At 38.3% G+C, this 144179-nt stretch overlaps 2 protein-coding genes and 1 long non-coding RNA gene across 7 annotated transcripts; 2 read left to right on the forward strand and 1 right to left on the reverse strand.

The window, feature by feature from the left end:
* Positions 1 to 402: 402 nt before the first annotated feature.
* On the forward strand, positions 403 to 44378 carry C1GALT1C1 (C1GALT1 specific chaperone 1). Of its 4 annotated transcripts, none has more exons than XM_051968993.1 (3): positions 403 to 826; positions 3536 to 3631; positions 4754 to 8191. In XM_051968993.1, the coding sequence occupies exon 3, from the start codon at positions 4759 to 4761 to the stop codon at positions 5710 to 5712; it is 954 nt and encodes a 317-aa protein (XP_051824953.1). In that variant the 5' UTR covers positions 403 to 826; positions 3536 to 3631; positions 4754 to 4758; the 3' UTR covers positions 5713 to 8191. The 4 variants fall into 4 exon arrangements, 3 of the variants coding, with proteins under 3 accessions (XP_051824953.1, XP_051824955.1, XP_051824954.1); XM_051968995.1 differs by having other exon boundaries at positions 3536 to 3595; XR_007949116.1 differs by lacking the exons at positions 3536 to 3631; positions 4754 to 8191 and adding an exon at positions 44283 to 44378.
* On the reverse strand, positions 40657 to 50462 carry LOC127543033 (uncharacterized). Its single transcript, XR_007949117.1, has 3 exons — positions 49915 to 50462; positions 42556 to 42620; positions 40657 to 40786 (listed from the first exon to the last, which is right to left on the reverse strand). It is a non-coding gene; the product is annotated as an uncharacterized LOC127543033 (long non-coding RNA).
* On the forward strand, positions 46247 to 102481 carry CUL4B (cullin 4B). 2 transcript variants are annotated; one of them, XM_051968991.1, is made up of 22 exons: positions 46247 to 46614; positions 47886 to 48099; positions 59761 to 60309; positions 63468 to 63583; positions 73397 to 73500; positions 73984 to 74053; positions 75183 to 75256; positions 75955 to 76117; positions 76572 to 76661; positions 76945 to 77027; positions 77607 to 77674; positions 78935 to 79053; positions 80155 to 80347; positions 87550 to 87654; positions 88428 to 88538; positions 89017 to 89102; positions 89917 to 90024; positions 90507 to 90620; positions 91447 to 91552; positions 96190 to 96362; positions 97119 to 97271; positions 99253 to 102481. In XM_051968991.1, the coding sequence occupies exons 2-22, from the start codon at positions 48090 to 48092 to the stop codon at positions 99346 to 99348; spliced, it is 2691 nt and encodes an 896-aa protein (XP_051824951.1). In that variant the 5' UTR covers positions 46247 to 46614; positions 47886 to 48089; the 3' UTR covers positions 99349 to 102481. The 2 variants fall into 2 exon arrangements, with proteins under 2 accessions (XP_051824951.1, XP_051824952.1); XM_051968992.1 differs by lacking the exons at positions 46247 to 46614; positions 47886 to 48099 and adding an exon at positions 58964 to 59066.
* Positions 102482 to 144179: the final 41698 nt, after the last annotated feature.

A 144179-nucleotide genomic window follows, 5' to 3' on the forward strand; every position in this document is an offset into this window, starting at 1 on the left:
CTGGTGTACTATAGTGCATGGGCTCAAGTAAAATTGGGCACGACGGAAAGAATGAACAAGTGCAGAGCTTGGGCAAGTCATTTCACTTTCTTGAGGGAGTTTTCTTGTCTTTCAAATTAAAGAGCCAGACCAGTTGGCCTCTCAGACGCCTCCCAGGTCTAGACTTAAAACGTTGGTTTTAAAAGCGGCCTTGGACCGGAGGTCCCAGAAGCACAACTCCAGGAAGGGGAGTTTTCTTCGAAGCCCACCGGAGCACCCCACGGGGCCAGGAATCAGCCCGCCACCGACTACGTGCACCGGCCCTCCAGCCTGACCAATGAGCTGCCGACTTGAGGCCGTAACTGCAGGCCGCGAACCGGTCTGGCGTCACACACGCGCCGCACGCGCGTCACAGGGGGTCGGGCCGTTTGCAGCCTCCACGTTCTCTTCTCCAGGTGGACCGCGCGTCCAGTCCCCGGAGCACGTTGGGTGACGCTGCGTCGCCAGGCCGGCAGCCCAGCGCTCACTGGCCCCGTCCTCCCCTCCACCTCCCGCCTCCCGCCTCCTGCCTCCCGCCTCCCGCCGCGCACAGCTTCCTCCTCCTCCTTCTTCTTCTCCTCTTCCTCCTCCTCCTCCTCACCCCGCCCCGCCCTGCCCTGTCCTTTCCGCCCCCCCCCCTCCGGGCACCGCCTCCGAGAAGCCGGCCCCACCTGGGAGCGCTGCCGGGGGTGGGGGGTGCGGGGCCTGACGGATTGACAGACTGCCCCATCCTGACCAGAGGAGCTGCGGTGGGACTCCTGAGAGCACCCTGCCTTCCTCCCACCACCGGGCTCCAGCCTCCTCGCCGGTGAGTGCTGGGGCCCCACCCCTGCCCCGTGGGGGGCGCTGTTTGCGGAGGGGTGGGAGTGCTGAAGGGAAGCGTCGCCCCCCTCTCCCCAGTTTTCTTTGAGCCTTTCCCCTCCCCCCCCTATCTTTTTCGAGCTTCTCCCCTCCCTGCACCTCCTGAAGAGACACATGCATACACATACTACACACAGCGCGCGTGCGCGCGCCTTTCTCCCTCCCACCCTCCCCCTCCGCTTGTACCTCCCCCTCCTCTTGTACCTTCTCTCCTCCAAACCCCCCTGTCAGTTATGCCGAGGCTTTCTATTTCCCGTTCCTCGTGTCTGTACCGAATTAATTCCTGGGCCTAGGACTCAACCCATTTGCTCTTGCCTTCCTGGGAAAAGGCTTAGTCATTTAGGAAAGTTTGGAGAATTTGTTTTCCCATTTTCTTCCGAAGAACACACTGTTTGTAATGCAATGGTTCACTCCTCCCTTTCCTTGCATCACCATCATAACACCTTCCCTTCTCTCTCTCTGTTGTGTGTCTCTCTCTCTCTCTCTTTCTCTCTCTCTCTCCCCCCCCCCTCCCCCTTCCCCCCCACTTCCCCATCCCCAGTAGGCGATCTTGGTGTTTGAAGTAAAATTCTGATACCTGTATTGGCCATTGTCAAGCCAGATGTCCACTCGGAATAGTCATTTATTATGGACTAGAAATCAGAATTATAAAAATGTTTGTAGCAACCAACCCTTCATACACACAGGAAGGTAGTTGTGTCACCTGGCAGTTCACCTCTCCTTTTTCTCCTACATAACTTATGTTTATGCAGCAAGTGGTTCTGGGAGACTGCCCAACCCGGAACTCCCTCCTGCCCCATCCCTATCTGCCCAACAGAATTTCTCCACACCCTTTATGACTCCTCGGGTGAAAAAGGGAAATTCTTTTTTTTAAAGAAAGACCAGGGTTTGTATTTTCTATTATAAAGTATGGGTTGGTGGTGAGGTAGAGGGTCATTTAGGGCAGATAAATCCCTTTCATCTGAAGGAGAAAAGGACAGATTTTTAATGACTTATTTCTGAAATTCATAGAAGGAAGTACTGTGAAGGTTACCATATCGAGCTAGTTAGGAAACTGGCCTTGGGTGTCTAGGAGCCTGCCCAGCCACTAAATCTTTGTGAACTCCACGGGAGTCACTTACCCTAACTTTCCTCCTCTCCAAAGTGGGAAGTTTGGGCCGGCTATATTTGTAAAGCCATGGCTCTCAAAGTATGGTCTAGAGAATCCTGGGGATCTCTGAAACCCTTTTAGAGGGTCTACAAATTCAAAAATAGTTTTTATTTCCAATATGGTCAATGTCTATAAATATAATCCAGATAAAAATGCTTTGGAGAGATCCTTAATAATTTTTAATAGGATAAAGATATTGAAAACAAAAGTTTGAGAACCACTGTTGTAAAGAATCCATCTCCCTTTGACATCTAAGGATTGCAGTAAGCATACAAAGGGAATAAGCAGAATATTTGAAGTGAGCTTTAGTTTTGGTAGAATCAAGAAGTTTGAGGAAAACACCTTTGTGTAGCATAAATATTATTAAAAATCGTTCTTCTGTAATTATTTGACGGAACCTTGATTTTATTTCTAATCAGAATGTTGATGTAGACTTTTCTGTAATATCGTGGCATCATGGAGTAGTGGATAGAAAACTCTGAAGACAGGAAGACTTGGGTTTAAGTGTGCATAGGCCCAGTGTGGCAGAGTGACCCTGGTCAAGTCACTTACAATGCTGTAGGCAACTCTCTAAACCGATATAAGTTGCATTGCAATCATCTGGGATTTCCCTAACTAAAGATTGTCGATTTAGTGCTAGAAGGTATTTTAGACACCATCCATTCTACCTTCATCATTTTACAGAGGAAGAAAGGAGACCCAGAGAAATGAAGTGGCTTCATCCATGGGATTCTAGGTTTAGGAAGGAAAAACTCTCAGTGGCTATCAAGGCCAACCCCTTGTTTCTACAGATGAAGAACCAAGGTTCAAGAACATTAAAATTACTGGGCCAATAGTGTCGACTGAAATTTGAGCAGTCCTGACTCTAAATCTGGTATGCTTTCAATAATATCATCCTGCTCCCTAGAAATTCTTTGGGTCCTGCCATCCCTTCGAGTAGCTTCTTGAGATTATTTTTCTGAAAGCACTCACCTTTCATCTTAAATGGAAGGAGGAAAATGGTCCTTTGAATGTCCTGCCTTTGTCTCTTAAAACCAGTGTAACTTTAGGCAGATCATTTCCCCCCCCCCCCCCCCCCCCCCAGGGCCTCAGTCTCCTCCTCTGGAAAATGAGAGGATTGGACAACAGTAGCTTCTGGGAGCCCTTCCACCTCTGGATCTAGGATCTTATGTGTCACCTCAGGCAAGTCACTTCCCTTCTGTGGACAACCTCACTTTCTTCCTCTGTAAAATGAGGGTTGGATTAGATGATGTCTAAGATTCCTTCCGATTCTAGGGCTAGAAGCCTATATATAAATGGCCATCAGGGTCAGCTATTTATTAGATTCTTCCTTACATTGATATTTCCTCCTTTTGAAAAAGAGCAAAAAGGTGGGTAATAGTCAAATAACATGGGCTATTGGGCTCAACATATATGACATAGAAAGAAAACCAAAGTATCAGTCCAAGTGTTACCTACCAACTTGCTGATTCATGATGAATTTACCTCTTGTCTTTCATTTTTTAGGAGTAAAGACAGTGCCAGTACATTTGGATAAAATTCGGCATAATAAGAAATCACTTTAAGGTTGGCAAAGCACTTTACATTTCAATCAATCAGCAGGTATTTATTAAGCATCCGCAAATGTGCCAGGCACACTGGGCACTGGGAATACAGGGAATAGAAAATGAAATAGTCCCTTCTGTCAAAGAGCTTACATGCTATCTATTAGATGATCTTTTTAATTTTTTTTAAATTAATAAAAGCATTTATTTTCCTTTCTTTTCTACTTCTCCCCTCCCCACCAGTCCTGGAAAAAGGTAATACAAACCTTATATAACAAGTATGCATAGTCGAGTGAAACATATTCCCACGTTGGTTGTGTCCAAAATATTAAATCAGGGGTCCTCAAACTTTTTAAATAGGGGGCCAGTTCACTGTCCCTCAGACTGTTGGAGGGCCGGACTATAGTAAAAACAAAAACTTTGTTTTGTGGGCCTTTAAATAAAGAAACTTCATAGCCCTGGGTGAGGGGGATAATTGTCCTCAGCTGCCGCATCTGGCCCTTGATCATAGTTTGAGGACTTTGTATTAGATCCATTTGAGCCTCACGAAAACACTGTGTGGTAGATGCTATTATTGTCTCTATTTTACGTGTAAGGAAATTGAGGCTCAGAGATATTAAGTGACTTGCCCAGAGTCATAGAGATTACAAGCATCTGGAACCAGGATTTGAACCCAGGTCTCCCTGTCTCTGTCTACTACTCTTTCTTTCAAAGCTACCTCATAATAAAGTCAAGGAATTAGATTCCCTTAGATAGAGTTTAAGAATCTATCATTTAACAAGCACTTATTATGTGCCTGGTATTTGCATTCCAATTCTGTCCTAGAGAGAAGGGATCTATCAAGGCTCTGACTTTACCCAGTACTTGCATACAGTTGGAATATAGACTGGTTATAATAACCACATGTGCAGTGGCCATATTTTCCAAAGCAGAGATCCAGATACATGGTCAGACAAAAGATATTTTTTCTTTCAAGGCCTTGTTAAAAGTATGTCTTCTTTCTTTGCAATCTAGGAGTTACGTTGCCACTGTACGTATATCTTCTATAAAAAGAACCTAGTAATTGTCATTTTAGGCCTTCTAGGGCTATATGAGCAATACTATATGAGCAAATAAAAAATTAAATGACTAGACTATGCCTTTCCATAAGGTATCTGAAGGGTCTTTTTCTTCTTTATAGGAAAAATGCTTTTTGAAAGCAGTTCATTTTTGAAGGGTATGATGCTTGGAAGCATTTTCTGTGCTTTGGTTACTATGCTAGGACACATTAGGATTGGTCATGAAAATATAACTCATCATGAGCACCATCACCTTCAAGCACTTAGCAAAGAAGACTTTTTGAAAATTTCTGAAGCTGAACGCGTGGAACTGGTTAAGAGTATTCGTGTGTACTGTATGATACTTGTCAAACCCAAAGATGTGGGTCGTTGGGCGGCCGTGAAAGACACTTGGACCAAACACTGTGACAAAGTAGAGTTCTTCTGTACTGAAAGTATTAAGGTGTTTGAGTCAATTAATCTTGAAACAAATGACATGTGGACAATGATGAGAAAAGCATATAAATATGCCTATGATAAGTATAAAGACGAATACAACTGGTTCTTCCTTGCCCGACCTACTACATTTGCTGTAATTGAAAATTTGAAGTTTTTCTTGTTGAAAAGAGACGCGACACAACCATTTTATATAGGCCATACTGTAAAATCTGGAGAGCTTGAGTATGTGGATGTTGAAGGAGGAATTGTCTTAAGTATAGAATCACTAAAAAGACTGAACGGCCTTCTCAGTGACCCCGAAAAGTGTCCTGAACAAGGAGGTATGATTTGGAAGGTATCTGAAGATAAGCAGCTAGCAGTCTGCTTGAAATATTCGGGAGTGTTTGCAGAAAATGCTGAAGATTCCGAAGGAAAAGATGTATTTAACACCAAATCAGTTGGGTTTCTTATTAAAGAGGCAATGTCTAATAACCCCCAGCAAGTAGTAGAAGGATGCTGTTCAGACATGGCTGTCACTTTTAATGACCTGGCTCCAAACCAGATGCATGTGATGATGTATGGCGTATACCGGCTTAGGGCATACGGACACACTTTTAATGACGCATTAGTTTTCTTACCTCCAAATGGGTCAGACAATGACTGAGCTCTAGAAGAAGTCAGCTTGTAGATGGTATAGAACATGCAATGATTTGCCATTGCATTTGGTAACTTAACTGCACGTCCACACATTAGCAGGTTGTTGGGGTTTTTTTGCTTGTTTTTTTGATTTGTGGGAATTGGTGTGTTTTGGCACATAATAAGGTTTTACAAAAGGGGTATTTTTTTCCTAAAACTTTTTTATAAAAGTTTCTGGCTTTCAACTATGTTGGAAAGAAAAATCTTAAGAGTAAGGCTTATGTGAGCAAATGATCAGATTTGTAAGGGGTATTTGCAAATATTTATATGACACTTCCAAACAATCAATATTTGGGAAATCCAGTGTGAAATATATTTTTGCTAAATTTTTTTTTTTATTGTAGAAAGGTTTCTTTACAACATTTCTTGCTAATATCTTTCTATCTTTCTAAGATATGCAAATCAAACATAAATTAAGTCACTGGACATAAATTTGCTATTCAAGTAGGCCTTTGAACTGGATATTTATTTTCTTGATGGCACACATACTGAGCTTTGACAAGTGCCAATGGATTTGCCTTTTGAAATTAAGCAACTAAGGCAACGTACCTAAGCAAACTTAATAGATGAAATTTTTGTATCACAGCAAGTGGCTGCAAGAATCATTTAACCCTTATGGTTCTAATCTGGTGACATCTGTGGGTGCTGAAGCTAGACTCCTAGAAATTTCAGTGTGGTTGCCACACTCGTTCATGTAGGTACTGAAACCGAGCAGTGTGTACACCCACATCCTGCTCCTCTTCCTCTAGTTCATGTGGTATGATTGTGAGTGGTGTCCCTGTTAATCAAGCATGCAACTTGGCTGAAAGTCCATCAGTTGAGGTTCATGCCTGCCGAGCCAGCGTTCTCATTGGTGACTGCAGAACAGGTCTCAAGCCATCTCACTTCACTCAGTCGCTCATAATCTGTCCTGTGCGGTGACTATGACTGCATGTCTCATTCCATATTTGGTTAGCCTGGGAGGCTTTGCCTTCCTTCACATGTGGACATCATCATTCTTCATTGGATCAGTACAGCAGGGCCTTACAACTGTAAAGCTTCATCTAGTGCAGAAAATAGCACTGAAGCATACCACATCTGGGGTTGGCTTCCCCTATAATCTGGCCTGTGTACCTGGTTCTTTTATGATGTAATCATGAATGACGTATTACATCAGGTCAATAAAGCCCTGTGTGGTTTAAGACCAGGACATCTTAGAGCTGAACATTTGCCTTAATCATCCTTAGAGTTTTAATGGTCGTCAACTTTAGCCAATCAGAGGTAGAGCTGTTTCCCAAAGAGGGCCCCAGGCTCCTGCGTTTCTTCCATTATATATTGCAATAAAATGAAAATGAAACCTTCCAAGAATTGTGGGAAGCCCTGGGTTTTAATCTAGCATCCTCCAGCAGCCAGGTTCTCCAGGTTGGGGGCTTTAAGATGCTGATTTTTTTTAATGATAATTGAGATACTCTTAAAACAAAATACTTCTAGTACCCACCGGCTTTGATTTTACCATGGGTCATGTGCGTTCCCTGGGTACCTAGTGATGTCTAGTATCCCTCACAACCAATAGCTCATGATGTGCAGGTGTTACCCTTGTCCAACAACACCAGCAGTTTGAGGAATTTCTACTGTATTTGTAATCGAGTATGCTAGTGGACTGTTAGGTCTGGTGACGCACAAGAGTCAAATCTTAATAAGTATTTCAGAGACTGTAATCCATTGTTGAATTTACTGACAGCCTTGCACTGTCGGCATTGTATTTGAGCCAATTAGTCCTCAGAATATTGAATGACCCTTCCTGCCACATAAGTATAACTTCCAGTTTGCCTTAAAGATTTATGTGTCTCTTTGTATCCACTGTAGTTTTGTAGATAAAAGCCTGGACCAATAACTCAGAAAATAAAGCTGTCAAGGCCAAGGTCACTGATTTTTCTCTCCATACAGAAAAGTGCTCTGGTCCATAGCCACAAACTACTGCTCGGACCCAGGCCAGCTAATTCATTTTGTGTTATTGGTCACTGAGGGTCTCAGTGAGTGTATGGATGGCCCAGTGCAAACCTAGCCTCACTTTATGTGGTAGATATGCTCCTAAAGGATTGCATGTAAATCAACTAACATGTACTGTACCAGAAACCCCCATTTTTAAAATTCCTTTGTAAAAAAAATGAACCTTTGGTAATGTGACTTAATCAGTCACTCTCCAATCCATCCATAAAGTCAGATTTTTTCATTGAAGCCACTGAAAAGGACATATCTTACTGATGGTGACCCAGTAACGTCGTCACTATCATGCGTTGACTCATTTTTTATTGTACGGGTTGTATGTATTAGCTGTATGCTTGAAGAGTTCTTGTTGAGCATGTTTCTATATTGAATCTCATCTTCCATTGACTTCATTATAATTTCAGAAATGTGCCCTGGCAAAGCTTGAGTAAAATAAAAATTTTAATTAAGAACCCTAATAACTGTTTGTATGACCTTCATTTTGTCCGTCTGCATTTTGGTTCCATTCAACAAGTATTTCTTAAGTGATTGTGAGCTCAGACCTTTGCTAAGTTCTGTGAAGGAAACAAAAGGAATATTTCCATACTGGCAAGAAGTGCAGCAAATGGATAGTCAAGCCACATGATTTTTGTACATTTATTAAAATTAAAGTGTACCCCACAATTCCCAGGCCATCAGTAATTCTTACTTGCTCTGGGGGACTTGTATATAATCGTATTGGCTATATCATCACTCTGGCATTTTGGCAAAAGCCCTAGCAGAAAAAGCCACAAGGACATATTTTGTCCAGCACTCAAAGCAGTCCTCTGACTGATACTAGCCCTAGCCTAAGGCTTTGTTCTAGGAATGGAGAAATTCTGACCTCCTTCAAATGCCCCTGACTCTGCACTTGAGAGGATAGTTAGTCCAGGGTCGATGGAGACCTTTATTCCTACTCCTCCTTCTTTCTTCCAGAAATAGAACAGAGAAGCCCAAATCAGTGAGAGGAAAGGAGACTTGGATTTCCCCAACTGGCCTTGTGGGAGCTTTCTTGATTTCAGCATTTGGCAATCTGAAACATTTCATCTCTACTGGGGATTGGGGGGTTGGGGGAGGTGTTACTCCCTGTCTAAGTTTCTAAGCAGTTCCAGATGTGAGATGTTTGAAGTACCTTCAAAAAATTGTATCCAGTTTTTCTGGCTGGAGAGTCAAGGTACTGCACCACTGCTTCTCTGGCTTCCTTTGGCAACTGGGGCTTGATTTCATTGTTCATTGATACCTTCCTTCTCTCTTATATTCAGAATCAGTTACTAGATTATGCTTGATCCTTATGCTTGATCACTAGATCTGGTGCAAAACTAGGTTTTAGCCTGTTCTCAGGATCTAAGTACTTCAGCTCCTGACCCTCTGGTCAGTTTCATTATTCCCCTGCCCCTTTTCTCCATTTGCCTTGTATGAGTATTGCCAACCCCAGAATACCTGACAGCCCTGTCTTTGTGCTAGGATGCATAAAACTTTGCAAAAGCTCATCCTTCCACTATCTTTATACCAACAGCATTTTCCCTCTTACCAATCAGTTATAATTCATCATAAAAGCCATCCTCTTCTCTCCTTTGTACTGGCTCTGTTTCAAAGGTAGTTTTTATTGCCACAAATAACAGTGATGACACTTGAGAAAGGTTGAACCTCAACAAACTCTCTATTAGGTGATATCACTTACTATAAGATTTCCAAAGATCTTAACGATGCTACCTAATTATTTGGCCAAAGAAAGGAGAAAAGTCCTGTGTCCCTCTAGAGCAAGTCAAATACTACAAACAGTATCTCTCATCTGGGTTATTGAAATAACCTCCTAAATGGGCTTCCTACCTATCTTCCCTCTTGGATCTCTTTTCCACTCAGCTGTCAAATTGATCTTTGTGAAGCATAGATGTGATCATAACACTCCTCCGCTAATGAGGTTGCAAATGGCTCCCCTAATGCCATGCAGTACAAACCAACATGTTTGGCATTTAAAGCTCTTCACAATAATCTATCTTTATATACATTTCACATTTTTCTCTCTCTGATGCTCTGTTCCCTTCTCAGTCTTCCTTCCTGATGATTATAATTGGTAGTAATATACCTCCCAATACTATTTTGGGCTTACTTAGTATTATCTAGATAAATCTTGTTTCTTCAAATCCCCCTTGCTTCATTTTCTCTTAAGATCAGAGGCTCACCCAAACTTTCAGATGGTTTTCTCCAGATCAAAAACCTGAAACAGGAGAGTAAGATAGCATAAGCAAAGGGTTAACATTTGATGAATTATTTAAAAAGAAAATCTGCAGCAGTTATAGAAACTTTGCTACCTCTAATAAGCCCAAGGTACAAACACATTTTTTAAAAGCACCTTCTGCCAAACACCTACTAATCCGGTGCTATCAAATTTCTCCATGATGAAATGTCAAATAACAATATTGATAGGATAATAAGTTCCAAGTGAATATTTGACAAACAAAAGATTACTTTAAAAATATACTAGAGAAAATAGATGGGAGTTATCTTTCATAAGCATGGCAAAGGGTCTTCTCAACCAAACGAGATAAAGATCAAATAAATTATTTTGAGCACATAAAATTGAAAAGCTTTTGCAGCTAAAATAAGAGAAAAGTCAATTGAGGGGGAAAAAATCTCTCCGTCAAATAGTCCTGATAAGGACCTGATAGCCAAGATTCATAGGAAATGAATCCAAGTATATGACCCAGAGCCAACTGACAATCAAAGAATGTGAATAAATGGTTTTCAAAAGAAAGAGTGCTCTAAATCTCTAGTAAAAAAAATGCAAATTAAAACAACTCTGAGTCTTGATGTCACACAAATTGGTAAAGAGGCCAGTAGTCCACATAGGAGGGACTACCAGAAGATAGGAACATTATTCCTATTCTGGAAACTTAGAATTACACCAAGAAACTAATATATTCATACCCTTTGACCCAGAGATTTTCAAGTACCTAAATAATCTGGGTTTTTGTTTGTTTATTTTTTAATAGAGTAAGTGCTCTTTGATTTGGGACACAAACATAATAAAAACCATACTATAGAAAGTGATGTTGATGAAGAGAAGTATGAAAAGAATATGAACTGATACAAAATGAAATAAAAAATAAACAGGGTATACAATGACAACAATATAAATGGAAAGAACAATAAAACTAAACTAAACATTGTATAATTACAATAAACTTTGTTGGTTCTGGAAAAAAGTTGAGAAAATTTACTTCTAGGTCAAAATTAGATATACTAATTTAAAACATACATTTTCAGACATGGCCAGTGTGTAGATGTGTTGTTATTTTTAAATCATACGTTGTATTAAGCAAGAAGGCTTTCATGGGTGTCAGTTATAGACTCAAAGTTGGAAGAAAAAGAAAAATCTCAATATAGAACTTAAAATTACAAATCAGGAAACAGAAAAGTTCAGAAAGGCTATATTATCATGACCATGCTAAATTTAATATACACTTGAAAAAAAAACCTGTTCATGAGTTTACAGTTTCATATACAATTTTTTTTTAGTTCCTTGCATATGATCAGGCTTGTTAAGTTCACAATAAAAAGTTGCTTTTGTTTCAAGTAAACTTTCTAAAACAGGGACTCCACCATTTTTATGTCATGGACCCCTTTGGCAGTTTGGGGAAGGGCCCCCTCTCAGATTGTTTTTTTAAATGTATATAATATTTGAGGAATTTCCTTTGTAAAAAAAAAATCAACTATGTTGAAAGTTATTCAAATATATATTTTTTAAAAGCTCCTGGACCCTGGTTTAAGAACCCCTATTGTAGAGGCAGTTCTTCCCTCAAAAAAGATAGAAAATGTCTTTCCCTATTTTCTTGGCAAAAGTGAGGAAACTCTTGGTGTGGGACTTTGCATATACAATCAAGTGTGGTCAGTGTGTTGGTTGGTCTTACTGATCTTGTTTTTATCTTTTAATCTTTGTTACAAGGGAAGTCTTCCTGGTCAGGAGAGGGAGGAGAGATACATTCAAAAATGAAGGGCATGAGAAAAGAATCCATCAATAAAAGGAACAAAAAGGAATATTGATGGAAATAGCAGTTGAAGCTAAATGTTTAAACTCCCAGGTGAGCCCTTTCATGCTTCATAGTTTTAAAAGCTGAATAAGTCTTTGCTGTACAATGGTTTGGTAAAGATAAAATGTCCCCAGTTAATCTAGGCAAGAACAGAAGGGCTTATTTTTCAAACATTGAGTTTCATTTAATAAAATGAATATAGATTGATTGTTAAACCCTGAGCTTAGAGAGAACACATTCCTCTTTTCACAGCGAACCAGATGTCGCCAGTGGGGCTTAAATGGCTCAAGTTGATGTGGTTTACATCAGGCCAGACTTGAGTCAAGATGTGTCTCAGGTAATCATATTACCCTTTGCATTACTGGGAGAAACTGCTGTTTAATTGGGACACCTGCAGACTCAAATGTGTTGTTGACCAGCATCTGGTTTTTGGTTACTTCTGAAACATTTGGGTTTCAGTGTTCAGCAGCTAATGAGATGGCAAGAGAGCAGAATTGCTTTAATAACTCTTTCAGACCTTTTACAAACATTTAAGTTTTGAATTTAACCTGAAGCTTAAGACCAACAGTTTTCAAGTTTTGAATCTATCTTTTCTCATTCCTTAATAAAGACAGGTTTAAAATGAAGCAGTTCAAATACAAAACAATACCCTATTTATGGACTGTGGAGAGCTATTTGGGCAAAAGATAGCAGATGACCTGTGATTTCATCAGTGTAGAGAAGGGCTTCTTAAACTTTTTCCACCTGTGTCCTTTTTTTTGCCTACGAACATTTTACAGCTTTATAATATACATATTTTGGATTTATATATCATATATAATGTGTATGTATATATATATACACACACAAATCAAACATTTACTGATAATAAATCATAATTTTGTGACTCCCACATTCAATTACAAGACCCCATATGTATTCATGACTTAACAATTTAAGAAGCTGGGGTGTAAAGGATTCACAAGTGAGTAGACCGCCTCTACCAATGTAATTTATAATCTTAGAGTTGCCTGAGGGGTCAAATGATTTGCTTAGGATCACACCGCCAGTATATGTCAGAGACATTACTCAACTCATGTCTTTATGACCAACACACTGTCCACTTTGCTCACTGCCTATTCATAGGATAAATCAAAAAGAGAGCCTGCCAGACGTCTCTAGCATTATCACTTTGGGTAGGTTAGGGACTGCCATTGAAATATGAATTGAAACTTTCTATAATATTTGAATAAGCTTATAAATTGAGTTTAAAACTAAAAAGACTTCCAAATTTGGAAAAACATAATTCTGCCCCTAATTTTCTTAATGTTGGGGGAATTGAGTCTACAGAAAGATGTCTGCAGCCTACACAGCAAAAAGTTATTCATCCCCCCCACTCCCTCTCCACCGATCCAGATGTTTGACTGTACATGGAACTTTGCAGTGAGCAAGGATTCATTTGAGCACTCTATTGAGCAAGTCCTGAAAACTCCACATCCAGCCTCCGTTGCTGTAACAGTGTCTACAAAATCTTTCAGGACAATAAGCCCACCCAGTACACAGAACCAGTCAGGTTGTTAAAATAGCAGTACTGTATGCAGAAAGTGCATCTGTTTCAAGCAGAAGTGATAAGGAAGCAAAGTATTTTTAACAGGAGAAAAATCTAAAAAGAGTTTTAGAAACAGGACATATTTGGAATGATAGAACCTATGATTCAGTATCCTGTAAAATTGTCAGGGTATTCTAACCAAGGACATTTCTGATTGTCTCAAACAGAATAACCGTCTGTGCCATGCTTTAATGAACACCCTAATGCTCTTTTTAGAGTAAAACAGTATGTTGTGGTTTTGCAAAGTATTTGAAATCTCATTTGACTGGCACATATGAGGTAAGTGCTACTACAGTTAGACTCACCTTACAGATAGGAAACAAGCAGAAAGAGATCACCACTTATTTGCCCAAGGTCACACAGTTAGGCTTAGATTTGCGAACTGGCCTTTTTGCTTCCTCACATGACACTCCATCTCCCACCCAGGGGCCTTTACATGACCTTCCCCTGGGGCCAAGAACACATAAAACCTTTCCTGGCAAAGTTACTTCATGTATACTTTGTATTAATTACTTATGGATTACTTTCTTCAGATAGAATGAAAATTCCTCGAGAATAGAGACTGATTCCCCTTTTTTTTGGTCTTTCTAGTACCTGGCACACAATGGACAATAAATGTCTGTTATACCTACCTTCTGACAGATGACAGACTTCTAGTACAGAGTAAGACATCTATTTTCAGATATGGACAATATGACCATATGTTTTGTTTAATTATGAATGTTTGCTACAAGGTTTTCTCTTTTTCTGATTTGCAGGTAGAGAAGGGGAATAGTGAAAGTGTTAACATAGGGAAAAAAGTCATGAAGCATTTTTTTTAATGCATAGAAAAGACAGGTCAGAAGGAATCCCATAAGCAGGACAGTTTTGAAAGTTACATGAATCTGGATTTTATTATATACTTAAAAAGGAAAAGCAAGCTATACATAAGAGATTTACAGTTTCATCTACAATTCTTTTTCTTTAATCGTGTACATGGAAATACACCTTTTATTTTAATGTTTGTTAAATTCAGAATTTTTAAAGCCCAAAATAAAACAAATGTGTTTGATTGATTGGGATTCAAACCCAAGTTTCTCCTAATTTCAAGACCAGAACTCTTTCTACCAACATCATACTGGCTTTCATGAAAATGACAGGGACAGCACTGTGCAGGCAGAAAAATCAAAGGGGTAAAAGGTCGTTAGTTCTGGAATGGCCCTTTTTACTGCCTAATGTCCAAGTGAACATTAGTTCCTAAACCACACTCTCTACTAAGGTGGGGAGAAAATTCAATTTATGATAACTGACACAGGGGGGTATAAAGATAAAAAAATGAAACCATTCCTACCTCAACCATCATGGGAAGGGGAGAGAAGGTGCAAAGGTGGGGGGACAGGCACGTCCACATATAATACAAAGCTGTGCCAAGTAATTCCAAAAAAACAGAAAGCACAAACAACTTGGAGGGGGAAAGGAAGGGGAAGGGAACCAGAAAAGAAGTCCTGTCTAAGGTGGTTACTGAATTCTGCTTTGAAAGGAGCTAAGAGGCAAGGACTGTGTGTTTTCATATGTGAGGGACAGCCTATGTAAAATCATGGACATGAGAGATGAAACATAGGGTTCAAGAATCAGCTAGTAGGCCAATTTTCCCAAAAGGGAAAGCACATGAAGGCAAATAACACCAAATAACACCAAAAAGGCAAGTGTGAGTCAGATTGTGGAGAGCTTTCAATGGCAAAATGATCATTTTATATTTTCTCCTAACAACAAAAGTGAGCCACTGAAAATTTTTGAGTAAGGAATTAACATGGCAAAACCTCTTTTAGTAATGTCATTTGGCAGCTGTATGAAGTAAGGATTGAGGAAGGGGGAAATGGAAGGAAAATCAAATAGGCCTCAAGTTGATATAGATATCATGTATTGTTTTAGCTATATTATATATAATAGGCAAGTTGATGAAGGCCTGAACTCGGATAGTAGTGTTTGAACAGAGAGGTATGGAGGCAATTGGTTGGATAAAAGCGGTAAAGGAGAGGAGTCATGAAAGCCTCTGAGGTTGTGAACACAAGTGACCAGAAAGGTGTTAGTGCCCTCAAAACTTTGGAAATGTGTTGGGAAATTAGGAATTTAGGAAATGGCTAAGTTAGGAGGAGAGTTGGCTTTAGAAGGACATAATAATGAATTTCATTGTGAGTTTGAGAGACTTTGCAGACATCGGCTGAGAATGCTTACGAGGCAATGTTCGACTGAGCTTCAAGAAAGAAATGAGGACTAGAGATATAGATATTGTTTGATGTGGAAGTCTGATTGCAAAACTGAAATATATAAGCAGTAATAACTTGTGTTTAGATGAAAAGAACAAATAAAAAAGAAGAATGCTTACAGGATTTGAGCATCTGTCTAATTTGTTAAACATCTCCTTCCATCTTCTACTCGATTGACTAGAGAATGACCTCTTTGGGTTATAGACATTAAGGTTTGTTTCTATTCTATCTCTCTGGATAAGGAGTTTGTTAAACACAAGACAAAAGTTTTTCATTCATTAACAGGGAAAAACAGAATGATAAAACAGTCCGCGTTGAGGCATGTGCCAGTAGCCACCATTTAAATAATGGGTATTTTCAATACCAGTCTTTTTGTTGACTTTCTCACTGTGGAAGGAAAAAAGCAAATAAGCATAAATGTATTTCTGTGCTGGTTTATATACTTACCCAGTGATCAATGCAAAGTTTAAAGAGCAGTAGCATACTAATTGGCAGTTCTGGGGTCCTCTAACCTGTAATCATGTTATTAGATTAGATAAAGATAAAGATATATGGGCTCATGACTTGAGAGCAACTAGATCATGGCTCCCTCCACCCATTGAAAATATCAAAAAGGGCTACATTTAAGCTTACAGAAAACTAATAAGAATAATACATCATCAAATGGATGACAAAGTTGTGAAAACAGTGATTATACTTACTGGATATTGGTCCTTACCTTCACTTTTCTCGCCAATTCACAAAGTAAAAAAGATATTATTGCCCATCTGTTATTTGTAGATAAATACTACAAATAAGGCCACTATCCAAAATTAACAGGAAAATCTGATCTCTTCCCAATTTAAACAATATTAATCATACCAATTAGGGAAACATAGCTATTTTTAAGCCTACCAGAACATCAGTGACACATTGGTAAATGTCAATAGCTTTTAATGGGCTACAACTATTCAGAAATAAAGAGTCTGTGCTTATCTATTTGGGGTACAACTCTGTATAAGCTACTGAGTTTCCTGTAACTTTGGGAGGCTTTTGGATCTTTGATGTTTGAGGGAGACTTACATATTTTTGGTAGATATCTTCATGATTTCAACAGAGTTCATGCTGTTTTCCTTCTGCCATTACTGCCTGAAATATGGCTAAAAGAAATCCACTTCCAAAGTTGAGAACCCAGCAAAAGATCCATAGAAAAATAACAGCCCCTAATTGTATACTCTTTCAAAGTCCGACTCTTTTTGTGCAGCAAAATAACTGTTTGGCCATGTATACATATATTATATTTAGCTTACACTTTAACATATTTAGCATGTATTGGTCAACCTGCCATCTGGGGGAAAGGGCAAGAGGAAGGGGGGGAAAATTGGAACAAAAGGTTTGGCAATTGTCAATGCTGAAAAATTACCCATGTATCTATCTTGTAAATAAAAAGCTATAATTAAAAAAAAAAAAAGAAACATAGCCCCTCAAATTGAGCGTCAGATATTTATATGACTAGTTAAGTCACCTTCAAAACACTCTCTCCGTTCTCCAATCAATTGTTAGCATAAATAATATTCACTACCCATTATAGGTACCACATTCAGAAAGCAGTGAGCCAAGAAATTTCTTGGGCAAAAAAAATAAAATTAAAATTGCAATACTGAAAGTGTAAATATTCAAGTTCTATAATCACCAAAAAAAGGGTGAGTTTTATATTCCACTACCCTTATATAGCATCTTCTTTCCCCTTTTTTTAAGAGGCTAGTATCCCCCAAGAGTTGTAGAATGCACATATTTTGATGTATTGATCAATTATTATGCTGATTCTTTTTGTTTTTGAAAAGATACTATTTGAGGCAGCTAGATGGCGCAGTGGATAGAGCACCAGTCCTGAAGTCAGCAAAACCTGAATTCAAATATGACCTCAGACACGTAACAATTCCTAGCTATGTGACCCTGGGCAAGTCACTTAACCACAATTGCCTCAGCAAAAAAAAAGATACTTTTTGTTATACACGATGGGTCTCTCAGAGTAGAAGGAGAGATACCTAGAGAAACTATGGTAATGTGAAAAAAATAAAAGACATCAGTAAAAACTTGTTTGTTTGTTTGTTAAAGTCTAGTATATCTGTCCCAGCCTTTGTAGAATTCCCAGTATGCCCTTAGAATCCTTGAAGACAAGCTCAGGGAGGGACCTTGGAGAACATAATCTAATACTCTCATTTTAAAGATAAGAAAACTGATACCCAACCCAAGATCACACTATGAGTAAGCTGAAGACTCAAAGCAGATCTTACAAGTCAATTCCAGTCTTCTTCCCTCTTTCCCTGGCTTCCTCCTGCACCATTTGAAGGTTAAAGTTAGCAAAATGCTAAATACTATGAAGTTTTTTTTTTTAATAAGACTACAAAATATTATGAAGATTTCTTCCTTTAAATTTAGTCAGTTATGTAAACCTGCCAACACATACTGAAAAGAAATGACAAACTATGGATATGACCAAGGTAATAAGGAATTATTATTCCTCTTCTCAGAATGTTTTTCAGCAGACCTTAATATGGTCAGTCTCAGAAGAATAATCTCCCAATTTATAATTTATAGACAAATAGTAACCAAATGATTGAGGATCCCCTCAGCTTCCCCTAGTACAGAAATTCCCTCCCGCCTAGAGAGCCAAAAGTGTTTTAAGGGGATGAGGAAGAATTTCCTTCCTAACCTGCAATCAAGGGGTCACTTGAAATGTATTAGCTAAAATTATGAATTCTTTTTTTCTTATAGAAATGTTATAAACAGTGACCAGGTTCCCACCAAAGTCTTTAATATAGCTTAAATAGTACTATTATATCATATCTCAGCCACTTAAAAACTGCAAGGATGTGTGATTTTCTTGATGGAGGTACTAACCCCTCCAAGCAGATCAAACCCCTCAAACCTTCATAGATAGTTTAATGAAAGTTTAATGAGATGTGACCAAGCAGGCAGATAGCAAAGGCCAGAGGAAAAAGCTTGAAACAGCCACTTCAGAGTATGATATAAAATCAGAGTGGAATGAAAAGATGGCAATAATGAAATAAGGGCCTAGTTGAGATTAGATAACAAATGGATAGTGAAGCAGTCAGCATGATTGTGAGACTTTCTACCAGAGCACAGGAACAGGAGCTGAAAGAGCAGATGGTGGGATAACTTGGCAGGGGTCTGGAAAGGAGCAAGCAGCAAGAGGACAAAGCAAAAGAGCCAAGGATTATGGATGGTATGTGGGTGAAGTGGCTGATTAGGGGGTCAAGACTGTAAAGAGAGGAGAATGAGAGTTTTTCAAGGATAGTGAAAGTCCACAGACAGCCTCTGCACCACTGCTCTAGCCTGACTCATCTGCACACCACAATGAAGCATCAAAGAGGCCTTTAGTGAAGGACTTCAGCTATACTATGGGTCAATAAACCCTCATGTGTTAGTCTGGGAAGGCAATTAGCATTTATAACAGTTTCCATGGAAGAAAATATCCTAAGTTCCAAACAGACAACTAAACAGTAAACTTTTGAAATACATAAGTTTATAACTTGAGCAGTATATTCAGTTTCACTTCCTCTAACTCAAGGTTATTGCTCTGGTGAGAGAAATGTTCTATTTGGTTTCATAAATCCAATTCAACTTTTTAAAACAACATGCCTACTATGTGCAAAGCACTGTGTTGACAGTAACAAGAGGATCAGGTAATTCCAGTGCAGCCAGATAATTCAATCATAGAAATCAGCCCACTATCCCCAAAGGTATGAGCAGCCAGGTGGTGATGCAGCTAGACTCCAGATCTGGAGTCAGGAAGACTCATCTTCATGAGTTCAAATTAGGCCTTAGACACTTACTAGCTGTGTGATCCTAGGCAAGTCACTTCGTTCTGCCTCAGTTCCTCATCTGTAAAATGAGCCGGAGAAGGATGATACCCCAGTATCATTGCCAAGAAAACTCCAAGCGGAGTCACAGAGAGCCAGACACGACTGAAACTGATCCCCAAAGGTATAGTGGACAGAGAGGGCCGGGCTTAAAGCCAAGGCGACTTGAGTTCAATTCCCATCCCTGACATTTGCTAGCTGTGACTCTGGAAACTCACTTGTAGCTCTCTGTACTTTGAAGGAGTTATTGAGGAAATGACCCAATCACTAACCCAAAGTAGTAACTTAACAAATAAGTATAATTCAAAAGAAGTCTAAACAATCCTCCCACACCCCAGTCAACCTAATAAGAACAGGCCCCTCATTTAGCTATAAGGTTCAAGATTTCTAGAGGTGAGCCTCAGGGAGAGAACCTCTACATTGGGAGAGAGGGTTTCTTCACTTGGAGTTCCTTATGCCAGTGAAATTACAGGTCTAGTTCTGCTACATTCCCCTCCCCATTAAAAAAAGAAAGAAAAGAAATGGAGTGTCAATCAAACAATTTAATCCTAAGAAATCAAACATAGTCCTCACTTCTTCACAGTGTGGGAGATCATCACAGAGAGTCTCAGATGTCCAGCTGCTGCGCCGATAAACAGGACTTAAAAGGACACTGAGGACAATTTGAGGCCGTGTACAAAAACAGTGTCTGATGCAGAGATATCAAGCTGGGGAAGGGGATGTTTGCTCCACTAAGCACATATCTTATGATTCCTTTATCACCTTAGTGTTGTGAAAGAAAAAGAATCATTTGATTAATAAGTAAAAAGACACTGAGAGATAGTGTCTACCACTGGGTCCAAGCCAAGCCCTCGGGCATTTAGACATTCTAGAAGTTTCCCCCCAGTCCTTCCTACTAGGATGCTGAATGGTGTCAAGAAACAGTCAAGGAACAACATTTACCTAAATGTTTATGAAGTGCCTATTGTGTTCAAGTACTGGACGTAATCAAAAAGTATCCCAGATAAGCCCCAACCTGTGCCCTCCTGGAGCTCACGGGTCTAACTGGCAGCAACTAATAATTAGAAGGAATATAAATCAATGAACTCAAACCATCACCCAGGTTTTAGTCTCAGTTCATAACCCAACACCTGCTTCTCAGCCCCTTGCACCTGGCTTGTGCATTAGCCAGTGAGTAAGTAGATTATTTTTTCATTAGGCATCAAGCTTTTTAAACACTTTAAATGTGAGCTCTTTAGAGCTGCCAAATGTTTTACTTTCAAAACTTACTGGCCTCTTTAATTTTCCTCCATCCTCATTTAATTAAAAAAGCACAAAAGCCTTGTTATCACTACTACTTTGCCAAATGGAAATAGTCTGCTTGCCTCCCCTCCCCTTAAGTCTTGAACTGCTATAGCCCTCGGGCCCCTGCCCTCGGCATTACCACATAAATGAAGAGCTAACCCTGAAAAACACCAACTCGTTAGGCCAAGCTAACATACATCTTCCTTCTTGTCAGGAGTAAACTTGTTTAAAATGTATTCTTGCCCAGTCAATCTAAGCCAGTGTTATCTTGAAGACAGAACGCTCCTGGCTGGGTGAGCTTATTGTCTCTTCTACTTAGATAACCTCAACTTAAAGGAGGAAATTGAGAAGCACAGAAATCAAGTGACCCGCCTCAAGTCCCATAGATAATAAGCATTTGAACCCAGGTCCCGTGATTTCAAAGCTAACAATACCTGACTGATAGCACTTTGGTAGTTGATGGGCCTCTCCTGTGGAGTCACTTCAGTTTTATGAGTAGTAATTGCTTTTAGGCAACATAAATGTATTCTTCCTGGGTTCTGCACTTGGTGATGTACACAATGGGAAAAGAACTATAACCAAGGGAACATTTTTCAGATTTCCTTTTTAAAAGTTTTCAATAATATTTTACTTTTCCAAATACACGTAAAGATAGTTTTCAGCATTCATTTTTGTAAGACTTTGTGTTCCAAAATGTTTCCCTCTCTTCCCTCCACTCACTCTCCTAGATGGCAAGTAATCCAATATATGTCAAACATGTGTAATTCTTCTATACATACTTTCCCAATTATCATTAATTTGCATTTCTCTAATCAATAGTGATTTAGAGCATTTTTTTCATAGAACTAGAAATGGCTTTAGTTTCTTCATCCATTTTTCAGATATAGAACCTTGAATTAGTAAATAATAACTTAATCTTGAGGGGATATTTTGAAATCTCATCTTCTACAACTTGTTTTTCATAAAACTTATATTTGTGAAGTTATCTGAATGTTGGATAAAAAGTTCCTTCTCTTTGCCTGAAAAACAGTAATTATCCATTTACAGAGAATTTGTCAATATGTTCATGGCTGTAGGATAAATGGCAAAGGATCAAAGTAGATATTGTTTAAAAATAAAATCAAAACATAAGTAAATTCTTTTTTTTTATTTAAATTTTATTTTATTTAATAATAACTTTGTATTGACAGAATCCATGCCAGGGTAATTTTTTACAACATTATCTCTTGCACTCGCTTATGTTTCGTTTTTTCCCCCTCCCTCCCTCCACCCCCCCCCAAGATGGCAAGCAGTCCTATATATGTTAAATATGTTGCAGTATATCCTAGATACAATACATATTTGCAGAACCGAACAGTTCTCCTGTTGCACAGGGAAAATTGGATTCAGAAGGTAAAAATAACTCGGGAAGAAAATCAAAAATGCAAATAGTTCACATTCGTTTCCCAGTGTTCCTTCTTTGGGTGTAGCTGTTTCTGTCCATCATTTATCCATTGAAACTGAGTTAGGTCTCTTTGTCATAGAAATCCACTTCCATCAGAATACATCCTCATACAATATCGTTGTCGAAGTGTATAATGATCTCCTGGTTCTGCTCATCTCACTTAGCATCAGTCCATGTAGGTCTCTCCAAGCCTCTCTGTATTCCTCCTGCTGGTCATTCCTTACAGAACAATAATATTCCATAACATTCATATACCACAATTTACCCAACCATTCTCCAATTGATGGGCATCCATTCATTTTCCAGTTTCTAGCCACTACAAACAGGGCTGCTACAAACATTTTGGCACATACAGGTCCCTTTCCCTTTTTTAGTATCTCTTTGGGGTATAAGCCCTATAGAAACACTGCTGGATCAAAGGGTATGCACAGTTTGATAACTTTTTGGGCATAATTCCAGATTGCTCTCCAGAATGGTTGGATTCGTTCACAACTCCACCAACAATGCATCAGTGTCCCCGTTTTCCCGCATCCCCTCCAACATTCATCATTATTTTTTCCTGTCATCTTAGCCAATCTGACAGGTGTGTAGTGATATCTCAGAGTTGTCTTAATTTGCATTTCTCTGATCAATAGTGATTTGGAACACTCTTTCATGTGAGTGGTAATAGTTTCAATTTCTTCATCTGAAAATTGTCTGTTCATATCCTTTGACCATTTATCAATTGGAGAATGGCTTGATTTTTTACAAATTTGAGTCAGTTATCTATATATTTTGGAAATGAGGCCTTTATCAGAACCTTTAATTGTAAAGATGTTTTCCCAGTTTAAAACATAAGTAAATTCAATAAATTATAAAGATAGGTCAAACCACCTTCCACATAGCTTATATGGTCAAAAAAACAAAACAACAACAACAACAACAACAAAACACATGGATATCTCTGAGTAATTTAAAGATGAAAGATGGTCCCAGACCTCTTTGATAAAGAGAGCCTTAATTGATCAAAGATGGACAGAAGCAGCTACACCCAGAGAAAGAACACTGGAAATGAATATAAACTGCTTGCATTTATGTGTTTCCTCCCGGGTTATTTATACCTTCTGAATTCAATTCTCCCTGTGCAACAAGAAAACTGTTTGGTTCTGCACACATATATTGTATCTAGGATATACTGCAACCCATTCAACATGTAAAGGACTCTTGCCGTCTGGGGGAAGGGGTGGAGGGAGGGAGGGGAAAAATCGGAACAGAAATGAATGCAAGGGATAATGCTGTAAAAAAATTACCCTGGCATGCGTTCTATCAATAAAAAATTATTAAAAAAAAAAAAAAGAAAAAGAAAGATGGTCCCAGAATGCTAATAATTAAACATCCCTACCTCCTCAAGGTTGGGGTAAGAGATTCCAAAGGCAGAATGTCAATGTCACTGTCAGATGAGGTCAGTGCCCCCGGGGGGTTTTTGCTTAATTGTTTTTCTTTATTACAAGAGAATTCCAGGCATTCCCCAATTGATAAACGGTCAGAGGATATAAATAGGCAGTTTTCAGAAGAAATCAAAGTCATCAATAGTCATATGAAAAAATGCTCTGAATCACTAATAATTAGAGAAATGCAAATTAAAGCAACTCTGAGATATTACTTCACATCTATCAGATTGGCTAAGGAAAGAAAAGGAAAAGAACAAATGCTGGACACAGGTATGGAAAAGCAGGAACACTAATGCACTTGTTGGTTGAGCTGTGAACTACCCAACCATTCTGAAGAGCCATTTAGAGCTATGTCCAAAGGGCAATCATACTGTGCATACCTTTTGATCCAGCAAAAGCACTACTAGGTCTATATCCCAAAGAGATCAAAGAAAAGGGAAAAAGGATGGATATGTACAAAAATATTTATAGCAGCTCTTTTTGTGGTGGCAAAGAATTCGAGATGGAAGGAATGCCCATCATCTGGGGAATGGCTCAATAAAGCTGTTTGTGATGGAATACTACTGTGGGATAAAAAATAAAAAGGGGGCGGTTTCAGAAAAACCTAGAAAGACCTATATGAATTGATGCAGAGTGAAGTGAGCAGAGCCAGATCATTGTACACACAAGCAACAGTGTAATAATGATCAACCATGTAAGACTTGGCTACTTTGAGCAATACAATGATTCAAGGCAATTCCAAAAGACACCTGATGAGGAAAAAGTTATCACTCTCCAGAGAAACAACTGATGAACTCTGAGTGCAAATGGAAGTCCAGTTTTTGATTTTCTTTTTTTTCTTTTTTGTTCTTTTTTTTTTTTTTTAGCATGGCTAATGTGGAAGTGTTTTGCCTGATTTCACATGAACAATTGATATCAAATTGCCTTCCTTCTCAATAGGTAAGGAAGGGGCTAGAGGGAAGGAGAAAATTTGGGACTCTAAATTAAAAAAAAAGAATGCTAAAAATTGATTTGATTTTTAAAAATACAAGTTCATTGTGTTACCTAAAGACAAAGGTATCAAAAAAAAAACTGTTTTATTTTATGATGTAGTTTTAAAAGATTTAATATTCAGATGTGAACCAAATTTTCCAGATAATTAAAATAAGAATACTTAAATTTTCCCTACAGTATCAATCTTGATGGAATGGGAAAGGAACTAACTGCAACCAATTTTTGTTCCAAAGTTAATGATCATAGGATCATAGATTCATGAATCTAGGACTGGCTGGGACTTCAGAGGCCATTGAGTCCAATTTCCTCTTTTTACAGAAGAGGAACTGAGGCTCAGGGTGGGGAAGGACCTGCCCAGGATCACATAGGAAATAAGTAGAATAGCTAGGGATCTAAATCCATGTTCTCTACCTCCAAATCCTACAATCTTTTCACTTTAAATCATTTTTTGCTCACTTATTAAGTAATCTCAAGTCATCTAAAATTACATACACATTATCTCATTTTATATCCCCAGTGTTGTGTTAAGTGCTGAAGTAAATGAAAAAGCCAAAATAAAAATATTTAACACCTGAATACACATACGACATGAATGAGTATTTCTACATATGTCTATCTTAATAATTTATCACAAACATTTCTTAAATCAAGTGTGTTTTTTCACCACTCCTTTCCCCCAAAAGCTAATGGGACTACCATGAAATTAAATCTACTGGATGTAAGTATAATAATTATGGAGCATCATTGAAATCTACACACTGAAAATCAATGACTTATTGGACAATTTTGACTAGGTCTTTCTTTGGCATAATTTGATTGATCCATAGATCAATCCTTGGAAAGTGATCTATTAGTTGGTTCTAAATGCCCTTCATAACTGAGATTTTCAGCTCGATACAATTGGATAAACTCTCTTTTTCATCAAATCTGCCAAGTGATTTTTGCAGGAAAAAACATTTCAGCACCACAGTGTATTACTTGAAAAAAGAGCCCTTCTAGGCAAAAAGTAATCACAGAACAAGTCAAAGGTATTATTTTAGTCAGACTCTTTTTAACACATCTATTTGGATGGATAAACCAATTCAAATTTCCTTTTTTTTTCTTTAAAAGATGTTACCTCATTTTAGTTTCTGGTATACAAAATCCAATTCAATTGTCACATCTATGGCAATCTGCTGTGCAGCAGGGTGAAGGATAGAGACAAAAGAAGCAGCAGTAGAGTATAATGACAAGAGTAACTTGAAGGCAGAAAGAAAACCTTCCAGGCAGTCACTGTTCTGTCTGTGTGTGACCTGGGGCAAATCAATTAACTGTAATGAACATTATTTTCATCATTCCATGTCAAATAGAGCTAATATTGGTACATCTTACCTCCTGGGGCTGCTGGGAAAATCAAATGAGATGTCTTTAAAGCAGTTAGAAAAACAATATACTCTGAGAACTGGTACACAGACCTTTTAAGAACTTTAACAGGAATATCTCATTTGTTTTTGCATCCCTAGCAAGTAGAACACATTAGATGCTTAAAAAATACTTGATGATTTGAGGGGGGGAAACTTTTTTCTCTAGAAGTAACTGTTTTCCCAATATGGTTTCAAACCCTAATGAAATAAATAATGAAAAAAATAAGTTAGATGTGGTTCATGACAATGACCTACCAGGGTTACTCAAAAGTACCGTTCTCGCTAAGACTAGGAAAGACCCATACTCTCTTTCTGATGCAGGACAAATAATTTTTAAAATCTGAGTTTTTATGGTGTTATATGCACCTGAGTATTGGCTCCATGACCATATTGTTGTTTTTGTTTTTGTTTGCCTTTCGTTCTCGAAAAGGACCTGGATGTCAAGGAGGTGATGCTGTGACATGCAAGTGAAAGGGATTGAAGTGAGGGAGGGCTGTACAAGGTCACCTGCCTCACTTTCCCCTCCAGAGCCAGCTGGTTCCAGTGGCCACAGCTAGTCAACCCCTTAAGGAAAGGAACAATATCTTAAACTTGTCAGTCTCCTCCATAAATTGCTCAGCAAAATACTAGACAAAAGTACTTGCTTAGGAAAGAATTTGATTATGGGAATCTTGGTATTTTATAATGGAAAAGGGAACAGCAAAATAACAAGTCTGAAGCAGTACTTCTCAAGTTTCTCACTACACTTCTCCACCTCATTTTCCCCATTAGGAAAATGAGAACTTTGGCTTAGATTACAAGGTCCCTTCCAGCTCCAGTTCAAAAAAACCATATGGTTGAACTTGGCTAAGTCATTTCCTCCCTCCCTGGATCCGTCTGGAAAATAAGGCTGGACTCAGTGACCTCAAAGGTCCCTTGCAGCTGTGGAGTTCAGATCCTACCAGGAGAAAAGTCAGCAGCAGCCTGCCAGGAGCCTCGAACTAATTCCAACACAAGGTTTCCCTGGTTAATGGGGAAATTTTGGAAAAGCCTTTTCCCAAGCAGGAAAGGTAAAGTCCAAACAAAACTATGAAGAGGAACCAGGGAGGAGAGAGCGTGACTGTGGCTGTGACCGGGAGGGCTGCGTGGGGAGAAGAGGCAGGGACCCTGGCTGGGAGGAAGTGCCAGGGCTCCAAGGCCTCCTGTTTCCCTGGAACTCCAAACGGAGCTCTGGTTCACTTTCTGAACATGGGCCTGCTCTGACAGGAGCTTCCAGGAACAACCAGCAATTCCTGTCTTGCTCCCTGGCCCTCCGCCCTTCTCCCTGTGTCCTGTGTCCCTCGAACCCGGGATGAGCCAGTCACAGAGAAGGCCAGAGATCCTGAGGAATCGATGGGGAGGACCCCAGACCTTTACTAGTCCAGCCTTCTAAATATTCCCCGGAGAAGGAACAGGACCCTTTGGAGAACTGATTTGCCCAAAGGCTGTGAGCTCTAGAGCTGGAATTGAGGTCATCTGGTTCAACCTTCCCATGTTACATTTAAGGGAAAGGGAAAGAGTCACCCCGGTCCTTTGATCCCAAAGCCATCAGATTCCTATAAATTGGGATGAAAACTAAGGTACAGGTCATGGGATCAGAAAGGGAACCATCTGGAACTCACTTTGTCCAAAATAGGATCATTATATTGTCCTTGAAATCTATCCCTCTTCAAAACTTCCTTGTTTGTGCCAAAGCAAGGCTCTGACCATGTCATCCCCCTATCCAATAAACTCCAGTGGCTCCCTATTACCTCCAGAATCAAATACAAAATACTCTCTTTGGCATTTAAAGCCCTTCATGACCTAGCCCCCTCCTACATTTCCAGGCTTCTTACACCTTACTCCCTACCAAATACTCTTTAATCCCTAACAAGCCAGCACCAACTCTCCATTTCTGGCATCTTCTCTGGCTGTCTCCTAGGCCTGGAATGCTCCCCCTCCTCATCTCACCTCCTGATCTCTCTAGCTTCTGTAGCCCATCTTCTCCAAGAAGCCTTTCCCAGCCAGTATTAGCTATTTCACATTTATCCTGTAGAGAGTTTGTTTGTCCACACTTGTTTCCAATTTATCCTGTATATATCCTGGCTGTTTTCTTCTGGTCTCCCCCATCAGACTAAGAGTTCCTTGGGTAATGTCTCCCTTTAACCTCCTATTGTCCCCCCAATCCATATAGAGTGCCGGCACATAGTAGGCTCTTAATAAAGGCTTTTTGATCAACTCACAATTGACCACCTTGTCCAATTCTCTGTCATTGTACAAACATATAAAATGAATACTGGTGTTGGGAAGTGACTGGTCCAAGACCACCGTGGTAAGCATCTCTCTCTCTCTCTCTCTCTCTCTCTCTCTCTCTCTCTGTGTGTGTGTGTGTATATATACACACATATAATTTTTAGGCTATATATATATATATTCATTTTTATATATTTCCATATTAGTCATGTTGGGAGAAAAAAATCAGAACGAAAAGGAAAAAGCACAAGAAGAAAAAAAGTGAAAATAGTACGTTTCAATCCTCATTTAGTTTCCATAGTTCTCCCTCTGGAGGTGAATGGCATTTTCCATCCAAAGTCCTGGATCACTGCATTCATTGCTGAGAAGAACTAAATCTATCACAGTTGATCATCACATAGTCTTGTTGTTGCCATGTATAATGTTCTCTTGGTTCTTCTCACTTCACTCAGCATCAGTTCATGTAATTCTTTCCAGGCTTTTCTGAAATTAGCCTGCTGGTCATTTCTTATAGAATAATAATATTCCATAACATTTATATATTACAACTTAGCCATTCTCCAACTGATGGGCATCTGGTCAGTTTCCAGTTCCTTGCCACTACAATAAGGGCTGCTATAAACATTTTTGCACAAGTGGGTCTTTTCCCTTCTTTTATGATCTCTTTGGGATACAGACCCAGTAGAGACACTACTGGATGCAGTTTGATAGCCCTTTGGGCATAGTTCTAGATTGCTCTCCATGGTTGGATCAGTTCACAACTCCACCAACAATGTATTACTGTCCCAGTTTTCCCACATCCCCTCCAACATTTATCATTATCTTTTACTGTCATCTTATCAAGTCTGACAGATGTGAGGTGGAACCTCAGAATTCTTTTGATATGCATTTCTCTAATCAGTGGTGATTTAGAGCGTTTTTTAACATAACTATAGATGGCTTTAATTTATTCATCTGAAAATTATTCATATCCTTTAACTATTTAGCAGTTGAGGAATGAGTACACATCTTTCTTAGATCAGATTTGCTGCTAAGTTCTTGACCTCCATAGACAGTGATGCTCTTTCCCCTGTACTCTACTGTCTCTCTCCTCATCTGGTTAAATAAAAAGCCAGTCACTAAATCATTAGGTGAACAACTAAGTCTGATTTCATTTTTACTGTTTCTTGTCATAGAAATAAATACAGAAATCAGAAAAAAATTTCCTTTTTAAACTATGCCTCTTGATTTCAGATTTGGGGATTGTAATCATAATGATATAGTAGAAACCCAGTTTTGAGTAAATGAAATCATTGAGGTCAGTTTAGGATGATGGCCACCGGACAATGCACTGACAGTTTGGATCCAACTCAAGAGCTCCCAGGAGATGAAGGGAAACTATTGGTGGGAAGACACCCCCTCCAGGCCAAAGTTAATGGGCAGAAGACTATGGACAATCAAAAACACCAATTCATATTACATAATAACATTTCTTTAACATGGCTTGGGCAGCGAGGTGGCAATGTAGTGGATAGAGTACTAGAACACTCAGTTTCCTGAGTTCAAATCTGATCTCAAATATATGCTACTTGTGTGACCTTGAGCAAATCACTTTAACCCACTTGCCTCAGTTTCCTTATCTGTAAAATGAGCTGGAGAAGGAAATGGCAAACCACTCCAATATCCTTGCCAAAAAAAACAAAAAACCTAAATGGGATCACAAAAAGTTGGACATGACTTACTGAACAACAGCAAAACAAAGCTTGCGGCAGACGTGGTCAAACATGGGCAAAAGTGGTAAAGCATTAGTAGGTGAAGGACACCACAATTCACTCAAAGTAAAAAAAATTCCAGAAAGATTTCTGCATCCATAAACTGGGTCAAAGAGTCCTAGCAAGTGACTTGAAGAACACAGAGGTTACTTGAAGTACAGAACATCCCACAGCAGTGTTAGAAATTGGATGTACAAACCCAGGTCTTCTTTCTCTAACAAGTTTTTTTTTTGTCTAAATCTAAAAGTTGAAGATAACCTTCAAATTTATTGAATTTTTGATTTGAAAAACCTACTGGATCTCATTAGCCATAAAAAAGAATCTAGAAATATCATGGAGATACAGACTCTTAAAGGTAGAAACTGTCCCTGGAACAAGAATTTCCTCTGCAACATTTCCAATGAATGCTTGTGTAGCTTCAAAAGATAGAGAATGGAAGGTAGGGATCCAACTCTGAATTGGACCAGAATGGGAAAGGGACTAGCCCAATGACAGTCAAGATTTGAACTCATATCTTTTCACTCAAAATCCAGTGATTTTTTCACTATACAAAGGAGGAAGGTTTCAGGAGGTACAATAGGAAGGACAAAGGGATTTTTTAAAAAGATCATAGAATTTAGAATTCTAAAGGAGGCTTAGATATCACTATTATTATTATTTATTATATGTGAGACTAAGAGTTTGGATTCTTTTTTTTTTAGGTCTGCAATAAATTTAACATGCCAACTTTTAGTTTTGCAAATGAAAAAAAAAAGTGGGCCCATAGAGATGGAGTGATTTGCTCAAGATTACATAAATAGTACCTAAGAGAGCTGGAATTCAACCCCAAACTTTTCAACTCTGAATCCAGTCTTCTTTCCACCATCCTATGCTTCCTTCCTCAGAAGAGGGGCTATGGTCCTGCCCTCCTAGTCCCTTGATGGCTTGGCTCAATAATTTTTTGTTCATTTTCACTCTTTTAACTGCCTGCCTAAACTACTACAGCTACAGATTTTCTTATATCAACTCTCTTTCACCTTTAATCTAGCTTTCAAACACCAGCCAGAACCATCTTGTGCTCTATGTGCTCTATATCATTCCTTTCCTTCTTTGAAGATTTCCCAAAAAAGTTTTCAGCTCTTTGTTCTCCCTTCCTGAATGAAATTCCCATTCCTTTGCCTGCCATTTCAGGGTCCTCTACTATCTGGCCATAGTGACCATTACCTCTTGTTTCACTCTAGCTCCAGACTCAATGGTTGACTCTCTTGAGTGTCTCCTATCCATCTCCTAATCGTGCTGGGTACTCTTTTTTTTAAATAATAAACTTATTTATTTTTACAACCATAATCAGTGCCTCCCAATCCCCCTCAACCCCAGTGGACAATACAAGGATAGCCCCTTAATTTCCAGTTGCAGGGGGAAATAGTTCCAATTTTGAGCTACTATGAAAAGAATTGCTATAAACATTTATAGTTATGTAGATGCATATTTATAGAAATATACATATGTGTATATACACAGACGTACATATATGCTTTTCTTTTTTCTTTGATCTCATTAGGGTCTAATAGGGGCATATCTGGGTCAAAGGGAATTTAAAGTTAAGTAACTTTGGGGCATAATTCCATATTGCTTTCCAGACATGTTTTACAAGATTTCACATGTATAATCAATACCATATTGTTTGCCTTCTCAAGAGGGGTTAGGGAGAAAATTTTTAACTTAAAGTTTTTAAATGAATGTTAAAAATTTAAAACATAATTGAGAAATATTTAATGAAATATATATGCATATTTCATTGAATATTTTCTCCATATATATATGTATGCATATTTTAAAAATTACTTTACAAGGGGCAGTTAGGTGGTTCAGAGCACCAGCCCTGAAGTTAGGAGGATCTGAGTTCAAATGTGATCTCAGACACTTAACACTTCCTAGCTCTGTGACCCTGGGCAAGTCGCTTAACCCCAATTGCTTCAGCTAAAAAAAAATTGCTTTACAGAACAGTTCTACCAGCAGTTCTCCAAGTGTGCTTGTTTTCCTGTAGAATTTGTGATTCTCTAATTAGTAATGATTTAGAGTGCTTTTCATATGGTTATTGATACTTGCTTATTTGTATCCTTTGACCATTATCTATTGAGGAATGACTCTTAGTAATATAAAATTGGAATCAATCCCTTATTGGAATACTGATGATTTCTGTGAATTTATTTTATATCCTCAAACTTGGTGAGTGTATTCATTGTTCCTAATTTTTGGGTGACTCTTTAGATTTTTTTCAAGTAAAACATAACTCACAAACCAATAATTTTGTCTCTTCTTTGTGTTATTCCTTTCATTTCTCTTTTTTGTCTTATTGCTACATTTAGCATTCCTAGCACTACATTAAACAGTAGTGATGATAATGGAAATTCTTGCCTCTAACTTTCTCAATCACATAGTACCTTTGCTTGTGGATTTACATAGAGAGCATTTACTATATTAAGGGAAGATCTGATTCCTGAAGTTTTTAATAGAAACAGGTATTGCGTTTTGTGAAAAGCCTTTTCAGCATCTATGGTTATAATCAATCATATGGTTTTTATTATTTATATTATTAACATGATATTCTATTTATAGTCTTCCTTATGTTTAATCAACCTTGCATTTCTGGCTTCTTTCAAGCCTCTGCTAAAGTCCCACTTTCTTCAAGAAGCCTTTATCAATTCTCCTTCATTTCAGCGCCTCCCCTCTGAGACAATCCCTAAAGTAGTCTCTGTAGCTTGCTGGTGAATAGCCTGTTTGCCTGTTATCCTCTTCATTAGCCTGGGAGCAACTTGAGAACAGAGATTGTCTTCTGCCTTTCTTTGTATTCTCAGCACTTAACACAATGCCTGGTACATAGAAGGTGCTTCATAAATGGTAGTCGACTAATTGGTATTAACCCAACCTGATGAGAATGTCAATCTTTCTAATATGTTGACGTTGTCTACTTGATATTTCATTTCACATTTCTCCGTCAATGTTCCCTAGAAATATTGCTCTATAGATTTTTTTTCTTTGCTTTGTCTCTCCCTGGGTTCAGTAGCCAGACTATATCCATAGCGTGGAAAGAGACTAACAGGATCTCTTCCTTTATTTTTGCATATAGTTCAGGTAGTATTGGAATTGGTGTTTTTAAAAAATGTTTGTTAGAGTTGTAAATCTATTTGGTCCTGTAGTTTTATTCTCTGGAATTAATTTATATCTTGGTCAATTTCTTTTTCTGATAAGCTATTTAATTAGTCTATTTCTTTTTTTGTCAAGCTGAATATTATGTATTTTTGTAAATATTCATCCATTTCCTCTAAGTCAACAATTTTGTTAGTATATAATAGAGCATCATTTTCTTTATTTTCTCTGCACTTGTTTTGAGTTCTACTTGTTCATTTTTTAATATAAACAATTTGGTTTTCCTCTCTCTTTTTAAAATCAGATTAGCTAATTGCTTACTTTGTCTTTTTTAAACACCTAGTTTTATCAGTTCAATAATCTTTTTATTTTAATTTGAGTTATCTCTTTAATCTTTTTAGAATTTCTACTTTGTTGTTTAGGGATTTTTTATTTGCTCTGGCTCAAGTTTTTTTTTTTTTAAATTTTTGTGTCCTATTCATTCATATGTTCTTTCTTTTGTTGATAAAAACATTTAGAGTTATAAATTTTCCCCTAAGAACTGCTTTAACTGCATCCCATAAGTTCTGGTATATTGTCACATTACATTTGCTTTGATGAAACTCTCTCTCTCTCTCTCTCTCTCTCTCTCTCTCTCTCTTCTCTTTTCTTCTTTTTTCTTTCTTCTCTCTTCTCTTTTCTCTCTCTCTCAGATTTGAATATTTTATTTTTTCCTAATTACATGTGAAAACAATTTCAAATATCCATTTTTAAAAATTTTGAGTTCCAAATTATCTTCTTCCCTAAGATGGCAATTTGATGTTATACGTGCACAATCTTGATGAAACTTGTTATTTTTTATAATCTCTTCCTTGACTTACCAGTTCTTAAAAATTACATTATTTAGTTTCCAATTACTTTTTTATTTTTAAGGACGCTGTATCATAATAAAAATAAAATTTTCATTGCATTTTGATCAGTAAATGATGTATTTAGTATTTCTACATTTATACATTCTTTTGGTGATGCCTTTATGCCCCAACACATGGTCGATTTTACTAAAGGTGTGGGGTTGAGGTTTTGATTGGTTAGAGAAGTAGCTGAGATGGTGGAGGGGAGCTATCCTGGCCCTAGTCACAGTGAGGAACCAAATCATATCACCCAGGTAAGAAGAAGCCCCAGGAGAGGACCTCATTGGTTACAGGACCTTGGAACCATGTTCAGTCCAGTCCAGTGAGGAGAACGGCCAGTAGGGATAAGAGTGGAGAGGTAGAATAGGAAGCTGCTCCCTTCCCACTCTATGTTGGCATGTAAAACACAACCTGGGTTGTTTGGTGATAGTTCTAGCTATGTCAACAACTCTCTCTCTTTTTGAAATTATTGTTTATTTATTTTCAGCATTCTTTTCTTTTAAAATTTTTGAGTTTCAAATTCTCTCTTCCTCTCACCTCTTCTTACATCCATTGAGAAGGTAAGCAATACAATATCAATAATACATGTGAAATCATGCAAAACATATTTCTGCATTAGCCATTTAAAAAAAAGAAAAGAAAAAGTAAAGTAAGAAAATTATATATTATATTATATTTCACTCAGAGTTCATCAATTGTTTCTCTGGAGGTGAATAGCATTTTTCCTCATGGGTCCTTTAGAATTGTCTTGAAAGCATTGTATTGATGAGAGTAGCCAAGCCTTTCATAGTTGATCATTACACTATTGCTGTTACTGTTGTGCCAGCAGCTCTTGCTGTGCACATTCCTCTCATCATGCTTCAAGATCGTGATCAAAGGTGATTGAGAAACCTTCCTTTGATCTTCCTAGATCAAGTGTTCTGAACTGGTTTTCATATCCTGGACCCATTTGCCTCCTGGTAAAGTCTAGGCACTCCTTCTTGGCATCATGTTTTGAAGTACAGAAAATGAAATACCTAGCATTGCAAAGCAAACCAATTAGATTGAAACAGTTGTCCAAAGATTTCCAACAAACAGGTTCATAGACCCCCCAGATTAAGAACCCCAGTAGATGCAAGTGATTTCTGTTTTTTTCCTCTCCTTTATTTGGGCCCTCTCCTTGTGGCCTTTCTTGTGGCCCCATCTGTCTCAGAATCTTATCTCCCTTTGAAGACCCAGAAGCAACTAGCTCTTGTAGATTTAGAGATTTCAGATCTTTGCCTCCATTTCCTCCCTATACAGATATCTCAAGACTGCTAAAATTGTGAACTCTTAGGTGGCCAAGGCAAGTAGGTGGCTTAGTGGCTAGAACACTAGACCTTGAGTTCCAATCTGGCTTCAGACACTGGCAAGTCCCTTTTGTTCCCTAAGCCTCAGCTTCTTCTTCTGTAAAATGAGAGGATTGGACTACATGACTTTTGAGGGGTCAGCAAGCTCTAATTTTAGGATCTACATAGATGAACTTACCCTCTGTAAGACACAGGTGATGCTTGTGCTCCAAGAAATCGAAAAGTCTCTTTGAGGAAGACCTTAAACATTAAACCCTGAAATTGTGAGTTATTATTGTACTACTTACCATAGCATATTGCTGGGAAGATTCTGGAAGCAAATTTTACCAACGATAAAAGATTATGTATTCAGAGAAAGTAGGTCTAAAGAAACTTGGTCCCAGAGAAGAATTGGTCAGATGTACTTTCCTCTCTTTTTTGCAGAGCTAGAAGACTATGGATGAGAAACATTATATAGCAGAGCAAAAAGGAATAGTGTATTAATTACTAAACTGCTTTTTAAAAAAGTTTTTGTTACAAGGGTCCCCGGATAGGGAGAGAAGAGAAATCTATCAGAAAATGAAGGCAGTGTTTAAAAAAAAAAAGATAAGGAAAAAAAAAATAGCAAAACTATGGAAGGTCAGTCTATAATAATAAGGCCAAAAAGTGGCAGAATGTAATCTCTAGAACATCCCTCCAGGCCATCCTTCTTGTGGTCCTTGAAAAGACTCCCAGCTGTGTAAAAGCTTTTTTGTGCTAGTATCTCCCTTGTACATGGAGAAAAGATACAAATGTTTGCAAGGCTAAACCAAAATAGAGATAGGCTAGGACAAAAAAGCAACATTTCCACAATATCCCTGAAGTAGGCAGTGCCTATGATATTTATATAATCTAATGTTTGTAAGAAAAAACCCCATAAAACTGAAGGAGTAGAGAAAGTATCTTTTGGCTCATCTCTCTCTTGTCATCTTGGAAATGATAGTTTGTTGTTTTGTATTGAATGCGTTTATGTGGGTGGCATTTGGCTTGGATGGGAGTGTAGAGGATGTTCTCAATCACTTCTCCCTCTTATCTTCCCATACCCCAACAACAATACCTTAGCAGGATTCTGGAAAAGGCCCATCCAGTCTTTCCTCTCCAAGGTTATCTTATGTATGGAATTGGAAGGGCCCTCAGAGATTCTCGGGCGGACTCACATTTTACTGGGGAGCAAAGTGAAAGGAAGGAAATTGGCTAGCCCAAGATCAGACACAGGATTACAGGTTTGAGTTAAAAGGGATCTCAGACAACCTAGTCCAACCCCCTCATTTTCCAGAGGAGGAAACTGAGACTCTGAGCTTAACTGATCTGCTCAAAGTTAAACAGTTGGAATCTTAGTTCTAGAGCTGAAAGGGCCCTCAGAGCCCATGTAGTTCACCCCTTAGGCCCAGGTAGGCTTCAGTGATTTGCCTCAGCTAATCTGAAGATCAGTACCTGGAAGCAACCTTAGAGCCCTCCAGTCTAACCCTTTCATTTTACAGATAAGAAAATTGAGGCTCAGGAAAAGTTCCACAAGTTGCCTAAGGTCACCCAAGTAGTAAATGGTCCGGATGAGATTTGGGTTTAGGTCTTCTGACTGGAAGGCCATGCTACCTCCCAAGAAGTGGAGAGCTATGAGGTCATTTGGTCCAATCCTCCCATTGCACAGATGAGGAAACTGCGATTCCACGAGTGAAATGATCTGTCCCGTGTCATCCACATAAGTAGCAGAAGCACGTTTTGAAACCAGGTCCTCTGATTCCATTCAGATCACTATTTTATCACAGAACCTCAAAACATTCTGATAAATTGAGAGGATTGTCCATGAATTTGCAAGTAGGCTCAGAGCTAGAAGGAACCTATGAGGTCAAGTCCAACCCCCTCGTCTTGTAAAATGACTTGCTCTGGACCAATAAGTATAAATCACTGAGCCCCAGATTATGGGAATTTAAGAGTTCCAAGGACTTCATGCAACTGTCCTTCCTTTGAGGAAATGGCAGCTCTGTAAAGTGCAGAGAAAAGGTAGACCTTCCTCTTGCACTCAGTTTCCTTACCTGGAAGTTCCCGATACCAGAGAAATCATCATTGGAGCCTTGATTCCCATTTCCTGACTATATGTCCATACCATCTTGCTGCCTGATTTAACCAGATGGGGCTGCCCCTTTATTTTCTTTTTGAGGCAGTTGTTGAATTTTTCAGACACGCAGTTAGTGTCTGAAATCGGATTTGAATTCAGGTCTTCTTGACTCCTGGGTTAGTGCTCTATCCACTGTGCCACCTAACTGCCCCAAGGAGCTGCCCCTTTAAACAGAGGAGGAAAAGAGCTGCCACAAGCTTCCAGAGGACTTTTCAGGCCTCTAAAAACCTGGGTCTGACCTAAATAGTTAGCTGGGCCATTGAGGTACAGGACTGGGTTTGAATCCTGCCTTAAACAACTTCAAGTAATGTGATCCTGAGAAAGCCACTTAAAGACTCTGAGTCTTAGATCCCCAGGACTTGTAATTAGCTTTTCTGGAGCTCTCCCAAAAGAAGTATGCCAACTTCCAAGGAAGGAGGAAGGAAAGGAAGGAAGGGAGGGAGGAAGGAAGGGAAGAAGGAAGGAAAGAAGGAAGGAAGGAAGGGAGGGAGGAAAGGAAGGAAGGGAGGGAGGAAGGAAGGAAGGGAGGGAGAAAAGGAAAGAGGAAGGAGGAAGGAAGGATGAAGGGGAGGGAGGAAAGGAAAGAGGGAGAAAGGGAAGGAATGAAGGAAGGAAGGAAGGAAAGAAGGAAGGAGGGAAGGAAGGAAAGAAAGAGGGAGGGAGGAAGGAAGGGAGGGAGGGGGGAGGAAGAGAGGGAGGAAGGGAGGGAGGGAGAAAGGCAAGGAGGAAAGAAGGGAGGAAGGAAGGGAGAGAGGGAGGGAGGGAGGAAGGTTTCTAGTATTTGAATAGTTCTTGAGTGACAAAGCGTTGAGATTTATTCTGATTTATCTCCAGAGGGCAGGACTAGAACCAGAAGTGTGAAGTAGAGATGCCTAGAATGAGTGGAAATACAGAAAAGATCTGTGATACTGTGGAGAACTTTCTCCACCAATATAGCAAATAAGTTCCAGAGTTCTTCCTAAGGCATCATGATTTGTCCAAGATCAGACAACTCTAAAATTCAGAGGTGGGATTTGAACACCTTCAGAATACCAAGCTCTCCTCTATCCCTCACACTTTCATTTACTACCTATATGTGAGAGAGAAGCAATAAGGTGAGGGATGGTAGAGAGAGCCAGCCTTATGGTCAAGAAGCCTTGGGTTCCAGTCCTGCCTGTAAAACCTACTGGCAGTGTGATCCTAGACAAGTTACCAGTAACCCAGGTAACTGTCTAAGACTAGAAATTGCAGAAAAGGTACAGAGCAGCCTTGGTAGAGGGAGTGTCCTCCCCTGGGTCCTCCCTATACCAATCAAATAATGGGTCCAGCTTCTTTCCCTAGGTATAAGAAGATCAGGTCTTCCCAAATGGAAGACAGTGAGTTTCCCATTATTAAAATTGTTCAAGCAGTGGAAGGACAGCTGTGGACTTACAGAAGTGAGTGTTGCAATGGGCCTGGGGTTGGAGCACCTCAGTGGTTTTCATTTTGGGTCTTCTACATCCCTTTGTTACTTTGGTAAGGTCTAGGACTCTTCAGAATGATGTTTTAGAATGAAATAAAAGACAATGAATTTTGAAGGAAGTCAATCGTATCTAAATACAGTTATCAAAATAATTTTTAAAAGATCAAGTTCATGATGCTGAGTGAAATGAGCAGGACCAGAAGATCATTATTTACTTCAACAACAATATTATATGATGATCAGTTCTGATGGATGTGGCTCTCTTAATGATATGAACCAAATCAGTTCCAATAGAGCAGTAATGAACTGAATTAGCTATACCCAGGGAAAGAACTCTGGGAGATGACTATGAACCACTACATAGAATTCCCAATCCCTCTATTTTTGTCCGCCTGCATTTTGGATTTCCTTCACAGGCTAATTGGACACTATTTCAAAGTCTGACTCTTTTTGTACAGCAAAATAACTGTTTGAACATGTATACATATATTGTATTTAACTTATACTTTAACATATTTAACATGTATTGGTCAACCTGCCATCTGGGGGAAGGAGGGAAAAAGTTGGAACAAAAATTTGCAACTGTCAATGCTGAAAAATTACCCATGCATATATTTGTAAATAAAAAGCTGTTAAAAAAAATCAAGTTCATGGACACCTAAGTTAAGAACCTTGATAGATGACATCCAAAGTTCCCTTTAGCTCTCCTCAGTGACAAGCAATAAATCTGAGCCTTTAAATCATACTTGTTGAAGTCACCTATCAGTCACAACCCAGACTTGCTAGGGAGATCCATCCCAGATGCTCTGGGGCCAGCTCTGGATAGCCAGAAGAGGAATATCCACCAAGAAAAGTGTTTCCTAATTGATTTCTTAAATAAGTATATGTCCTTTGTTTTGATTGCAAATCTCCAGATTGTAAGCTTCAAGAAGACAGGTTATTTATCTGAATTTGGACGATGTTTTGTTGTTTGTGGGAATTTCCTCATTGCTTGAACTTTGTCCTTTCCTCACCTTTTTCCTAAGATCTCATAGCCTGAATAAAAAGTTTCTTTTTCAGAGAAAAAAATGTTTTTTAGTTGATAATATTTGCAAGCATTTGTTATTCCCCACTCATTTGCAAGTGTGCTTTGGAATCCTGGAATAGGGATTAAAAGGTCACAGAGTAATGAAGACTAAATTTGAACCCTGAGAAAAATTAAGAAAATGAAGCTCACAACCTTCCTGGTAGAATTGAAAACTAGCATACACAACCATAATGGTCAGTTATCATATTGTTTTTGCTGAACTGTCTTTATTCTTTTTTCCCAGTTAAACATTTATTAAACACCTACTATGTGCCAGACACTGTGCTAAACTCTGAGGATACTCAGAAATGTCTGGGTTCGTGGCCCCAGGAGGGCACAGTCTAAAGAAGGAGACAACTTGCAAATAATTGCAAGCCTCCGAGATATATATGGGACAAACTGGACATAAATAATGAAGGAAAGGCACTGGCATTCAGACAGCCCAAGAAAAGTTTCTGGTAGATGATTGAATTTGATCTGAAACCAGAAGTCAGGGAAGCTAGAGAGCAAAATGATGATCATCCAGTGCAAAGCCCCCGAGTCTGGGGATGACATCTTGTTTGAGGATGACTAGAGGCCAGATTGACTGGATTGAAGAGTATATGAGGGAGAGTAAAGTATAAGACCGGAAAGGTAGGAAAGAGCTTATGAAGGACTTTTAATGCCAAAAGGAAAATTTTCTCTTTGATTCTAGAATTGATAGAGAGCCTCTGGGGTTTGTTGAACTGGAGCAGGGTGGGTGGTAAAGTATGGTCTGGTCCAATCTGCAAGAAAGATGACATGACAAAAGATTAAGATCAAGTAAAGGAATTTCAGAGTTCATGAACACAGAAGTAGAACATTTATGAGTCATGACTAGATCAAGGCTATGACCATTGGGGTGTGTGTGTAGCTGAGAAGGAGGAGTACATATTATTAGAAATTAGTTTGCTAAAGAACTGGGAGTTCAGGATGTTTGGAAGAATATTGATATGCATGATGAACTCCCCTTGATCTAAGAGCAAACGCTTGGAAGGAAAGAAAGTTTTTTTTAATCTTTATTATTTAATCTTTTATTATTTTAAAAAGGGCTTGCTGGCGAGGGAAAGAGGAGTTATCTTTGGAAATGAAAACGATGGGAAAACAAAAAGTATTAATAAATTTTTGAAGGGAAAAAATGACACACACAAAAGGAGATCACAAGATTGTGTTCCTCTATAGTCCAACTAATCTGTGACCCCCTCCTCTCCTGACCGCCTGACCTCCCAATGGAACAAATTTCTGTCCATGCTCAATTCCTCATCTTATATAATTTTTGCCTACATCCTCCCATAAGCCTTCTGTAGACAGTTATGATTATTTTGAATCAATATGCTGGGTGCCTTCCTAAATATCTTTTAATATTTTGCTGGCATCAATCAGGGCTTTTCATTGGTTATTCTTCCCTCTTGTTCTATGATTCCCTTTTCTTTTTTTTAATTAAGGCAAACATATGCATAATTTTCAACATTCACCCTTGTAATACCTTGTGTTCCAACTTTTTTCCCTCTCTTCTTCCCCTAGAAGGGGAAGCCCTTCCCCTAGACAGCAAGTAATTCAATATATGTTAAACATGTACAATTCTTCTAGACATATTTCCACAATTACAGTGCTGCAGAAGAAAAATCAGATCAAAAAGGGAAAAAAATAAGAAAGAGACAAAATGCAAGCAAACAACAAAAAAAGTAAAAATACTATGTTGTGATCCATACTCAGTCCCACAGTCCTCTCTTTGGATACAGATGGGAACTGGCCTGAATTACCTCACTATTAAAAAGAGCCGAGTCTATCAGAATTGATATGATCTCCTTTTCTAAGCATACATTGCATAGGTGACATTTTTTTCCCAGAAGTACTCCTCTCTAGGTCACTGTTATCATTGAGCTGCCTGCTGCCTGTGGCCCCCACAAGGCAGTTCCTGGCTCCTTTTAATATCTTTAGAGATGGCGATAGTACATGATGTACCACCACATGGCATCACTAGACCAGTAGTCTACTAGAAACCATGTCAAGGAGCAGTTGGGAGCACTGGAAGAATCTGAGGTCTGAACCTAAAGCTCTCCTGTATACAAACCTTAACAGTATTCAGCCTTTCACAGGAGCTTTTCACCCAGGAACCCTCTTTCTCATTTGTAGAACATTGTCATCAGCATAACCTACACACAGGCCAAGGGCATCTTTGATGAAAATATCATGATAGGTGAAAATGGGACACAATGTCAATGATCTCCCACAAGAGACCATAGGTTCATAGTTACACGATTGATTTAAAGCTATCTAGACTACAAGAGTCTTTGGGTTGTAAGAGTCAATTGCTGATTGTAAAACAAGCATTTCATTTAATGGAGTAAAGCAGTAGCCTTAACAAACACATCCAAGGTTTCTTGAGAGCTGTCATAGAAGTTTGGGGAGCACATGGTTTGACTGACTTGGGTGAAGATACATTTTAGGAGGCAGCATGCTATAGTGCCTGGAGTACTAGACTAGGAGTTAGGGATACAGGTTTAAACTTTACCTCAGAGTCTTATGAGCTTTACCCCAGGAAAGTCATGGTACTTTTTTCAAACTCTGTTTTCCCATCTATGAAATAAGGATAACATTAATGCCTACCTCAAAAGATTCTTGTGAAGATCAAATTAGACAATTTACATAAAGCATTTTGTATAACTTAAAATGCTGTCTAAAATCTCAGTTTTACCTTGAAATCAAGAAGTATAATCATGGACAGGAACCTAAATCCCAGCTTCTTAAACTGTGGTTTGGGACCCCATGTGGAGTCTCCAACTGAATGTGGGGATCTTGAAATCATGATTTATTATCAGCAAACATTTGGTTTTTACATCTATTTTGTATATCTATATACTCCGGGGTTGAGTAAAAAATTCTAGGGTGAAAAGTAGTTGCAAGTGGCAAAAGTTTAAGAAGCCCTGACCTACAGCACAGGTTCTTTACTAGAAGTCTAAACTTGTTTTTTTGTTTTTTTGTTTTTTTAATTATGTCTGTAGTTCAATATAATTGGTTTCCTTTGCAAGCCTACATATTATATTTTTTTTGTTTTTAAAAATATTATTCTTAGACAGGATCCAGACATTTTTACCAGAATGCCCAAGGGAACCAGGTCATAAAAAAGGTTTCAAATCTCAGGCCTAGAGTTAAGAGTAGGAATTTAGAGGCTCAGTTGACTCTCTGGAGTCAAGAAGCCCTGATATCTACTATCTCCATGAATTTAGGTAAGTTACTCAGTGCTATATAAATGGGCCTATTTGTTTATGTAAATGAAACAACCACAAGCACCACTTGCTGCACCACCAGCATCTGCAAAAACAATGCCTGTGACTAGTGAATACAAATTCACAGCTAAATCATTTAAATCACCTCTGGGCAATTAGTGAGTTTCAGAGTAGAGATCAAATCTGAGAGGATCTGCCCCGTCTGAGGGAAGAGGAAGAGGAGATAGAAAAATAGGAACTCAAAATTTTATTTAAAATGAATGTTAATGAGATAGCTTGTCACCTTTAGAAAGGAAAAGAGGAGAGAGGAAGAGAGAAAAATTTGGAACTCAAAAATCTTATTAAAAAAATGAATGATGAAAATTGTAATTGGAAAAAATAAAATACTGTTTACAGTCAAAAAATTAATGTTAACATTTTTCTTTACATGTAATTGGAAAATAAAATACTATTTAAAAGAAAAAATATAAATGCTTGTTGATTAATTAAAGTGAAGTAAGAGAATTCCCAAGAGAAAAAAGGCAACTCCCACGTCTCCTTATTTAATGATTGAGGGTTGTTGTTTTTTTTAAGTATTTTCTCAATTCTAAATTTTGTAACTATCAAAAAAAAGCAAATGTTCAAATAATCAAATGACAATATCTTAAAAGATGATATACCAAGCCATTAAGTACAAATTGTGTGTACTTTATATATCATTATTATTATATTATGTTGTATACATAGATACACATATATAAACTTTCACAAAATAATCAGGAAAACATTCTGTACTTTTCTCATGTCCCTCCTAATCTTTCTCTGTGTGTGTGTGTGTGTGTTTTAATTTGTTACTATTCTTTCTCTTCTCAGATGGAATTTCTGGCCCAACACCATCCACTGTAGTTCAGCATCCATATACATCCCTTCATTCAGCATAATTTACTAAGCATTTGATATATGCTAGACACTGTACTAGGCACTAAAGTTGCAAAGATCAAAAATTTCCTCAAGTATTTTATATTCTATTCAGGGATGAGCAGCCTCGGACCGGAGGAGGAGAAAGTGAGACTGGTGACCTTGTATAGCTTAAACCCTCACTTAAATCCAATTCACTTGCATATCAAAGCATCACCTCCCTGACGTCATGGTCCTCCTTGAGAATGAAGGACAAGCATCAACCTCAACAAAAACAACTTCCAGTAGAATACAAGCTCCTTGAAGGCAGAACCCGAATCACTTTTGGCATATGGTAGGAGGTGTTTGTTGAATTGTTCATTTGAATTTGGAACATTAAAATACCTGTCAAAACAGACATGGGAACTATATGAACATAAACATAAAATACTTTTTATATAAATAAAATCAGTTCTAAATAATTGAAGTAATATTTTTTGCTCATGGGTAGGTAAAGTCAATGTAAATAGAAAAAAGTGGCAATCGTATTTATTCAATGCCATCCCAATTATATCACTAAACAAATTATCTTACTGAGTTAGAAAAATAATAATAAAGTTCATTTGGAAGAACAAAGGGTCAGGAATTTTAAAGAAACCAGAGGGAAAAGATGTAAAGGCAGCAGATTTAGCACTATCAGACCTTAAACCAGTGGTTCTCAAGCTTTTTTTTTCAGTATCTTTATCCTATTAAAAATGATTGAGGATCTCTCCAAAGCATTTTTGTTTATCTGGGTTATATTTATAGACATTTATTGGAAATAAAAACTATTTTTGAATTTGTAGACCCTCTAACAGGGTTTCAAAGATCCCCAGGATCTCTAGACCATACTTTGAGAACCACTGCCTTAAACTATATTATAAGGTGAGAGCATTGTTGAAATGTAAAGTGGATAATTTCTATTATTTTAAATCAAAATTTTCTGATATAAATAAAACCAATATAACCAAGAATAGAAAGAACGCAGAAAATCATAAAAATTAAAAAAAACATTCATAGACAATCTCTCATATAAGATCAGATTAGGTAGGACTATTGTGATCTTAGAAATGATGAGTGGTCAATTTAGAAAAAAATGGAAAGGCAGACTTATGAACGAAGATGCTATCCATCTTCAGAGAAAGAGATGACAAGTGAAATTAAGCATTGTATGGTCTTATATATATGTGCATGAGAGTATATGTATATATATATGTATATGTTTATAGATATTTATGTATATCTGCATTTAATTATCACCTTCTTGGTGGGAGGGGAACAGAAGGGAAAAAAATAAAGTAAAAAGTACACAGCAGGGAGCAAAAGAAAACCAACAAAGAAGTATAGAAAAACTGGGCAACTTTGAAAATAATGTGTCCTATTTATTACATAGGTTTTCTTGAGATGGATAGTGTTTTAGATTGAATCCTCTCTCTTGAATTCTGTTGGATTCTATTGAATTCTCTGCTGTGTACATGGAGTTCTTTTTTTTTCTTTACTCATTTTGTATTTAAGTTTAAAATGAATTTTAAAATGTATCCAAAAAAATTGGAACTAACGCTCCTTGATTTTCTCTGTTTCTGTCTCTGTCTCTCTCCTTGTTCTCCCTCATATCCAATTTATTGCCAAAGCCAGCCATTTCTCTTTCTGTTACATCTATGACATATGCTTCCTTTTCTCCTCTGACACTGCCACCATACTGATGATGATGGCCTTCATTCTCTCAAGTTTGGACTACTGCAATAGCAGACTGGTGGGTCTACCTGCCTCAAGCCTCTCCTTAGTCCAGTTAATAACGGAGTACTCGAGTCCTCAACTTCTTCTCCATTGGAAAGTGGCCTGATGGATAGGCATAGGGGTGGTGTCAGAGGGATCAGAGATTTGGAGAAGGGAGAAAGAGGTAGTTCTAAGTTAGGGGTGGGGAACCTTTTTTTCTGCCAAGGGCCATTTTGATATTTATGACATCATTGGCGGGCCATATAATATTATCAACTTATCGAATTCAAGCCGCGGGGGGATATTGTACCTAACTTTCAGCTCATCATTACCTGTGGTTGATTATACATATAATTTCAGCCACCCCTGCTCTAAGGGAATGATCTGAATTTATTTTCATGAAAATTCCTATGAGACTCTCAGCTGATAGGGTGCAGAAGGTGATATGGGAGGCTTGAGAAAAGATTTGGAACTTGAATGAGATGAAGAATGATGAAGAATTCAGAAGAACAGACTTGTGGCAGTGAGAGCCTAGTGAGCACTGGGTAGCATACGTTTGTACAGTCAGTTTAATATCGAATAAAACGATGCTGTTTGTCAGAATAATCAGGTGGAATACCTGATACGTCATTGAGTTCCAGTTGTAACAATAGGGCAGACTTATGAGAATTCTGGAGGTTGGCGCAGAGAGGAGCTGCAGTTCTGGATCCAAGGTACACTTTTCTTTGATTTAGAGTTGTTTATTCGGTTAAAGAAGGGTTTTTTTTAAAAAATTATTATTATTGGGGAAGTTACATAATCTAAGAAAAGTAGAATAGATTTTTAAAAAATCTCTAAAATACTCTCCATATCACATTTTCCCCATAGGATCCTCTTTAGATCTCAAGTTGGGAAAGATGCTTTGAGAAAAGCTGCTAAGCAGCCTTTCACATTAAATTGTTAGGGTCTCCATATACTAACTTCTCCTGGGGATTATGTATATGTCTTCTAAAGAAGGACCACTAGAGTGGAGAGTACACTGACTTTGAAGCCCGAGGTACTGGTTCAAATTCTGTCTCTGAAGCTTATTTCTTGGGCAAGTTACTTTCTTTTACTGCCCCCCCTCCAGTTTCATCTGTGAAAAGGGGGAATTGGGCTTCATGGAGCCTGAGGACCTTTCTGGTTTGAGATCCGAGATCTATTATCTTACATAGTTTATCATCCAATGGGATAGTAATTCATAACCTAAAAAAGTGAGCCCCTAATGGTCAAGTAGCCAAATTTAAGATGTTGTTGGGGAGATTTGGGAAGTTTAGGAACTCCTGAGTCCCTTTCAAATCCACTTATTCCAGTTAAGATATTTTATTAAGGGGAAACTGCAAAATAGGAAGTCACTCAACAGTGAACAGGAAGTAAGAAGGAGCATGGTAACCCCTGCTGTGATTGGAAATATAATGAAGTGTTTACATATCTCCCTAATACCAAAGGCCCTGGGGAAAACAGTCTGCTTTCTACTCTCCAGGACTCCATCAGAATCACAGCTGCTCTTAGTGGGCCTGGTGCCAAGGTAGATAGATAGCACATCTTTGAGAAAAGAAGTTGAGGGTGGATTTGAGTTCACTTAGACAGCATAAAATAAAAACTGTGTGTTGATTCGCCTGAATTTAGTGGCACGTTTCCCAAATCTCTTGTTTGAGAAACTGTCTGGCTCAGGAATTCTTTGCTTTGATTAATGAACTCTATCTCCTATATGAACAGGATCAAAGAAGTCCGAGTATCCTGGCGGTCTTGTCCAGGTTACTTTCTGCTTTTCCTTATAGTCCCAAATTCCTATTATGATGTAACCATGAGCTTGTCTTAGCACTCCCTGCCCTTCTTTGTATCCCTACACTAGGTCAAAAAATAGGCTATCAAAAAATAATGGTAAAAAGTATTACTTTGTTTGCAATGTTTAAAAAAAAAAATCAACTTCACAGAAGCCCCTCCCCCCATTTTTTTTTAAAAGGGAAAAAGTCAACTGAGTGGATAGCAAGGTTTCTAATATCCTGGAAGGTGAAAAAAGATCCAACTCTTCCACTGAGATTATCAGCAGCCTGGGAGAGCCTATAGTCAGATGGCCATAGAGCATTCATTCTGGAGTTTCACCTCAACCTGAGCAGGCAAAATAAACATCCAAGATCATCCTCATCTGAAGAGCAATTCAAGGAAGATGGGCTCTGGTGAGAACAACCATTTCATCTATTTTCTTTGTCTTTGTATCTCTGTATCATACTTCTTATTACTGTTTGTTTGTTTGTTTTTTGTTTGTTTTTTGTCTTTTTTGGCCTACATTTATGTCTAACTCTAACTTTCTAGCTTTCCATCTTTAACTTTCTGCCTTTGTCCACAATTTTCTCTCCCTTTCTGCCTAAGCTTTTATGGATTTTTGTGTTGTTTGGGGGCCCCTCTCTAGTCTTTTCCTTCTCTGCCTCACTTTCTGCCTTCCCATCTCTCCCCCCCCCCATTTTCTCTTCTCTCTACCTAAATATATCTTTCTACCTATACAGATTCACATGTACTGATTGAGGTAAGAAGCAACTTATGGTAGTAGAAATGGTGTGCTTAACTGAGAATCAAAACTCTGTGAGGTTGAACAAGAAATTTCCCCTCAAGGGGCCTCCATTTTATGATCTGTAAAATAGCAAGTGTCCTGCACTAGCAACCTGTTTGTTGTGAGGCTGAAATAGCATCATAAATTGAAGTCTGGAGAAGGATCAACTATCATTATTATGTTGCTTAAAACAGGATTAATAAGGGCCCCCGCTCTTTTGACTGGTATGAAGTTTAATTAATATTTCTAAAACCCAGTTGCCACCACAAAAGGCTATTTAAGTGGACAGTCTAGTAAATACCAGCCTTGGCTTAAGCTGCTGCTGACTCTAATGGGGTGGTGTCCAGGGCTAGGCATTTTAATTGTTTTAACTGTAGTAAGTTTGTAAAAGTCAGGAGGACCAGAATGTGTTGATTGTTAGCTGCCCTTGGTTAATTTGTAGAATTCCAGAATCTCAGAGTTGGAGAGAAACTCCTGTTATCCCAACCTGTAAAGGAATGGTCTAAACATCACATAGATTGACAAAATAGGTTAATGTATGATCTTAGTCAAATCACTCAGTTTTTTTTTATCAGGAAAATTAGAAGGCTGGACAAGATAGACAATCACGAAGGCTACTTACAGGTTAGTCTCTCTCTCTCTCTTTTTTTTTAAAGAACTTTTAGAATATTCTCCATGACTCCCAGTTCTAGCTTCTGGGGCCCAGCAGGGAAATTCTTATTTTCTCTTTCAGCCCTTTAAATATCTGAAAAAAACTAGTGTAGCTTGCTCCCCACTCCTTCCCCCTAGCCTTCCCTTTTCCTGCCCAACCAAGCCTAGTTCTTTTGAGCAATTCATAAATAAAAAAACATGGTTTGCATTGATTCTTCTCCTATCCCATTTTAAAACATTGATGCATTATGGGGCATTTTTTTTGTAAATAGTATTTTTTTTCCAATTACTTGTAAAGACAATTCTCAAGATTCTTTTTTTTAATAAGATTTTGAGTTCCAAATTTTTCACCCTACCTCTCCCTCTTCCTTCCCTTCTCCCTTCACAAACAACAAGCAATCTAATACAAGTAAACATTTCTATATTAGTTATGTTGTGAAAAAAGAGAACAAAAGAGAAAATTGGTTATTTTTTAAAAAATCAGTTATTTCCAATATAATCCCCCTTCTTCTTTTGAACCTTCCCTAAGGCAAAGAACAACAATTAAGCAAAGCTCACTGACAGAGTAAGGGAGTCTGTCAGCATATGCAATGTTGTGTACCCATAGGCCCCCCACATCTCTACCAAGAGGAGGGATGTGTACTTTCTTCTCTGCCTTCTGAAACTAAAATCACTGAAGTTAATTCAAATTTAGCTATCTTATATTATTTTCATTTATATCACTGTAGTCATTGTGTAGATTGTTATTTTAAGTCCCCCCCCATTATTGAAATAAGGGATATTTGTAACTTACTTTCTCTCTTCTTTCCTTTCATTCTTGTATTATATATAACTTGTATTATATACCATTTAAAGTTTACAAAGCCCTTTATAGACATAATCTTTTTTTAGCCTTTTGGGTGGCTATGTGAGGTATTATCACCCTTTTATAGACATAAGCACGATCAGTGACTTGCCCATGGTAATCTAGATAAGAGGACTCATTTCAAACCCAGGGTTCTTTCCATCTTATCACAGGAACTTTCAACAATATCCCCTCTGATTCTGAGCTTCTAGGAAAAGGATAATATGCAGCATATCACGAAAAGGAATCTTTCTTCCAAGCCATTTACAGAGGTCTGAAATCAAGCAAGTGTCCAAAATAAAAGAACATTCCAATCCATATACAGATAAGTTTGCCTTCATGGGACTCCATGAGAACAAGTACAAGTTCAAATGTTAACAATAGCCAGCTGTCTTGGAAATGGATAGATGTTCCTCCCATACAAGGGAAGCACATTTGGTCCTTTTTCCTTTCCATTTTTTTTTCCTTCCTTCTTCCTTCTTCTCTCTCCTTTTTCTTTCGTTCTCTTTTTTCTTCCATACTTCTTTATTTTGTTTCCATTCTTTCCTTCTTCCTTCCTTCCTTTCTTAGTCCTTCTCTTTATTCTTCCTTCCTTCCTTTTTCTTTTTTCTCATTTTTTCTTTCCTACTTCCTTTCTACTTTCTTTCTTCCTTCTTTTCTTTTTTCCTTTTTCTCTCTTTCCTTTTCTTCTTTCTGTTTTCCTTTCTTTTACTTTTTTCTTCCTTTTCTTCTTTCTCTTTGTTCCTTACCTTTTCTCTTCTTTCTCTTTTTTCTTCCTTCACTTCTTTTTATTCTTTCTTTCTCTCATTCTTTTTCTTCCTTCTTTTCATTCTTTCTTTTTCTTTTTCTCTCATTCTTTTTTCTTCACTCCTTTCTACTTTATTTCTTCTCTCTCTTTCTTTCTCTCGCTTTCTTTCCTACTTTCTTCTTTCTTTCATTCTTCCTTTGTTTTCTTTCTTTCATTTTTCTTTTTCTCTTCCTTTTCTTTCTTTCTTTTCTCTTTATTACTCACATTCATTCTTTTATTCCTTTCTTTTTTCTTTTTCTTTCATTATTCCTTTTTCTTTCTCTTTCTTTTTACTTCCTTCCCTTTTCTCTTCTTTTCTCTTTTCCTTCCTTCTTTTCATTCTTTCTTTTTCTTCCTTCCTTCCTTTTTCTTTCTTGCTTTCTTTCTTTATTCTTCCTTCCTTTTCCTCTTTTTCTTCCATCCTTTCTTTTCTCTTTCTGGTTCTTCCTTCCTTCCTTTTTTTCTTCCTTCCTTCTGTCCTTTCTTTCTTCCTTTCTTTTCTCTTTATTCCTTCTACCTTCTTTCTTCCTTTATTTCTTTTTTTCTGGATTCATTACTTTCATTCTTTTCTTCCTTTCTTCTTTCTTTCATTTTTCTTTTTCTTCCTTCCTTCCTTTTTCTTTCTCTTCCTTTCTTTTTCTCTTTCTTTCTCTTTTTCTTCCTTCCTTTCTTTTCCTCTTCCTTCTTTCCTTTTTTCTTTCATTCTTGCTTACTTTCCCTCTTCCTTCCTTTCTTTTTCTTCTCTTTTCTTCCTTCCTTTCTTTTTCTCTGTTCTCTTTCTTCCTTTTCTTCCTTCCTTTTGCTGTTTTTCCATTCTTCCTTTTTCTCTTCCTTCTTTCCTTCTTTTTGCCTTCCTTTTCTTTCTTCCTTTTTCCTTCTTTTTGCCTTCCTTTCTTTTCTTTCTTTTGCCTTCCTTTCTTTTCTTCTTTCTTTCTTTCTCTTTCTCTCTTCCTTTCTTTCTTTGTCTTTTTCTCTTCCTTTCTATCTTTCCTTCTTACTTTCTTCTTTTTCTATTTCTTTTTCTTTTTTCTTTCTTCCTTTGTTTCTTCTTTCTTTCTTTACTTTTCCTCTTTTTCTTCCTTCCTTCCTTCCTTTTCTTTCTCTTTCTCTCTCTCACTTCATTTTTTCCTTCTTTCTTTTTTCTTTCTCTTTCTTCTTTCCTTCCTTTCTCTTTCTTACATTCTCTTCCTTCCTTCCTTCCTTCCCTCTTTCTTTTTCTCTCTCCCTTCCTTCCTTTCTTCCCTTCTAGCTTCCTTCTTTCCTTGGCTTTCCTTTCTTCCTTTCTTCTTTCTTTCTGTCTTTCTTTTTTGTTACATTCTTATTTTCTTTTCTTCCTTCTTTATTTTTTCTTCCTTTCTCTCTTTCTTCTTTACTTTCTTTTTCTCTCTTTCTCTCCTTCATTATTTCTTTCTCCTTTTCTTCCTTCCTTCATTTTCCTTCCTTCCTTCCTTCTTTCTTTTTTCTTTCCTTCTTTCTCTCTTCCTTTCTTTTTCTCTTTCTTTCCTTCTTTTTTCTTTTCCTTTCTTATTTTCTTCCTTTCTTTTCCTTTTGCTTTCTTCTTTCTTTCTCTTCCTTTTTTTTATCTTACTTCTTTCCTTTGTTTTCTCAGTCTCTTTCCCTTTTTCTTTTTTATTCAGAGAAAAAGGAAAGAAGGAAGGAAGAAATAAAGAAAAAAGAGAAAGAAAGAAGAAAGATAAAAAAAGAAAGGAAGAAAAGCAAAACTTATTTCCTCTCTTTTCTTCCTTCCTTTCTTTTTTATTTCTTTTCTTTTTTCTTTCTTCTTTCCTTTTTCTTTCTTACTTTCTCTATTTTCTTCCTTCTTTTCTTTGCTTCCCTTCTTCCTTTTTTGCTTTCTTTTTTCTTTTCTTCCTTTCATCTTCTTTTTTCTTCCTTCATTTCTACTACCTTCTATTTTTCCCCTTTCTTTCCTTCTTTCTTTCTTTGTCTTTCTCTCTTCCTTTCTATCTTTATCTTTCTCTCTTCCTTTCTCTTTCCTTCTTCCTTCCTTTTATTTCTTTTTTCTTCCGTTCTTTTTTGCTTTCTTTCTCTCTCTTCCTTTCTTTACTTCTTTCTTTCTTTACTTTTCCTATTTTCTTCCTTTTTTGCTTCCCTTTTCTTGCTTTCTTTCTTGTTTTTTTTCCTTCCTCGCTTTCTCTTTCTTTCTTACATTCTCTTCCTTCCTTTCCTTTCTTTCTTTTTCTCTCTCCCTTCTTTTCTGCCTTCCCTTTTAGCATCCTTCCTTCCTTTTTCTGTTAACTTTTCTTTCTTTCTCTTCTTTCTTTTTTATTCTTTTTTCCTTTCTCTCTTTCATCTCTTTTTCTCTTATCTTCTCTTTCTTTCTTTCTTTTTTCTTCCTTTCTTTTTCATTTTCTTACTCTTCCTTCCTTCCTTTGTTTCTTGACTTTTCCTATTTTCTTCCTTTTTTCCTTCATTCCTTTTTTCTTTCTTTTTCTCTCTCCCTTCCTTCTTTTCTTTTTTCTTTCTCTTTCTCTTCTTTCATTCCTTTTTCCTTCCTTTCTTCTTCTGTATTTATTCCTTTTTTCATTCCCTTATTTCTTTTTTCCTTTCTCTTTCTTTTATTCTTTTCTTCTTTCCTTTCTTCTTTCCTATTTTACTTTTGTTTCTCTCTTTCTTTTCTTTCTCTTCCTTCCTTCCTTCTTTCTTTCCTTCCCTCCTTCCTTCCTTCCTTCCTTCCTTCCTTCCTTCCTTCCTTCTTTCCTTCCTTCCTTCTTTCCTTCCTTCCTTCCTTCTTTCCTTCCTTCCTTCCTTCTTTCCTTCTTTCCTTCCTTTGCAATTACTTTTTTTGTCAGTTGCAAACTTATCTTGGATAATGATAACAGATTCCTTCTAATGAAATCCCAGATATCTAGCTGGAAGGGAATTCTAAGGTTACCAAGTCCAATCCTCCCATTTCCATTTTGAAATCATTTATGTAGCTTTTATTTAACTTTACATTTTTTTTTAATGAACAAGCATTTATTTTCTCTGCCTCCTACCTCCCCGAATTGGGGACGGAGGGGGGACAGGGGTAAGTAGAAAAGCCAGTACATGTAAATAAATATGCATTTTCAAGCAGAACAAATGCCCATATCATCTAAGCCACAAATATATTAGGTCTCAATCTGCATCCTGAGTACAGTATGTCTGTTGGGAGGTAAGTGTCCTGTTTCCTCATCAGTCCTTCTCTGCAATCATGGTTGGTCATTGCAATTAATCAGAGTTCTTAAGTCTTTCATAATTTATTATCTTTATAATATTGCTATTAATCTTTGCACATTGTTCTCTTGGTCCTGTTTACTTTGTGCCAGTACATGCAAGTCTTCCCAGGTTTCTCTGAAACTAATTTTCTTTATCATTTACAGTACAAAGTATTCCATCACATTCATATACCACAGCTTGTTCAGTTATCCCCTAAGTGATGGATACCCTCCTATTTTCCAGTTTTTTACCACAACAAAAAGAGCTAAAGGAAATATATAAATAAATATAAAATACACAAATTTATAAATATATATTTATGTATATATACATATATAAAAATCAAATATTTAAATACATATAAAATATTTACATTTATATACACCCCCCTCATTTTTTAGAGGAACAACTGATGCCTAGAGAATTTTAAGAGTCAGTCATTTGGTCCTAGATCTAAAACTGGAAGCAACCTCAGAAGTCATCTAGCTTAACCATTTCATTTTCCAGATGAGGAAACTGAAGCCCAGGGAAGTAAGCGACTTGTCCAAAGTCACACAGGTAGTCAACATCTGAGGTGGGATTGGAACCCAAGTTCTGTGCCATTAGCTCTGTACCCCCACTACCTTCGTTATTCTCCCTTATTGGGTGGCACTGAATATATGTGTAATATTAAAAAGAGCCACAGCTTTTTCCAAGCATTACCGGTAATCCAAGATTACCAGGTCAGCCTCTTAGGCTTTGACAAAAAGCTCAAAGCAGCTCAATCCCCACACTGTGTTAGGTATTAGACAAAGTACAAGGCACAGTGCCCAACTTCAAGGAATTTCTTAGCCCATTTTGGAGCAGGAACCTCCACTCCTGAAACAATTCAGTCATTATAAACAAGTAGATGATTTGTTCCATGAGTTAAGGAGTTGGATGAGAGTCTCTTGGGGAAGGCACATAGGTTGTGCCAAAGGTTGAACTTTGTGATTGGTGAAAGTATTTAAATCAGCAAGATCAGAGATTTATTGACATTAGATCATAGAATTTAAAGTTAAATTCAGTGGTTTAATGGAAAAGGAACTAAATTTTGTGTTAAAAGACTCGGACTGTTTGACAATATGCATCTTCTCCAGATCTTAGTTTCCTCCTCTGTAAAATGAGATACTAGATGTTTTTTAATGGGCCCTCCCAACTCTATAGCTTCTGATACTATGAGTGGTACAGACTAGAAATGTTTGCAGATGAGGGAGAACACTGAAGGCTCCATTAGTCTAGGAAAACTCAATAGGAAAAAGAATTTGAGAGAGTGGAAAGCTTGGGCAAAATTGTGAATAATTTCCTTTCTTACTTCTTGTTAAACCATGCTTTTTGCTCTTGGTAAGCCCAAGTCCTATTCTTTCAGCAGTATCTTTTGGTAAAATTCCTTTTTTTAATTCTTAAGTTTCATATATTTAGAAGGACCTTATTTACTCTTAAATGGTCCATTTTTTGTACTTTTTAAACAAGTCTAGTACAGAATGTGTGTTTATGTTAAATCAAAAGTATTTTTACCATGTAATTGAAATACTCTAACACTTAATTGTGGTTCTTAATATTTCCATAGTTTGACTTTAATTTCGTGTAAATTCAGAACAGTAAGTTTCAAAAGCATTTTTTTTTTTTGCTGAGGCAATTGGGGTTAAGTGACTTGCCCAGCATCACCCAGCTAGGAAGTGTCTAGTGTCTGAGGCCATATTTGAACTCAGATCCTCGACTTCAGGGCTGTTGCTCTATCCACTGCACCTACTAGCTGCCCCTCAAAAGCATTTTTAATATAAGTGGCATAACCTTGTGTTTTGTTGTTTAGATTTAGCTCACCAAGACTGTCCAGTAATAAACAGACCATGTCATATGGTATAATTCCTAAAGCCTTATTCTTCATTCCAAATAACCCCGTTTAAGATATTACTTGACATTGGCTTAGGGTTTTTTTCTTCCATAAAAAAAGGTTTTTGCATTGTAATAGGGGATTCTATGAGCAAAAATGTTTGAAAAGAACCGGGCTTACATACAAAGATACATTGCTAATATTGCAATAAATCCTTTAGGTACTGAGTGCCTCATTGGAGTGTATATATAAAATTATGGAGTTGTATTCATATTCTTTTGTGTAGTATGTTGTACTAAAATTTCAAAAATTGCATCATTTTTAAACATTTTTTCTTTGATCTTGGTAACAGTTTTGCTACAAAACAATGCTTTTTAAATTTAAATATTTGATTAGTGATAATGCAATATGCAAGTGATAAATTATGGATAAATTTTCAGAATTAGACAGCTGTAAACTTTTCTGTTAGGCTTTTCTCAAAAGTTCTATGAACAAACTGCCATTTTTGTCTGAAAAGGAAAGAATTTGTTTTGATTTCAGTTGCTAGGCTACTTTTTCATGGTAAAAGAAAAGCTATTTAGTTATTGTTGTAATCTTCATTCATAAATTTAAGATTACAAGATTTTAAGATCATTTTTTGTATTATGGAAAAATGGATGATTTGAGATTTAAGAGTTTAAGAGTCTTAAGAGTTTGATTCGCACCCTTTTCCTAAAATAAAAATTGCCTTTTACAACGGTTAGGTCCTAGGCATTGTACTTCTAATTTTAACTTGGATTAATCATCCTGAATCAAAATATGAATGTGCACCAGGCTGCTATTGAAGTACATCAATATTATAAATTATCTTATATATAATATTTTTACAAGTTTCTAAGAAAATAAAAGCCCTATTATTCCTATTGCAAAGCACACAGGAATTGAGAAAGTATAATAATTTAAAAAGAACTAGGCTAACAAATGAATCTGATAGTATTTTATGTACTTAGATGACAGAGGATTTGGGGAGCGTGAGGCGTTGTTATGTAAAGTAATTTATCAAAAAGGCACCTCAAGGAATATTTTCCAGACAGTGTTAGAACAATAAGTGGTGTATATAGAGCAGACAATTAATAAATGCTTATTGATCCAACAGTTCAGGATGCCAGATATCTGTACTTTCTTATCCTGTGGGATTCTTGTCCATGGCATTCGGGGACTGCTTCATTAACTCAGTATAGGCTTTCTGTCACAGAGTAGTCAACAAGTAGACAAAATGGTATTTTTATGTAATATTTTTTCACTTGTGAAAATTCCAGTTATGTGATTACTTAAACAAGGAACTTTCAGGGATTGTTGAGAATGTTTCTGACTATTTCACAAAAGATGATTTCTTAGGTCAGTCCATCAGCAAACATTTAAGTGTTTTCATGCAAGGCATTGTAATTAACTTGTAATTTTTGGATTGTAGGATATTTGACTAGAAAATATAGTCACTGGAATTTTTAGGAGTCTAGATCTAGTACTGGAAATGTCCTCTGAGGCTAGCTAGTGAAAGCTTTTCATTTTATAGAAGAGGAAACTGAAGCCCTAGTAAGGACTAGTGCAAAGTCACATGGTCCAAGGATTTAGAGCAGGAAGAGATTTCAGAGGACATCCAATCCTCTGCTTCTTAAAACTGTGAGTACCAACCGCATACAGAGTCTCCTAACTGAATATGGGGGTCACAAAATTAGGATTTAATATTAGAAAATATTTGATTTGTATACTTATTTTATATGCCTATATATCTGGGTGAGTTGGACCTCTGGACTCTGGTCCATCATAGGGTCATGGAAAAATTTTTCCGGCAAAAGGGATCCTCAGTAGAAAAAGTTTAAACCCTGCTCTAAGCCAACCCCTCTCACTTTATGGATGAATCCACACTTTTCTAAAACGGCATCTTCCTAAAGTGGGTAAGATCATAGGACCATAGTTTCAGAGCTTGACAAGCTCTGTCAATTCGCTTAGGAATTCAAATAGTCCAACCCTCACATTTTACAGAGGAGGAAATGAGACCTAGGGAGGTTAAGTGACGATCAAGGTCATGCACATGGTTGAAATCATCCATTTTGAGTTGAGAGGACCTAGGAAGGTCACCTAAGCTATTTTCCCTTCCCTCCATTTAAAAAAATGCCTTCATTTTGTGTATTTTCAAATGGCTTTCCTAGGGTGAATTATAAACTGAATGAGAGTTAGTGAGAACCGGGAGGGATTTAAGAATTTATCTTCTAGGTTTCTAGCCTGGTTATAATTCCAGGGGTTTAGGTAGTGTCAACAAACTATTCAATTCAACAAACATTTATTTACTCATGATATCAGTCTTAGATTATTTCTTGGGTAGATTAGTTGCCCTGTATCTGCAGTGTGGTGTTCTGTTGGATGCTGAGTGAGTGACTTTGGAGGGAATCCATACAGAGGCATTCTTATCTTTCATTATTTCAGTGAAACTGTGATTAGTTTGTTTGTGGCTCCAGTGCTTAATACATGTATTTTTCCTTTCTTTATTGACAAGAGTACAAGTCCCAAACCTATCTTTTCTGTGTGTCCCTCCTTATGTGACTGCTATAAGATTAAATCATTGAATTCCCATTCAGAGGACTCATTCTCAGATCTGGGAGATGTATCCTACAGATATATCCATCCGTATTCCTTGCACAGCCTCTTACTAACCCTTGTTCAAAAAAAAACAAGGCAATGTTCTGTGAAAAACATTAAAGTTGGGTTTTGTGCAGGACAGGATGCTCGGTGGTGTTACTTTTAAGTTTAAGAACTTGGGAGGAAAAACATTCTCTTTCCTAAGCTAACTCCCTTTATCTGTTTCCTTCCTTCCTTTGCCCTGTCTTCCTTTCCACCGTTCTGAGCTCTACTTAAGCGCCCATTCATAACTATTGCATTTCGATGCATCAGTGAGCGACTTGCTTTAACCTCTCTCGCTCTCGCAAAGTTTGTAGACTTCTGGTCCTGCTTCCAAACTAGGTCCACTTCTATTCCCCGCCCTCTAATGCCTCGATGCCGCCGTTGTCTCCGCCCCTCCCCGTTGCGTAGACGTAGCTCGGCCCACAGGGTTTGGACTGAGCCAATTCGGAGGCGTCTCCCGGCCCGGTTGTCCCGCCTCCACGTTAAGTCCGCGCCCTATTTCTCCTCCTCCTATCCCACTCCGCCCCCTTCTCGCACGCTCACCCTGCGGACCTCCGGGGTTCCGAGGATCGGGCGCTATGAAAAGTGTTTGCCCTGTCGCTGCCGGTAAGGGGTTACGGCGCCAGCCTCCCCGCGGGGAGACCCAGAGAAGTCTGAACGGTGGGAGGTGTGGAGGGCTACGGGGAGTGAGTCAGAGGTTCGGCGGCCGGCGCTGCCTCTCCTCAGCTCCGCTCCCCTCCCCCCTCCCCTACTCCCCCTCCCGCCAGCTAGGGCGGGAGTGGCTGCTCCCCCCCTCCCGGCAGGCCACGGGGCCGGAAGTGCCGCCATTTTTGACTTTCGTACTATTGACAATAACAAGCCCCAGTTTTCTCTCTTGAGCTTCCCCCCCTCCTTCTCCCTCTCGCTCTCCCTCCCCCCCTCCCGGAGCCCAGCGTCTCCCCTCCCGGAGAGAGAAAAGGAGGTGGAGCGGGCGCTCGCCAAGCCTCCCCCCGCCGCTCCTGGAGCCAGGCGGGGAGGGGGAGAGGGAGAGAGAGAAAAGCAGGAGGGGGGACCAGCAGAGAGTTCTGGTCCTCCCTCCTCTCTCCCCTTCCCTCCTCCCTCCACTCTTCACCCCCTCCCTCCCTCACACTGACTGGTTCGTTCTCCCCCTCTCCCCTCCCTCTCCTGCATCCTTGCTTCTCCCTCCCCCCCCCCCACCCCGGTCCTGGATGGGTTGCTTTTCCACCTTTTCTTTCTCGCCCACCCGAAGGGCTTCATGTTTCCCAGCCTATTGACCCCAGCATTTTCATGTTTCCAACAGGTTTCTCATCCCCCAACCCCCCAGCTGCTGCTGCTGCTCCTCCTTCCCAGGAGGTCAGATCTGCCACTGATGGTCATAACAGCACTAGCCCTACTTCGGCCACCACCTCCTCCTGTTCCAAGAAAAGAAAGTTAAACACCAGTGGCAGCAACGAGAAAGAAGACTTTGATCCCATCCCCTCTTCCTGCTCCTCCTCTCCCCCGCCCCCTCCCAAGAACTCCTCTACATCCTCTTCTGCCTCTTCTACCGCCTCCTGCCCAGGGATTTCAATTGCTACCCCCAACCATCACCACCTCCAGAAGAAACTGCGTTTTGAAGACTCCTTGGATTTTTTAGGACTTGATGTGAAGATGGCCGAGGAATCGGCGTCTTCGTCTTCACCTGGTCTTGGTGTATCTCAGCAGCAACTTAAAAACAAAAGCTTATTAATCTCCTCTGTGGCTGCAGGGCACCATGCAAATGGGCTAACCAAAGCCCCCAGTTCCATTTCTAGCTTCACCAACAGCAAACCAGGATCAGCAAAGAAATTGGTGATCAAGAACTTTAAAGGTAACATCAGCAAAAATCTGTAGTATTTGGGAATTTATATATTGGGATTAAAAACCAACAGAGTTAGTTTAACACTTTGTGAGCAGGTATAGTTTGCCCTTGGGGGCAGACTCACAAAGTTCTCTCTTTTTAGGTGGGTGGGTGAGATATTGTTTATATTGTCTTATGTCTCCTTGTGCTGAAAGATACGCTGTGCATTTTTCAAAAATAGTTAATCTTTTTCCTTCACAATTACTGCTAATTTTTTTTTACACTTAATCCCGAAGTGGTTTACTGCTGTGTATTCTGTTTTACGGTATCTTCAGTTGTTAACCTCTTTTTTTTTTTTTTTAAACAATCGAAGAAAACAAACTTAAAAAAAAAAAAAAAAAAAAGGTTGCTCTGTTATAGTACAGAGTTGGTAACTGTTTTGTTTCCGAAATGGAAATACAATCGTGGCAGTTTTCTTTCTCTTCCGTAGTGGACAGGTTGCACGCTTTTGCTCTTTAAAAAATTGTTTAGTTTCTTGAGCACGAAGGACATGTGTTATAGAGAATCCACAGTTTAGTGCTCCCAGGAGATCAGATATTTTGAACTTAGCATTAAATCCTTTTATAAATTGATACAAATCTGTGTGTAATGATGTAGTCTCGGATTTACAAGATTAGCTTAGTTCTGAGCTAAAGACTCAATTTTCTTGAAGATAATTACGTTTGTTCGGGAGAAAGAAGGACTGTGTGTTTTACGTATTGTATTCTTGAATTTGAAGGAATAGATAGAGAACGGAGATTTTCCAATTTTTAATTCCATCCCAAATATCTTTTCTAAGCTTGAAATTTTTGATGTTGCAAGTGTTAAGTGTCTTAAGAAATGGAGTTTCTATAGTTTCTTTCCGTCCGTCCCTAATATTAAGATGCTTTTTTTTATTAAGCCCATTTCCTCCTTTTCTTTGTCATGTATCAGTGGTTTTTGCTAAACATATATGAATCTCCGTCAACTGCCCTCTGCTAATGGTGCTTATTTTCAAGGGTGAACACTCGAGATGTTTTGTACCTCTTCATCATTTTATAGCGAGCCAACCATATACAACTCAATTAGTCACCCCTCTTAAGGCAATCCTCTTAGTCATTTTGGTTGCTTTTTCCCAGACTATCTCTAACATGAGCACAGCTTCATAGTATTGGAGTGCTCTGAACCAGATATGCAGCCTTATTATCTTCCCTCCTTATAGAACTGCAGAGTGCATCACATTATATACTTCACATAGAAGGTACATAAAAAAATACTGCTGAGTATTTCTGTTTGAATAGATCCAGTATCTTGTCCCAATCACTTTTGCTCCTAGAAATGCAGGTAGCAAACTGAGGTTTTCACACCTAAATGAACTGCAATTATTTATAATGTGTGATTGTGGCTGTAGATTAGGCTCCAATGTTCCAACCCTTAAATAATCTGCTTATTTTTTTATGTAAGGAATTTATTAAATGAGAACATCTCCCAACATGTCATACAGTGTTAAAACTGGAAGTAACCTTCCAGTTCACCTCGTCCAACCCCCTTATCCTGGCACATCGCTTGTACTTTCCATAGCTATATGGCAATACCAAATGCTGTGGTTGATCACTGGTTCTCAGCATCTGCTTATTTTTGAAACTTTGCCTTTCCAAACCATATTTTGAGAGACTATAACCTTTTTCTTACCTTTTTCTGTAGACTTGATTTTAGATGCATACAATTCTTTCTATATGCAGCAGTAGTGACTGTTTCACAAGTCAAAACACAAGTCAGGTCATGATATCCATTTTCCCATCTGTAAAATGTGGTTTATGGTACTGATCCATACCTGTTTGTAGAGTACTCTAAGACTTCTGCACTGGAAGTGCAAATGTATTGTTCAAAAAATGGAATCATTTGGATAAATTTCCTCACTTGCAAGTGTGTTTAAACGAAGAAACATTTTTAATATTATAACTTAATGGGTTCTTTAAAATTTTTCTATATAACATAACACGCTTTTACAGAAATAGCATGAACACCTAACCTTTTCATTTCTCTTGTTATCCGTTAATCCATCTATAAAATGAGGGCATTACCTGATCTATCTGAGAGGAACCTCTTCTGACTTATCAAAAGACTCATTCTGGAAGTTAAATTTAGTGGGAAAATTCCTAAATTTCTTGTGCTAATTATTATTAGGGAGATTAGACTTTCCTCATGTTCATATAATTAATATAGGAATTCACTATTTCATGGCAAGATAGGTCTCTTAGTCTCAAACCTATATTTGTATTTTCTTTCATTTCTTTCTCATCCCCCAAACTTGTCATTTTTGCCTTTGGTAATTTGGTAAGGAGAATGACCTGGAGAGTTGGGGGGGGGGGGGGGAGGGAGAGAAGAATAGAAGGATAGGTTTGAGTACATTTGCTTGAAAAAAAAAGTCTGAGGTATGCACAGAATGGTCTGGGAGTCTTATGATCTTTTGGTGTTTGCACATTTGTTTAAGAAATAGGTTGTTTTTGTTGTGGCTTTTTTCAAAAAAGGTGTACATGAAGACTTGTTTCGAAAAAAAATTTTTTTCTTTGAAAATATAGCTTGAATTGGGTTTAAGGTCCTTCCTTACAATTGATAAATGTCCATATAGAAACTCTTGTTGATGTTAAGGCTGTGTGTGATGGAACGAAATTAGCATTCTCATTCTGATTTTGGAGCTGGCTCATCCATACCTTGAATCTCACTTTAAGGATTATTGGAACTCTATAGGAGGAAAAGATTTGCTGGGTGTCTGGAAATCGGGGAGAAACAGAAGAGAGTTGGTTCTAATACTTCTGTACTATATGCAAGGTTTGTAGAAAAACCGAAAAGGTCTTGATTTGAGGTGGTTTTTAAAAGTTTTTTGCTTGCTTATATATATTAAGCTTAAAGAGAATGGTTACTTTAATGTTTAAGTAGGTATAACAGTATAGTTGGTGTTTACTTGGCATGATTAACTGGCCCCTAAACATAACATTTTTGCCCAGTTGGTTTACTAAATCTCTGTTATATTTGAGAACCACTGGATGAATAGTTAATTTGACTGCAAAACCTTTTTTAAAATGTAAGCTGTTTGATGTGCTTTTTGAAAACTTGTGACACTGTCTCCTACAAAATAATTCTGATATCAATTTTTGATTATCTTCTAGAAAAACCTAAACTGCCAGAGAACTATACGGATGAAACATGGCAGAAACTGAAAGAAGCGGTAGAAGCCATTCAAAATAGTACTTCAATTAAATACAATCTAGAAGAACTCTATCAGGTATGTCTGAGTTTGAATCTATAAATTACATTACCTCAAATAGAGTTGTCATGCCTATGATTTTATTTCTCTGAAGTAGTTTTAAAGTCGATTTTGGCTGATCTTCTAATGCTATTGCCTTTGCTTCTTGCTTTTATTGTATTTATCAAGTATGAGATTCTCTCCCACTCCAAATACATCTGCCCGCCTTTGTGCACAGGTGTCCACGTTTCCCTTATCACAGGGTCATGGTTGCTAAATTCCTTATATAATAAGATTTGTTGTAACCTTGGCAGATAGACCATGAAACAGGTCTCGTGTGGACCCATTTCAAGGAAGCACTTTTGAGAAGGACTTTGCTATCCCCTAGTTTCACTGAAGCTTGTGCAGAAGAGTGAGTTCTAGTGTCTTCAGAAATGGACATTTGCTAGTGGCTATGTCTGAGGGTTTAGAAAGACTGGAAAAAACATGATCTGTTTTGTTAGTTCCTTTTTCTATCTGCTGATGCTGGCAGAGCCTATAATAGGGTCTTAGAAACTATTCTCTGCTTTACCCCTAGAATGGGGAGCCTGTCTTTCTTAGATTGTGGCCCACCAGCTTGGTCTGTTCTTCTTTCCTGCCCTTTTGCTTCAAGTCTGTCTTACTGAATTGCAGTATCTTTGAAAGGATTTTTTAAATAAAATTTTTTCTCTTGTATTATGAATTTGATGAACATGAACAAACATGACCATTTCTCTATACACAGAAGCCCTGAACAGAAGATTGCATATGAAACTGTGACTCTCCACTACAATGCTCTGGCTTGTCTCTTTGAAGACTCAGCTTGTTAGTTCCAATACTGCTCTGCTTGTCTGTCAATTGTAGTACTTTGAGAAATTAATTCAAAATAACCACTTTTAGGGCATGAATTGATTTGGTGTTCTTAGCTGACTAAAGACTTAAGCTGGAAAGAAGCAGCTTTTGTGATGAAAAACTTTTGAACAATTAGAGCTATCTAAAAGTGGATTGGGCTGCCTCCTCATTAGAAATCTTTTAGCCCCGCTGGATAACTACTTGTCTATTATTTTGTAGATTTCATTCTTCTGATACCAGCCAGCCTCGGAGGTCCCTTCTACCTCTTGAGATTGTGTGATTCTGCCAGAGTATTTTACTGTGCAATAATTGGTAGTGTCACTCTTGTACCAAATTGCTTTAGTGACTTGATATATGACTATTATAATTGGAGGAGAAAAATCCTCAAACTTAATATTAGTAGAATCCCATGAGGAAATTTTTTTGGTGGTTCTTTTTAAGAAAAAAAATCAACATTTGTAGTAATCTATGTATTTTAATACCTGGACATTTCATTCTAAAGTGACAAAATAGATTTTTGTGTTTGTGCACACAGCCTGTAACTTTTCAGAATTGCTAATTTACATGATAGATTTAGTTAGATTTATTGTGTTATCGTGATCTACATGTTTTCCTCAACGCATATATAGTTAGAGACTTGCATTAGAGTGTTTAAAGCATGTTCACTTTGGGGGAAGAAAAGATTGTTTCATTTACTCTTAAATCTATAATTTTTTCCATTTATATTCTTGAATTTTTTAAGCTCATTGGCTTCATTTGTTTCAGTATTTTTATATGAATACTATTGTATATGGGATCCAGCCTAAAAATAGGCTTTCAAAAATTATGCTTTTTATAATGGATACGGATTGTTTTAATGAATCTAATTTACTTGGTCTCAAATATTTTTCTTAGCTTTTGAATTGAAATGATTTTAGTATACACACATTTGAAGAGGTGCACTTGTTGATTATAATTGCTTTGCTGCTTCAGGCCTAAATTTAAATCTTAATTTTTTTAATTGTTTTCACAGAAAGATTATTTTGAGTTATTCAAGTGTTGAAAAGAGGAGGAACAAAGCTGGGGTACCATGTTTCACACCAGCTGGCTTTTAGGTCCCTGTTTTGTACTGGAGGCAAATTTGTTGTGTTTTTGTTTGTTTGTTTGATGAGCCTTTGGCATGGAATGTTTGCATGCTTTGCCCACTTAAGCTTTCAGTTTCTAGAAAAGAATATATACATTAAAGTTTTGTTTCTCTTACATAGGAATACATAGCAAATTAGCCACAGATTTTGAGAATTTGGGCTTATGTAAACACAGTTCCATTTCTTTTGTGTTCCAAGACGATTATGTGTGGAACTTTAGTCAAAGCACTGTAATTTTGGGTGGGCAATTCTAACTTTTGAAACTTGAAAACCATTAGCCATAGACATTGCTTGGCTCTAGTTTTTGTTTTATTGAATACAAATTGTAGGAGGGTTGTTTCACTTCGCTGTTAAATTTTTTAAGGGCCTTCTTCTCTTTCTTTTAAACATAATAGCAACTGATTCCATGGGTAAAGTTTTCCCCGCTTGGCTTTAGAATAGCTGCTTGGTAAATGGATGGCAATTGAACAAATGTTTGTTAAGCACCTGTATGCTAGGTTCTTCGTGAGATACGCATTCCAAATATGCTTCAGTAGAGACACCATTAATTAGTCTGAGAGCATTTCTGTTCCTTAACTTCACAAAAGAGTGTGAGCTGTGTTTGTATGTCTATGATTTTAAATTGCCTTAGTGAAGATTTAATTTCTTATGTGTCACAATCTGTTCTAGGTTTAATAAAGAGATGACTGACTTCTACTTTTTCTGGTTTTGTACCAGTCACATAAAAAAATTAATGTGAGGAGTTGTTGATGGTGATAATATTTAGCTTCCTTTTTGGCTTGTTAGCTGGAAATAAACTAGAGAATATTAGTCTTGTTTTATGTCTGGGAGTTTTTCTCATCTCTGAAGGAAGAAAAGTTTGGGCAGTCCAGGCGGTACATAATCTGGAGGAAAGCAGTTAGATCTACTGACTGTCTTTTTGAGGTGGTAACAGAAGCAGTCATCTTGTTGGGGCATTTTTAACCTTTTTTTTTTTTTAACCATTGGGCCATTTGGGTTGTGATGTATTTCTGGTGTAAATAGGACAAGGGGGTGCTAGCCTGTGCAGAATAATCTTTCCCTGTGTGCGGGAGGACTGACCTTGCCTAGGAATTGTCTCTTGGACTCAGTTAAGTTTGCTTAACTCTTGAATACAGGTGGCTAGGGACAAACTTGAGGTTGTAATTATAGGGAATTGTGTTTTTAAAAAATTTTTTTAACTTAAAGAAACTTAGCAGTATTAAACATTGCTTGATTCTTCCTAGATTGTAATCGGTATAATTCTTGGAAAAATTATCTACAACTTGGTACTCTTTTGTTTTTAATGCTTTCTGTATGTTATGTTTTTAACTGTTAACTGTTTTTAAACTGTAAAGAGTGTGTAAAAATTAGCTAGTTGATGAGAAAGTTCTGGTTGGCAGTGTGGAATTATTTTTAAATATATAAATAAAGTCCACCAAAAAAGTATTGCAGAAAGCAGGTATTGAGTCAGAGAGAAATAACACTAAGGGTCAGTACTGTTGGAGAGGAAACAATAAAATTATGTCTCTACTCTATTTCCTAGGTCTTCAGGTTGAGAAATTCCAGGTTTCCACATATTGCATTACCTTAATTTTAATCCTCTTCATTTTCATTTCTCTTCTCAACAAATTCCACTCCTTACCCGCTTTTTCTCCTGCTCCCACACAATAGACAATATATTTTGGGAGCACTGGATTTGAATTTTAGCTGTAAAGCCAAGGCATGACCTATAGTTCTTCCTACACTCCATTTGCTGTATGCTTATGTTTGCACTGGTGAGTGAGTTTTTCAGGCAAGTATTTGGGATGGGCATACTTTAGGGAGGAAAGGCAGAGAGTGGGATGAGTAAATTGAATAAATTTTCTTGTCATTGGCCTATATGAAGGAAACTCATATATTACATATAATCTTTTATTTCAAAAATTTGCAATTTGAAAAAACTATATTCAGCTTAAGAATAATTATCAAATGGTGAAAATTGATGATGGGGGCTGTAATTGAGAATGCGATTGGTAGCATGAAGTAATGAATCGGATGCCACACGAACTTGAGTCAGGGACACCTGAGTTCAGATTCTTTCTGAAACCTTAACTGCATGGGAGACCACAGATAAGTCACTTTCTCTCTCTCAAATGGGAATAATAAGAACAATCTTACAAGCTTGTTGGAAGGTTTAATCAAATGAGATAATATACATGCAGTTTAGTGAGAATCTTAAAGCACTATAGAAATAGTATTAATTTTATGTAAGGAAAGAGCTTTGTGAATTGTAAAATACTATATAAATGCTAGCCATTACCATCTATACAAATTTAAAAATAGTTGTTATACTAAATTCCATGGGATCTTTAAGTTCTTTTGTTTTAGAGGAATTTGAATAGAATAGAGAATACATTGCTAAAATCCCAAAGCGGATCTCAGCCCCAGCTTCTATTTTTTTCTTTCACTTTTTTTTTAATGAACCTGACAAATGTCAGCCAGTGTGAACATTTCTTTATATGAAGAGCAGAAAAAGAGGAATCCGTATGAAACTGAATCGACTGTACTGCATACAGCTTGGGTTTTAAAAAGACTGGTGGTTCCAACATTGCCCTGTTTGTATCCCTTTTTGAACTGTCTTTTGCTCTTTTCTATATTAAAAAAAAATGATTCCTTAATGGTCATCTCTTTTTGAGTATCACTATCAATAGCAGTGGTACCTCTCTCCTTCCCTCCTTGTTGCAATACATTGAATCATCTTGAATGAAAAAGTTTTACACAGATGGGTTTGCTATCCTGATATATTTTCTGGTTACAAAGCACTTTACTTATGTTGTATTATTTAGCTACATGATGACCCTTTGCTAACTTAACTATCTCCATTTTACTGGTAGAGTCACCTCTTGTTGTAATAAGTTGCTTTTCTACTTTAATAACTGTGGAGCTATGGATACATCACTTGACCCTTTCTGAGCTTTAGGCCTCCGTTAGCACTTGGGAGGGAATTTCTAATAAAATCTGCCCGCCTTGATCACAGGGGAACCCGAAGTTGCCCCATTTTTATCCTGGAGCCAATTTCTTTTTGGACATTACCATTCCCATTTCTATCACCACCACTGTGCTTAAAAAAAAAAAAATCATTGAGGTCTTTTGTTTTATTTGTTGTTTCTTTGTTCTTATCTCTTGGGTTTTAAAAAATTCCCATGTAACTATGAAAAACAACAAAATCACTTAATAAAACAAGCCACTTCTGATGGTTGGGGGAGGGTTATTCGAGTCTTGAGTAACTGCTACCTTGATGGCTGAACAGAAAGAACAGTTAACAAGCATTGATTTTTGAATATACTTTCAACTTTCTTTTATTTTAAATGCACTCTTATTTTCTTCAGCGTAGCTGATAGAGTATAACTAAAATATACAAAGTTATATTGTATTACCACATTCATACTTCCACAGATCTGTAAAGATGGAAGGGAGATGTTTTCTAATCTCTCTTCTTTATAAGCCCTCCTTTCCCTCCTTTTAAAATTCCTTCTCTCTCTTCTTTGGGTCTGAGCTTGGTCATTACTTCACAGCATTTGATTTCAATTAAATCCGATTCTTTTTTAAAAAAAAAAAATTAGTTTTCTTTCAGTTATCAAGCTTTTTTCCCCTCTTCCATCTCCCTCTACCCAGAACAAAAGGACAAACAAGATCTTTTTACAGATAGTCGAGCAAAATATTCTCTCATTTGCCATGTCCGTCTTGGGTCCATTACCTCTCTGCTCGGAAATGGATGGCAGTCTTAATCATCAGTCCTCTGGGATTCTTGATCATTGCCTTCAATAGCTTTCTTAAGTCTTTCAAAGTTATTTGTCTTTATAATATTGTTATCATTATAGAATTGTTATACTGGTTTTGCTCATTTCATTCTGCATCAGTTCGTACTTCCTAGGTTTCTCCAAAATTGTCCCTTTTATTATTTCTTATGGCAATGAATAGACTCTTCCATTACATTCATATAACGTGATTTGTTTAGCCGTTCCTCAATTGGCTTATTTTATTCATTTTTATTTAGCTTTATTTCATTTTTCAATGGCACCAGCTATATCTTTTCACAAATTCCTCAAATTTAAATAAGGTTTCAAGGGACTTTATAAAGTTCTTCCCTTTTAGTTCATTAAAACTTCCCCTCAAGATTAAAATTGATACCATGAATGTCTGAGTAGTAGTTCAAAATGTAAATTACCTGCATTATCAAGTGCCTTTCTTGTGCACAGCATTACAATATCGGGGACATGAAAATTTCCTTAGCTCTGCGATGAAATGACACTAAATCTTTGATAATAGAAGGCTGAGATCTTAAGCATGCTGGGAATATCAGATGGTAAAATGAGGTAGAGACTGATTTGACCCATTTCTTTGCTGTCCGAAGATATAAAACCTGGACCTTTCAAAAGCACTGTGACTAACAGGGTCAGGGTCCAGAGACTTAAGCTATTTGCTAAGATTATTCATTGTACAAAATTTGCTGTATCTAAGCCTTCAGCTTTCTGATATGAGAATCTCTATAGTTATAGTATTTATTGTAATGGGATTTTACCATCTCAAGTATCCTGTTTGCATTGAAAGGACAGCTAAGATTGGAGTTCTTTCATCAAATCGCAATTATCCTTCAACTTTACTTATTCTTCTGAGTCTGCTTAATGACCCCTTCATAGAAAAACTCCCAACTCCCAAATCATTCACAGCAGCCGTAGAACCAGACATACTGAGAGATCCAGGGCCTGGGAGAAAGACGGAGGTGAAGCATGAATTTCATCATCAGTAGGCATTCATTGAATACATACTTAGAACAGGGTACTGGACTGGGGAGGTGGGGATCCTGAGGTCCAAAGACAAAAGAGCCCAAGACAAAAGGGCCTGGGCCTACGAGGGGATTAGAATCAGGTTGGAGAGGCAGGACATTATCTCTCTCCTTTTTTTTTTCCCCTCTATCTGTGATCACACATCTTACCAAATGAATGGTAGAGATAAGTGCTATAGGAATAGAAGGAGCGATGATTGCCAGCTGGGGCAAGTCTGGGAGTGCTTTGTGAAGACTCTGGAAAGCTTGAATGCAAGGGCAGGACGGCTTACACCAGAAGTGATGAGTGGGGAGGGCAGTCCAGCCCAGCACCTTTTTAAATGAATGAGAGAATTGCCAGGGGTTGGCTGCTTTGGGCTCAGTTGAGAAACTCTTTAGGGGAAACCTATTTATTCACTTTATTTTCCAGGAAGATGAGAAATAAGGTTTCAATTTAGATGATAGGTGAGGTGGTTGGCTGAAAAACTTTTCTCAGCCTGGTGTCATCTCCCAGACCCTGAAGATTAATATCCTTTCACTTTATCCAGTGGATTTGATTGCCCTTTGGAGTTCAGCAGATCTTTTGTGATCTCCTCTGGCAGAGAGTCTTTGTGTAACAATGTGGGGGTAGTGAAATTAGGATTTATTATCAGTAAATGTTTGATTTGTATATCTATTTTATATACTTTACATACCTGGGGTGTGTAAAAGTTTCTCGGGCAAAAAAGGTTTGCAAATGGAAAAAAAATTAAGCAAATCAGTCCTGTGTTGTACCTAGGACTCTTCTAGGAGTCCTAGAGAAGATGAATAAGATAAGGTCCTTGATTTTTAAGGAGCTTAGAATCTAGAAGGAGAGATTAGCCATGCACCTAAATAAAATAGAAAATAGGGCAACTTCCCTGTCAGAGTTCACATTTTCATTTCTGGCTGAGGGGATTGAGGGAGGTACAGGAAAAGCTAAATTCTGGAATAGAGAAATCAGCAGCTGGGCAGCCAAGCCAAGCGTTAGCTGAAATGTAGAATGGGTAGAAAGAAGTGCTAGAAGATAAGGCAGTTCTGTAAGCCAGACGCCAATTCTCCAATGCATACTTTCTGGGATAGGCAAGGGGGAGTCAGTGACGGATTTGGGGCAGGGAAACATTGTGATGATTGGAACTCTGCTGCAGTATGGCCCTGAGATGGAGCAGGGCTTCTTAACCTTTTTCCATTCACAGCCCCTTTTTGCCCCAGAAATTTTTACATGACTCCAGGTATATAAAATAGGCACACAAATCAAGCATTTACCAATTATTATAATTTTGCAACCCCTACATTCAGTTACAAGACCCCCAGTTTAAGAAACTGGTAGCTAGTTCATCGGACCTGTTTATGAAGAGAGGGCAGGACTATGAGATCCTTAGGAGGTCGGAATGACAAAACTTGCGGGTTCAATTTGAGAGTGTGAGTAGGAGAAACCAAGGATGGTCCCATTTTGACTCTGGGCTGACACAATATCATTGACAGAAAAGGGGGATTGAGGAGCATCAGGTTTGAGAGGAAAGAGTTTTGTTCAGGTCTTGCTATTTGAGGTGTCCGCAGACCTTTCTTTGATTTGGAAGCATTCACCTAGAGTATAGGAAAGAGATAAGGGTAAAAGATGTGGCTTCACGAGTGGAGAGAAAAAGGGACCTTTGCGAAAGAGAAAAGAAAGAGATTTCCTTTTCTATTGATTGTGACCTATAAAAGAATATTCTTTACATTTGTCACTACATCTGAATTCTTATCAAATTTCTTCAGAATCCTTTTTGCTCTCTGTGACAGCTATTTTACATTTGAAACACAGTTGGTATAAACATAACCACTAACCTCTGCTGCGCAGCCTGGAGGTTGTCCCTTTTGTCATCCAGTCCAGGAATTAAGAAGAGAACAATTTAGCTTCTATAGGACATGAAATTTCAATCATTTGTCTTAGGATTATCAGATGTACTGTTTTGCAAATTTATATTTGGTTAAATATTCTTAAACGAAGCCTTATGTGGGAGAAATTCCTCATAATTATATATTGTACCTCTTGTTACAAAAGTCCTGGTGACATCTCTGCTTTTTCCAGTTGAGAAAAAAAATTTTTAAATTATAGGAAGCAAACTTTTAGCCCACTGTGGATATTAATCTTTTGATTGAGGTAACAACAGTACCCAGAGAGTTATGCCTACACGTGTTGAAGAAAAAGGAATTGGGATTTGTAACAAATCAGTGTGTAAGTTGATAGCTTTTGTATGTCACAGTTGCTGAGAATTGAATCTCCTCAGGGCAGTGTCTTAATCTTATCTACAGATGTGTTCATTTTAGTAGAATACTTGATTGAATCTAGTGACTTTTATCTTGTTGTCTAACTATTCTCAAGTATGCTAGCTAGCTTTTAAAATAAATATCATAAAAGGGTATTTTGATGTAAATCATGGGTATCTTTTCTTCCATTCTTTAAGATGATAATTGTGTTTGGTCTTTTTTTTTTTTTAAATCCAATTAAGGAATACTTATTTTCTCCACATCACTCACCAACTTAAAGAAAAACAGAACCCCTATAATAAATATACACGGTCAGGCAAAGGCTATCCCTATGTTAGCCATGACCAAAAATGTTTCTTTTTCTGCATATTAGTCCATCGTTTCTCTTTCAGAAGATGGGAACATTTTTCATCATCTTAAGCGTTTCAAAGAAGAGCCTTTGGTCAAACAAAGGATAGAGAAGCTCACCGAAGAGAAAATGGACAATTTTGATTACGTGATGTTTAAAGTTTTTTCGCAAACAAATCTGATATAGTGAAAATTAGAAGTTAAAGAGTTAACCAGGAAAAACCTTTGCAGGAAGTTGGAGTCTTATTTAAATCTAAGATATGTGAAGTACTGATTCAGATTTATAAGAATAAGAGCCATCTCCAAGTTGATCAATGGCCAAAGGGCATGAGCAAACAATGAAAAATCCAGGCTATCTACAGCCCTCCCTATCTACAGGGAAAAAAAAATCCTCCAATTCACTAATAATGAGAGATGCATATCGGTTTAATTTTGCAGGCTGTCGAAAACCTCTGTTCTTATAAGATATCTGCAAACTTATACAAACAGCTGAGACAGATTTGTGAAGAGCACATCAGATCCCAGATTCACCAGTTCCGAGAATATCCTTTTGAAAGCACAAACAATATTTAGCACATTCTCTTTTATTTGCCTTTCCATTCTCTCTCCACATTTTCAGCTCAGTTCCATTTGCTTTTCTGGAAAGAGATGTAGCAGGTTTGGGATTTTGGAACTGTATGTTTATAACCTAATTTTATAGTATATGAAGTTAGTACCAATAAAGTGTACTTTCAGCCTTGGCCTCTTCCCCTAAGAAACTTCCAACAGGGATGAGGCAGGGAGAATGAATCTTAAATTAGATACTGGAAATGTGGGTCTTAGTGAATGAAAGTTCTGAAGGGGGCTTCAACTCTCCCTTTAGGGCAACCTTTCCAGAAAACATTAACATTGTCAAGAAATTGCACCATATTTGGGAATTGTATTTTGTACTTCATTGTATGGGACTTTCTCCATGTTTATTTTCAAAACTGCATTCATGTATTATTTGGCATTATTTTGTTAATATTTTCTTAACATCCCTGCATGGATTCTTTGGACAGTGTTCTGTTTCTAAAGAAGATAGATAAATGCTGGCAAAATCACTGCAGACAAATGGTAAGCTCCAAGAAGTCTTTATAGTTAAGCCAAAAATACTGGAGTAGAAACATAATTGAATGAGTCCAGGAAAAGAAAAAATGAAAATTAGATGTTTTTCAAGATAATTTTAATATCCTAGTAGGTACTTTTAAAATATTTGTTTTGGTTCTTAAATAGATGTTTTTGATGTTTTAAAATCTTAGAGATATTTGTTCATTTTAGATTAATTTGTATTTTAATTCAAAACTTCCCATAAAGTTTTACTTTAATACCCTATCTCATGGCATGGAGGTGATCCTGACTTGTTGAAGGCCGTGCCGGGAGGGTAAATTCTGGAAGGGCTGGGAATATGGGCCCGTTGACTGAGTGGATTTCTGTTGGTCAAGACTTAACTGGCTATGCCTAGAAAGGCTCATCATCAGGTTGACCACAGAGTGTTGACTGAGCCACAGCAACCCTCAGTCTTTTGACATTGTCAATGGAAGAAGTACCCATACCAGTGAAATTAAGAGATTCTTAAAGACTTGGGTTTTTAATGTCTTTTATGCAGTTGTTGTTTTTAAAGCTTAGTATTCTGTCCCTTCATAGAATTGGCAGATGTTCTCTATATAAAATCCTGTCTGTGTTTCATTTGTGAGGCCCACCTGTGGTTTCTGGGTTTAAGCCTGGTCAGAGCCCAACCTTTCTGTTATCCATTTGGATCTCAGTAGAGCTGGTATTCTGTTAATCAGTCTGGCAGCTCGTGGCAGCCTAGTACATTGGAGCCCCTGCTATGCCCCTGACTGTGTAACCAAGGGCAAGCCACTTGCCTCTCTGGCACTTATATCCCTGTGCTGTAAAAGAAGAGGATTTGATTAGATGATCTCTGATGTGTTTCTAATCTATCACAGACACACACAACCTGCTTCCATTGAGCAGTATTGCATGTAACTTGATGTTGTTTCTGAATAAGGAAATAATAGGATTATTCTATAAAATTTTCCTTTCTGAAAAGAGAGGAGTGTTGATTTCACAAGTGTGTGCATGTGCACTGTATATACTTCCTGCTTGCTTTTCATTCCTTGTAGGTCTTTTTATGAGCAAATGCTACTTTAGTCTTTAAAAAAAAAATACAAAAAATTAGTATGATTTCTTTTTTTCCTGGCAGATCATGATCAGGAGCATTTTTTTGTTCCTGGATAGAACCTATGTTCTTCAGAATTCAATGCTGCCTTCAATTTGGTAAGAATGCCCTCAAATAGATAAATAGGCTTATCTGGCACAACTCTTAAGTATTGATTTTTGATAATCTACACTGATGATCTAGTCCCAGGCCATTTCTTTTTGCCTTTGAACGGTGGTTAGCAATGTAATTTTCCTAAAATTATGGCTCGTGCATACTAAAATCCTTTTAAATTCCTTTAATACATATCATTAGACAAAGTTAAGATAGAACTATATGTTAGAGCAAGCTAACTTGTGGTGGAAGTATGTGCTTTGGAATATCCAGAGGAGATGATGTCATCTTGATTATTTAGTGTAGAAATTATCTGTACATGGAGAAAGCATTGCAAATTTAATACCAAAAATAGTTGTTTAAAAAACCACTGTACTCTTATTTGGACCAGTTTTTATTGATGACTTATTTTTATTTATTAATAGTTTGCTTTGAAACTATGCCAGAGATAGCACCATAAGAAAACTTAGGCCTAGAGAAAACCTGAAGTTTAGGTTTGTTTCTGGTTAATAATAAAAGACATAAATGTATTCTAGTAGAATATTAAAAAAAAAAAAAACTCTTAATTCTATTTCATTCTGCCCATGCACAAACTTTGTAAAATAGCTGATTCAAAACTAAGAATTATAATTATAATTTGTGGGAAAAGTTAAAATTTTCAAAAGCTGCTGATTATTTAGGACATTGTTTGGTTGACTTTCAGGGACATGGGTCTAGAATTGTTTAGGACCCATATAATTAGTGATCAGAAAGTCCAGAACAAGACTATTGAAGGCATTCTCCTTTTGATTGAGAGAGAAAGAAGTGGTGAAGCAATTGATAGAAGTTTGCTTCGAAGCCTCTTGAGTATGCTTTCAGATCTACAGGTGAGTGTTTTTTTTTTTTTTTACTTCCTCCACTAAAGTCCTTTAGTGTACAGTTGACTGTAGGTTCTCAAAAGCTAAGTTAGCAAAGTGTAATTTCTGGTAGACCTTATAAAGCTGGAAAGGTTGTATCCATATACAGGCCTAGTGATTAGATATCTGTTTCATGGGCCAATCTAGCTAATTAAATTTGGATGAAATTTTCATCCCTCACAACTCCCCATATATTCTTCTTGCTCAGAGATGTGCTCTGATCTGCCTTTGTAGTGGGGAAGAACTTTCACTAGCAAAATGAATCACAGACCCTGGAAGTAGAGAATGTCTCCACTAATCAAGTAGATTATTTCTAGTTTGGTATTTTATAAGCCAAATTTGTGGTTTGCATATGGCAGTTTCTCCATAAATTTATTAAGTGAATGAATGAATGAGTTGACTTGTTTTCTCCTTTATTTCTTAGATCTATCAAGATTCTTTTGAACAGAAATTTTTGGAAGAAACCAACCGTCTGTATTCTGCAGAGGGTCAGCGTTTAATGCAAGAAAGAGAGGTACTTGAAAAGTATGGTTGATCATCAGACCCTTGCCTCTTAGAATTGACTAGCACCTAGGGGTGCCCTTTGTAGTTCTTTGAATTTTTCTCCCTGTGTTCTTGTGACACTTTTTCCTCTGTGACCCTTGCTGAGTTCCCAAAGTCCATCATTTCAGATCATGCACACCATTTGTAGTGGTATAGCTAATGATGCCTGTCAGCTCTATCAGAGGTAGGTCAGACTGGGCCATCTTCTTAATGGTTCAGAGGAAAATTAGGGAGTGACACATTTGTCTTTGCAGGTTCCTGAGTACCTTCATCATGTCAACAAGCGTCTGGAAGAAGAAGCAGACAGATTGATCACCTATCTGGATCTGAGCACCCAGTAAGTATTGCTTCATGCTTCAGCCTAATAGTTTTACCATCTGTATTTAATTTCTCAAAGGCTTTTTGAGGCATAAAAATGTGCCAGGCGTGTGATTTTTGAGGCTTTTTTCATTGGTTTGTATACTAAAATAACATAAGCCGCCAAGTGCTTTAATTCAGTCTCGTTGAGTATTGGATAGTTTTGTGCGTCCAACAGCAGAAACTGGATTGGAGACTGCCTTGTTCTTTGAGACCTTTGGACATTACTCAGAGAAAACCTGGTCCCATGATCCTCCAGTTCCTACCTACTACCCGTGAGGGCAGCATAGGCAGCTTTTTGGTTGCCTTTCTAACAGCAGGAAAAGGCCAAGCACAGTGAAGCCACAGAATTAGTTGCTTCACAGTGCAAATGAAAGTCCCCAAGGCTACAAGTTCTTCCTTCTTTTAGACTTCAGAAGACCAAGGCCTTTTTACTAGTTGTGATTAAAGAACGTTAGAACTAACAGAAAATAGCTTATTTTACAATTCTTTTCAGGACAGACTTTAAATCCCCAGTGTTGGGGAATGTCAATAATTCTAAACGTATTTTTTCCTATAGGAAGCCACTAATTGCTACTGTAGAAAAGCAACTTCTAGGTGAACACTTAACAGCCATTCTTCAGAAAGGTAATTGTAATAATATAAACAAGAAAGATTGTGTTTATTAAAATTTATTTAAAAGATTTTATTTATAGCAAGTGGGAAATCTGGAAAAGATTTCTCCATCAAGCCTGATACTATGGTCATATCTTTTAGGAAATATATGTAGATGGGGAGGGCACCAGTTGTTTAACTATTTTTTCCTCCTCCTCAAGGCTGTATTTCCTACTGTCCTTGCCAAAAGTCAGGAGTCAAAATGAGTTATAATCATGTAAGAACAGAAATGTAAAATGGGAATTCTTGATATGATACAGTACAAAAGGCACTTGCTATGAGTCCGATAAACTTTGGAGTCTGCCTGTGTCCTCATTTTACCTTCCAACACCCCCTGTCAGTTTCATTTGATCACTGAGATTCCCTGAGCTTTTCAGATTTTTCACCTAGAAAAGAAAAATGTTATTTGCCCACCCCTCCTAGGTGTCAAGGATCTGAAGCAATGTTTGAATGTGTTTAAAGATTGAAAAGCAATAAAAGTAGAAAGTTGTAGCTGTGGAAAATCTCATTAATTGGCAAGCATGTAAAACACCTTTGGGATCAGAGTGAAATGCTGGGAGGGGAGGAGGAATCTTCACTGGAAATCACACAGATCATAGAATAAGCTCTCAGTAGGTTTGAATGTGATTCCCTTCCAATCATTATTACATAAGAAGTCTGTCCGATTCGGTAGTCATCAGTTACTACAAAGGGTCTTTCCCAGTTTTTTGTCTTAACATTGTGCAAATGGAACGGCTCCCAAAAAAAGCGTTAAACACTGCAAATCCTGAAGCTCAGTATATCCTGGTGTATTTGTGTACGTCACATGTGACTGGTGAACTCTTAGTAAGCCTCAGTGGTACTTGGTGTGCCTCCTGGCTTTCATTGTGCTAGAGCCAGTGATTTGAAGGACCTAAGTTTTTTCTTATGCTTTACTCAGGTTAGTCTCTTTGTCAAGTCTTAAGCCTAGCCTCTGGCACCATTGTTTATTAAAAAGATACACTGTACAATGTCAAGAGAGAAGCTGCTCTATGGAATTACTTGTACCTAGTGATGCTCCTCAATACAAGGGAGCAATTAGTTTTCACTGGTAAAAGTGACCTTTTTTTTTTTTTTTTTTTAAATTCAAAGCAAATGTATGGTGCCAGCACAATAACTTGCAGCTCATTAAAATGTCTAATGCTTCTTGTGTTCAAAATAAAACTTGGTGGTTTTGCTCACTTTCTTTAATGCCTAAATGTTTCAAATGTTTAGGTTTAAATCATCTTCTGGATGAAAATCGTATTCAAGATTTGTCTCTGCTCTACCAGCTATTTAGTAGAGTACGCAGTGGAGTTCAGGTTCTTTTGCAGCATTGGATCGAATACATCAAGGTACTAACACACTCAAATTTGACTTTCTTTTCATCTCATATGGTAAAAACAGCTAGTGAGGACCTCTTTATTTACAGGTCTTCAGTACATTTTGTGTCCAAAACATTACTGGGAACTAGAAAGTTGGAACCAAAGTAGCACCAAAGTTATTACTACTACCCTCTCCTCTCCTGGCTGCAACAGCTATAGTAATGAATGTGGAGGGGGAAAAAAATATTTTCTTTTTTGGTCCAATTGATTGTGAGTTGGGGCCCCACCAACCATTACCCAAGTTTTTTATGTTATTTATTTGTAAATAAATAAATTTGTTTGTTTTTTAATTTTTTTGGGGGTGAGGCACTTAGGGGTAAGTGACTTGCCCAGGGTCACACACAGTTAAGATGTGTTAAGTGTCCAAGGTCCTCCTTACTTTAGGGTTGCTGCTGTATCCACTGCACTATCTAACTGTATCCCAGTCTTTTCCTAAAATCCCCAAATGCTATTGCCTATTTCTTTAAAATAAAAAGTTATTAAGGAGATGAACTCTGATTTTTAATACCAAAAGCAATTTTGTAAAATATCCTATTCAATACCTTATATCCCGTGAGTATGCTGTGGATTAATATGTGGTAATTTGTTTGGGTCTGACAGCTGTAGCTTCTTCTTTTCGGTTGCCTCATGGCATGGAGGGGAACCTGGCTCCCCAAAGGTTCTGCCGCTACTAGTTCTGGCAGTTCTCATGAAAGCTGAAAAGAAAAGAGGCTTAAGGCCATACTTAGTATTCCCTTTCTTCCCTTCCCAGCCCAGCTTTAAGTCCTAAAGCTTCGGGACACCAAAATGTTGTCATCTAAATAACACATACTTATCTAAGGCCTAGAAGAGCTGTGTTCTGCCAGGAGAGAGACCCTGTATGAGTGAAGTGTGTTTTTGGAAGGATTGAAGTGAAGAGAATAGCTAGATGGGGATGCCAATTTTTTTAAGGTTAAAAAAAATGATTTGCAAATATCTCTGTTATGTGTGTGTGCGCAAAATTTTAAAGAAACAAAAACTTAATGAAAATTCTCTTTAAGAAGATAAACATTCAGGTCCAGTAATTTCTCATTTTGCATTTTTATTTTATAGGCATTTGGCAGCACTATTGTCATTAATCCTGAAAAAGATAAGACCATGGTACAAGAATTGTTGGATTTTAAAGATAAAGTTGATCACATCATTGATGTCTGCTTTATGAAAAATGAAAAGTTTGTCAATGCTATGAAAGAAGCATTTGAAACCTTCATTAACAAAAGACCAAACAAGCCTGCTGAACTCATAGGTATTTTCTATTCCTTTTTGTACCTTTCTTTTTGCAGGTCTCTCTCGTTTTCATGCTGTTTCTATTGATTATCTGTTTTAAAACCACACGTACACAAACTAGAGCCTGGGACTCAGCTCCTAACTCTGAAAGACTGTTTCTTGGTAACCAGGTACTTCGAGCAGCTTGTGAAATGCTCTATCATAGTGACATTCTACTCTCTGGAGCTCACTTCTTCAACCCCAATTGTCTGGAAATTTCCAAGAATTTGGAATTCTTTAAAAAAAAAAAAGTTTTTAGGGACTTGGGTCAAAGAAGAGTCCCCTTAGCCCTTCATTCAGAGGCTGTTTATTTTTGCATAATCCTAACATGTATGGTGTCTCTGCAGTCAGCATAATTGCAATCTTGGATAATTAAGTGAAGGGACAGATAGCCCTGTACACCTCAGAAGTCCATGGGGGCAAGGACTTTGTCAATGTTCACTAACTCCCCATTTGTTCAGCATTATCAAGGACTAAGGCTTTTCGCCAAAGTGAATTGTCTTGGTAACTAAAGTGTTAACTGGGCACAATGTTAACTCTTCAGAACAGTTGACCAAAATCCATTGCCTACATCCCTGTCATCTTAATCATGATAAATTGAACTAAATTGGGGTTGTCATGGAAATTTTAGAGCTGATAAGTGCACACTTAGATGATGATCATCCTGCCTTAGATTTGCCCAGTGCTGTAGAGTTTTTAAAGGGTTTGTGCATGCGTCATTTAGCTCTCAAAGACATGAGAAAGAGGCTGGCGAGAGAATTGTGATTATCTCCACTCTACCCTGAAGATTACGTGTTTAACAAGGGGCAGGCAAAGCCGAAACTAGAATCCACTTTTCCTGACACGAAATTTTCTACTGCACCATTCCTCTTTATTTTGATTAACAGTTATTGTGCTCAAAGATGGAGTGGGAACATCCATGTATGAAAAGGGTATAGAAATCTTGATGATTTTCTGTGAGAGAGATATAGGGGAGGATATATGAAATGAAAATATATATGATAACATGGAGCTTTCTAGATGAAAAGAATATGTGGGTGTAATTATGAAAATATATGTGGCCATATAAATATACAGAATGGGTAGAGACAGAGGAAAAATTGAAGATGGATGGCAAAGTAAAACTAATACATTTGTAGGTGAAGAGATAAGACTTGGGATTGTATGTTTATGCATACATATACCCACTTACCTGTACATACATATGTACACTTATAGATATGTTTTTCATACGTACATATAAAATATATATACATTCATTATTGATAGTATCTATATTTTTGTATATCTCTCTACATATTTGAGAAATATATAGATATATATCTCTCTGTTCACATATGCATTTTCCAGTAAATCTGGCTCTCCCTATTTTTGTATATATGCTGTTTTTCTGTGATTCTTTCCCCTGTAAACATATACATACCCATGAGACAGTACAAGAGAGAAGATGCAGAGCCAGTCTTGTCCTATCCTCACCTTTCTTTTCTTCTTTTTGTTTATTATAGCTTTTCATTTACAAGACATATACATGGGTAATTTTTCAGCATTGACAATTGCAAAAGCCTTTGTTCTAACTCCTCCCCTCCTTCCCCCAGATGGCAGGTTGATCAATACATGCCAAATATGCCAAAGTATAAACCAAATACAATATATGTATACGTGTCCAAACAGTTAGCTTGCACACAAAAAGAATCAGACTTTGAAATATTATACAATTAGCTTGTGAAGTAGATCAAAAATGCAGGCAGACAAAAATAGAGGGATTGGGAATTCTATGTAATGGTTCATAGTCATCTGCCAGAGTTCTTTCCCTGGGTGTAGCTGGTTCAATTCATTACTGCTGTATTGGAACTGATTTGGTTCATCTCATTGTTGAAGAGCGCCATGCCCATCAGAATTGATCATCATATAGTATTGGTGTTGAAGTATATAATGCCTATCCCCACCTTTCAAAGAAGGTTCCAACCACACCTTGGTAGAGGGAGTTTGTTTTGATGATACTGAAATCACAGATCTCTATTTCATATATGTAACATATATTTCTTTTTAAATCTGTAATCTTGTTTCTTATCTATAATCATTCATATATCCATCTATCATGTGGGCATTAATTTATATACAGTAGACATTTGTGTTTCTGAGTTAGACATATTGTTCCTTAGTCTGTGCATTTTGCATATATGTTTATGTAGGTATAGTTTATTTCATCATGGATGTTTCACATGTAAAGATAAATATATACATGCATGTGTTTTGCAGACACACAACACAGATACAGCAATTTTTCACATTTTCTATTCATTCACATGTGTTTCATGTATGTATCTTTATACACAGATGCATTCTCTTCTCTCCGTCTCCCCCGCCTTTTCTCTCTCCTAATCATGCATTTCATATATGTGTATATATGGACATAAAGATCTTTACAATCAGTTTCATGTGCATATAGAGGTGTCTTTCTGTCCACTCAGGCATTTCTCACGTTTCTCTTATGTATTTTACATATATGTGGATTTATAGACCTTTAGTTATTCATATGCATTTCATGTAAATGTATGGATGTGTACGTCTCCATGTATTTGTGTGTGTGTATAGCATATGTCTTTGCAGATATATGCATCATCATTCATTTGTCTGAATTGGTTTTATGTGTGTATCTCCATAGGTGCCTTCATCTATGTAGATATACTTTAGCTTTTGTTTTTGCTTGTAACATGATATAAATATGTTTGTATGTATTTTCTTGGTTTTCTCTATATAACTATTAACATTATAGACGTCTATGTAAATGTCCATTAATTTTATGCGTCTTATGTACATTTGTCTTATTTATACACATTTCATAAATACACATACACGTGCATCTCTTTTCATCTTTATAGAGTATAAATGTATGTATCTCTGTTCATATGGGTGTCATATAGAGAAAAGGGGAAAGATACATTTCTGTTCATTTTATAAATTTCATATTTTTTCTATATTTGCTCACTCACACTTCACATATGAAGATTCAGATGTGTGTATCTGTATTGATATTTTCGATATATGGCTATATGGGTGTGTGTGTCTTTCCATTTGTACCATATCTTATTTTGTACATGTAGGTATCATAAAGATAGATGTTTATCTCTCCATCCAGATGGATGTTTAGATACCTTCATCTCTATTCATACACATTTAATTTATCTAGATATTGATATCTTCCTTTCTATGTCTAGCTCTACCTTCATATGTATTGCATATATTTATAAATTCTTTTATCTCTATTCATGTATGTTTTTATCTCTATAGCTGGGTAGCTGCATACATCTCCATTTATATGTTTGTCATATAGATGTGTCAATTCATAATTGTATGTGACTTGATTTTTGTTTATACTTTTAATTTCCAAAATACAAGCAAAGATAGTTTTCAACATTCAGCCTTGGAAAACCTTATGTTCCAAATTTTTCTCCCTTCCTTCCTTCCCCTCCTCCCTTCCCTAGACAGCAAGTAATCCAATATAGGTTAAACATGTGCAATTCTTCTAAACATAGCTCCACATTTATCATGCTTATGCAACTTGTTTTTATTCATACTTGCACACATTTTGTGTATTTAATTCTGTGTATGTTCGTATATACATAGGTGCTTAGTAGAGTCTCTAGATCTTCATTGCCATTTCACATATAGATTAATGTATGCATTTTATTTCCTACATATTTCCTGAATAGTATACGGAAATATATACAGTTTTATATATGCATTTCATAATATGTTGGTACATACTTTGCCTTTCCTACACATTTCATGTGTGTGTTTGTACACATGCATACATGTAGACATTTCCATTCGGTTATCTTTTATATTTATTTGTATTCAGGAAGCACTATTATAATCTCCCTTTGTGTATTTTTAGCTATGTAAAATTTTGTTGTTTTATCTATATTATACATATCTCATGTCCCTAAGTTTTATAAATCTCAGTTCCTTTTTGTTTCACTTATATCACATAGCTATATCCATGTGTGTAGAGATATGTCCATTTTTCCATTCCTTGGTATATACTTCATCCCTTTCTAGATGCTCATATATATAGTTATTTCCCCATTTGTATACATTTCATCTGTCTAGGTAAATGTTTCTATCTCATTCATCCATATGATTTATATATATCAACGTAGCTATATACATCTCAATATCTGTATTTAGTATCAAGATGTTTGTCTCCATTTGTAGGCATTTCATATAAGCGTGTTTATACATACCTGATGTGTACACATGGACTCATTTTTCTCCATCAATTTCACAGGTTTCTCTGTATGTTTCAGTTGTTAGTGTTCATTTTACATAGTTCCTTTTTCACATATATATGTGCTTGTATCTATCTGTTATTTATATGTTTAAGTATATTTCACTTCTGTTTGTATGCTGTATGTGTATATATGTGTGTATGTATACATGCACACACATACACACACTGTTGTATAGCTGGAAAATTCTGTATAGCTATAGCTTGAATTTCTATAGCACTTCAAATTTTGCTAGCCATTTTATTTGTATTAATTCCTTTGCTCCTCAGTGCAATATTGAGGTTTAGATGCTTTCAAAATAATAGCTATATATACAGATAGATGAAAAATATTTATTTTACTTGCTTATAGATAGGAAAAATGTTTATATATAAAAGTAGATATATTTATATATACACATACTGGTTAGATATATTTTTCTATATGTGTGTTGGTGATAGAGATAGGAAGAGACAGATAAGTAGAGAGATCAAGTTTTAAAATAGCCATGAGAAAAAACTAAGTGGCCAGTGAATAGACATGGAGCTCATAGACATGGAGTCAGAGAGCCTTGAGCTCACATCCTATTTCACATTGACTCTGTGATCCTAGGCAGGCCACTTAACTTCTCTCAGCCTCAGTTTATCCAGCTGTTAAATAAGGACAATAATACTTTCCTGTCTTGCTGGTTTGTTGCGAAGTTCAAATGAGATGTGTGTAAAGTGTTTTACAAATATATAAACATTTATTGCTGTTATCATAAGCTAGTCATCAAGCTAGCACACACCACACCACTCCCAGCTTTGAAAGTCCTGGGTTCAAGACATGCCTATATTCTGTATTGATTTTGGTATCTGGGCCAAGTTCCTTCCCAGTGTAAACTGCCAGGCAGGTAGAGTAACTACATGCAAATACATACATTGAACTTAGTTTTGTTTTGTTTGATTTTTAAACCAGAATTCCTTTTTTTTTTTTAAATTAGCTTTGGGAATTCCTGGTGTGGAAACTCTTATGTGTACATATCAGCAAGTCATCTCTAATCTATCGTGGAGCAATGAGAAGTTAAATGACTTACCCAGGGCCATACAGCCTTATGAGGCTTGATCCTAGCTGCACCTGGCTCTAAGGCCAGCCTCTGGTTGCTGAATTCCACTTTTCTCTTTATATTTGTATACATCTCATTGTATGTATATAACAATGAATAGAACAATGAAGCTTTCTAGAATGACATGTAGGACCATTTGTTCCCATACCAAATGGCCCCACACTTCATGCTTCTGTCCTCTCTTTAACAGCTTTAAGCTGTTATTTGTTTCTGCTTTCGGCCTGCCTGCTCTCCCTGAGCTGTGCTAAGTACTTCCCACCCCCATTTCTAGTGTTCTCTAATCTATTGAGGATTAATTACAGCCGGGGACTAGGAGTGTTAAAATCATGAATAAAGTAAGAGGAAGTGAGCACTGAGTGTTACCCTGAGTTCTTATGAATGCAAACTTTGTGATACTCTTCCTTCCCTTTTTTTAGCTGAGGGCAGCCAGGTGACACAGTGGATAGAGCTCTGGGCTTGGGAGTCAGGGAAAACTCATGTTCCTGAGTTCAAATCTAACCTCAGATTCTTACTAGCTTGTGTGACCCTGAACAAATCACTTTATCCTGTTTGCTTCGTTTTTCTCATCTGTAAAATAGACATAATAACAGCTCCCAGGGTCATTGTGAGAACCAAATGAGATAATATTTGCAAAACACTTAGCACAGTGCCTGGCACACACAGTGGGTAATTAATACATGCCTACCTCCTCACTTCCCCTCTTCTCCTCGATGCTTCTTCAGGAAAAGCGTTCCACTATGAGACTGTGGCCCAACATTGGGCATTGCATTTGGCCTTACATCTGTTATCTTCATTTATTTCACTATTGTCATTACCTGTGTTTTCCTTGGCTGCTTTCTTTGATCTGCATCAGTTCACGCAGATCTTGCCTTGTTTCTTAGACTTCTTTATATCTATCATTTCTTTGGCCCAATAATGTTCCATTGTATTCACTTACCACAAGGTGTTCAGTTATTCCCGTGTAGTTTGTCTCTGATTTCTCTTTTTAGTTCCTGCTATTTATAATTATCCTAACTAATTAAATGTTTTGCCAGTTTGGGTACCTGAGTGTTGCTTAAAATTCACAGTGTGTTTCGTCACAGTATCATATAAGCAAGACATCTTTGTAACATTTGGTTCCATCCAGAGCTTGCCTTTTCTGTTTTTAGCATTAGTAAAAGAAACCACACAACTTCAGAATTTCTCGGTACCCTCAGCCAGCTGCCTAGATCTCATTTCCTGGAAAACCAATATTGACCTCTAAGAACCAGCTTCCATTCCTACCTACTTGCAGCAGAATTGCAGCAATATATGTACATATGAACATATATACCAAGACACATAGTATATACATAATCATATTTTGGGGGTGTAAGCAGACATAAAACTTTGTAAAGGCAGATGTTTGCCCATTCAATTCTTCTGTCTCCCATGTTACATATTTAGTTATCTTAAAACTGCTGTTATATTAGAGTCAACCTTACTTTTGAGAAGTTAGAGGAACGATCCCCAAATGCCTTAGGAGAGGACCCCGTATTAGTATTTATTGTATTTTGTGCTGGTTGAACAGATGAGCAGTAGGTAGGTCAACATCTTGGGTTTCAGTTACTGTTAACCATTCTGAAGCATAATTAGAAATTAACTAGCATATTATAGCTTCTTAAAAACAATGAATGTGAGTGTTTCTGGGGGACTTTGCTGATTCTGCACATGCCTTGTCTCTACAACAGTGAAAGCAGTTTGGGGTGAACATAGTTGGTAGTAGAACGTCCATCCACTAAACATCATTAAATAATACATGTTCCCTCCCCTCCCCTTTTTTTAAAGCAAAATACGTGGATTCAAAACTCCGTGCAGGAAATAAAGAAGCCACAGATGAAGAACTTGAGAAAATGTTGGATAAGATTATGATTATATTTCGCTTCATTTATGGTGAGTGATTCTGAACTGTGGGAACTTTTTCCTTTCACTCAAAAGCAAGCACTCAACAGAAAAGTCATATATATTCTGGTAGGGATGTTGAGCTGAGGAAAAGGTAAGAAACTTATTCCTATAGTTGAATTTATGAAGTTGATTTAGATTTATTATGAAACTTTTGTGCTTTGGTTTTGACCTTCTAACAAGAATTGTTGGTTGCAAGTCACTCAAACCAAATAGGAAGTTGTTGCTGAATGGCCAGAGGTAATGTTTTGTTCAGATTTTGAGCACTTTTTTCATTTGGATCCTTATATTAATGAACTTTATTAGTGGCAGCCACAGTCTAGCTATTGTATTAACCTAAAGGTAAATCTGGCTTATATAAAATTTCAGTGTCGCCTACAATTCAAGTTTTTTAGTATATGTTAATATATTTTATTTTACTTTGCACATCAATGTTTTAGGAGTAAGAGCTTTATTCAGTATCATGTGTCTAGTGGAGTGACTGAACCTTTGGGCTATAGAATTTAGTGTGAGAAAGGATCTTAGTGTTCATCTAGTCTACCTTTCTTTTGCAGAAGAAAAAAATAAGTCCCACCCTGAGGAGGAACTGACCTAAGGTCATCCATGAAGTAAATAGAAAAACTAAGATTTGAACTCCCCTGTTCTGTCAGGATAACTTTTGAATAACGTAGTTGTGATACTTTATAGTTATGATGCTATTAGTGAAAATTTTGTCAGCTTTTTTCATCACAGGTTCTTCTTTGTTTTGCTTTTCAATGTTGCAGGGAAAGATGTCTTTGAAGCCTTTTATAAGAAAGATTTAGCCAAGAGACTGTTGGTGGGAAAGAGTGCATCTGTAGATGCTGAGAAGTCGATGCTTTCCAAACTCAAGCATGGTATAGTTCTCACCTTCTTAATATTCCTCCTCATGTTTGCATGGAATTCCATTGGGAAACAAATTGAGCCTTTCTATAATTTCAGTTTTGCACCTTTCTGTAAATTGTCCAATTTTTTCTATCACTTCAGGTTAATTTCTTAAGCAGTTTGGATTAATGAAAAATGAAATGAGACAAACAAGTCATATGGCATTTCTAAGACAAGTATATTCTTGTATTTAAAGGAAGCGTGTGTGTGTGTGGGGGGGTTATTTTAGGTTATTTTTAACTGTCCTACTTTATTTGATCTTCCAAATACGAGATATCGTCACTTTGGGATCAAGAATTTGGACTTTATATTAATGGTGTTAGCTTCATTAATTTTTCTTTTAACTTTAAGAAGATAGAAATATTTTATGATAATGCACCTTCTGCACTAGAAATTCTTCATTCTTACAACTCTTGTCATGTTCTACATAATAAAATGTTTTTTCTCTAGAATGTGGAGCTGCTTTTACCAGCAAACTGGAAGGAATGTTCAAAGACATGGAGCTGTCCAAAGACATCATGGTTCAATTCAAACAGGTAGTTTACACTGGCCCCACAGGCCTCTTCTTCATTCTGTGTGGTTCATGGTGGGGATCAAGAATAGAAAATAGGTTTGAGTTAGAAAGCATTTAAAACTTACTCTCCTATGATCACTAAAAAGAATAATTTGAACTGGGAAAGATGCTTGGCACACTTTTAGAGTCATCGCACCTGACTGGACCAAAAGCCCTACTTTTGACCTGGATGGAGCAGAAGAGGAGCACATGAAAATGAGAACAGTTGAATGACAAGTTTGATTGCTTCTATTGGTACTGCATTTGAAGTTTATAATAATATGAAACACAAAAGTACATTATAGGATGGCACCTAAAATGACCATTTTGTAAATTGAAATGCTACCAGGCAAAACCATGATTTGATAGACACATGGTAAACTCTAATGAAGTTTTGTGTTAGTAGATGCTGCTTTTCTTTGGCATCGTTACACATCTCATTTATTTGGGCTCTGTTGCAAAGGAAACCATCTTTATGGTTCTATGATAATTGTATATGATTGTTTAAAGTGAGGGATATGGTTTCTTTTTCTAAAGGATCAAATTGGAATTTCTTTTGGGGGGAGAGGGGAGGCAATTGAGGTTAAGTGACTCAAGTCACGCAGCTAGTAAATGTTTAAGGCTGCATTTGAACTGGAGTCCCTCTGACTCCAGAGCCTGTGCTCTATCCACTATAGCACCACCGGCTGCCTCTTGGAATTTCTTAAATTGACCACTGTTGTAACATCAAATATAAGTGTGCTTTAAGAATTTACATGTCTTTTTCTCATGAGATTTTATTGTGTTGATTTTTGTAGTATATACAAAACCAGAATTTTCCTGGGAACATTGAACTAACTGTGAATATCTTAACAATGGGTTATTGGCCAACCTATGTGCCTATGGAAGTTCACTTACCAGCTGAGGTAAGTCATTGGATAGAACTTAAACATTAGGCAGAATAGTTCAGAATACAGAGAGTTTAGAGCTAGATGGAGCCTTGGGGATCATTTAATCCATTTAGGCCATTTTTTTCATTTTATAATAGAGGGAATTGTTTTTCATTAGAAATAGCAGCACCAAATACAAGATGTGTGTATGTAGTCATGTTAATGTCTTTTTAATTAGCTCATTTCTTTGGAACATAGCTAATGAGGTCAGTTGTGTGGCCAGTTCCTTTTAGGCTCCATTCCTTACCCACAGATTATTCCCTTCCCCAACCATTTCCAGGCAACTGGCTCGCAAAGGTTCGTCGAGCTGGGTTGGATAGTGTTCCATCACCATTGCTTTAAAAAACATTTCAGAGTTCATGTCCTTTTAAAAGTGGACACACACATACAATATAACTTTGAGTTACATGTTTTATCAAGACAAATCTCAATGATTTTTTTTTCCCCCTTTTCTTTAGATGGTAAGACTTCAGGAGATTTTCAAGACTTTTTACTTGGGTAAACATAGTGGGAGGAAACTTCAGTGGCAATCAACACTTGGACATTGTGTACTAAAAGCAGAATTTAAAGAGGCAAGTGGATGCTCCCCAAGTTTCTTTTGAATGTTCCTCATGTCTTCTGAATCATTTTCCTCGCCAGGACAATGAAAAGAAACCACCTAGCCCTTTTTTGTCCGTTTATCTGAAATAGTTCCATGGTATGGTGTTGCCTCTTCAATCTTGTCTTGGCAGGTTTTTGCTCTTTAGAGAGCCTTTTGTAGAATGTAATCTGTAATAACTTGCTGCAAAAACAAAAACATTGCCTCTGTCACGTTGGGTAGTTGTGGGGGGGAGTGAGATGGAATCCACAAGACTTTTGCATGATAAGGAAGCTTTCTTCTTTGCTGTTGCTTGATCAGTAGACTGGTAGGCAAGAGGAACAGAGCCCCTTTGCATTCATTTTATTTTGAATTATGAAACTACAGAGGATCTTAAATGATGGTGATCCTTTCTCTCTGCACATGCTTTGTTACCACTTTGGTTTTCTTAGATGATCTTGCTCTGAGTCTCTAAACCCACCCAAATCAGGTAATGACAAATGCTTATTTTAAAAAATGAATAATTTGGTCTATTCTTATATGTGAATGAATTTATCGTAATGTTGAGTTTTTTATTGTTCTGGATCCATTTCATCTGTGTATTGCTAATGCACCTCCACCAAAGCAGGTCAGCAACTGTATATAAGTAAAGTTTCTCCAAGAGTGTTTCCTGGGGTACTTAAAAGTTAAAAGACTTGACTCAGGGTCACACACATCCAGTATGTGTCAGAGGCAGAACTTGAACCCAGATCCCCTTTAATCCTCTGTTCACTAACTGTGCTGCCACTCATAGTAATGTCACTATTGTCTTTTTCTGACAGGGGAGAAAAGAACTCCAGGTATCTCTCTTCCAAACCCTGGTGCTACTGATGTTTAACGAAGGTGAAGAATTCAGTTTGGAAGACATCAAGCAAGCTACAGGAATAGGTTTGTTCTGAATTTGTTAACATTAGTTTAATGCTCAGTACTAATGATGTGAGGCCTGGCTGCCCTTGAGATTTTCTGAGGCAGAGAGAACAAATGTAGATACACACAGTGATTTCAGAACGGTCATGTATGATGCTGCCTCTGAGCACAGTAGGTATCCTTCTATAGATTTGTGATCTTCCCAGTGGTCCTCAAACTATAGTGCTGATAACAACCTAGCCGTCCTTTCTTAGTCTTGCATTCTTCCCTAAATTCTTCATGGAGGAGCAAATCAAGGATTGCCAGGACTTTCCTGTTGGTTATAGAATATGTTGTGGCTCCCTGTGCGACAATCGAATCATTTGTTATCTTCACCTTTTTTTGTCTACCTGGCCCCATCTTCTTTTCCTCCCATCCATGTCCTTGATGTGTTTTACACTACTGGTCACACCCTTTGTTATCGGATGAGTAGGCCATGGCATAGTCTCTGCGTTACCATTATGATCTCCAGTCATTTTAATTCTTCTGATTCTGGGGTGTTCCATGATTTTCAGGAGTCATGACATTAAATGGCAGTATGTATGGTATTGAAAAGATGGGCTTTTGTAGTAGGAAGCATCCTGAGGTCACATAGATGCATTCCACATTTTCTCCAATGCCATCCTGCCTGTTCTTCTCTTTCTATTTAGTTCCGAGGCCCATCCAAATGCATGTCATTCTAAATTTGATTCTTTACACTGAATGGGGAAAAATGAGTGGCCATAGCTAATGAGGAGGTTTTCCTGTTTTCGGGGGCTTGGTGCAGCCAACAACGTATTTTATGTGGCTAACATCTGGAGACCCTCACAATCTAAAGCAAAATCATTTTCCACTTTGTATAAGTCATCTCCTACGACGATGGTGAGAGCATCTTTGATAAATGTGTTCCTATTTGTGCCTCTCAGCATTGCTAACTAGGGCATTCTTGAACAAGGTTATTATCTCAGTGGTTGTATCTGTCAAGGAATTTAGTGTGTTCTTAATGTATTGGATGGAAAACTTAAAGGATATGTAACAGGTAATTCTGTGACCCTGAAGCCATTTTCTATAGAGAATTGTCTGTGAAAGCAGGTTTCTTCCCTTTTACCCTGTTTTCCTTAAAGATACCCTAGAGATGTGCAAGGACTATCTTCAGAGTTATTGTAGAGATGGAATAGTAAGCACATGGGTCACTAATTTCTGATTTCTTCCCCATTCCCTTTCTTGGAGGTAATGATACAATCTGCACACTTTTAACCACCTTTTGGAAGCAAGAGAGGGTGAGCCTTGGATCTCTGAGCACCTTTTGAGTTTTGTCATCTCCAATTTGGATTTCTTTTCATATTGTTTTCTCTTTACATATTTGGTTAGTTCAAGCTTCTCTTCTCAGCTTGCTTTTGTTGGCTGTCATTTCTGCTTTCTCACATAACTTATCAAGTGCTGAAGTTGTTAGAGAATTCAAATGTCCTTTCACTGTCATCAGCAAGGAGAATAAATCACTGTAGAAACACTGGTCTATCTATCCCATTTGGGGTCTGTTTGCTTTGCCCCTTTTATTCAGCTCATCAATGTTCTTGAACTGATCTTGCTTAGTTGGGACTTAGGGTTAGCTAACTGCTTCTTGCTGCTTGTACAGAGATGTTGTTTGTAGTTCGTGATTTTCCTCCCTCGTGTTTTGCAGAGGAACTTTTACTTTCTAGTGTTTGTTGGCTGGGGCACTTTCAGGGCTCTTTTAGTCTCCTCTTTTGTGACAGTTATTTTACATTATTGAAACTTCTTTAAATGTCAGTCTCGGTACTTTAGTCTGACTAATTTTTCAGTCAACAGCTTGTTTAAAAAGCGTATGTTGGAACTGTTGTAATTGCATGCATTTTCTTCTCATCGTTATCTTTCTAATTTAGTGTTAATACATCTTGTTTTGACACAACAGACACCTCCCCATGAACACCCAAATCACACCATTCCCCACCCCCAAGTTTATTCCCTGAAAACATGTAAGGAAAACCACCTAATTAGTGAGACTGTGACTCATAGTACATGGCACTTTCATCATTTCTCACTTGTTAACAGAAAGAAAGAAATGCGCTTTAACGTCAATAGAATGGCACCTGTGTTGTCTTCTTGTTTTTGTTGCCTGTTAGCATTATCCTGCAGGGGCTGGTCACTATAAGTAAAAGGACTTTCTTCATTTGCCTGGCATTTCTCCATACCAGTGAAATCACAAGTCTGGTCTAAACAAAGCGTCGGCTCCATTTATATTGTGGTCGTTTGGGTGCTCCTTTCTTTACTCTTCATCACTCCACATATTTGCATTTTCACATGATTCTTGAATTTCTTCACATTTGTCATCGCTTTCAACATAGACTGTAGTTTGTTCCCTATTTGTTAGGCACTTCTTTTATTTTCGGTTTTTTATCACAATGCTTTTATTGACATTTTGCTATGTGAGGGTCTTCTCTTGTTTTGAATCATCTCATTTGGGTATCATCTTGGCTGGTATTAATTTTGATCTTTGAAATAAATGATCAGACTTGACTATACACAGACGCTGATTCTGAGTCCTACATTGGTCACCATATGTTCCCTAACAGTTGAGATATGCTCCGTTTCACTTTTTCTTATTGAAGGATCTTATTGTGTTCTTGGTAGAATCTCTGTATCATCCTCTGCATCAGATGTTGTCTGTAATACGCACCTGTCTTCAAGGTACCACAAGGCCAAATGACCCAAATCTAATCCAGGTGTCCTTGGCCAGCTGCTGATTTGACCTGAGGATTTGCTCCTGGAAGGAACCAATCAAAACAGGGAGGGGATTTTGCTCCTGTCCAAGAGTTGGTTGCGGGGGCAACTTTTTAACCAGGCTGTAGGTTAGAAATAGTACTGAGTGACTAGATAGGTAATCACCCAAGGAAACGTTTTGACTTGCTATGGTAGGCATTTGGCATTGAAACAAAAAGTTGGCGGATTAGTTTAATTGAGGAAAAGAGAAGAGGCAGAGAGCTCCAACTTAGTAAGATGCAGTTTTCAAGTGTGTAGCTGCAGATGTAGAACTAATGAAGAAGGAAGAAAACTCATACTCGTGGACAGATTGTAAAAGAAGGAAGAGGTTAAGGTCATTGGAAACAAGGCTGGAGGACAGAATTTGACGGTACTGGGCAAGATTCAGTTCAAGTGACACTGCAAGGCACTGAACGTACATACAGACACAATGAGAAATAGTCTCTATTCTTCGGATGCTTATATTCTGATGTGTGTTTCCAGGCAGCCCCAAAAAAGCTGGAAGAAGGACATGAGGACATACAGATGATGGTGATGGGGTGGTCGAAAGACTAGATAACCAGAGGAGGGAAGAAACAGGATGGAATCAGAGGTTTGAGTGGAAAAGCCAGTCTTGGCAACAAGAGCCAGCCTCCTGTTTCCCAGAGCTTGGAATAAATGAGGAGGGAATGGAGGAACGATGAGAGGGTTTTGAAGTGGAAAAGAGGAGATGGATAGCTTTTTTTTTTTCCAGTTGAATAAGAGCGCTCTTCACCTGAGAGGGAGGCTTATGTAGAGTAGCCTTTTTCAATGAGGGGAAAAACCTTTTTATCAATTAAGACCAGCTGAGAATAGAAAAGGTAAATTTGTTAATGGACCTGGTCATCTTAACTGCCATTTTCTCTTATGGTACTTCATAGCCTTTGAGTAAGTGCTGAAAAGGCAGAGATGGTAGAGGTATAACCCAGGGTTGGCCTTTGGCAAAGCACAATCAGTAGAAAGATTCAAAGGTTGAGGACAGCATCTAGTTAAATGGGTTGACCATGAGATTTAGACTGCAAAGGGAGAAAGGGGTAGAATGGCTGGTCTTCACGGGAAGGAGGCAGAAAACAAGTTTTGGAGAAATGAAGTGGCAGCAAGGGGCAACAGGTTAGCAAGTCGTGGGACAGATGATTTCTGATTTTGAAGTTAAGGCATGAATGGTGATTTGACAGTCATCTACACTGAGCTATTCACTGAAGCCACAAGAACATGAGGAAGACTTAAGAACAGGCCCTTCCGTGGCCATGCCCAAAGAGAGACATCATTTGATAACATCCAAGAGCAGTTCCAGTAATAATCACAATTTATTTCTGTAGTGCTTTAAGGTTAGAAACTGCTTTCCTTGCAACAACCCTATGAGGTAAGTAGTGAGAGTATCCTTATCCCTCTTTGTACAGATTAGCCAGGTTTAAGTAATGTATCCTTAGTCAACAGCTAGTAAGTATACAAGCCAGAATTTAAATTGAGCTCTTTCCTCTTCCATATTCAGGGATCTTTGCATAACATAACTCTAGTGGAAGGATGGGGACAGAAGCCAGATCCCATATTAAAAGTGCTCTCCCTCCTTTGTTTGGAGATGTGGAGGAATCTCTGGGTGTAGCATATTGCACCCACTAGATAATGCCAATGTCTCAGGCGATTTGACTTAATTGGTTTTTTTGTTGTTTTCTTTTGATCTTTGCTGCAAGGAAGGACTAGGAGTTGGGTTAGAGGGTAGTGTGAGATGGAACAAAAAGGTCATTGGTAACATAGTCTCCCCCCACTCTCCTTTTTACGATGTTAAGTGCTTGTTTGTGTCTGTGAGCAGAGGACTTAATCCTAAACCATTGTTTCTTCTTCAGAGGATGGAGAATTAAGAAGAACACTTCAGTCATTGGCTTGTGGCAAAGCCAGAGTTCTGACTAAAAGTCCAAAGGGCAAAGATGTGGAAGATGGTGATAAGTTTACCTGCAATGATGACTTCAGACACAAACTCTTTCGGATAAAAATCAATCAGATCCAGATGAAAGAAACGGTATTCCCTTTTCTCTATTTTGTAATGTCTCTTGCTTCTCCTTGGTTCTTTTAAGATTAATTCTCTGTTCTACCACTCTTTCACTGAGATCGTGTCTTCATCTGTTAGAGTACTACTTTGAGGAACAATGTACCAAGTTAGTTGAGCTTCAGTTATGATCATTTTTGTGCACTAAGAAGTCATGATTCTAGCATCAATTTTGAACACACCCCCCCTCCCCCCAGCCTTTTAGTTTAGAATGCCAATTTTCTACTTCAATTGATGTCTTTAGGTTTAGGCAAGCAGGGTCTCTGAAATGGTTACTTCTGATATGAATTTTGGGATATATGACACATCTTGGAAAGACTGTCTTCATTTTACCCTTTCTAAGCTCCCTTAGAAACCCAATCCACTGAATAGACAGCATTTTGCTTTATAAAGATTCCTTTAGGGGGAGCTAGATAGGGCAGTGGATAGAGGACCAGCCCTGAAATTGGGAGGACCTGAGTTCAAATGTGGCTTCAGATATTTAACACTGCCTAGCTGTGTGACCCTGGGCAAGTCACTTAACTCCAATTGTCTCACCAAACCAAAGAATAAATTAAATTAAATTTTTTAAAAGATTCCTTTAGAGAGGTCCTAGATGATTTAAAAAGTGATCATGCTGTGTCTTCCAAATGTGAATATTTGATAGGAAGCCCAGGAACACTTGTGTTTTGATAGTAAGCTTTCAGCCCTCTTTTTTTTTTTTTTTTTTTTTAAACCGTGACCTCCCAGGTAGAGGAACAAGCAAGCACTACAGAAAGGGTCTTTCAGGATCGACAATATCAGATTGATGCTGCAATTGTGAGAATCATGAAGATGAGAAAGGCCCTTGGCCACAACCTGCTGGTTTCCGAAGTGTATAACCAATTGAAGTTTCCAGTAAAGGTGAGTGAATGTTCAGATACTTTCCTCTGCTTCCAGAAAGGACTTCAAGTTTAAAAATGGGTCGGAGAAGGTATTGTTTACTACGTAGCTCACAAATGAGCATTTGAGTTTTCTTTGGCTTTTTTTCTTTTGGAGAAAAAAAAAAGGGATTTGATTCCCTACTGCTGTCTTAGATTGGTTTTTATGTTCTAATGCAGGGGTCCTCAAACTTTTTAAATAGGGGGGACCAGTTCACCATCCCTCAGACTGTTGGAAGGCCGGACTATAGTAAAAACAAAAACTTTGTTTTGTGGGCCTTTAAATAAAGAAACTTCATAGCCCTGGGTGAGGGGGATAAATGTCTTCAGCTGCCACATCTGGCCCGCGGGCCGTAGTTTGAGGACCCCTGTTCTGATGGCATTATTAGCTTTCAGGAGAAGTTCTTTATTAAGGCTACATGTGAGGTTTTGTAAAAAAAAAAAAAAATTTCAAGTTGGTTCTTCTCAAACCATCTCCTGTATATTTTCATTATGTTACCTACAAATCCATAACACCAGCTCTCCACATCTGTGTTGTAATGGAGTTAGAATTGATATCGTCGATAGGATACTCAGTAAACACATCAAACTATGAACCGAGGAAAAAAAACTACAGAGCAGCTACCTATTATAGCCATCATCGTATGATAAATCTTGAAGTAAGACTACAATTCTGGTAAATTATAGGATTAGCAATTTTGCTATTGTTCATTTCATTTCAACACATCCACCTTAATGAATTAAACCTCTTTTTATGTGTGAGGCATAAAAGCAAAACAGTCCCTGCTTTCACGGAGTGTCCCATCCTGAAATGTTTAAATCAGTGGATGGCAGCCAACAGAAATGACCATTTGCATAGGATGTAGGGCTCCTGAATTGTGATGTTTACCTTGCTTCAAAAGACAGGCAATGCAGTGAGTTGAGTTGGATCTTTTGTGGAGGATGGAGGGAATGAGGGAGAGATGGGGACACAGAGAGGGGGTCTGGAGGGTGTTACAGAAGATGGTTAATATAAAAGGTTTTTTTCACTTTGCCAAAATAGTCCTTTAAATACTCAGTTCCCCTGATTCAATTTTTAAAAACAAATTATTATTTTTTCTATTTCAGCTCACAGGTTTTTCGGGGGTGGGTACTCTTACTTAAAGGGAAGTACAGTAATATTCTCCAACTATCTGTAGGAAGTCAGTATCCTCACCTTCCTGCAGACCATATGAATGTAAAGAAAATCTCTTCCCTCTTCCAATGAATTGAGAGTTTACACAATGGGTTACTTGGAAGCGCGTTAATGAAGATCTCAAAGCAGAAGATGTATAGCCTTTTTCAGAGAACGGGGTTGAGCCAGTTGTCCCGTGAGGTCCTTTTTAGCCCTGACTTTCTGTGATTCTTTAAGAATGCTGAAAGAAATGTATTAGATAAATTATAACACCATTCTAACTAGATATATTGTTATTGAAGCAATAGGGCATGTTTAACTCTGAAATGTCCCCTCTGAACAGTGTGAAGAATAGAAGGAGCAGAAAGTTCTGAACAATGCCAGGGCTGTGGAGTCCATAGCACTTTGTACTTAATACATAGGTGAAGGTATAGAGATGAATGCACAGACATCCCTCACCGTGAGTTTCTTAAACATACTCAGCTCAGTCTCTCAGTCCTTCTTTCTGAAGAAAATGGAATTTTGCAAATAGACCATGATATAAAAATGTTGCAAAAGACATGGTAATGGATTTCCCCTCCCATTTTATTTATTAGTTGCTCAACAATTAGTTGATTAGAGACTTAAACAAGTCTCTGTCACTTGGTGGGTGCCCAGTATGGAACTGAAGACTGCTCACCTCCAGCCTGGGCTTCAGAGGGGAAGTGAGGGGAGGGGAAAGGAGGGGATTCTGGGTGTGAGCAGGAATTGACTGAAAGCCAGGCCCAGCTGAGGACCTCTTCCCTCAGGCTTTCCTTTGCTTTTTTCCCAGCCTGCCGATCTCAAGAAGAGAATAGAATCCTTAATCGACAGGGACTACATGGAAAGAGACAAAGAAAACCCAAACCAGTACAACTATATTGCCTAAAAGTCACCTTCAAGCACATTGCTAAACCATATACAGTTGCCAGTGGTTAAACCTAGCCTATTGTACCAGTTAATTGACTTCTTTTCTACAACCGACAACTGAACAAATGAAAGCCATTTCATGGAAAAGTGTAGTAAAATGGACTTTTTCAGTGGTGATATGCCATTTCAAGAGCACGGTTTACATTTAAGAAGAATGCTGTTGAACTCTTTGCATGTTTAGTTGATGGCAACAAATTTTGACAATTTGATCTTTCATGCTTCACTTGATTTGGGGGTCTGTGAGGGGTCCCTGTGGTTGGTTGGGGGGGGTGGGGGGAGTGTGGATTCTTTTATGCACTATGATTAGGAGGCGATATTCGAGTTGTTATACAGGAGGCTTTACCCAGGATGCTTAAAGTGCATGCAAATGTGACATACCATAGAGAATCCTGAACAGATTTATCAGATAGAAAAACCACCCTGAGCTTTGGTTACTCACCTATGTTTTGTGCTTTCCCTTGCAAAGAGAGCTAAGTGGTAAATTGTATTGATACTTGCTTCATATTGTTCTATTTCATTGAAAGGATATACCCAGAAAAAAAGTCTTTTAAGCTTTTGGAGCAACTGCTCTTGACTGTTGAGCACGTGAAGCAAAAAATCATACTGTTTTGTGAAAACAAGCCCCTGTGAAGCTGCAAGTGACATTTGTCCCTCACCTAGCTGTGCTGACCCTCCTAGCACAGTGAAGGTCTGTCTTCTAGGCTAAGGTTTCTGAAAGCATCCCAGATCTCTTGCCATTTGATGGTGAACTTACTTTCTCCCATCCTTATTCCAATTTCTTGCAAAGTCGTAGTAGAAAATCCTTCAGAATCTGGGGGTTTTCAAGAAGAGGACATGCTGGTCTCTCACTGCCTTTCAAAATCACTTACAATGTAAAGAGTTGACACACAGCCACAACCTAGATACCACCTCTTGTGCAAGAGAATGTCCCAAGCTGGAATGACTGACCACAGAAAAGGGTAGCAAGATGATCGAGCTTTCCAAATTGGGAGGAGTCTGGAGAATCAAAAGGCTGCTTTTCTCCCACTGTGCACATGCATGTTGTTGAGATTTCTGCTGTAGCCCAGAATGCATCGAGTTGGCCATGCAGTGCAAACAGGAAATAAGTGGCCTTTAAAAAACCCAAACTAGCATAATATTTTGTAACATTACACCCACATCGCTACCATTTCGAGACCACAAGGAAGGAAAGATGTTCATCCTAACCTTCAGCCAAGAAGCCTTTGCCTTTTCTATTTGCCAATTAAATTTCCTTAATTCCCTTCCTCATTAGTGGCCTTCTGTAGCCAGCTCTAGGGAAATGCTCCTTTCTTCTGGCACCTTTTCATATGAACGTGGTTATCTAACAAGAGGTTGCATTGCCAGGTCTTCCTAACCTACTCTCTTAAGCATTCGTTTTTCCATATACTAGATCTCAGCTCCTTTTTTTTCTTGCTCAGTGCTTATATGACAGGGAAATTGTCGCCAGTTATCACCCTTCCAGGTGGGCTTGGTCTTGCCAGAAGTCTTCCTGCTCCCACAGCCATTTGGAACATATGTAGATTCCATTCTCAAAGAAATTCCTGCCTTCCCTCCCGCTGCAAACTACCTTTTTAAAATTGGAGGCTGCATCATTTGAAACAAGCAGAAGATAAGATTAAAAAGAAGACCTGAAAATAAAAAGTATCACGAGAAGCAATGAAAATTGAAAAATCTTTGTGCATTAAAAAGGATTTTTTGGGGGGCGGGGAGCCATTTTTCTGAGTCAGGTGAGTTCTGAGCCACTTTTCCTCCCTGTCTATTTTTCTCAATAAAAATTTTTATTTAAAAAATTTGTTTCTGAAAAAGGGATCTTGAAAATAATGATCTGCTTTAAAATCCCTGCTTTCAAGAATTTTATAACTTGCCACCATTGCCTTGTTTAAAGGGCAAAACCTGTACAGATCCAAATAGGGGTTTTCTGATCTTGCCACATATCCTTCTCGTGGCTCATCAGGCCAGCAAGCAAAGCATATCCGAGCTAAACAAAGCTAGGTTTATAGAGAGAAGGCGGCTTTCCAGCTTTATTTCCCTGGATCCTGTGTGTCTTGCCTGATTCTTCTGAAATTCTTGTACTTTGGACATTTACTTCTCTCTACGGGGCAAATCTTTTTGGAGAGATCCTCAAGCCAGGCTATAATTATGCCAATCTCAGGGCACCCGGGCCAGCTCCACAACTGACACGTTTTGTGTCAGCGTCTAGCCATAGATTACAGAAAATACCTCTTGCATGCAATTCACAGCAGCCGAGTTCATAAGAAATTACATTTTATTCTATGTACCTGTAGGTTCAAGATTTTAATTCTATATGTATGTATGTGTGTGTGTGTGTGTATGCGTGCTTATTGTGTGGCTAGACACACAGACACACATATATATACACCGGTGAATTTTGCCTTTCATTTTTTATTCAATTCAATTTTGGATAGTTAAGGACAAAACTGACCACTCTTGAATAATTACAGAAATATGATAAACATGCTCTGTTCACTGGTTTACATCGACGTGCCAAAGCCCATCATTCATGTGATATCAAGACCATAGCAAATTAGCGAGCTGCACAGCTCAATGAAGTTTTCTTTTATATTCTGCTGGTCTTTAAGAAATTTTTTTTTCAGTCCTTTGACTATCAACATTGTTTGACATTAAAGTGAGATGTCACCTGTCCATCTGGAAATACTTAATTGGACACTTTGTTCAATGTTATTTTGGATCAGTTTTAGTTGCAAGAATCCAGCAGCATTCCATCCCAAATGGAATAGGCTTTTGTAGAACAACTCTCTACGAGTTGTGTCTGAAGGATGCGTGTGGGAAGGGGATGGAACTAGCCTAGGAAGCCTTTTCATAGCTTGGCTGATAGAATACGGGAACGTGCTCTTTCACTGCAGAGTCCTCAAAGGACTCGTGACTTGCTTTTACTCTTAAGCACATGAAATCTTTGCCATGTTTCCTAACAGATTCACAGTGGGTACTGAGGCTTTCCGAAGTTGGTAAATAATGTAAATACGTGTCCTTTCAAAGAGTGAGTCTTTGGGTATTTTGTGTTCTTTATTAAAACGTTTCTTGTTGATTAAGCCACTCGTCTGTGTGTTTAAAATGCCTTTTATTTTCTGCATTTTGTATGCTAGCTCTTCATCAATGTAACATGTCACGTGCTCAAAGAACTTAGGGTGGACACCGAGGACTTCAGAGAGATTCTGGCCTGTGAGAAAGGCCTGTGGACTAAGTGGGGAGAACTGAGCTTGAACACTTCAGACATTTACCAATTGCACATTCATAAGCAACAAATTCACCTTTTAGACACTCGGCTTCCCTATAGCAAGATTTTCACACTGCTACTTTCCCAATGTTATTGAAGTCAGCAAACATCCAATATGTGCCAAAGTTTCTAGGTTGAACACTGGGTATAAAAAGACCCCTAATGAGTCAGTCCTTATCTTCAGGGAGCTGATGTTCTGCTGAATCATTGGGAGAAATTTGCTTTGCAAACCTGAAAAAACTAACAGTTAGTAGCAATGAATAGTATTTTTTAAAGAACCTTGAAGGTAACTAATAATCTAGCAACTTTTCAGAATGGCCAGTTTTTGTTTTAAACACCAAATCTGTGGATTTATTAGTGAATTGAACTCTGGGTGAAGGAGCTCCTTCCACCCATGTGGATGAGCAAGAGCTACAAGTTGTCTGAGGGAAAGTGAGTGGCCCAGGGTCAGCCAGTTGTAAGTGTGACACACGGTAGGTGATTGGGACAGTTAGACTACTGGGCTAGGTATCTACAAGGCCCTTCGTGATTAACATTACTGTAAAATGTTTTAACATTCACTACCCTTTGAAAGTCCCACAAAGCCAAAGCAATGGTAGGTTTTTCTATTCTGAGACATGGTAGTGCTTCTATCTAAAAAGACCAAAGGAGGTTGGGTCTGTCATATTGGCAGGGTATTTCAGAGGTTTATTTTTTATCACTTTGTGAAAATAAGAGACTGACTGAAATTCAATCCCAGTATCAAATACGACGTCAAGGTGTGTCGTCCATGTCAGCATGTACTTCTATCTGATGATGACCAACTGGCCTTGGAAATCTGAAGCGTTTAAATTCACCATTGTGATCCCCAGGGTTTTAAAACAACTTTGATATCCTGAGTGATTTAGAGGGCGAGTAGGGAATCGGTAGCTGTAGAGGGAGAACCGAATGAAGTGGATAGAGCCCCAGGGGTGCAAAAAGACAGGGTGTGTTAGGATTGGACAGAGCAATCCCATCTGATTGTGCGATCGGATGAGTAAGAAAGGCAAGAGGGAGAACTGCAGAGGGCCTTAAATGCAAGCGAAAGGTGTTTGAATTTTCCTCAGGAGGCGATAGGGAGCACTGAATGTTTTTGGAGAGGAATGATTTGGCCAGATCACAAGTTAATTATTAATGATATTAAGGAGAAATTGGGAAGTTAAGAGTGGTATCAGGAAGACCTAGTTAAGCTATTTGCAATAGTCCCGGGGGATGATAAGGAAGGCCTAACAGGTATAATTTGGGGGCAGTGGCAAGAGCACTGGATTTGGAGTTTGAAGAATGCAAATCTGTGATCTAGCCTAAGTCCCTGAACCTCTCTGGAGGGGAAAGGGGAGTGTCCGCTCCTCATCAGTAAAATGAGAGTATTCAGTTTGGCTTCTGGAGTCCCTCCCTGCTGTACATATATGTATGATTGGGCCAATGATTAGGCAAGTTATTTCTCTCACTTTTCATCATCTATGAAAGAGCATAAGAGCTTGGTTGTGAGAATCCAATGAGATAACTTAACATCCTTTGTCAGCCTCGAAGTCAGTATGAAGGTGAATGAATAACGCCTAATAATGATTTACTATCAGAAAAAATGGTCCACTGGGGGACCAGTCTTAATACCCATCAAGGCCTATACAATCGGGTACAAGTGGTGGCCCCCCCAAAGGAAAAACCAGACTGTCCCAGAGTTGGGGAAAAAGGAATATTCAGCTCTTTTCTGTACTGGGAAGGCCCCTTTGAGAATATCATGTCCCTTTATACTTTGAGAATGCTCAGTTCATCTAATTTCTTGTTTGTTGTCACTAATATGCCATTAGATAGTGATCTCTTGAGAAGAAAATGGAAATGTGTACATTAATCAAAACAATAATTCTTAGCATGCCCTGCTTACTTCCATGTCCCCTTGTGATTTCTTATTCTGTATTTATGCTGGTAGAGAGACAGGGACCGGACCTGTGACTTCATTGGAATAGCAGCGAGCTGTTCTCGCTTTGAAAGGGACCCTGAAGCCCCCCCCCCCCCCCAAGTATTTGCTTTTTTCTTTAATGACTTATTAATAGGCTCTAAAAGGAATAATATCAGAGGGTTTTACTACAAGAATGCTGCCAAAGATCTGTTTAAGCTGAAGGTCTCTATCACAGTGGAAAAATTAGAGAACCACTGGCATAGGGAACTCCCCACTGAAGAAACTCCCTCCAATAATAGAAAGCGGCACCTTTTCTGCAACTTAGTCTTTTACGGTTGTTTCAAGCAGGGCTTCTTCAATTTTTTCCACTTGAGACCCCTTTTTGCCCGAGAAATTTTTATGTAACCCCAGTTATATAGGTATATAAATCAAATATTTGCTGATAATAAACCAGAATTTTATAATCTCTACATTCAGTTATTAGACCCCACATGGGGTCATAACTCACAGTTTAAGAAGCTGGGGTTTTACAGTACCAAAAACTTGCCCAGGATCACACAGAGGAGGGCACATTTCTCTCCACTTCAATTTTCCTTCAATGACAGGATTTACTCCGGCAATTTTTCTAGCTTTTTACCGTGAGTATTCCTCCACAAATAGATCTTTATTTCCCTCTCCTTCACCTCCCCACTAATAACATTCTTTTAAAGACCATAATAGAAGAATCTGGTCAATTTTCTATTGCTCTCTAATCAGCTTTTCATCTTTATTAGAGATGATTGCACTTAACCTTCCCAGGGTTATTGGGATGATCAAATGAGCTCAAGGTCTTTGTAACCTTTAACGAGGTATGTAAGTCAAATCAACAACCAATTAAGTGTGTACCATGAGCCCTGTACTGTGCTAGGGATCCAGAGACACCAGGTGGTCTGTCCTTGAGGAAATAATGTGACAACCAGAATAGAGTGTCGGGCCCTGACAACCAGAATTTTATCTCAAGTCATAGCTTCATAGGATCCTAGATCTAGAGGCCCCAGAAGCCTTCTGATCCAGCTCTCTCATTTTAATGTTGAAAAAACTGAGACCCAGGGAGGGGAAGTGATTTATCCAAAAATCCCACAGCTAATGAACAGAGATAGTATTTGAAGCCAGACCCCCAGACTCCCGATTCCTTGTCTCTGCCTCATCTTTATAACTCCTGCCATAACACTGCCTCGTCTCTCCGAGTTCCCATGTCCATAGTACTTTCGTCCCAATAAGCCTGCCAGGAACAAATACAAATATGATCGCTTCTTAAGACAGAGGAGGTCACTCGGGCTCTGTATAGTGAGTGAAACGACTTTTTCCAAGATCCAGTAGCTAGCACAGTGAGCTTTCCCAAATAACTACAAAATTTCTCCTCGTAACTTTGTAGGATTGCTGCCCAATGGCAGCCTAAGCACTTCAGGCTGAGGATTTGCCCAGGAAAACTTAGCGGACTTGACTCCCTGGTGTTTCTTTCCCATTCCCTCCATCCCCACTCTGGTTTTGGCCTCCTTGCAGGAGGTAGGATGTTGGGTGACCTTTTTTCAATCCACGTTATTCTGATCCCCATATAGGGTCTACCTGCCATTTCTACTTCCTCTTTTTGGGGGGAGTGGGAAGCGGGCAGGGCGAGGCAATCTGGGTTAAGTGACTTGTCTGAGGCTGGATTTCAGTTCAGGTTTTCCAGTCTCCAGGGCCAGTGCTCTATCTACGGTGCCACCTAGCTGCCCCTACTTCCACTTTCAAATTACTCATCCAAAAAACCATCTTGGTTCTAGCCAAACTCACTGGAATATATTGGACTGTGTGAATTGACAGAGGCTAAAATGGACAGACTTGAATGCTCCCACGAGCTCTCATTTGGCATGCAAGCTATTCCCTAAACTTAGACAGATGAGGTTCCCATCATGCCCCTAAAATCTGTGTGACCTTGCTCAAGTCACTTTATTTCCTTGGACTTCAGTTTCTTCGCCGGACCTGGAATCAAGAAGACCTGCGTTCAGATCTCCCCTCTGAGGTTAAGACTTGTGTAGCTCCGGACAGATCACTTAATTCCTCTCAACTGCAGTTTCCTCATCTGTAAAATTAAGTAGTTATATGATGTCCTTTTCAATTCTAAATCCATGAGTACATGAATTTGTGTACTGTTCTGCCATGTCAATCACCAATTCCTCCTGTCTTCCTCTTCCTTCACAAACTAACTCAGATCCTTATTTTTGGAAGCTTTTCTCTTTAACCAAAGGGACTTCTCTGTCAGTTTTCCTAGAACACTTGAGTTCTCTCCTTTGCTTCTATCATGCTGTCCTTTGGATCATGTGGATATTACAGCTTCTTTATTAGACCAAGAGACCCTTGGCAGCAGGGACCATGTCGTTTTTCATCTTCACATCTGTGGGTGCAAACACAGGCCAAATTTGAATTCATCCTTCAACTCATAATGTGGACCACCCAACACCAGAGATCACCAACCTGCCTGTTCCTCTTTCAGGATCTCAAATCAACTACATTTACAATAACTGGCAAGTCACCGTCCATTAGAGATGTTTATGTTTCTCATTGTTCAGTCGGGTCTGACTCTTTGTGACCCTGTGTGGAGGGTCTTGGCAAAGATACCAGAGTGGTTTGCTCTTTCCTTCTCCAGAAGATGAAGGCCCAGAGATTAAGTGACTTGCCTGGGATGACACACCTAGTGAGTTTCTGAGGTTGGGTCTTCTTGACTCCAGGCCTAGTACTCTAGCCACTGACCCACCTAGCTGTCAAATCTTTCTACCAATTCAGTTCATATTCCTTGACATCCACCAACTACCAGCCCCAATTTTTTGAATCATTGGTATGTGCTTTGTTGATTCTCTTTCATTAATATCATTCTTATAGAAAAGCCATTAACTGTTGGTTAAAAAAAATATGTAATGGGAGAAGAGGGAAAATGGGAATCTATCCAGTGATTGATTCCATTGGTGTAAGAAATTACTTCGCATCACCCGATGTAATGGACTCCCATCCTCATCTCTTCAAGTCAGGAACAACGAAAAAAAAGTAGAAATCTCATGCTTTGATTCACATTCAATCTCCATAGTTCTCTCTGTGGATGCGGATGGAACTCTCCGTCAAAAGTCTGTTAGAATTGCCTTGAACCACCACATATTAATGTTCATTTAAAAATTTTTGCATAACAGATTATTTTCTTCTCCCCGCTTATTGAGAAGGCAAGCGATTTGATACAGGTTATACATGTGGAGTCATGCAAAAACATATAGGAAGATCATGTTGATAGCTCAATGGAGGATGGACTGGAGTAGGAGAGACTTAAAGCAGGGAGACCAAGCAGAAAATTATTAGAATAATCTGGGGATGATGTGATAAAGGCCTCTGCCTTAGGGTAATAGAAGTGTGAGTAGAACATAGGGCATACATAGGAGAGATGCTATGAAAGTAGACATGGCAAGACTCAGTAACAGATTGGAGAAGGGCCTTAAATGAAGGAATCAAGAATAGCACCGAGGTGGCAAACGTGGGTGACTAAGAGATCGGTGGTATCTTTTATAGCAAAAGGGCATTTAAGAAGACCAGAGGGCTGGTGGGAAAAGGCAATGCTGAGTTTGAGATGTCTCCAGGACTGGAACTGGGACTGGAAGTTAGAAGAGAAGTCAGTGTGGATATGTGGATGTGATTATCATTTACCTAGAGATAATTCTGAGCTTCCTACAGGACATCAGAAAAATATGACTTATACAAGTCCCAAATACATTGACCCAAGTGAAACGAGCTGCTTCAAGAGGTTGAAGGTCCATTCCTCTTACAGGTATCTTAAACAGATACAGAATAAAGTAAAAAACAAACTAGGAAAACAAAATTACAATAGCAACAGAAATGGAAAGAAGCTATATTTGGAATAATTATAACGACTAGTTTCGGTCCCAGAGGACAGATGGCAAAATGTCTCCCTCTTCAATAGAGAGGTCGAAGATTATACAGGTACATAATGTTTCATACAATATCATAGGTAATCATTGTGTCCTTTGGTTTTGTTTTAAGTGTTTTTCTTTGTTATGAGGAAGAGTTCAGTGGTGGGTGTGGGTGGGTGGACACAATGTAGAAAATAAAGGTATCAGTGTAACCTATTTTTAAATGAGTGAATCTGCAAGAACAACAAAAAGATACAATAAGTGTTTAGGATGTACCAGGCCTGTGCTAAGCCCTAGGGACACAAATCCAAAACTGAAGTCAGTTCTTATCCTCCAGGACCGTACAGCCTGATAAGAGGAGACATCCCGGAGAGGGTCTTTACAGGGATAGTGGATGAGAGCCAAAGGGAGTGGATTTATATATTTCTGCCAGGAAAAACGTCAGAGTTATTTGATCAAGGTTGAAACGAGGGGATCGGACTAGACCAGGACTTCTTAACCTTTTCCCTGTCACTTTTGCCTGAGAATAGATATACAAATAAAATATTTATTGATAAGAAATCATAATTTTATGACCCCCACATTCAGTTATGCAGTTCCATATGGGGTCAAGAACCACAGTTTAAGAAGCTGGGGACTAGATGACATTTAAGATGCTTTCTTGTTCTAAGTATTTCCTTCCTAACTTATCCCAGAAATGCATGGAGCCTTGCTCCATGAACAGCATCCACTAAGCAGGTTGTCCTTTTGTGACCATAGATGGTTCCCCAAGGGCAGAAGTCATGTCTTGCCTCAATTTGGTCCATTTCCTGGCAGCCAGCACACTGGAAGTTTGCTGACTGAATGGATGGAGTGACAGTCAAACTGGCCTGCTTGCTCTCCCCCATACATGACCAAGCAGACCAGTTGCACAGTAAACTAATGGTAAAACCAAGACTAGAACTCAGTTCTCTAGAATCCCAATGCCTGTGTGACCTTGGATAAGCCCTTTCTTTCCTGGCTGGGCTTTGGTTTTCTCTTCTATAAAATGAAGGAGATGAAGGCAGCTAGGTGGCGCAGTGGATAGAGCACCAGCCCTGAAGTCAGGAGGACCTGAGTTAAAATAGGACCTCAGATACTTAACACATCCTAGCTGTGTGACCCTGGGCAAGTCATTTAACTCCAATTGCTTCAGGGAAAAAAATGAAGGTGATAGAAAATTAAGCTCTATGGAATTATAAGAACCAGACTAGGCCCAGGGGAAGAACTGAGGATATAAACCTTCCTCCTCTCTTTGCAGAGGTGGGGAGACATGATTCAGGAGGAGAAAAATAAGAAAGTGACTAGCTTACAGATTAGCTCAGTCTTGAGGAGATGGGACCAAAGCCAAGAAAATGGAATCCTTCTACAGATGGAAAAAGCTCAGAAAGATTTCCAACTCTCCTGTACATTCTCTAGATTTCATTCATGTCAATGCAGGGAGGTGTTTATCCCATCTTTCAGGAAACCCTTCTGTAACCTTCTCTCTCGCTAATAACGCAGCCATACGTCCCTGCTCATTTCAGATATGGATGTGGTTCTCTTTTTCTTTTCTTTTTTTTCCCTCAGTAGTATTTTATTTCTCTAAATATAGTTTTCAATATTTATTTAAAAATTTTTATAATAGCTTTTTATTTTTTATAATACATGCGCAGATAGTTTTCAACATTCACCCTTGCAAAACTTTGTGCTTTAAATTTTTTCTCTCCCATTCCCCCCCCTCCCCTCTCCTCTAGACAGCAAATAATCCAATATAGGTTAAACATGTGTTTAAATATCTACTCATTTTACTTAGCATCAGGCCATGTAAGTCTCTCTAGGCCTCTCTATTCATCCTGCTGATCATTTTTTATAGAACAATAATATTCCATAACTTGTTCAGCCATTCTCCAACTGATGGGCATCCGTTCGTTTTCCAGTTCCTTGCCACTTCTAAAAGGGCTGCTACAAACATTTTTGCACATGTGAGTCCCTTTCCCTCCTTTAAGATCTCTTTGGGATACAAGCCCAGTAGAGACACTGTTGATCAAAGGTTATACACAGTTTGACAGCCCTGTGGGCATATGAAACACAAAGTCTTATAAAAATGATTGTTTTATAATAAGATGATTGAGGCCAGTTCCAATAGATTTGTGATAGAGAGAGCCATCTGCATGCAGAAAGTGGACAGTGGGGACTGTGTGAATCACAGCATAGTATTTTCATGTTTTTAATTGTTGTTTCCTTGCTTTTTTTTCCTTCCTCAATTTTTTTTTCCTTTTTGATCTGATTTTTCTTGTGCAGTATGATAAATGTGGAAAGATATATAGAAAAATTGCACATGCTCAACATATTGGATTACTTGCTATCTAGGGGAGGGAGAAGGGGGAAGGGAAGGAGAAAAATTTGGAACACAAGGTTTTGCAAGGGTGAATGTTGAAAATTATCTCTGCATACATTTTTAAAATAAAAAGCTTTAACAAAAAAAGACTTTGTGTTCCACATTTTTTCTCGCTTCCTCCTTTATCTCCCCCTTCCCCAAGACAGCAAGTACCCTGAAATAGTTTAAATATGTGCATTCCTTTTAAACATATTTCCATATTTGTCAGGTCACGAAAGAAAAATCAGGCCATAAAAGGAAAAAAACATGAAAGAAAAAGCAAATAAACAAAAAAGGTGAAAATATCAGCTTCCATCCACATTCAGTCTCCATACTTATTTCTCTGGATGTGGAGAGCATGTGCTTCTCTTTTTTTAACTGAATCAAATCCCTTTAATTTCCTGAGATTCATTTTTTTTAGCTTCACATGTTTCATAAGATTCAGGATTTCCTCAATGCGCTTACTTCCTCCACAGATACAGTCTATACCCCTTCCGTGTTTTAGGACAATCTTTAATTTACAAAATATAAGCCTACTTGGTAGCCAACCTTTTGGTGATGAGATTTTTCTGGACTTTTCTCAGATGATAAATGAGGTCTGGATATTCAGGGTTTGAATGCTGATACTTATTTGTTGTATGACCTTAGGCAAGTCAGAGCCTCTGTGAACCTCAGTTGCTTAGGTGCCGAATGGGGAAAGTAACAGTAATATTTGTTTCCTAGCATTGTCAAGGGGATAATGTATATAAAGTGTGTAAATGCTATTAGATGATGCCAGCTGGGTATTTAGTTATAAAGGAGAGTGTGCTAGAGTGGATTCTATCCCTGGGTTCAAATCTTGCTTCTGGTACATCCTGTGACTGTAGGCAAGTCACTTAACCTCTCCCTATTTCAAACAGTTCTCTCAGGCTAGAAGTTGCAGAATAGATGTCATTTAGCATTGGTAGATGCAGATTCCCCATTGGGAGTTACCCCCAAAGATTTGGATCACCCTTCCTCACCAACAAAAAGTGACATCTATTGTAGAGGGCTGAAACTCTGAAAAGGTGTACTTGAATTTGAGACAGCAGAGCACTTAAGGCTAATGACCTATCCAATGTGAGATAATGGTTCTATGTACATATATTTAGATGAGATGGTGATGTGATGGCTCTCTTCACTATTGGCGCTTGCTGAATGTGTGGTGGTGAGGTTATCGTCATAGGCAAGGATTGGAGGCTGAGGGAGAGAGTCAGAGTTGCTCTGCTGCAGGACAAGCAGGAGAGAGACTAAAGGTGCCGGACTCCAGAGGCCAGGATTCATCTTTGGCAAGCTGTGTGGCAGCTTGCCTGCCTCCTTCACTTGTCCCCCTAAAGACCAAGGACTTTGACTGATCCTGACTCTGATCGATCCCTTCCAGAGAGCTAGCCTGGCCATTATTATCTATAGTAATCAGGAAGAGGTGGTTCAGGTTCCACCTTTGGGGCAGAGCTCATAACCAACCTCTCAATGGCTGAGGCCACTTTTTTTTTTTTTTACATTTTATTTTTTAAAATTTTCAACTTAACTAAAACCAAATAAAATGAACATTTCTGTATAAAAAGTAAAATAAAAAAATCTGTAATGCAACTATAGTTGTAAATCTCCATAATAATTTTCCAGATGAGGAAACTGAAGTAGGCAGAAACAGAAGTACTCTAGGCCCAATGCTCTCTCCACCGCACCAGTTAACAGCTAGGGGCCTTCCACATACATGCTGATACTCTCTCCATACCCTAACTTTCCAGTTCCTCAATTTCCTCATTTTCCAGGATGACCTTCTCCTTCATCCCATTGTAGCAATTCACAGAGATGTTCATACCTTTGATCCTGCCATCAGCACAAGCATTCTGCTTCCATATTTATAAGCTCTGAAATGCTTTTGTCTGATCCCAACTTTCTATCATTCCACTTCTCCTGCCTTCTAGTCCCTAACCTTGTTCCTTATTCTCTCTGTGACTTCAGATCCTTCACTCCTCAGTTCTTTCTGGGGCTATCACCCAATATACTGACTAAACTCTCCCCGCTTCCTTATCTTGACCCCTTGGTGAACCAATTCAACTCTCTACTGTCCTAAAAACTGGGGTCCCTTGGCCTTTCCCTTTCCAAAGCCCCTACCTTGGATTACTCTGGCCATCTACCACTTTGCTGCTATTCACAGTCTGCTGAACAGAGCTGGAAAAAACCACACAACTGCTGATGGCTTCCTCAGCTTATGTATGTTATGTAATCTCACTTGGGCCCTCACTCCAATTTATTCCCCCATTCACCACAGTGGCTTTTCCAAATCTTTTATTCTTCTTCAGACCTCTTATGGCTCTCCCTCCCATCTCTCCTATTCCCCCACTCTCCAACCTTGAGGACATGACTTCATACTTAATTGAAAAAAATGGAGATCACTTTCTGAGAATACCATCTTCTTTCCTCTTCCTTATTGCCTATCACTTAGATGTCTTCCACCACCATCTCCTCCTTCACCCCTATCTCCCATTAAGAGGTGGCCCTTTTCCTTGCCAAGGCTTACCCCTTTCCATGTACAAGTGTAACCCTTCCATCCTTTCCTCTTCAGCATATTGCCGCCTCTATCGCTCTCTTACTAGTCCCCAATCTCTCTGTCAGCTGCTTGCCTGTTACCTGCCATCCCTGCTAGCTATCATCCTATACCTTTCTTCCTGCTCTCAGCCAAACTCCTAGAAATGGTTGTCTACTTCTTTTGCCCTTTCTTAACCATGGTTCCCTACCTCAATTCGATAAGAAACATGCTTTCTCCGAAGTCACTAGTGAATCTCTCTTTCTCTGTGTCTGTGTCTCTGTCTCCGGGTCTGTGTCTCCCCCCCTCTGTTGCTGTCTCTTTCTCCTTCCCTCCCTTCTTTCCTCTCTCTCCTTTCCTTCCTCCCTTCCACTCTCTCTCTCTCCCTCCCTCGCTACCACCACCATCTCCTGGGTGAGAACTTTTCTTTGTATTTATTCAGTGACATGTTGACTTCTTAGCTGTCTCCTGCCCTCCCTTCCTGTAGATAAGGCCTACATTTGATACAGATTTACATGTGAAACCCTGTAACACATCCATATGGCTTTCTGGGTGGACAGCATCTTTCTTTATAGTAACTTAGTGATTGATTTCAATGTTCATGTGACAGAATTGCTTAATCATTCATAGTTACTCTTCAAACGGTATTGCTGTCTACAACAGACTAGTGATCTCTTAACTGTTCAATATCTTTTCTCAATTTTTTCTTGTTGCTGCTATCTTGTCAATTTTGAGCCCAGTTGAGTGCCCTCTTTTTCCTGATGTTCTGGCTTTTCTGAATTTGAAGGACACTGCCCTCTTCTGGCCCTCCTCACTGAGTGTTTCTTCCCAGTCTCCTTTCCTAATACTTTAGCCTGGTCATTCCCAGTAATCATGGATGTTTCCCAAAGCAACAGGCCTTCTTCTGCTCCATTTTATTTGATGATCTCATCAGTTCCCATAGATGTAATTAATATTTTTATGTAGATGATTCTCAGATTTATTTATCTAGCCCTAACCTCTCTCCTGACCTCCAGCCCAATAATCTCCAACGGCCTTTTGGAAGGTATCATAGACATTTCCAAATGAACTCATTTTCCCCCATAAATTCTCTTCTCTTCCCTTGAAGATCTGAAGGAATTAAATGATGGCTCAAAGTCATAAATGTTAGAGGAGAGATCTGAACCTAGATCAACAGCCAATCCTCTCTTCACCATGCTCCAGGGCCTTCTAGGAATATCTGCCTCTTACTGCTAGTTCTAACCTCTGGAACCAAACAGAATGAGTCTAATCACTCTTCCAAATGCTGGACCTTCAAATTCTAGAAGAGGGCTACATTATTTCTTTAGAATCATAGTGTTGAGATGGAAGACACTCCAACAATGTTGGAGCCCCCGGGTCGGTGTCATAGGCATGGTGAAAGAACTCACTAATTCAGTTCGTGGCCAAGTTAGGGGACAACAATTTATCGAAGCTATTAACAGTGGGATAAGTTTCAAAAGAAGTTTGCAAAGAGCCAAGAACAGGAAGATAAATTTATAGGGAAAAGTTTAAGAACTCGTGTGCTTCATGTCATTATTATGCTAATTTTATCGCTTAGAGGTAGAGTTGAGGAGTGGTCTGGTTCCGACTTTGTGCCGGCAGGTACAATATATCCATAATTCTCTGGGCAGAGCTCACTGGAAACTTTCCCAAGGTGTGTTTTTAGACCTGAAATGTCACTATGTCAAGTGACAGACTCTTAATTTTGTTCTGCACTTGAGTCAACTTAAAGCACCTCATTACTGTTGCAAACATGGTGCTGATACCTAAACCAGGAAGAGCCAAAACAGAATTAAAATTGCGAGCCAATCTTCCTAATGAATATATTGATGCAAAATTCTTAAATAAAATATCAGTAAAGAGATTACAATAACTCTTCAGCAAGATTTGACCAAGTAGGATTTATACTAGGAATTCAGGGCCGGTTCAATATAAGGAAAACTATTGGCATAATTGACCATATCGATAATCAAACTAACAGAAATCATATGATTATTTCAAGAGATGCAGAAAAACCTTTTGTCAAATAAAGCACCCATGTCTGTTAAAAATACTAGAGAGCATAGGAATAAATGGACTTTTCCTTAAAATGATAAGCAGTGTTTATCTGAAACCATCAGCAAGCATTATTTGTAATGGGGAGAAGCTAGATGCATTCCCAATAAGACTGGGGTAAAACAAGGATACCTATTATCACCACTTTTATTCAATATTGTACTAGAAATGTTGGCTCCAGCAATAAGACAAGAAAAAAAGGAATTAAAGGAATTAAAATAGGCAAGGAGGAGATAAAATTATCACTCTTTGCAGATGATATGATGGTATACTTAGAGAATCCTAGACAGTCATCCAAAAACCTACTTGAAACAATTCACAGCTTTAGCAAAATTGTAGGATATAAAATAAACCCACACAAATCGTCAGCATTTCTATATGTTACTAATGAAGCCCAGTACAAGAGATAAACTCCATTTAAAATAACTGTAGACAAAATAAAATGTTTGGGTGTCTACCTGCCAAGACAAACCCAGGAACCATATGAACACTATTACAAAACACTTTTCACACAAATTGAGTCATATCTAAACAATTGGAAAAATATCAATTGCTCATGGGTAGGCTAAATTAACATAATAAAAATGACAATTCTAACTAAATTAGTCTACTTGTTCAGTGCCATACCAATAGAACTGCCAAAAATTATTTTATAGAGTTAAAAAATAATAACAAAATTCCTCTGGAAGAACAAAATATAAAAAATATCAAGGGAATTAATATGAAAAAAATACAAAGAACTTGTCAGTATCAGACCAAACTCTATTATAAAGCAGAAGTCATCAAAACTATATGGTACTAATTAAGAAATAGAGCGATGGATCAGTAAAATAGGTTAGATACACATGACACAATAATCAGTAACTATAGTAAGCTAGTGTTTGATAAAACCCCAAACTCTAGCTTCTGGGATAAGAACTCATTATTTCACAAAAATTTCTTGGAAAGCTGGAAAATAATATGTCAAAAACTTGGCATAGAAATACATCTCACACCCCATACCAAAATGTAGTCAAAATGGATACATGATTTAAGTGTAAAGGGTGATACTATAACCAAATTAGGAGAGCAAGGGATAGCTTACCTATCTGATCTTTGGAGAAGGAAGGAATTTATTCTCAAAGGAGAAATAGAAAACATGAAATGGAAAATGGAAAACTTTGATTACATGAAATTTAAAAGGTTTTGCAGAAATAAAATCAATACAGCCAAAATTAGACGGGAAGTACCAAGATGGGGAAAAAATTTTACAGCCAGGCTTCATTTAAAGCCAAGCTTTCAAATGAAAGGCTTCATTTCTAAAATACATAAAGAATTGAGTCAAATTTATAAGAATACAAATCATTCTCCAATTGATGAATGGTCAAAGGATATGAACAATTTTCAGATGAAGGAATTAAAAGAAATTAGAATTAGATGAAGAAATTAAGGAAATTAAGAGAAGTTAAAGAATTAAGAAATTAAAGCCATCTATTATCATATAATTAAATCAAAGACATCTATAGTCATATAAAAATGCCCTAAAATACTACTGATCAGAGAAATATAAATTAAGACAACTCTGAGGTACCACTACACATCTCTCAGATTGACTGAGATAACAGGAAAAGATCATGATGAATGTTGGAAGAGATGTGGGAAAACTGGGACAGTAATGCACTGTCGGTGGAATTGTAAATTATCCAACCTTTCGGGAGAGCAATTTGGAACTATGCCCAAAGGCTATAAAGCCGTGCATATTCGTAGATCTAGCAGTGCCATTACTGGGTCCATATCCCAGGGAAATCATAAAGGAGGGGAAAGGACCCCTATGCGCAAAAATGTTTGTAGCAGCTCTTTTTGTGTTGGCAAAGAATTGGAAAATGAATAGATGCCCATCACTTGAGGAATGGCTGAATAAGTTGTTGTGTATTATAGTCTTGTAATATTATTGTTCTATAAAAATTATGAACAGGCTGATTTTATTTTTTTTCTTTTCTTTATTGTTTTATTTTTTCTGTTTATAAATGTATAACTTTTCAATACACATTTCTTTATGAATCATGTTAGGAAAGATAAATCAAAACAAAAAGGAAAAATCACAGGGGAGAGAAAAAAAAAACAGAAAAAAGAAGTGAACATAGCATGTATTGATTTGCATTTAATCTCCATAATTCTCTTTCTGGATGCAGATGGCGTTTTCTATCCAAAGTTTATTGGGATTGCCTTGGGTTACTGAATCATTGAGAAGAACCTAGTCTTCCATAGTTGATTATTACACAATCTTGCTGTTATTGTGTATCATGTATTCCTGGTTCTTCTTGTTTCAGTTAGCATGAGGTCATGTAAATCTTTCCAGACCTTTCTAAAATCAGCTTGTTCATCATTTTTATAATATCCTATTACCTTCATCTACAACAACTTATTCAGCCATTCCCCAATTGATGGGCATCTATTCATTCTCCGATTCTTTACTACCACAAAAATTGCTGCTGCAAACATTTTTACACATGTGGGTCCCTTTCCCTCCTTTATGGTTTCCTTAGGAACAGGCTGATTTTAGAAAGGTTTGGAAAGATTTACATGAAGTAATGCTGAGTGAAATAAGCAGAACCAGGAAAACTTTGTACACAGCAACAGCAAGATTGTGCAATGATTAACTATGCCGGACTTGCTGCTTCTCAGCAGTTCAGTGATCCAAGGCAATCCCCATAAATTTTGGATGGAAAATGCCATCCAAATACAGAGATAACTATGGAGATTGAATATAAATGAACACACGCTATGTTCAATTTTTTTCTTTTTCTTCCTCTCATGGTTTTTCCCTTTTGTTCTGATTTTTCTCTCCCAATATGATTCATAAGGAAATATGTACAAAAAAGTGAATGCACATGTATAACTAAAAAAAAAATGTTGTTTCTCCATGTAACTGGGGAAAATAAAAATAAAAAAACCCACTTCTACTTTATTCACACATTCCTGAAGAGGCCTTGTTTTATGCTTCCAAGTTATGTGGTAACTATCACCTGCAAGGTCATGTAAAGCAGCTGCTTTCACATGTGATGAATAGTCAGCTAAGGAAGCCAGGCCCACTCTGTCTTTGTTATCTCACCTAACAGTAATGGTCAAAAGTAGCTAGTTAGCCAGTGAGATATCGAAAGAACAGGTGGCTCCTTGCTGCCTCGCTGCTTAAAACCCTGGAAAGTCCAAAGTAGAGGCTGACAAGCAGGGGTCCAGAAATCATCTCTCTCCTCTCCAACTTAGACCTCCTAAAGTGTAAAGGCATTAATGATGCTGCAGTATGTGTACTCTCATCCCCACAGCGCTTTGTGTGGGTCTGGGTGTAGGTGTGGGATAGCAATGACCTGTGGAAGATGTGGCCTTCCTGGTGGTAGTTTCAAAATCATTACATTACTGGGCCAAAGACAGCTGCATCTTACCTTCATTCAAGGTTAGTTAAATGAGGAACAGGAGCACTCCACATGTGGAAAGTAACCCAAGGACAACTGTGTGTGTGTGTGTGTGTGTGTGTGTGTGTGTGTGTGTGTGTGTATGTACATAGTGCTTTTATTTCTATACCGAGCTATAGATCTTGTGTTGAGCTATAGCCCTTGGAGGTGGGAGAGGCACCTACGTGCATATGCCCTCTCCTTACTGTGTGGTACCATTTCATCTCTCCAAACAATCTCTGTCCCCAGATTATCTCCAAGAGACCAAAGCAGAACTAGAACAGGATGGGATGTTCATAGAGAACACTTGGCTAAACACAATCATAAGCTGGTGGCCCAGTCCACATAGCATAGCTAATGACACTGGCAAGGAGCCCGGCCTCCCACAACTGTGGATCATCAAAAAGAAAGGGCAAGTGACCCCTGATCAGTTAGCCTGTGAAGACTCCCTCAGAGAAGCCAGTTATACCATTGTGACAAAAATGCATGGAGTCGTAGACCTGGTTCCTCCCTTAGAAGCAATGCATCCCTGGACACCCTTTCTATATCTGCTTGGTCTTCCTGTGCCCCCTGCTCCCACACTGAGTCAATTAGGAGGAGGACCAAGCCCTTCTCTTTGCTTCCCACTTCTATTTCCAGACTCTTCCCCCTTCTGCCATCACAGTCTTCAAGGTCCACACCAATGACCAGATGCCGATCTTGGTGACAATCATCTTATGGTCTCCTTTCTCAAGGAGTTTAATGTCTTGCTCCCAGATTTCCTTTCCATCCTAAAGCCTACTCAAGAACACATGGCCTGGAAGTCTGATATTTCATTGCTCCAAAGAAACTTCCACCCACCCAGATCATTTATATCAAAGAGTCCCAAAAGCTTTAAAATATCACTATGACTTTGGGATCCCTGCAGTCTTCCAGAGAAGTCTGGGGCACTAGGAAGTAAAATTATTTGCCCAGTGTTATACAATGTGTTTCTGATGGAGGACTTGAACCCAGAGCTTTCTGTTACTGAGGTCAATTATCTGTTCATTATACCATGTCATTCCTTGTAATTTAAAAAAAGCATATTTTAATGTGGGTATATACATGCATATATGTACATATTTATTTATAGACATATATATTCATATACATATATATGTGTTTACCTGGAGGGATCAGATTTGTGTTTTCATTGATATAAGGATCTCTCTCTACCAATGAAAACTGGCATTTTTTTCTGAAGATTCGTCGTAGAGAATTATCTGGGGGCTAGTGAGAGTTTAAGAGACTTGCCCAGGTTCACACAGCTAGCATGGGACAGAGACTTAGAATAATAATATTAACTGGCAATTATGTAGTGTTTCATGTGTACCTGGAACTAATTTAAGTGCTTGACAGATTTGTCTCATTTGGTCCTCACAACAACCGTAGGAAGTAGATACCATTGTTATCTCTAGTTATAGTTATAGAAACTGAGGCCGAGGTTAAATGACTTACCCAGGGTCACGCAGCCAATAATTGTCTAGGGCTGGATGTGAATTCAGGTTTCCTGTTTTTAATGTATTTTTAAGAGTATTTTATTTTTCCAAATACATGTATGGATAATGTTCAACATTTGTTTTTGTAAAAATTGGTGTTTCAAATTTTTCTCCCTCCCTCCCTTACCTTCCTCCTCCCCAAGACAGCAAGTAATCTGATACGGGTTAAATATGTGCAGTTTTTTAAACATATTTCCACGTATGTCATGTTGTGTGAGAAAAATCAGATCAAAAGGAAAAAAACACGAGAAAGAAAAAAACAACAAATAAGCAAACAACAACAAAGGTGAAAATACTGTGTTGTGATCCACTTTCAGTCCCTATAGTCTTCTTTCTGGATGTAGATGGCTCTCTCTATCTCAAATCGATAGGAAATGGCCTGACTCAACTCATTGTTGAAAGAGCCATGTCCATCACAGTTGATCATCACATCATCTTGCTGTTGTCATGTACAATGTTGTCTTGGTTCTTCTCACTTCACTCAGCATCAGTTTATGTAAGTCTCCCCAGGCCTCTCTGAAATGATCCTGCTCATCCTTTCTTATAGAACAATAATATTTCATAACATTCCTATACCAGAATTTACTCATTCTCCAGCTGATGGGCATCCACTCGGTTTCTAGTTTCTTGCCACAAATGAATTGTGCACATGTTGATCCCTTTCCCTCCTTTAAGATCTCTTTGGGAGACAGGCCCAGTAGAGACACTTCTGGGTCAAAGGATATGCATAGTTTGATAGCCCTTTGGGCATATGAACTCAGGTCTTCTTGATTTCAGACCCAAAATTCTATGCACTCCCTAACTGTAATCTGTATACACATTCATTCACATTCAAAAATGTAAATCTCCATTAAATCAGTAATCTCATCAAGGTGAGAATTTCCTCTGATGACACAGTCCTGCCATCCATCCTGAGATACTTGGGCTCAGATTCTTCTACAGGCTCTTCACAGGGGGTCTATCCCAGAACTGGAAGCCTGCCTCCTTATCTCTTGAAACTGAGAATATGCTGGTAGAACACAGGGCCTATCTGGCGCCTAGTCTTGCCTCATGACCAACCAATTTTTTTTTTTTATTTGTGTTTTCTAAGGAGATATTCTTTACTCTGTTTCTCCTTTGAAATTCCATGTTGACAATTTTTTGAAACCTACCGTTCCTTTTGGGTAATTTTCAGGTTGGCTTTTTTTTAACTTTCTCAATAGAATTTTATATTTCCAAATTCATGTAAAGATAGTTTTCCACATTTATTTTTGTAAGACTTTGTGTTCCAAATTTTTCTTCCTCCCTCTCTTCCCTCCCTCCTCCCTAAGACAATAAACAATCTGAAATAAGTTAAATAAGATATTCAGTTTTAATTAGGACCACTGGACCATAGATTTAGAATTGTAAGGGATACTAGAGGATACCTCCATTTGACAGAGAGGGAAACTGAGGTCCATGGAAGAGAAGGTATTTGGTCAAGGCTGTACAAATAGTAAGCAGCAGAAGTGGCATTTGAACCCAGGTTCTCGTACCACAGGGCCAGTGGTCTCTGCATTGTACCATCATCAGATTTCTTTCCATTTCTTCAGAATGTGTGCTGTTCCATGCCTTGCGGCCATATAACCCATACTGCAAGAATATTTTCACTTAAATATGGGCCTTTGTTTAGGAAACAGGACTTCTTTTTTTCCTAAGTAGATAGGATAAATTTCTTTTGAATGATTATAGCTCTCATTTTCGATCTTGTGCGGTGCCCTGGCACTTAATATACACAGCCCAATGTCATCTGTAAATTCAGGTATCATCTGGAGAACACTGTTTTTCCTCGACTCCCTCCGCAAGTCGGACTGTAGATTCTATGCTGGATCTCCTTCAGGACATCACCAGTTACTTTTTGGGAGCATAACTCTAGCTGACTTAAGTCTCCTGATATTGGAGGGTTCTTTCTTGTTAGATCTTTCAAGGAGCCTTGTATTATTTTATCACATACGGAGAGGAGACACTTTGTTAATCAAAACCATTTCTATAGTCAGTAACAGTATGCACAATAGGATTTTCTATTCTCTATACCTTGCAGTCAATTTTCAATTTTAATAGTGTTTTATTTTTCCCAACACATACAAAGATAGTTTTCAACTTTCACCTTTAAAAAACTTTGTGTTCCAAAACAAAACAAAACAACTCTGTGTTCCAAATCTTTCTCCCTCTCTTTCTCCCTCCCCTCTCCCCAAGACAGCAAGCAATCCAATTAAAGACGTGCAATTCTTCTAAACTTATTTCCATATTTGTCATGCTGCACAAAAATAAGATCAAAAAGAGGGGAAAAAAGTCAAGAAAGTGGGGGGGGGGAGAGAAGCAAACAAACAATAATAAAAAGAACAAAGTGCAAATCCTGTGCTTTGATCTCCATTCAGACTTCATAGTTCTCTCTCTGGATGCAGATGAAGTTTTCCATCCCAATTCAATTGGAATTGTATTGGATCATTGCATTGCTGAGAAGAGCTAAGTACATCATAGTTGATCATGACATAATATTCAAGCAATATTATATTGATTATACAATTAATCCTTCCACGTTGTGGGAGTTATGGGCACAGCAGCCCCTCCATCTGGAAAATCTGTGTAAAATTTTTGGCCCTGCCCTCATATCGAAAAAGTCTGAATTTTTTTCTTTTTATTTTGTGGACTATTTATAGTCCCTTGGTATAAAATCTGGGTTAAGTATTTGGTCATTCATTCTATATCGTCTGCTAGCCTTTAAGTGTCATCTGTGGCTTCCGTAAAACTCCCCCCAATTTCCCATTTAATTTCTTATGCTGACCCGCAATATAGCGAAACCATGATGAGTAAAGTCGTTATACGGGAGGGATAGATGTACATGTGAAGTCACGTAAAACACATTTCCATATTAGCTGTGTTGCAAAGGAAAGCGATACTTGCGCACATACATGCAAAACCAAGAACAAGAAAGTTAAAAAATCTGCTTCAGTTTGCACTCAGACTCTATTGCTTCTCTCTAGAGGTGGAGAATGTTGTGTATCATGGGTCCTTTAGAATGATTATGGCTTATTTTCTTGTTCGGAAGTAGCTAAGTCAGAAAGATGCACTCTGTTGTGAAATATGTTAAAAAGGCTGTCTTTTCTCCTCTAACACCGTCAGTCTAAGAGGTCCTTGTTTTATGCAGATTATTTTAATAAAATTGTGTATTTGTGGGAAATGAGAAGCAGCTTGACATAGTGGATAGGGTGTCTATCTCAAAGTCAGGAAGGCCTGATTTCAGATCTTGCCTCAGATCCATCCAGGCACCTCTTGATGCTCTAGACAACTCTCTAATGCTGGAATTCACATTAGCAGAGGGAGCTTTCTCATTTGAGAGATCCCCAAATCTAAATGCGCGTTGTTGATGTAAAAGTTGGCCTATGAGTCAGTAATATCAGTTACTAATGTTCTCTCCATTACCTTTTTTGGAGATAATAATCATAATGATAATAACTAGCATTTATGGAGTATTTCCTATGTGCAATAGAGCACATTTCCTGTGCTAAGGGCTTTACAAATATTATTTCATTTGATTCTCATCATAATCATGGGAGTTAGGTGTTGTTATTATTTTATAAATGGAATACCTGAGGCAAACATGTCTTAACTAATGACCTCAGGGTCAGACAGTAGAGGCAACTGAAACAGATGGAAATTAAGTGATTTATCCAAGGTCACATTACTAGTAAGTATCTGAGGCTGGATTTTGAACTCAGGTCTTCCTGACTCTGAGCCTGGAACTCTGCCCACTGAATCACCTAGGGGCCTCTTGCAGCTTGGTTACAAAGGTCTAGAATGTTTTTTCATGTCTTTGGTTGCTCCCTGCTTCCCCTAACATATCTTGAGATTCGATCCCTTGATGTCCATAGAACTGTGCCAACTTCATCATAGATCTTCTCTAGGCATACTACATGTACAAATGTAACTATATAATACTCATATGTGGCTGTGTGTGTGTGTGTATATATATATATATATATATATATAAAACATATATATATATATACATACATATATATATACATAATGTGTGTGTGTATGTGTGTGTGCGCACGCATGTGTAGGTATACATGTATATGTGTGCCTGTGTATGTGCATATGTATGCATATATGTGTGAATGTGTGTATGTATATGTCACAAGGGAAGCTACTAACAGTCTCTGAGCCTCATGACCAGAGAATAACATTTAAAAGGCAGCCAGTAGTGAGTTACATCTTCAGTGGACTGTTATATCGCTATTAAAAATAACAAATATGAAGTCTCCCTGGAAATATGAAAAAGGGCTATATAAAATCATAAAAAGCAGAAAAGTAGAACTGTTCGTAATAATAATGGATGCATGTTAAGGTTTGTAAAATAAGTTACATATATTTCCTTATTTGATCTTTATATCTATCCCGTAAGGTACTTAGTATAGGTATGATGATTCCCATTTTGCAGATGAGAAAACAAATGGAGAGGAATAGTGGTTTCCTATGGTCACACAGCTAATGAGAGTCACTATCTACTAGGGGGATTATGTAGAGATTGCGCAAATGTATCACTCTAAAAAACATTTTTGTACAAGCATAAGCATTGGATTTACATGTTAGTGGTATATGAGTTTATTTTATTATAGAACTGATTAAATAAGTGACATTTCAATTTAAACAGTTTAGTGAGTAGAAGGAGTTTCCTTGTCAGGAGTTCCCTATGCCAGTGAAATCACAGGTCCGGTGGGCATCAGTTTAATAGGTGACATAGGCTACTAAAATTAGTATCCAAATCCATGTCAGCAGTTTAGAATGATGCGTCTATTTGTTGTTCACTCATTTCACTTATGTCTGATTCTGTGATCCTATTTGGGGTTTTCTTGGCAAAGATGCTATTTCTTTCTTCAGCTCATTTTACAGATGAGAAAACCAAGGCAAATAGGGTGAAGTGACTTGCCCACGGTCACACAGCTAGTAAGTATCAGAGCTCAGATTTGAACTCAGGAAGAAGAGTCTTCCTGATTTTAGGCCTGCCCCTACAGCATCACCTAAGTGGCCCATGACATAATTTAATAATGTTAAATGCAAAGTTTTGCATTTAGGCTCAAAAAACCAACTGAATGAGAGTTTACAAGATACCAGACAAGTGGTCAGCTCTCCTACTGGTTTGAAGCCTGCTGAAGGGGAACTCATTACTTCATTTTCCCAAATGCATGTAAAGATAGTTTTCAACATTTGTTTTTGTAAGATTTTGTGTTCCAAATTTTTCTTCCTCCTTCCTTTATTTCCTCCTTCCCCAAGACAGCAAGCAATCTGATACAATTTGAACATGTACAATCCTTTTAAACATATTTGTCATCTTGTACAACAAACATAGTTGTCGTATTGTACAAGAAAAATCAGACCAAAAGGGAAAAAACACAAGAAAGAACAAGAAAGAAAAAGCAAACAAAGGTGAAAATACAATGTTTAGATCTACATTCAGTCTTCATTGTTCTCTCTCTAGATGAGGATGGAATTTTCCATCTCAAGTCTAATGAAATTGTCTTGAATCACTACATGGCTGAAAAGAACCAAGTCCATCATAGTTGATCATCATATAATTTTGTAGTTACTATGTACAATGTTCTACTGGTTCTGCTCACTTCATTTAGCATCAGTTCATGTAAGTCTCTCTAGGCCTTTTTGAAATCATCCTGCTGATCATTTCTTATAGAACAATAATATTCCATAACCTTCATATACCATAATTATTCATCCATTCTCCAACTGATGGGCATTTGCTCAGTTTCCAGTTCCTTGCCACTACAAAAAGGGCTGCCATAAACATTGTTGCACATGTGGGTCCTTTTCCCTTTTTTTATGATCTCTTTGGGAAACAGATCCAGTAAGGACAAGTCACTTCTTTGCTCAAAAAACCTCAGTGGCTCCCTACTCATGGGTCTCCATTCCTTGCCCCCAGAATTTCCTCTCCCCAAAAGACTAAAAGGGAGAAGATGATGGGTCAGATCTGGGGTTCTACTCAAAACTACATTCCTACATAAGGAATGTGAAACAATAAAATCTCTTATCTCTTTTTCCTTATTTGTCCTTTGCCAAAAATCTCCTTCTTGTCTGATTGACCTTTCTAAAAGACAGCCTGTCTCCTTACCTACATGAAAAGACATTCTGGCTCCTTCCTTATCTTTTATAATTTATAACTTTGTAGGCTGTTAGCCTGCTAGCTAAGCCCAGAATTTCAGATATATAAGATTCTCCCCAAACTACTTTGAATTGCTAGCCTCTCTTTAGAGACTAGCTAGTCAATCAGGGCATAAATAAACTCTTTTGTGACCATAAGAGAATTTCTTTGATTTCTTTCAGACTATGACCCATAACTCACACACTTCACTCTGATTACTGGATTAAAATACCATCTCTTTTTGACATGTAAAACCCTTCACATTGGGCTTCTAGTCTATCTGTCCAAGTATTTTACAACATTTCTTGCACACTTTATGCTCCAGACAAACATGTCCATATGTGACATTTGGTCTCCCACTTTCTTGAGACTCTGTATCTCCATTTTTGGAGGGGTTAACCTTCTTTTCACAATCTTCTTGGGGTTTTTTAGATGGTTTTTATTTTTTTATTTTTTTTAGTTTCTCCTCACTGTCTTTCATTTGATTTCTAAAAAATTTTTTGGAGTTCTTCTATAAATTCTCTCTGGGAAGGAAGCCATTTTATGTTATTGTTTGGAGTAGAAGCTTTTTTTCTACTTCAGTGTCCTCCTTTAACGATGAGCCAGGTATTTTCTGTTCCCATAGTAAGTTTCTATGGTGAGGCTCTTTCTTCTTAGCATTTTAAAAATAATTTTTAAATTTATTTTTTGATTTAAATAATCATTTTTTAAAATAAGAGGTATTAGGGTAAGCACCTCTAATCATGGAGGTGTATGTGTGTGTGAAGGAATGGTATCTCTAGCTTCACTTCAGCTCTCCCCTCTGACCAGAAACCCCAAACCAAAAGCTCTACCCTCCTGCAAGTGCTCACAAAGGCTCCCACTTCTATACACAATTTGTTCTCCCATCATCTCATCCTCTTAGAGCCTGGTTTCCCTTCCAGATTCAGCTCCACTACTATCTCATAGAAGAAACTTTTTGTAATTTGATTAGTTTCCTCTGCCTGAAAAACCTTCTGCCTTTATGTAAAGGACTAGATGGGTGTGCTGTACTCCATTTCATGGGAACATCAGTGTTACACTGTTATTAAAAGACAGAAAGACATGTAGCATGCACACACACACCCCTGGCTCTTCATGTACTTCCAAGGGGATGCTACTGGAAAAATGCTGTTTAGACAAAAATAATCAACCAAGACAGTGCTTGTCCTCAAGAAGCTTATACTCTGATGGCTTAAAGTAAAGGATAAAAAGGGAAAAGGAGTTATGAAGATAATGGCATAGTTTAGAAATAGCCAGGAAGTGATCTGGAGGCCTGATTCTGGGCCCAAGAAAGTGAAAATCATTTCTCAGGCCTCCCCTTCCTAGGTGGTAGGGACATGAGGAGGCTGACTGGGCTTCAGGTGGGATGGCATAGAAATGGTCTGTGCTTTCACCTCTCACAGTAGCCTCTTTGAGCTCTTTACCACTGGTTAGATGAGTCTGTTGCAGAACTCCTAGGACTTCAGAGCCAGTTGCCCCAGGGGATGTGGTTAAAAGCCATCTCCTTTCAGCTAAAGTCACTTGATTCAAAGGAAGGGCATTCTTGAGTGCAGAAAGAACTGGCAAGCAGGGTGGTTGGGCCACTTGTAGAGTTCTGGTAAATATCGGGCAGACTGTTGGATCCAAAAAAGCACAAATGCTATCCTGAAACTGGACCAAAGAAAGGGAAGAGAACAGACTATGCAAATTATAGGCCTGTGAGCTTGACTTCCAATCCTGTGGAAATTTGGGGACAGCTAGTCCAAGGTGTAGTATGTGAACTGGGGGGATTTTAACAGCCAGCACAGTTTCACCAAAGATAGATTTATTTAGCAAGGGCAGACTGACTTTATTTTTTGAGAGAGAGAATAAGTTTACTAGGATCACAGGCATAATTAGGAAAAGTTTACCTGGATTTTAGCAAAGCAATTCAAAAAGAGTCTCTTCCTATTCATGAAGAAAAGATGGAAGGATTTCAGTTAGGTGAAAAATGGGTTCACAATTGCCCGAATGGGCTGGTTCAAAGAATAGTCATTTGTTAAGAGGTCAACATCACCTTGGGAGGAAGGCTCAAATGATCTATGCTGGACCCTGTACTGTTTAACATTTTTATTAAAGATTTAGATAGAGGAATCCTGAAATTTGTAGATCTTGGTAGGCCAGAGCACAGGGCAGGATCTAGTGAGATTCCACGCATTACAGAGAAATATAAAGTCTGACACTTCAATTCAAATATTCAATTTCACAAGTGTGGGATGGAGAAAGCCTAATAAGCCAGAAGTTCATCTGAGAAAGGATTACTGTACTGTAAGCTTAGACTAAGTCAGGGCTTTTTGACAAAGAAGAGTTTTGTGATCTTAGGCTGAATTAAGAGAGGCATCCTTCTCAGAGGTGGATCAGTGGATAGAGAGCAGGGCAAGGTGTAGAGAGCCAGAGAAGTATACTTGAAACAAGGTGTTAACACAGTGGGATTGATGAGATGATGGTTCTCTAGTTCCCATATATACTTAGTATTTATTATGGTGATGTCATGGTTCTCTAGTTCCCATATATACTTAGTACTTAGCATGATGATGTCATGGTTCTCTAGTTCCCATAAATACTTAGTACTCAGCATGGTGATGTCATGGTTATCTAGTTCCCATATATACTCAGTACTCAGCGCGGTGATGTCATGGTTCTCTAGTTCCCATATATACTTAGTACTTAGCATGATGATGTCATGGTTCTCTAGTTCCCATAAATACTTAGTACTCAGCATGGTGATGTCATGGTTCTCTAGTTCCCATAAATACTTAGTATTCAGCACAGTGATGTCATGGTTCTCTAGTTCCCATTGTGAGGGATGTAGAAGACCCTTACCCAAAATGACTACTCAGAGATCACTCAGTAGAAGGCAGAAAAGTTGTTTATTGAAAACCTCCGGAGGATGAGCCGTCCCATCGCAAGATAAGAAAGAGAAAGCTCGTGATAGGAGGGCTAAAGAAGTAGTAAAAATACATAGCTTTTATACAAGAAATTACGTCACAAGTAAGAGAGCATTGAGAAGGGGAAGCTTAGAGAAACAGAAACCTTCCATTCCAATCTCCCCAAATAGCAACAACCAATTAGATGCCTCCCCTTCCCCTTCTCAATGCTCTCTTACTTGTGATGTAATTTCTTGTATAAAAGCTATGTATCTTTACTACTTCTTTAGCCCTCCTACCACGAGCTTTCTCTTTCTTATCTTGCGATGGGACGGCTCATACTCCGGAGGTTTTCAATAAACAACTTTTCTGCCTTCTACTGAGTGATCTCTGAGTAGTCATTTTGGGTAAGGGTCTTCTACATCCCTCCACCATAAATACTTAGTACTCAGCATGGTGATGTCATGTTTCCATATATACTCAATACTCAGCGCGGTGATGTCATGGTTCTCCAGTTCCCATATATACTCAATACTCAGCATGGTGATATCATGGTTCTCCAGTTCCTATATATATGCAGTACTCAGCATGGTGATGTAATGATTCTCTAGTTCCCACATATACTTAGTATTTAGCATGATGATGTCATGGTTCTCTAGTTCCCACATATACTCAGTGTGCTGTAATGATGTACTTACAACAAGGTGTTGGAATCCTTACAAAGTCTTAAGTCATTAGAGTTGATAGAGACAATAATTATCTAATTTAGCATGGTTCAGTATGATTGATCTGATCCTATGAGGAGATGTTATGGGCTAGAACTTGAAACAAGATACTAATTGGAAGTGAGAAACAATGCTTGTGTTCACACCTTTAGAGAGCTCGTATAAGCAAGAAGCTCTTAGGGTCAGAGAGTGCTCTGGGAGGAAACCCATAATCCCACTCTCTGATCCCACAATCCCACTCTCGGAGAAGGAGCATAAAATAGAGCCTCAGTGAGCCAGTCAAGTCAGTTGAGGAGAAGCCCTTTCTTGGAGGCACAATCAGATTCATTCATCCCACTGTGGTGGGTGGCCTCCTGCACTTCCCCCACTGAGACCAACACTGGTCTGAAAGGCTCTCCAGAAAGCTGCCCAGCCCCAGGCAAAGAGACAAGACTCAGAAGGAGCACTCTGGGAGACTGAGAGCCAGAAGCCCTCTCGGAGGCAAGAGAGATTCATCTTCCACCTTTGTGCTGGCTGGAGGCTGAAGAAAGCAAGAGACAAAGGACAACTGCAAGAGCTCTTGGAACCAAGCAGAAAGATAAGCCTCTAAGAAAAACTAACCAGGCTATTTTGGAGGAAGCAATAAAAGATCTGAACTTTTACCACCTGGCTGCATTTGGGTGATTATTACTTTTAACTGAAACTAAGGCTGCCTCCAGAAAACCTCCCCAAGAAACCTGCCCCTAGAGAATGATCATATTATAAAAAAACAAGAGAACACCACAATAAGATATATAAGGGCCAACAAGGACTGGAAGAGAGACATTCTATCTTCAACCAGCCTCGTAGTGGCCCTCCTGCCTTCATGACTTCTCCACTAAGAACAAGGACTCAGGCTGATCCCAAGGACCTCCAGAAAGCTAGCCTGGACATTACAGCAAGGAATCAGGAGAACTGAGTACAAATCTGACCTCAGACACTTATTAGCTGTTTGCCTCAGTTTTCTCATCTGTAAAATGATCTAGAGAAGAAAGTGGCAAACCATTCCATTGTCTTTGCCAAGAAAACCCCAAAGGGTGTCACGAAGAGTTTGCAACTGAACAAGAACAAACTTCTCAGAATAAGAATGAGATAGTCCCTCTGCCTTCATGGGACCACACCTTGCTAAAAAAAGCCCTTAACCAATGATAAATTAGAAGGCATCCTGAGAAGAGCAACATGGATGGTAAGAGGCCTTGAGTCCTACTCATAAGAGGAGCGGTTGAAGAAATTAGGGATGTTTTAGCCTGGAGAAGAGCCAATTCTGGAGGGACATGAGATCTGCATTCATGAAGTCCCCTTCTAGTGGGGCAGATTGCTATCCAATCAGGCCTTCTTGGGATGTGTGATCTTTCAAAATGGAGCACGACTTACAAAACGCTAATGCCCACACAAATCTTGGAAATCTAGCCATTTTGTAAAGGGATGTGCACTAGATAGCTACCATGGACACTTATGCAAAATTCGGTCACTTTCCAGGTAAAGGGTGTGAGTATGGGGCCATCTAGGGCTATGGCTGGGAAGAAGATTGAGCAAGGCTGCATCTAAGGTGGCTTATAGGTCCAGCCTTTTCAGTGAGGGGTGAGGAAGAAGGAAATCATTTAATCTACTCATCTATCACTTCATGATCTTCCAAAAAATGCCACAAAGCTGGTTGGTTAAATGAATTTACCAAAATTGTGTGTTTCTTCTCAAAAGGGAAGCAGTTGGGAACTTTCAGGGGCAACGATCAAAAAAATAGACACTTTAGGTCCTGGAATTTTCAAAAAAAATCCAAGCTGACAAACTCAGGGATCAACTCAAGAAAATGAATTCAAAAAGGGCCTCAAACATTTACTAGCTGTGTGATTCTGAGCAAGTCACTTAATCCTGATTGCCTCAAAAAAAAAAAAAAAAAAAAAGGATTGCGTTAAAGATCTCTAAGACCCCTTCTAGCCTTAGATTTTAAGTCTTTGATATTTGTGGATCCTTCTAAAAGTACATTATGATACAATTTTTTTAAAAACTCAGCAACATTGGAGAGAGACATACCCTGGCTATATGACTCTGGACAAATCACCTAACCTACCATTGTTCTAAGTAACTTACTAATATAGGGTTTCTTACCTTAAGGGTAAAGGAAAAAATTCTCTATCTTTATTTCTACTAACTAGAGACAGCTAGACTACAGTGCTGTAGTCAGGACCTGGAGTCAGGAAGTTCAAATCCAGTCTCAGATACTTGCTAGCTGTGTGATCCTGAGCAAGTCACTTAACCTCTCTATCTGCCTCAGTTTTCTCATCTGTAAAATAGGGATAAAAATAAAATAAAATAGCCCACTTACTTCCAAGAGTTGTTGTGAGGTGAGATAATTGTAAAGCACTCAGCACAGTACCTGACACATTCTTGTTGTTCCTATGTGTTTAACTTTTCATGATCCTGTATCAGGTTTTCTTGGCAAAGGTACTGGAGTTGTTTGCCATTTCCTTCTCCACTGGATTAAAGGAAATAGAGGTTAAGGAACTTGACTACAGTTACACAGCTAATGAGTGTCTGAGACTGGATTTGAACTTGAATTCAGGTCTTCCAGAAGCAGCACTCACCCACTGAGTTAGTTATCTAACTTCCTCCTGACACATAGTAGGTGCTTAATAAATGTTTGTTCCCTTCCCTTCCCCACTAACCTCTCATTGAAATTTAGCATTTCCCTCAATTACATTATTTTGAGGAGTGCCATGGGTTTCATCAGATTGCCAGAGAGATCCATGACAAAAATAAAGGTTAATAACAACTCTGATCCTAGCAGTTCTGGAGCAGGTACTAATCTGTGCTGGCAGAAGACGTTCTCCAACAGGTGTTTCCTACACTGATGAAATCACAAGCCCAGCTTTTTAAAAAAAAAAAAAGCATTGACTGTGGAATCTAAGGAGCTGATTTCAAATCTAGGTCTGTCAGTTACTGACTGTGTGATGTTGGGTAGTTTAATTAATCTCTTTGGGTTTCAGTTTCCTTAAATTAAATGAGGGGCTAAGACTTTTCAGGTTTAAATCCTAAAATCTCCTAAATGCTTTAAAGAATTTAAAGACATCATATGAAAAGGTTCTCCAAATCACTATTGATCAGAGAAATGCAAATGAAGACAACTCTGAGATACTACTACACACCTCAGATTGGCTAAGATGGCAAGAAAAGATAATGACCAATGTTGGAGGGGATGTGGGAAAAATGGGACACTGATGCATTGTTGGTAGACTTGTGAATGGATCCAACCATTCTGGAGAGCAATTTGGAATTATGCTCAGAGGGTTATTAAAATGTGCATACCCTTTGATCTAGCAGTATTCCTACTGGGCCTGTATCTCAAAGAGATCTTAATGGAGGGAAAAGGACCCACAGGTGCAAAAATGTTTGTGGCAGTCCTCTTTGGAGTAGAAAGGAACTGGAAACTGAGTGACTGCCCATCAATTGGAGAATGGCTAAATAAATTGTGGTATATGAATATTATGGAATATTACTGTTCTGTAAGAAATGACCAGCAGGATGATTTCAGAAAGGCCTGAAGAGACTTACAGGAACTGATACTGAGTGAAATGAGCAGAACCAGGAGATCATTACACACTTCAACAGCAATACTATATGATGATCAATTCTGATAGATGTGGTTCTCTTCAACAATGAGATGATTCAAACCAGTTCCAACTGTTCAGTAATGAAGAGAGCCATTTACACCCAGAGAGAGGAATGTGGGGACTGAGTGTGGACCACTACATAGCATTTTCACTCTTTCTGTTATTGTTTGCTTGCATTTATGTTTTCCCTCTCAGGTTTTTTTTTTTTTTAACTTTCTTTCTACATCTGATTTTTCTTGTAAAGTAAGATAACTGTATAAATATGTATACATATTGGATTTAACATATAATTTAACATATTTAACATATATGGGACTACCTGCCATGTAGGAGAGGGGGTGGAGGGAAGGAGGGGAAAAGTTGGAACAGAAAGTTTTACAAGGGTCAATGTTGAAAAATTACCCAAGCATATGTTTTATAAATAAAAAGCTATGATAAAAGTAAAAAATTAAAAAAAAAACTGAAAAAAAAAGAATTTAAAACATGGGCATCCCTTGCCTTCCAAGAGGTTACAGTTCAGTTGGGGAGTTATTTGTAGCAATCTATAATCAAACTCTGAATTGTGTGTGGAGAAGTTGGAAACTGATAGGGTCTGAGCTAATCAGGAGAGGCTTGGCAGGCAAAGCTTTTGGAGTAAACCTTGAAAGACATTAGACAAGGGCATGAAAGCCAAGGCCAGATAGCTAGAGCCTGGATAACCACTTAGTGGGGAAGCTGCAATGCTTGTTCAAGTGTGAGTTGGACTTGACAGCTTCTGAGGACTCTTACAGAGAATCTATGGTTATGTAACTTGCCCGGAAACACAGTTCTAGTAAATGGCAGCCCTAGGCTTCAGATACAGGTCCCTTGAATACAAGTCCATTTGAACATTTAACCTCCACCATCCTTTCCACTCCACCGCCCGAGGGAGTTGGTAGGGATGGAATTATTATAATCTGGGTTGTTACTGTTATTTTTTAAAAGTAGCTTTTATATAAATCATAATGGAAGAAATAGCCCATTTTGGATACTATCCGTAGAGTTTAGCTACTAAACTACTAAGATAAGCACATTTATCAAATAGTTTTTTTCCATGATGCAGTGCTGCAGCACAAGTACTGAGAACAGAGTGATTTAGTTCAAGATAACTTATGGAACATTGATTGTGTAAAGAATAGGATGTGTGTGCTGGTGGGGTCCCAGTACACGTTCATGGGCTGTGCACCATGACAAGAAGGAACACACTCTACTTTAGTTAATCTGGTTGATTTACTGCATTCTCTGCCTGGTTTTCAGAGATTCATTTGATGGTATCTATGGAAGGGCTACAGGTCCTCAGATAATTTGGGGTTACTTCTTTCATGGATCTGGATGAAGGGACCGGGAAATATTTCTAGGGTGGGATAGAAAGAAGCCCATACCATTAAACGAGCATTGACTGAGCACCTAATCACATGCAGTCAAATTGAGACCTGTTAAAGAGCTCAGCTTTAAAAGGTCAAGGTCACAGGGCCATCTGCAGTTGTCCTGATCTCTATCTGGCCAGTGGAGGCCACACAGAGCCCACCTGGTTCTGGAGGAGAGAGTGAAGCAGGCGAACTTGCTCAGCCATCCCTCCCTTCAATCCAATCCACTCACATGTCATGACATCACCTCTCCTGATGTCACAATCCCCTTCGAGAATGAAAGACAGAGGACAATGACACAACAACAACAGGGCTGTTATGTTGGACACGACTGTGATGCCTGAAGGACACTGTATTTGAGCCCACTGCCTAGGTGTTTTAGGAGATAAAAAGTTGACAATGATCATGGTTGTTGTCCTCTGGGATTTCATTGTAAAGTAGGGGAAATAAGATATGTACACACAGAATTATATCACAAGGCAAAATGTGCAAGTACCTTAAGAGAGGCCCTAAGATAATGCCCTCGGAGAATGGAGGAGGGAGGGATCACTGCCTTGAGAGTATTGCCATGGAGGAGTTAGCCCTTAAAGCATAGGTAGGAATTAGAGAAATAAATGGGTGATGGGAGACAACAATGATAACTCACATTTTTATAGCAGTTTAAAGTTTGCAAAATACTCTCTTCACAACAACTCCTTAAAGTATGCTTGTCATAATCTTTTTAGCATCCTCCTCTATAATATTTTGACAATCAGCTGTTAGTCTAAACTGGTGTTGTCCTTGGCTGCCATGTGTCTCTGCTTGGCAGGGAGATTAAAGTTTGCCGGCTGAGGTGGTTTCTGGACGACTGAGGAGACATCAGTGGTTGCTGACCCAGATGCCTGCTTTCTCATCCTTAGACAACTTTAAGGGAATAGTCTATGTGTGTATTGAGAATATTCTTTAAGGAATCACGGAAAGAGAACAGGTAAGTGTTTGAAGTTTAATTTCTGTAGAAAACCCCAATTTCTACCTCATCCAAATGTCTGACATTGTGGGAAATGTAAGATTCAGCTGGGTTTATTACTTTTGCATTTTTTAAAGGATTAGATTTGGTTGAACTGGAAGGCTCTCCCCATTGGGCATCCATTGTGTATATCAAAATTATACTCCATGATAGATGTGACTGTGGAGATAACAGTTAGATGTTGTGCTGAAAATGGACATCAAGGGCAGGTTCGAATAGGTATAAAATATATGTTCACCTCAGCCATTTGCTTCCTTATTCATGATAAAATTCAACAAATGACATGATGTCACTTACCTCGAGCCCCAAATACTGCAAAGCAATGTGACGATGAGCTGGACCCAGAACCAAGCTGTGGGAGACTATTGGATCACATTGGGAAAACTACACATCATTTGTGGTGATCCCAGACTTCTCCATGAGCAAAAGAGCTATCTTTTTATTTTTTTTATTATTATTTTTTTAAATTTTATTTTATAATAACTTTTTATTGACAGAATCCATGCCAGGGTAATTTTTTTTACAACATTATCCCTTGCACTCGCTTCTGTTCCAATTTTTCCCCTCCCTCCCTCCACCCCCTCCCCTAAATGGCAAGCAGTCCTATATGTTGCAGTATATCCTAGATACAATATATGTTTGCAGAACTGAACAGTTCTCTTGTTACACAGGAATAATTGGATTCAGAAGGTAAAAATAACCCGGGAAGAAAAGCAAAAAATGCAAATAGTTCACATTCATTTCCTAATGTTCTTTCTTTGGGTGTAGCTGCTTCTGTCCATCATTGATCAATTGAAACTGAGTTAGGTCTCTTTGTCAAAGAAATCCACTTCCATCAGAATACAAGGAGCTATCTTTTTAACAGCACCAGTTATTTTTCTTTTCTTTTTTTTTTCTGAAACAATTGGGGTTAAGTGACTTGCCCAGGATCACACAGCTGGAAAGTGTTAAGTGTCTGAGACAGATTTGAACTCAGGTCCTCCTGATTTCAGGGCTGTACTAGATCCACTGCACCAATTAGCTGCCCCAATACCTGCCCATATATAATGTTGTTGATATTCTCATACAAGGAAAAGGCATGGAGGGTCAGTATTCTGCTCCCACCCCAATTGAGAAGTATGAGAACCATTCCATTTTGTGTCTAGTTCTGGGCCCTAAAATTTAAAAAGGACACTGAAAAACTAGACAGTGTCCAGAGGAGGGTGACTGAAATGGTGTTCTATGACAATTTATTGAAGGAATGGGGGCCACTCAACCTAGAGAAAAGAAAACTGAAGGAAAATGGGATAGTGGTCTTCAAGTACCTGAAGATCCATCAAGTTATCCTGCCTTGTTCCCTTTGGTCCTAGAGGCTAGAATCAGGATCAATGGGCAAAAGATGCAGGGATGTTAATATAGGCTGGATGTCTCTTAACAGGGAGAGCTGCCCATGAATGGGATGGACCACCTGTGGAAACTGGGCCACAACACAGTCAAGGTTCCTTTAATGAACGGGTTGGACACTGAGGTCCCTCAACTCTCAAATTCTGTGATACTTTGAATAGAAATCAATATATAAGCTCAACATGCTTAATTAAAACCTGCAATTATCCTCCTGCATTCACACGATGCATCGCTCACCTCTGTGCCAAGGGGAGACACATGTATTGCATCACATGTTGGACACGTAAGTATAACTATGATCACTGCTTCATCTTTTAAGAAGCTTAATTACCATTTCTTTAACAATGTCATAGACTTTTGCTAGGAGCTGAATCAAGCTCATCAGCCTCCAGTTTGCAGACTCTACTTCTTTTTTTAAAAACTACAACAACTCTACCTTTCTTCAGTAGGGCCTCCCTCATTCTCGACAGTCTTTCAAATGCCTCTGCATTATGAAAGCAAAAACCCATCAATCTCAAAGAGATCCTTTGTGGAAAACACATAGGAATATGATTGCCAAATTTCAAAACCCTCAGATCAAAGAGAAAATTTTGTAAGAAATCAAAAAAACAATTCAAATATGCTGGAGCTACAATTAGAATTGTACAGAACTTATCAGTAACCACTAAAAGCCCTGAAATCATATATACTGACAACCAAAAGAACTAGGCCTGCAGCCAAAAATATCATATCCAGCAAAGTTATCCATAGTATTGAATGAGAAAAAATGGACATCCAATGAACTTGCAGATTTTCAGGACAAACAAATTTAATAGAAAATTTAATATATAAAAGCCAAATCTCAAAGATCAATTTCAAGCAACTTAATGTGGACAGATTGTTATGTTTTTACATGAAAAGGTATACCATATGTTTAAGACTGACATCAGCAATTGGGTACCTCAAAAGAAGATAGAATATGATCTGAAAACTGCCTAGAAAAAGGTAAAAATAATAGTCATGTTATACAAATGAGGTTCATGGGAAGAATAGGCATTACAGGGTATAGGAGGGATCATAAAGCTTAAAACCTAGTCACAATGGGAATGAGTTAAACAGGCAATACTATATATATATGCCATAAAGAGTATAGCACCCTCCAAAATCTCTAAAGAAATGAAGGATGGATAGAGGGGGAGACAAAGGGTGGAGGAAGAAGACAAGGGAGGGATCCATGGCTGGGGTGGGGGGAGGTTAAATAATAGCAGGGCAAGTTACCGAACAGAATTAAAGCAGAAGAATTAGCAAGGATCGGAAAGAAGAGATATAACAAACACTACAAAAAGGATCAGGAGTAGAATTTGATAGAACAAAATACAGCTAGTAATCATTGATCTTAGACAAAGTCATACTTAAAGAGCCAATCAAGAGTGAAATCTACACTATATGTCAGCCATATTAATATTGTTTTAGATGCAGGTTTACATATGGGTAAATGCATGTGTGTATATATGTGTGTGTGTGTGTGTGTGAGTATATATAGATAGGTATGTGTGCACGTAGCTCTATGTATGTGTGTATATAGATATTATATATGAGTGCGTCTGTGGGTGGGTGTGAATGTATATGTATATGTATGTGTCTATATATGTCTATATAAATATATCCTTGCTTAACTATAGCCTGCTTGGGAAAGGTGGGGGGACGAAAAGGGGAAAAGTAGAGTAAATTTTTTAAATTGCCCAGCAGAGAACAAAAGGACAACCTGCAAGGAAGCAAAGAAAAGATCATTACTCATGAATATAATTTCTTCTGCTACTATATATTCTTTCTTGAACTGGTAATTTATTCATATGTATTTTAAATCCTCCCTGATGTTTTTGCTGGCACATGAAAATATTCTGATTTGTTTTGTTTTGTTTTATTTTCCTTTTCTATTTAAAATCCAAACTTTTCTGAATCCAATTTCAGGCCAAGGAAATGATGGCAACAATCTAGACTCGGATCTCTTTATTCTAGAGGCCTCTAGATGGCACAGTGGACAGAGGACTGAGCCTAGAGTCAGGAAGACCTAAGTGATTCATATACCAGCTGCGGGACTCCAGGCAAGTCTTTGTCTCCCTCACTTTCCTCATCTGTAAAATGGAGATAATGAAAGCAACCCACCTCACATGGCTATGAAAAGGATAAAATGAGATAATGTTTGTAAAATGCTTTGCACAGTACCTGGCACATAGTAGATGCTTAAATACTTATTCCCTTTCTCTTATTCTCTTAATCATAGCACCCAAAGAATCACAGAATATTTTAGGTCAAAGGTAGCCTAGAGATCATAAAGTCATAGGTTTAGAACTGGAAGAATCCTTAGATTTGCATTTCTTTAATCAATAGTGATTTAAAGCATTTTTTTCATATGACCACAGATGGCTTTAATTTCTTTATCTGAAATTTGTCTGTTCATTTCCTTTGACCATTTATCGATTGGAGGATGACCTGTATTCTTATAAATTTGAGTCAGTTCTCTATATATTTGAGAAATGAGGCCTTTATCAAAAACACTGACTGTAAGACAATTTTTTCCAGCTTTCTATTTTCCTTCTAATCTTGGTTACACATTGGTTTTGTTTTGTGTAAACCCTTTTTAATTGATTATAATTAAAATGATCCATTTGGCATCTCATAATGTTTTCTCTTTCTTGTTTGGTCATAAATTCCTCCCTTCTCCAAAGATCTGACAGAAAAACTATCCCTTGCTCTCCAAATTTTCCTGTAGTATCGCCCTTTATGTCCAAATCATGAACCCGTTTTGACCTTATCTTGGTATAGGGTGTGAGATGTTGGCCTGTGCCTGGTTTCTGTCATACTATTTTCCAGTTTTCCCAGCAATTTTTATCAAATAGTCAGCTCTTATCCCAGAAGTTGTTGTATTAACTATATATCCCACAGAAGGAGTCTTTGAGTTTATCAAACACTAGATTACTATAGTCACCGACTATTGTGTCTTGTGTACCTAATCTATTCTACGGATCTACCATTCTTTTTCTTAGTATCAAATGATTTTGACGACTGTCACTTTATAATATAGTTTTCGGTATGGTACGGCTAGGCCATCTTCCTTTGCATTTCCCCCCCACTAGTTCCTTTGATATTATTGATCTTTTGTCTTTCCAGATGAATCTTATCATTTTTTCTAGCTCTATAAAATAATTTTTTGGCAGTTTGGTATGACACTGAATAAATTGATTAATTGAGGTAGACTTGTCGTTTTTATTATATTAGATCAGGCTAACCATGAGCACTTGATATTCTTTCAGTTCTTTAGATCTGACTTTATTTGTGTGAAAAGATTAAGAGATTTAAAAAGAGATTTTTCCCAGGGTTACCCAGCTAGAAAATTTCTGAGGTAAGATTGAATTCAGGTCTTCCTGACTAGCGCAGCTAGATGGCACTACAGTGAATAGAGCACCAGGCTGGGAGTCAGAAAGACCTGAATTCTAATCCCACCTCAGAAACTTCCTAGCTGTGTGACTCTGGACAAGTCATTTAACCCTGTTTGCCTCAGTTTCCTCATCTGTAAAATGAGCTGGAGAAGAAAATGGCAAACCATTCCAGCGTCCTTGCCAGAAAAACCTCAAATGGTGTCACCAAGAGTTGGATAGGCTGACTGATAATAACTTACTGACTCCAGGCCCAAAGCTCTCTCTGATGCACCCCTGAACTGTTTATATAATCCAACTCTCTCATTTTGCAGAGGAGGAAAAAGAGTCCCAGAAAGATGAAATGATTTGCTTAAGCTCACCCAGTAAACAGTAAAGATATCTCAATTTCCCAGAGGGAATATATATACATTCTTTAGTGGATAGAATGCTGGGCCCAAAGTCAGGAAGATCTCAATTCAAATGTATTCCCTCAGTGGCACTCAGTCTGGGTACAATTTTTTTCCTCTCTGGCCATCAGTTATTTCTTTCATAAAATGAGATTTTGGGACCGATGGTCTCTAAGATCCATTCTAAGTCTGATGGTCTAAAATTAATAGTAGATTCCACTTAATAGTAAAGTGCCACTCAGATAGCACAGCAGGGGATAGAGAGCTGAGCCTGAAATCAGGAAAACTCATCTTTTAGTTCAAATCTGGCTTCAAAGACTTACTAGCTGGATGACCCTGGGAAAGTCACTTCATCATGTTTGCCTCGGTTTTCTCATCTGTCAAATGACCTGCAGAAGGAAATAGCAAAACACTCCTGTATTTCTGTCAAGATGGGGTCATAGAGAGTCAAATATAACTGAAATATAACTTAGCAGTGACTTGACAGTGACAAACATACCTATCACCTAACACTTGAACCAGTTCAATAACGTTTGATTCTTCTCCCTGCCTCAAGTCCCTTCCCACCACAATTCATCTCAGTTGACAATCTTTGTAGAGGTTTCACTTCTCTCCACTCACCCCAGGGACTCCTTATAATCTTCAGATTATAAAACCTTCCGTTTGATTAACAAAGTTCTTCATAACCTGTTCCTATCTCTTTCCGTCCTGTCCCTCCCAACCTCCCCCCTTCCTAATCTTACTTGTTTCAAATCCTCTTCCCCTTATGGCCTTTTTGTTCCTAACCTCCTTGCTATCTCTTACATGTGACACTTGATTTCTGGATTCTGTCCATTCTCTCTGGTTGGCCTTCGTGCCTGAAAGATTCTCCCTCGTCATCTCTGTTTCTTGGCTTCCCTAGCTTCCTTCAAGTTCCGACTAAAATTTCACCTTCTATAAGAATCCCATCTTCTTCTGAGATCATAATAATACTACCAATAATAAATAACATTCATGTAGCACTTACTATGTGCTGGGCACAGTACTAAACATTTTATAATTATTATCTCATTTGATTCTCACAGCAACCCTGGAAGGTAGTTCCACCATTTATAGTTGAGGAAACTAAGACAGACAAGAGGTAAAGGACTTGAAAATGGTCACATAGTTAGGAAGTGTCTGAGACAGGATTTGAACTCAGGTTCTTCCCTATTTCAGGTCTCCCCTCCCACCCTTACCTACCCCCAATCTGCGGGGGCATCATGTAACTGCTACTAAAGCATTACCTGTGATCAATCTTCTCTGTAGCTTGTTTGTACACAGTTGTTTGCACATCCCCCCATTAGACTTTGTGCTTTCCCAGAACAGAAACTGTCTTTTCCCTTTCTTTGTATTCCCCAGTACTTAGCACGGAGCCTGGCACATAGTAGGTGCTTAATAAACACTTGTTGATAAATGAATGGATGTCCATCAGTTGGAGAATGGCTGGAGAAGTTATGGTATATGTAAGTTATGGAATACAATTAATCTATTTAAAAAATGATGATCAGCTTGATTTTAGAAAAAGCCTGGAAAGACTTAAATGAACTGATGCCGAGTGAATCGCGTAGAACCGGGCAAACACTGTACGCAGCAATGGCAAGCTTGTGTGATGGTCAACTATGATAGACTTAGGTCTTCTCAGCAATTCAGTGATCCAAGGCAATCCCAATGATCTTTGGAGGGAAAATGCCTTCTGTATCCGGGGAGAGAACTATGGAGACTGAATGTGGATTGAAGCAGGCTGTTTTAACCTTTTTTCCCCCTCTTTTTCCCTTTTGTTCTGATTTTTTGTAAAAAGGAAAACATCCAAGCCTAAAAATAAACACTTGTTGACTTGACTTCGCTAAGGCATAGTTAATAATTGAATGTGGACAAAGCTCAGATGTTTTTCCATGTATTAAGCTCTTACCAGCGGATTTTATTGATTGATTCCCTCAGTCAGCAAACATTTATTGAGCTTGCATCAAGCGTGGGGCACGCTACTGGTCACTGAAGGGGATATAGAGATAAATGACATGATCCTTTCCCTGGAGGGGGTCACAGTCCATTAGTGGTGCTAAAATATAAACCCAGATAACGACGCTACACAATAATGTAGTCGTGGCACATGAGAGGAGGAACAAAGTGCCATGGGATGGGACATGCTAAGCACATCTGTAAATTAGGGAAGGTTTCATAGAAAAGACTTTGATAAACACAGAACCTGGGTTCAAATCTCACCTCAGATGCTTACTATTTATGTAAGTTGAGGTAAGTCACTTTTTTTTCTGGCCTCAGTTTCCTCATTTGTAAAATGGGACTGGAATAGATGTTCTCTGAGGTCTTAATGGGTCTAAATCTTTGATTCCTAAATTAGTAACTGAAATGAATAATCTTGGTTCAAAGGAACAGAAGATGATACTTCTCCTGAGAAGATGTAGGACATTGCACAAGTTTGTGGTTACTTTGTGAGTTATGGTTAACTGCTTTTCTTTGTTGCAAGGGACGGTTCCATGCAGAGTTGGCAGGAGGAATACGTGGGAAAATGACTATGATATTTAAAAAATAACCAAACCCATCAATTAAAAAAAAAAAAAAAAGACATAGCAACTGGCCAAGCCTACTGGACAGTAAGGGTTTGGGGTTGGGGTGGGAAGAAACATTAAGTGCCTACTATGTGCCTGGAACTGTGCTAAATGCTTTACCATTTTT

Source organism: Antechinus flavipes, chromosome X (assembly GCF_016432865.1).
Source record: "Antechinus flavipes isolate AdamAnt ecotype Samford, QLD, Australia chromosome X, AdamAnt_v2, whole genome shotgun sequence".
Taxonomy (NCBI): Eukaryota; Metazoa; Chordata; class Mammalia; order Dasyuromorphia; family Dasyuridae; genus Antechinus; species Antechinus flavipes.

What these genes read in the sequence shown, in the direction of transcription:
- C1GALT1C1 (XM_051968993.1), top strand. Translation starts at nt 4,759, where the DNA reads ATGCTTTTTGAAAGCAGTTCATTTTTGAAGGGTATGATGCTTGGAAGC.
- CUL4B (XM_051968992.1), top strand. Translation starts at nt 59,039, where the DNA reads ATGAAAAGTGTTTGCCCTGTCGCTGCCG. An exon ending in TGTTTGCCCTGTCGCTGCCG is followed by an intron (nt 59,067 to 59,760) that starts GTAAGGGGTTAC and finishes TGTTTCCAACAG; the next exon opens with GTTTCTCATCCCCCAACCCC. An exon ending in CAAGCCTGCTGAACTCATAG is followed by an intron (nt 80,348 to 87,549) that starts GTATTTTCTATT and finishes CTTTTTTTAAAG; the next exon opens with CAAAATACGTGGATTCAAAA.